Below are 144,179 nucleotides of genomic sequence, written 5' to 3' on the forward strand. Positions count from 1 at the left end.
TACTCATCCTGCAGGACCAGGTGTAGGGATTTCCTTTTCCAGAAGCCCCTCTTAATGACAACTCTGGGAGTACCTGCAGTCTGGACTGCCCTTATGGCACGTGGTCATTGTGAAAGTTATGGGGACCAAACAGCTTTGGGGGGATCTCTTGAAGAGGCACCACTGAGTGGGCAGAAACATCTTCATTGAGGCAGACCTGCATTTTTTAGTTCAGGCTCACCAATTTACTAATTCTCTAGGCCTTCAGCAAGTTATTTAAATGTAAGCCCCTATTTCCTCATCTGTCATATGAGGTAGCAATTAACCATGGCTTCTGAGGTTGCTGGAAGGGAGGTGGGAGATAATCTATATAAAGTTCTTCTTAATATGATTGGCAGATTTGGAAATTTTTCTTGGAAAACTCCTAACTGCAAGTGTTGGATATCATTGTGAATAGCTTTTAAAGATCACTTTTAAAAGTAAGTACAGGTGTCCCTTGGTTTCCATGGGGGACTGGTTCCAGGACACCCCACGGATATAAAATCTGAGCATGCAAGTGCTATGTAAATAGCTGCTGGCGTGTGGCAAATGCAGGTTTTGCTCTTTGGAACTTTCCAGAATTTTTTTCTCGAATATTTTTGATCCGAGGTTGGGTGAATCTGTGGATGCACAACTTGTGGATAAAGAGGGCTGACTATATATACAGTGGGTTGTGGAGATTTTTAAAAAAATATGCCCATATTAGGGACAATGGAAAATTCGGTCCTGTGAATTAGTACTGGGAATTGGTATTTGTTGCTTAGAATAAAATTTCCAGTGGACACATCAAACATGATTCAAGAAATGCTGTATATTAAACAACTTAGGTAGAAGTGTAGAAAACCATTAAATGACTAAAAAATGGATATAGTGGAGATGAAGATATTAAAGATACATGTAAAGTCTGAATAAACTGTTTTATGAAAAGGCAGTATTCCTAAATTAACACTTTAAATATGTATGTAACCTATTTAATAAAATATAACTAGGATAAAATTGTTTTCCTAGTAGGAAAAATTGACACTTAGCTACCCTTTGCAGAGTGCTAACTCTTGTCACATCTTATCTGCTCAACCTACTTGTAAGGCTTTAGGAAAGCCTTTAAATCTTTTCAGAGCCCAGAATGGTGTTCTACATGGTAGGTACATCTACATACTGAATGGAAAAAAATTACAGGAAGTGAGAGGAAAACAAGGTTTACCTAGTGACCTGTAAATACTGACAAAAACAGTACATTGTACAGAGAAAAAGTAAAGATAAACAGATCACAGAGTAATAGGCAAACTTTCTAAAATATTTTCCCATGAAAAATGTAATTTATTCATACTTTCCCCTAATATATTGGGGAATTAAGTAATCTGTAAAACATACTTAATTTTCCTAGTTACTGCCTAAGTCAGCTGACCTATGTGCAGAACTTAACTGCTTAAGTTACTACTGATTTTTTCTATCTTCTGTGAAGTAAAAAAGCTAGCTGTGATTCCAGTGGTAATATGAATAATAATAATAATGATATGAAGTGGGGTGAAAATATGTGCTATGGTAGGTTTTCATAAAACACAGCCTAATTGTTTAGTGGAGAGGTTAGCACTGGGGATTCAATGAATTCTGATGAGTTTAGATTCAGAGGGACAGACAGTTAAGTTTGGAGCCTTGTCTGTCTTTTTGTAACAATAATGAGCCCATAAATAGGTTAAAATAATAACTGGCCAGCCCCTGAGATTTATTTCTTCCTCCTTCTTTCCCCTGTACTGGCCTGTGGAGGCCTCCAGCCAAGGGACAGTATAGCAATTAAGTCCCAGAGTGCCATTGTGCCTGCCTTGTAAGGTTTATAAGGGCCCTTTGGAAAATCTTGCCTAATTCCTTTTCTCCCCTTTCCACAAGTGTTCAACCTCACAGGCCTACGACAAATCCAAACACTTCTAAATTTGCTCAGAAATACGGAGGTGCTGAGAAGTGTTCCAGATGTGGGGATTCTGTGTACGCTGCCGAGAAGATCATTGGAGCTGGAAAGGTAAAGTGCCGTCTTGAGCTAAGAGCCGCGGATGACTACTCTCCACTACCTTTCTCCCACAGGCCCCGCTGCAGCCCACTCAGGTGCTCTGCCTTATAAATAAATGCCTGAATTAAACTTTTTCTTAATCGAATTTCCATCTGAATCATTAATTTTTTGAAGTGATGCCGTTATTTGACAAATCACATCTGTGTTTAAAAGAACCTTGTTTTCATAGGGGGCGCTCCTGAAGGTGTTAACTGACAAGGGCAGACTTAACAAACCTGGACTCTGCAGGTTCTTCAGTGTAGTGAAAGGGAAAAAAACCCCAAAAAAGCAGTGACTTAGGGCACCTGATGCTAATTTGGTTTGAAGAAGTTGCTTAACCACTTCACCTCTTTGAGCTGCAGTGTTCTCAACCGTAAAGGAGGCGGTCGTCAAAGGAGCACACAGGGCTTGCGGCGAGGTTTCAGACAGCTCTTAGGGAAACGGCCCTTCCGTGGCACAGCTCCCGGTCTGGTCCGTGTCTTCTGTGGATGAAGTCTGAACTCAGCCCTTTTGCAAGCAACCAAGAATGTAGAGGGTGCAGTTTCAGCCTTCTGGTTGGGGCTGACCCACAGTAGTCAGGACCCTGTTTTGGGTTGATCTTCCTTAGCCACTGTGCCACAGCATCTAAACTTACTCATTCCTCTCTTCCAGCCCTGGCACAAAAACTGCTTCCGATGTGCCAAGTGTGGGAAGAGTCTTGAGTCAACGACTCTGACTGAGAAAGAAGGTGAAATCTATTGTAAAGGTAAAATTAACTTCAGTTATTGATGTCCATATGGGTATCTCACACTGGCTGTTAGTGAAGGAAATGTCACTAGCAGGGGGAAAAAAAAAAGGACGAAAAGCACTCTGAAAATGGGGAAAAGCTGGGTATCTGAAAATAAAAGATCTAGAGATGCTTACAGATGACAGAAAAACCACAGAACATTTTTGATGATACAGTAAGTTAAGTTCCTGGTCATTTAAAACTCCCCTGCAAATAAAAACAAACAATAGTCTTCTTTCAGCTTAATGTTTTAAGCAAAGCATATGAATATATGAAGGTCACAGACAAATATATAACTTGTCTGGCCCGATTTGCATACTTGTAACTCAGCTGGGACCACGAGCTGAACACTAGGGAACCAGAAGACTCGGACTCACCTTCGCAGCTTTAACGTAGTTACTACATGGAACACTTTACACCTTAAATAAGTTGAACTCTTCTTGGCATAGCCAACAGCTTTTTCAATTTACGGATGTCTGTTGATACATCAGTCTTAAGCAATGCTAGCAAAGCTTAATGGACTTGCACTAACTCTTCCCTTTTCTTTTGTAGGATGCTATGCGAAAAACTTTGGGCCCAAGGGATTTGGCTATGGCCAAGGGGCAGGAGCCCTTGTTCATGCTCAGTAGAGGCGCAAACCCAGAACCCAGATCACACACTGAGAAACTCCACATAATCTAGGCACAGATAATCTAACACTAAACTGCTGTGAAATTCTACCAGTACTTAAGTACTGTATGTTGCCCTGTACTTGGCTAGGCCAGCTGACTAGTAGGAAGAGAGCACTATATCTTTTCGCTTTATTCATCAGCATTTCAAGAACCATTTCTTTTACGTTTTAAATAAAACTTCAGCTTAATTTAGTGTTCAGTGTCTTTCAATTAACCTTTTGGAGGAGTGCTGTGATGTCGGTTAGTGGTAAATCATCTGGGTCCCCACCTTCATTTTTATTGGTTAAAGAGAGTCCACCCCATTAAGCGGTTGACTCACCAGGTTTATGTTTGCATTACAGCTGTTGCAAAAGGTGGCTCTCTCTAAGCTGGCAAGTGTGCCTCCAGAGTGAGGGTTGCTAGGCAACAGGCCCCGCCATTCCGGCTCTTCAGAGCTGGCAATTAATTCAGCAGTGCAGAACTCCTGCCTGCCTGCCCCACTCTAGCTCAGTAGTTGCTCTTCTCTTGCTGGGAGCAGTTTCCTAAAGCATGGCTCCTGGACAACCTGCACTAGTCACCTGGGAGTATTACAAAGCAGATTCCTAGGCCCCAAAGAAGCAGAATCTCTAGGGGTGGAGCCATCGAAGCCTTCCTAACAAGCTTCTCAGAAAGGTACGCTAACCCAGGGTAGGCATACTGTTAAAACACTTAAAAATTCTTTTGATTTATCTCGATCTAAAGATCATTATAAACAGCTACCTACAGACAACTACAGAATCTGAGGCTCAGTGTGACTTTTTAAAGACTCCCCACTCTCATCTGATAGTGAATTACTAATCCTAGAAACTGGGTTGAGGATTTGTGTTTTTCTCACAAATCTCAATTCTGCAAAATTAGCAAATGCTGCATTGTCCTGGCATATTCAGCTGGCTCAGGGAGAAAAGGAATATCAGACTATATAAGGTATATTTTCATTATTTCTCCAGAAACTTTTAGTTCATTACCAGACTCAATCCAACCCTTTATTTTTCAGCGGCAGGGTGTGATATCAGTCTGTAATGTGTATTTGTAAAGTTGAACCAGCCTAATCTGTGAATACATCTTAATCTTATATGACCTCAAAAGAAAAAAAAAAAGCAGAAACGTGGTAGGAAAAGGTCAGTTGAGGGTGTACCAGGTGAAAGAATTCATGGTTATTTATATCATAGCCTTGAATACTTCACATGTTCCATAAGGCAAGTTTCACCGTGGGAGAGGGGAGGGTCTTTTTGGTAAGCAGGCTGGGGAAGTTAACAATAAAGGGACTGGGCTGAACTGAAGAAGATTTACGGAGTAACTTCTGATTTTTTTCTGTGGTTGTTTTAAACACATGCACAAATTATTTGACATTCCAACAAAAGATGGAGTCTAATTCCCCTTTCTCTGAATAAGGGTCAACCTTAGTGACTCATTTTTAACTAACAGAGTATAATGGACCAGGCTAGGTTAGAAAAGACAACACAGCTCTTGCCTGCCTCTTTCTCTTGAGATGCTTACTCTTGGAACTCAGCCACCATGTTTTGAGGAAGCCCAGACTACATGGGGAGGCCACATGTAAGTATTAGAGCCATAACCTCAGCTAAGATCTTCCCCATCAGCCAGTATCAACTAACAGACATGTGAGTGAGTAAGCTTTCAGGCTATTCCAGTCCCCAGTTTTTGAACCATCCCAGCTGACACCCAGTGGAGTAAAGTGAGTTATGTTGAGTCCTAAATTGCAAATCTGTGAACAAAAATGCCTTTTTAACCACTAAATTTTTCAGTGCTGTAGATAAGCAGAATGTTGTAACTGTTCCCACACAGAGCCAACATTTCCCATCCAACTATGTTTCCCAAATTGTACTGGAGATGCTAATAGATATCTGATAGGAAAATATTCTACATGAAGTTGCCAGGTACCTGGTAATTTGAAATTTCTGCCTGATAAAGTTTAGACCCCCCTTTCAGAATTAAATTTATTCTTAAATTGGGAGCCATGGCAAAACAGCTACTCCAAAACTATAAAATTAGCTTCCAGTGGTTCTAGGAGTGGAAAAGGGAATTTGGCTTTGGGCAGGCTCTGTTCTCGGAGGAATCACTTTCATCATTTGGAGGTAAGTCAACAGAGTAGCCCCAAAGTAATCCAAATGTGATATTAAAGTGCCGCATGCTGCATTTGTTTTAAAAATGACCCACTTGGGATATTTTCAGCCCCTTGTGGTGGTTTGGTATATTTAGGGAGGACTGCTGGCAACTCTAGTTCTAAAAAGTCTTCACAATCAATTAAGTTCAGGGAGCATTACAGCCATCTATCTATGTTCCTGTAGATTCACACTGCATGCTAGCAGATTGAAGGCCTTGAGATCTTGTAGTTGAGGAGTCTGTTTTAACTTGAAGAAAGCCTTGCACTGAATTAGTTGTCCATGGAACCACTAACATCTCAAGGAGCACTGGGAAATGATGGCCTGGACCACTGGTTCTCAAACTTTTTGATCTCAGGAACTCTTTACATTCTTCAAGTTACTGAGGACCCCCAAAGAGCTTTTGTTTATGACAGTTACATCTATCATTACTTTCCATATTAGAAATTAAACAAAATTTTAAAAAAATGTATTAACTCAGACTTCCACTTATAGTCAAGTTGAAATAACAGGAACCCGATTTACCCTCTCACTTGAAACAATCAAAAACACAGACTAATTACATGAAAAAATATGGTTTTGAGAACGAATGACAATAGGCAACAAGGAAAGTTATGGAGAAAATGAGGTCAGTCTTGGGATTTTCAGAGTTTCCAGGCTATAGTCTAAGGAGAGAGAATACAGAGGGAGCTGTAAGGCACCCCAAGTTGAGGACACAGAGCTGAGGGTCCAGAGAAACCAGAGCAGCTAGCTTTGGAGGGACTGGAGAGAGCTGCACAGAGAAAGAATCCCAGGAATTTGTAGAGCGCCATCCAACACCCCCACCCCCACCCCCCGGCCGCAAGTCTTCAGCTGTGTTCTGATTGCACATGCATGCGGGGTAACTACCCAAGATCCAAGATTACGGAAAAAAACACCTGAAAGATTTAGAGAGAATGGTGTCTGGTGCTCATATGGAGCTGGGGATAGTGCCTATTCTCACCAGTGAGATTGAGAAGTGTGACTCTTGGAGCTCTGGATGGAGACCTCAGTACATTACTGAGGTCTTGCCTTAGTAATGGGGAATAATTAACCCTGAACTGAAGACTGCTCTGGTCCTGCCTAACAAATCTTGCTTAACAGCAAAACCTGAAAGGATCAAAGTTTCCGAATAATTGCATCCCAGCACAAAGCTCTGGAATTTTTATAAGAATAACAAAATACCCAGCACTCAATTCATAGTGTCTGGCATCTAATCAAAAATTACCAGGCATGCAAAGAAGTAGGAAAATACAGTCCATTATGATGAATAAAAATCTATCAAAACCAACGCAGACCTGACATACATATGAAAATTAACAGGTAAGAATATTAAAACAGTCAATTATAACTGTACTCTCTATTTTCAGAGTTAAGTAGCGATACAGAAGATGTAAAAATGGTTCAAATAAAACATTGTAGGTGAAAACTATAATGTGGCAGATAAAAAATACTGAATAGTACTGATGACAGACAGCCTAGACAGTGCAGAAAAAAAATGTAAGTGAACTTAAAGACATTAAAAACTATCCAAGATAAACACTGGGGAAAAAAAGGGAATTTTAAAAAATGAATTATCACTGAGCTATAGGACAATCTCAAGTGGCCTAATATACGTATAACTGGAGTTTGCTGAAAGGGGGGGAAGAAAAATATTTGAAGAAACAATGACTGAAAAATTTCCAAATTTGATGACAACTGTAAACCTACAGATCCAAGAAACAGCAGCAGCAGCAATGAGGCTTTCTAATGCTTTGGATGGAAATAATCCCTCTTTCTTACTTAGTACTAGAAACACTGCTGTCTATTAAAAAGTATTTTCCAATCCCAGTAAATATCTGATGACAGAGATATTCTGGTAAAATTTATCTGAGCAGAACATTCATACTCCAATTCAAAGGCAAAAAGAGTTTTCTAAGAGGCACATTTGGTTTCCTTGAGTTTATGACTTAGCTGACCTAGATCAAGGGACATTCTGAAGTTTCCACTTGGAATTACAGATTTTTCTATTTTAATAGTCACATAAAGATATTTAATAGAAAACTCTAATACCAAGAACTTTATGAAATTGAAGGTTTACTTTCTGACCTGAAGCTAATATTTCTTGTCCTGGTATGTACCACTTGTTTCCAATTATCTCTGTAAACTCTTAGAACCAGAAATCTACATCATAGGTACAATCTACGAATCTGGGAAGGACTGGGGAATCCAGACAAGAAGACAAAGAGGAGAAAAGTACCTAACTGGAATGAAAAGGGAGGGCTTACAGTAGAATTTCCTTTATTATTTATATTTGTTCCAAATATTGTTACTTGAGTTCTACACAGCTCTGGAGGCATTACTTTCAATACCGTAAAATAATTATGAAATGAAAATTAGTCCAATCTGAAAATATTTGTTTAATACCACTGCGTTCTCAATTAAACCATAAACAATCATGTGAACAACAGGAAAGGGTTCCTCCATAATTTTTGCTTTTTGAAATCCCAAATAAAGCTTTCTTAGTCATGCAGGGTTTCTCAAGTAACTGAGATCAATGCTTGGTAGGTTTCCTTTTCCACTATTTTACTACAGAGTCTTTAGACATACTTACATTTAAATCTTACAGATTCATACAGTCCTTGAGGATCCTAAGTAACTCCATGGAATACAAAATTCTTAAAGAAAAACATATTCTCTTATTTTAAAAAAATTCATTACAAACACAAACATACACACACAGAATTAGAGGTTGCTGGTTTTTGTTTTTTTTTAAAGAATACTACCACTACCTCCTATTTTTGCCAATTTCTAGTCTTGCCACCTGATTCCTAGTTGACCCAGATATAAACATATAGAATAATCTTTTCATATCACAGGTACCACTACCCGTGTTTCATCAATTTCTTGAAGAGAACTGAGCAAAAAACCAAACACACATTTAAGAGTCAATATTTATTCTGATTAATATTTTACAAAATTTTGACAGATTTAATTTATGTAAGGAGAGCTAATTTATTAAACACTTTACAGGTTTTTCTTTCCACAGAGTAACACGTTAAGTAGCAAAATAATACTTGGCACAGTTATAAATAAAGAAAATATAAAATAAAAATATCCATAGCTTAAGTATAATAATGATGCTGTTTTATGCCTACTAATATTTCAAATAAATTCCTGGGAACAACAAAATAAGGAAAAAATTCCAAAGAAGTAATTCATGTTTAGAGCTGAGAAATAAGTTCCTATTTGCTAAAAGTATGCAATGAAGCTGATACGAACTATTCCCCAAAGGGTCACCTTCATACACAACTTTAGAACGGGGTTAAACTGGTTCCACACACAGACCTACAAAATAATTAGACGGTACACAGAGGCATGGTTGGCTCCTGACCATCAGACCATTTCTGAGTTATAAATTTCACTGGTACTACGAGATGGCTAGTACTAAAGCATTAACATTGCTAATATTTTCCATGTATACATCTAGAGTTTTGTTTTTTTCTGTCTAACTGAAAGACATCTCCTTTGCACTGGAAAGAATATTGTACCATAAAGAAAGTACATGGTAACAACACTCTCATCCAAACTCTGAGAAAACCACCATTGTATTTGACTGTTAATAAAAATGTATTCGATAAAAACTGCAACTGAGTCTTCACGTGAAGTGCCTCAAAATACAAAAAATTAAAATGAATTCTAGCCTTTTATAAATAACTTTGAATTTAAAAATTATCTAAAATTTCCCCCAATTAGTAGTCAAAACTAGCAGAGACATTTGTAAAGTTAACCAATTTTGTACATTCTATGACAAAATGGCACAATGCTATTGCCACCCCACACCCATCTCTTCCCTTTTCAAAAATAAAGTACGTATGCCAATTTTCTAATATTAAAACACTCAAGTACACTAAGAGTAATTTTTTTGATGTATGACTTATGCTCAAAGAAACTACTATATAAAAATGGTACTTGGAAATACTGAACATCAACTATATACATTTTCACTGCTCCTCTTACTAAGGCAAGGGGCGGGTATACCACTAGACTGCTTTAATACCTGTAATCTGCATTTTACAGAGAATACTAATTTTACCAAGCATCAGACATGCAGTGAACTTGCAGGGTATAATGCTTATTAACAGCGATATTGAACATCACTAGAAGCTCATTAATTATCTCCCTTTTCTTTTTGGTTGGATAAAATGAAATGAGCAGCTTTAAATACACTAACACATAGAGACACAAAGAGAAAACTATTTGATAAATTATTTATATGCAGATACGCAATCTTTACACTGGTCTAGGATCTGTCATTGGTCGGACCACCATTTTCCCACCCTCCCCCAGCCCATTCCCTCTCACAGGTTTCCCACAGGTTGCTCGAACCACAGTTTGCTACAGCGCTTAAGAGGACTAAACCTGTAAACAATAGTTATGGAAGCAGTGACCAACAGTTCACCATGAGAGTATGGAAATGCTGCAACAAAAATTGATCAGTGCATCATGTTTGACAATTCGAAAATCTGAAATTGTTTCAGACAGCATTAACAAATTTCAAAACATTCAATATTGGGAAAATTGAAACAATCTTAGGGATAAAACTCTTTCTGATAGGTCATTCTTTAAAAACCAGAATATACCATTAGCTTTTCTTTTATTCACATGTGCTATATGTACAGAGATCATGCTCCATCTTTAGCTAGACTCCATTATTTTGTCTACACTTTATTTTGCAGTATAGCCATTTATTTCTATTATTGAGAATTTTGCATTAACTTATTTGTTCTGCCTTTTCTTGAAAATAGCTCAACCCTTAAAAAACTGGACTATGTGCACATCAAATTAAATTCTAATTTATGCTTTACTGGATAGTGTGTGCCAGTATACATACTATGAGGTGTATCATGCACTTAGTAGGGCTTTTAAGTTGAACAAAATAACATGACTTACTATACTCATGCAAGTGCTTTATTATCAGACCATAAAACCTTAGAGCAAGGTTACTAAAAATTATTTCACTGAACTAGAAATATATCAGCATTGCCAACAGCTGATAGCAATAAAATATTGTTAGCACATGTTTTGGTGAACATTATTTTCTTGTGTCTTTGAAGACACATTACAGTAGATCCCTAATAAAACAACATGATTTTCATCACAGTATTTACATGTACATTCTAACACGTACATAATACTAGTCTGAAGCAATTTAAGACAACTTTCTTGGAATTAAATGCAATACTAGATTGCATCATAAAATTTAGCTGTATACCATAAATTTAGTTTTAGCTAGAATCAAGCATTTCTGATCAGTATACCATGTCTGTCAACAGAATAAGTTCACTCTTTTTTCATGAAAAATGTTATGAGAACAAAACCAAAAAGTTGAGTATTTTGTGAATTCCCATATTAAGAACCATTAACATTCTTTTTAAGACCTTTATTCTTCCTAGAAGTGGCAGTGTGTTCTGTCCATGTTTACTTTTGTTAATAAAAGTGTTGAAAAAAAAGACTAAAATTCACAGTTAGCCCTACATATAGCATGCTGTTTGTTCAAAGGATGTGGATTCGAGTGTGAGAGAGACACGGACAGACACAATTTTCAGGCACCACTCAGCAATATGCTTCATAGGATAAAGATGCTGCTACACGAGCTGGTACCCAGATCCTGATATTTGGTCATATTCTATGGTATACTGCCTGGTCCAGTCCACAATAACAGGACGAAAGAGGCCACAGCATCGAAATTCAAAGAAGTCTATAATATTCCTTACACATCCATGGCTAAACACCACCCCCACCAAAAAAGAAAAAGAAAAAGAAAAAAAAGTCTATTAGTACAATAATTTAATAGGAGTTTAATATCATTTTAATGTTAAATATATTTTTTTCGAAACTTAAGAACTCAGGTTTCCTGCCAGAAAGAACCTGCTTATAACTCTACAAAATATGTACGCATTCATATTTCTTCACGGCTCTGATTTTTCTCTTTTGCTAATACAATGGGTTATACAATTATATATTAAAGTTATTCAAATTTGCATTTCTTTCATTCCTGTGTAATACGCAATTTTTGATAAAACCTTTCCTTGACTGGTGGCTCTTTGGCAAGGAGACAAACTATATCCAAAATTGAGAGAGTAAAAGACAAAATAATATCAATAGCATAAACTTGACAGTGTACCTAAGAATAGCAATTTAAAAAAAGAAATATTAAGGCAAGTTCCCAAAATTTTAGAACTTCAAGAATACCTTTGGAAAAGCAGTCAGTTTTACACCTTATACAATTATTGTGCCTATGGGAGAATTCTCAAAACTACTCAACCGACTCTATTATTTTTGCTTTTATTTAAAGGTTTACATGCTTTCCACAAACATGCAACAATTAATAGCACCACAAAAGCTTGATGGCAGTAGACAAGCAGCTTGAGTAAAACTCAAAGTTTTAAATATTTCTATTATTAGGAAACTACTGTTTCTTAACTTTGAAGTGAATGCAAATTAAAATATATATATATATAAATAAAAGAATAGAACAGTCTCTTCAATAAATGGTGTTGGGAAAACTCGACAGCCGCATGCGAAAGAATTAAACTGGACCACTATCTTACACCATACACAAAAATTAACTCAAAATGGATTAGACTTGAATGTAAGAACTGAAACCAGAAAACACAAGTGGTAAGCTCCTTGACCTCAGTCTTGGTGATGAATTTGTGAATCTGACACCAAAAGCAAAGGCAACAAAAGCAAAAATAAATAAATGAGACTACGTTAGACTAAAAAGGTTCTGAATAGCAAAGGAAACCCATCAACAAAATGAAAAGGCAACCTACTGAATGGGAGAAAATATTTGCAAATCATACATCTGATAAGGGGTTAATATCCAAAATCTATAAAGAACTCACACAACTCAATAGCAAAAAAGCAAACAATCCAACTAAAAAATAGGCAGATGATCTGAATAGACATTTTTCTAAGGAAGCCATACAGATGGCCAACAGACACGAGAAGATGCTCAACGTCACTAATTTTTAGGGAAATGCAAATCAAAACCACAATGAGATATCACCTCATACCTGTTTGAATGGCTATTATCAAAAAGACAAGAAAAGCAAGTGTTGGTGAGGATGTGCAGAAAAGGGAATTCTTGTGCACTGTTGGTGGGAATGTAAATTGGTGCAGCCGCTGTGGAAAACAGTATGGAGGTTCCTCAAAACATTAAAAATAGAACTACCATATGATCCAGCAATTCCACTTCTGGGTATTTATCCAAAGAAAATGAAAACGCTAACTTGAAAAGATATCTGCACCCCATGTTCATTACCGCATTATTTACAACAGGCAAGATATGGAAACAACCTAAGTGTCCATCGACAGATGAATAGATTGAAATAATGCGACACACACACACACAATGAAATAAAATTCAGCCGTTGTAAAGAAGAAGGAAATATAGCCACTTGTGATAACATGGATGGACCGTGAGGGCATTATAAGTGAAATAAGTCAGACAAAGAAAGACAAATACCACATAATCTCACTTACATGGAATCTGAACAAACAAACTCAAGCTCACAGATACAGAGAACAGACTGGTAGAGGGCAGAGGCTGGGGGTGGGGCTGGGCGAAATAGGCGAGGGGGGTTCAAAATGTACAAACTTCTGGTTCTAAAATAAGTAAGCCCTGGGGATGCAGTGTACAGCATGGTGACTATAGTTAATATTGTACTTCATATTTGAAAATGGCTAAGAGAATAGATCTTAAAAGTTCTCATGACAAGAAAAAAAAAAATTTGCAATTATGTATGGTGACAGACATTAACTAGATTTTAGCGGTGATCATTTTGCAGTGTATACAAGTATCAAACCATTATGTTGTATACCTGAAACTAATATAATGTCATATGTCAGTCATACTTCAATTAAAGAAAAGAAAACTAGGTGTGTGGAAATTTTTGTGTCATTCAGAGGGCAAATAAAGTAAGTAATTTGCACCAAAAAGTAGTTGCCCTAGAGTCTGGGAAATTTCCCTAAATAATGAATTTTAATCAACTGTATTTTTTAAAATCTTATTTCAATTTTCTGGATACATTCATTTTTGAATGAAAATTTATAAATTGATGGAAAGGTTAAAGAACAAATACTAAACGTTAGTAGGTCAATAAAGTTTGAATTGTATAATTAAGGAAAAAATGAATATCACAAATTTATATACAGTTAATGTGATAAATACTAAAGTTATGGTGAACTAACCAATGTTTCACCTGGCAGAAATCTTGGTATTTGGTATGTTTTATAAGCTATTTTACACATTGTTAAGTAAAATAAATATTCCCTGTTTCATATATTATTGCCATTCTTAAAGAAAATACTTCTCTTTGATGTACTCACTAGATATTTGCTGAGTTTAGTTAGTAAGGAACTTTATATGTCAAGAGAAAATATTAAATTCATAGATATGTACGTACTTGAATGGGCTTTCAATAGATGTTGTTGTGACTTTAAAGTGCTTGTATCTTCTGGCATTCATTCTTTCATTTGTAGTAATACCTAAACATGATATCTAAGAGGCAAGAGAAAGCAAACCATTAACTCTCTGAATATTTAATATAAAACAAGTTAATTCTCAAGAGGATCAGGATGGAGTCTGTTTCTGACTTTCCATCAGGAGATCATCAAGCGGGTTTACACAGTACCATCTGACTCTGTGGGAAGTAGCTGGTTAAACAGGGAAAATATTTAAAAACAGGTCACCTGGCACTGTGTATGTGTAGGCATGGACATTATGTACATACTACCTCTCCATCAGCCCCTTTAAGAAGGAGCTTTTTTAAAAATCCTAATTAAAAAAACTCTTGAGTAAATACTGATATTTGTAGGTAATAAAATATTAAAACACACACAAAATTAATGGAACCATCAGTCTAAGCTCACACTTATATCCAACTGGATGTATGTAAACCAGGAAAGAGAAATAAAAAGTTTTGATGACAGTAGTAGTGAAAGTTAAAAGTTCATAATATAAGAAGAGGGAGGAGAGGTGGAGAGAAAGAGTGAAGAAGAAAGGAACAGCAAACTGAAAATTTTAACTCTTGAAAAAATTTTAATTACTGAAAAGTAGGAATGGTTATAAAGAGAATACATTGTTATCTTTTAAGCTAGGAGTGAATTTTTAAGAGTTCTCTGCACACTAAAGAACAAATAATGCACTTGCACATACCTGATACATCTGACACATGAGTAATACAGCCACCCACATGAAATGAAAAACACTGTTCAGAAACATCCAAAACATCCAGGGTGAACATGTGGCAATTTGAGTAATATATGTCCAAAATCCATCCTTGGTATAACTGGTCTCACAGTGGAGTCCCCAGTCTAAAATCAGAGCAGAAGAACGCAAATTTACTCATAACCATCCAAGCACCTCGTGTGGACATTTGTGGTAGGCACCACTTAGAAAACACGATCCAAGAATTTAACTGATGACTTTCAATGCAAGTATTTTCATACTCTTAAATAATCCCCTTGTACATTAGTGAAAAAACATATCAAAAGCAGAAATAGAAAAAGCAGCAGGCAATCCTAAAAACAAACAAACCTGTACTGTAACGATAATACAGTTTTTATTTGATTGGTATTGCATACATACAATATGTAAAAAAACAATTCCTTTATACAAAGATAAGATGATACAGATATGTGAGACTTCTTTGGAGGGGAGGAACATAACACAAGATCACCTTGGTGAGGGGGACTTTTTCCAAAACAAAATCTACTCTTTGAGAGCTGCTGCCATAAAGAACTGATGTTATTAGTAGGACTATGCTCTCTCTCTCAGGTGTGTTGGGCTGCCAGAAATTAGGTAAAGATCTCTGACAAAATCGTTCTCTCTGTTAATCCCTATTTGAGGAAGTAACCTCCTTTTTCATTAAGGCAATAACAGAGATTATTCTTAATATCTGTGGGAGTAGGAGGACTAGGAAATCATCCAAGACTTATTTTTAAGTCAGTATCTAATACATCTTTGTGCTAAATACCACCAAGCCCTGAAGGACAGTAACTAATATTTTCATTTAAATTCTTTCCAAATTATGTTCTCAGTGCAATAAAACCCCATCATTTCTTCTAAGATACTATACCCATATGATCACTGAATGACAACTTATTCTTAACCTTTTAAATATTCTCTAATAGGCAATAATTATACCTTACTCTTCAAAACATTTCAAGTTCTGTGCAAACTTAACTATATTTTCCCAGCTGTTTGGTAAGAAAGAGCAACTAGCACAATCACAAAATCTATAAACTACTAGAGTAAAGCAAGCATGTGATGTGAAAAATGTTGGTGTTTTTTACCCAGAAGCTTTTCAAAGCCTATTAAAAGATAATTAACTGATAATTCTGTTTCTTATACTCTATGTTGAACATGTTTGACAGTTCTATATCTATTTTTTCTCTATGCTTCATTGTAGTGAGGTGCCCCAAACCATAATTTTTAGTTAAAACACATTTGTCATTATATTTTTTGTTAATATGGTAAAGCATGAGTATGCAAACACGTGTTTTAAGAAGATAAAAAACTAATTGTACTCACAAGAAATACAACCATAAATCATCCAGCAGATCATAAAAAGCAAGAAGAATAGGTAGCCCATAAAGTATCTATGGTTGCCTGCACCTAAAGAACAAAACAGAAGCAATTTTTTTTAGCTAAGAAAAAACAACTGGAAATACACCTAGGGGTGAGGTAGGGGTGGCGAAATTCCATGAAAAGTGAGATACACCTTGGACAATAATCACATACATTATTTATTTTACAAAATGTTCTTCAAGAAAATAAATGTTTTAATAAAATTGTTAAAATAAAAGAATGCTTATAATGACACACAAAGATGTAGTGACTGCAATGATATTCATTCAAAAGAGTCTTAATGAACCAAATAAATCACAAGTTTGAGCTTTAATTCTACTATTTGCCTTGAGGTTTAAATAATCCTATTTTATCTTTAGTTTTATAAACTTTAAAATCCTACTTTTTAAAGGCTTCTCCCCAACATAGTCATACAATCTTTGTAATGTTTCCCTGCTGTCCTCTCATAAAATCTCCAGGGCCACGTCTCAGACCACTTAGTTCATTTCCTCAGACTATGCCATTCTTGAACACTGAGATATGTAGAGTTCTTATCTGTCATTCTTCTCTGCCTCTGTACATAACAACCTTTAAATATTTTTTATTGCCTTACTTTCTTTAGTTTAACTAAAAAACAACACAATCTGCCCCCTTATTGATTTCACTGTTATCCAATGGAGAAAATAGGAAAGAGTAGGCACCAGAGAGAATTGATAGAGAAATTATATCAATCTTTTCTAGACACTGATTTTATGATGTCTTTTCCCCTCTCTCTTACAACTGAGTTGATGTTTTGGCACTCAGAAAATAATTGGGGGAACGAGGGGTATTGTAGGGTGCTAGAATGAACCTTCTACACCTACTTTAATATTGTACTTCATTAGTTGCCTAGAGTAATTTAAATGAACAATATATTTAGAAATTACTCATAAAACTTACCTACACAATTGCCCACCCATGGGCAATGATGGTCGAATTTTGCAATACAGCGGTTGCACACACCACAATGTTTGGACCTCACTGGTTTCCGTATCTGTTAACAGGCATGTTAAAAGATTATGAAAGGCACTATACCTAAGAGAGGAAAGCCGAACATTTTATTTTCTCAAAATACAATATGAAAAAAACCCGGTATTTTTTGAAAAGGATTATACCAAGGTTTCCAAAGGAATAGAACCAAACAAAAATCACTTTTGTTTAATAAAATTTCAACTGCAACAACAAAGATGAAGAGGATAAGTCTACTCTAAAATATAAATTCCTAAGACAGGGCAGAACCATCAATTCACAAAAATAATTAAGAATCAAAGATCAATCTGCTGTTGCAATGAATGGTACTATATTTAATTCAGAGCCCTCAAATTCCTCAAATATCACTCTTCAGGCTTCTTAATGAAAATGTATTGCAATTAATGGTCATAATACTGGTTGTTGCTTAATAAAATAAAATTGGTTCCTTAGTAAAAGGAAGGTCAATTTAGAAGTGAATAAAAGAGAGCTTTTAAAATTCGCATCATTAATAAAATGTTTCCCAAAGTTTACAAATCCAGCAAAAAATCCCAGTAAGTGTACACGTCTTTCTTTTAGTGAAAGAAATCTGAGATCTCAGATTAAGGTACAGCACTTCCTCTGCTGAACTGCACAACCTTATCTAAGAAAGTACAACATGCTTAAGAAGTTTAGGCAGTCCCTGTTTGTTTTAAAAAACATAAAATACATTCTTCAGGTCTTCACAGGCAATAAAAAACTCATGTTTATGATGTTTTAAGTGTTATGAAATGTTTTTCTCTACATTACTCTAAAGCAACCAAGTGAATACAAGAACTCATTGGCGATCTTCAAAGAGCTGCTAGTCCCAATGCTGGATACATGACAAGAGCTACAGTTATTAACCCTTGCTAGAAACAAATTTTGTAATATCCTTTATTGGTGTTTCAATAAAAGCACTAACATTTCCCCAACAGTTTGCATAAATTACACACTATTCTGAGGTACTAAGAAAAAGGCATAGGTGCACTATGCGGTTCTTACATGTATTAAAAAATCTGTGGACCCAAGAAAAGGCTAAGTCATTCTTCACCACAGATATGAGACTAAACCTATTAGCAGAAAGAAGTAGGATATATCAAACAAATTTTATCCTTACTTCCAACTCTCAGCTAAGTCTCCCCTCTGGGCAACAGCTGTCAATGAATTCTGCACAAAAACTGACACAAGCCTCCTAAACACAACAGTTGCCGTAGTTCACTTACAGAGCAATTCATTTTTAGAAAATTCTTATCTACATGTGTCTGTGTATTTTTCAAAGTAAAGATACCCATATAATGACAAATACCTCTGTCAATTTGAATCATTTTATAATAGAACAAGCTCTTTATTTTACAATAACAAATTATCTATCCAGAATTATGCAGCTTATGATAACATAATATATAATAAAATGTTTATGCTATGATGAGAGAAAGTCTTGTTCTTACCATCAGATATTTACTTAATAATGAAACTGTATTGAGCAACTCTATATAAAGAACCTGTTTGCTGACTGCAAGACTGATGCCCTCACAATGAAAAAAGAAATGGTTAGAAAATGTGTTTTCCACTTGGGATATTCTTTCTACAATCATAATTTGGCTATATCTGATAAAAATGGGGGTACTTTTAGACAGAAAAGATTATGTTTCAATAGATGTTAAATTCTAGTTTTGTTAATTGAGGTCAGTATTTACTGTCTAAAACTCTCTTCCCAAATGGCTCTTTGTTACTATGTTATGTTATTGTAAAGCTTAACTGAGTTATTAAGAAGATATCCTAAGCTTGTTTCTGAAGCTGATCACTGTAATCTATCTTTGGATGAAGATCAGGTGCCCCATGATCTATAACCAAGGGGTTATGCATACTGGAATAAGTACCATTTAAAGGACTGTCTCCAACCTAGATGAAAGGCTTCTTATCAGGTATTCTCAAGTACCTCATGCACAAGGAAACTGAAGAAAATCAACTCTTAAATTCATATTTCCCAATTAAGAAGGGCCTCTGCATTGAACTGTCTATAGAAAAGACTGCTGACCCCAAATGACAACCACACCAGGATAAGAAAACAACAGCAGTGGTAGGCAGCTGACCCAAGAATCTGTATCAGTCCTGAAGAACCATCCAACTAATTTAATTGAACTGTTTACCAAATGTTTGTCTTCCTGTCAAAATGGAAAGTTATTGTTTTACTTCTGACCATACCTTTAACCCCAATGTTCAGGATGGAAAGAAAATTCTCTAGCGAAGTTGTCTAACTATTCATGACATGTACCACTGCTTGCTTTGAGTGTACTGCTAAAAGCACATATACAATGTTTGAAAGACAATTTGGTATAATTGATTAAATGCGAAGCCTATAAAGTGTTAAAAAACAACAACCTGTTTGCTATATGGCAAGGATATCAGCAATGTATACCTGACTTTGTGGAACAGAATTATATTTTCACAGAATAGTAGAGTATAAAAATGTCCTAAATGTTAAGAATACAATTCTGTAAATTACCTATTGTAAAGCACAGAAACAAAAGCCTTTTTAAAGCATGCTTGAAAATACAAAAGAATCAGTCAGTACCCTAAAGTTGTTACCAAGAGTAAAGCAGTATATATTTTGAACATCCAAAATCATAACTGTTAGGTCAAAGAAACAAACAACCAAACAACTGTTTGGTTAAGTGAAACAACTTAAAAGAATCTGTAGAAGTAGAGCTTAGTTTCAAAAACTCATTCCAGAATCCTAAACTAAGTTAATTATTTTATTATTATTCAACTGTTAAGATATTAGTTCAGTTGTAGTGTATAACTTAAAAGTATAAAAGGGCATTTAGTTTCAAGCATGATTTGGGGATATTTCCATTTCCATGTAGAGAAATATGGTTTAACCACTGCGGCAGTCTGTATATTTTCCACAAGAACTAATTATAAAAATTAAGCAGAAAATCATTAAAACACAAAACAGTATTATTCTATAGAAATTAGATGTCTATAGTAATAAAACAATGTCAGTATCACTATATCTGATTCCATAAGTAAATGCCATTTAATTTCATATATAGCTTTATCTATGACCTGGTTGAATATGACAATGTTTAATATCAATGATAAAATAGTGCTCTAAGTTGAATAAACACTCTAATACAGACGGATAACTGCTCTAATTGAACCAGTTTAGAGGCCATGTTGTCTTAAAAGTTATCTAATAATTTCCCACTGTGACCTTTAAATATAAGAATAAATTTTCTTAAAATGTAATTAGGATAACAGTATATTAGGGAATCACAGTAAACTTTTGATTTTAAATACTTTTATTACTTAGTTTTTTATTTGTTGAATTACATTTTAAGAGAGAAAAAGAGAATAAGAATGAATACAAATGAATGGCACCACTGAATCAGAAGTGTAGTTAAGGTCTACCATCGGGGGAATAAGGACATTGGAAAGGAGACATCTTTTCACCATCTTTCTTCCTGTACCATGATCTAAAAGGCATTTTGCAGGGGTGGGTCAAGAAATGTGCTCAGTGAAAGAAACTGTCCTGGTTTCCCAAACTCTCTATGCTATGCCACTGGTAGGGGAAGAGGAGAGAGGGAAGAATAAAGAAAAAAATATTACCAAACATGTACTGCAGAATATACTGAGGTCCAGACTTCCTGTCTCTGCAAGTTCAACTATTGTCTGTGAATTAAAAAAAAAAAATTATTCAAAACAGAACAATACCAACTATTGTGCCATCAATATGAGTATCAATACACACTACTAAATATAAAATAGATAACCAACAAGGACCAGCTGCATAGCACAGGGAACTATACTCAATATTTTGTAATAACCTATAAGGGAAAAGAATATGAAACAGAAAAAATATATATATGTATAACTGAATCACTGTGCTGTACACCTGAAAATAACACGACACTGAAAATCAACTATACTTCAATAAAAATAAATATATGAGTAGCAGCAAACACAATGCTCATTTTTAATTAACCAATGTTTTCAGCTAAAGATAATAAAATCTCTTCGCTTACTTCTGCTATTTCATTATAATATGAATACAGGAATTTTATTTCTTGGATATATGAAAAAGCAACCCTAAATTTAGTTATGGGAATATTTCTCTGAGAATAAAACTAAATGACCTATCCTAAGAACTAGTCTCTATAAGGTTTTGATGATTAAGGGATGAATGTAAACCTAAGTCCAATAAAGAACTGAATCTTCAGAACTGGATTATGACTAAGAAAACCTGGCAAATCAATAACCAGTAATGTCTAAAGAATACTGGAACATAAGGGTAGCACTCTTTATGCAGCCTAGAAAGGGGAAAATAAGACCGTAAGAACCTACTAGTGTTTTAATCCATGTGGATAGGAAATAATTCATCAGGATTTGTTCTGTTTTCAGAAACTGGATTAAACAGCTCTTAAAATGATCTAATTGCTTCTAATCCAATTCTCTACTTACCGCGACATCTTTGGATTATAAATTCAGTTTCCTACGTACCTCAGCTATAGATGAGGGGTGCCCTGGATCATATATACAAACATTTCAGTTATTAGAACAATATATCTACACTATCAACCAGTTTAGTGGCCTTCTAATTTACAGTCATTTAACAAACATTTACTGAATGCATATTTATTTGCTGAAGGTTTACAGAGATGTGTAAACTACTGTTATTTGTCCCTCAAAACAATCATAATCCTTATAAAGGAGAGAAAGATGAAATTTTAAAATGTCATGGAACTGTAAGGACTGGCATCACAAGAACACCAAAGGTGAGCACCAACTACACATAATCTCAGTTTGGTTTGAAATTTCTAGTTTCCTTTTTTGTACTCTATTATCTGCTAAAAATACTGATAATCTGGCAATAAAACACAAGTGACTAGTTAGATTGTATCTTGCTACCTTTTTCTTTTGTTCCTCTGTAGCTTTAATAATCCCTGGATCTGATTTCCAAGATTTTCCAAAATTGTAGAAAAGTGCAATACTATTGACAAGGAATGGAAGATGGATAAATAAAAAGTTGAGATGTACCTAAAGTTAAGGAATCTAAAGAAGCAATGAAAACTAGTTATTATTATAGGTAAACTTATAATCTGTAAAATTGTATCACACATACACACAAAAATCTCCAAAAAAATACAAGATGGTTTATTTATTACATCAAAATAGATTACATCTATACATGTTAGTCTACCTATTACATCAAAATAAATACATTTCCCATTCTGCTCATAAATAAGTATAAAAAATAAAAATGTGAATTTTTTATAAACTTTAAATCATGTAGGGTTATCTGACACTTTTGAAAAGTCAGTGAATACATTATTTTTAAATGATCATTATTTCTTTTGACAAAAATGAAGGGACTTCTCATGTTGAAAGTAATTAGCATATTATTAATATTTTATCTATATGCATTAAAATCTACCAAACACTTAGATATCATACCCATATATTTAAAAGATTGTTTTTACATTCTCTCCGTTGCCATTTTTGCCCACATTCAAGGTGGCCTTAATTTTAGAAAAGGTACTTATAAACCTGCTTAAAACAGAAACAGTTTCTATGTTTACATTTTTCTACCTAATGAAAATATAAGAAATGTACTAGGCACTTATAAGTGAAGAATCAAAGACTATTTTCAATAACACTGGGAGAAATAAAGCAATGTTGCTAGAGCAACACATTTTTGGGACACAAAACATACCATTTTCAAGATTTTACGTAGGTACAAAAGCTATTCACAAAATTTCCCACGAGAATGGTGCCTTCCCTGTACCAGAGAAGGAAGGAAAGGCCTCATCACCAAAGCCTGGGAAGGACACTGACAGACAGGGACCTGTGTTCACATACTGACTGCACTAACCCTTCTCTTCCACTAGTCTCCCCACACAGCTCCTAGTCACATCCCCATAACTGACTGCCCCTAGCTCAAACCCTCTGGCTTGTCATTTCTTCACAAATGTATCATTTCTTTGCTAAAAGGCATAAAGATTCCTACTCTGGTCACTTCTTCATTATTTATGAAGGCCCCCATGTACATGTAAAAAAAAAAAAAAAAACCAAAAGATTTAATAAAATGTTAGGCTGGGAATTCCCTGGCGGTCCAGCGGTTAGGACTCCTCACTCTCACTGCCGAGGGCCTGGGTTCGATCCGTGGTCAGGAAACTAAGATCCCACAAGCCACAGGGTGCGGCCAAAAAAAAAAAAAAAAAGATTTTATGTAGTACAAGTATCATACAAACATTCTGTTAAGACATTTGGACATTATCATATATACACACTCTACATTTCTTATGAAGCACAGGTAAGAAAGCACAGCTTCAGGCTTCCCTGATGGCGCTGTGGTTGAGAGTCTGCCTGCCGATGCAGGGGACACGGGTTCGTGCCCCGGTCCAGGAAGATCCCACATGCCGCGGAGCGGCTAGGCCCGTGAGCCATGGCCGCTGGGCCTGCGCGTCCCGAGCCTGTGCTCCACAACGGGAGAGGCCACAACAGTGAAAGGCCCACGTACCAAAAAAAAAAAAAAAAAAAAAAGAAAGAAAGAAAGAACAGCTTCATGAATGAAACAATCCTATATTTGTGTGGTAAATATGAAAACACTAAACAACTACTTAAAATACAAGAGGAAAGAAAGGAAGAAGAAAGAGTAGTTAATATCACCTGCCATATATAAAAGTGATTTCTCTTTCTCCAGTCCCCTATTTATTCCCAACTTTCACCAACCTTATTCCCCAAAATCCATGGGTACAGCCAGAAGAGAATAAACAGAAAGTCAAATTTTCAGCTCTTCCAACAGCAAAATTCGCTTAAGAATAAAGCTGGATAAATATATGTGCAACGAATGCTGAACTGTGGCATTTTTCAGGGCAGTATCTTATTATAACAGTTTCAAAAAGTGCTAACATATAAGTATATACAGGTCAGGTTCTTACAGCCTGGATTAAATTTGCAGGGAGCTAACTAGCAGCTCAGTAAATGACTACAGGTTTGAAAGGGGTATTCAGGAATTAAATATCAGATGAACTTAAAGAATTTCTTTGCTTTTTTAAAGGGAAAGAGATTAGATATCTTCAAATGGTAGTTTAAACTTAGCTTTAGCAATAGATCAGTGCAGTTAATTTAAAACATTTAACAGAAATAATTTTTTGGTATGGCTGTTTTTTGTAAACCTTTTTTCCTAATGAAAGTTAGAAAACACTAAAAAGCATAAAGACAAAAACAATAACTCCACAACCCAGAGATAACTCCTTTTATTTTTGGTATTCTGCACTTTTAATCATAATTGAGATCATTGTGTATTTATTAACATTAATAAAATTTATCACTGACTACAAGCCATTTATTTAGGCTGCACAAAAACCCTATGATAAAGCCTGCTGCTATCCCCATGATAAAACTGAGGCAGAGGTTAATTAAGCAGTCTAAGATTAAAGAATGGATTAGAGGTGGAGCTGGTATTACGAGCTAGGCTCTTACTACCTATGCTATTCTGCCTCTCCAAAGTGCTCTGCAGTATACCCTGGGTCATTAAATATTATGGGAACAATATCTTTGGGTATGAACATTTTTATTGCTTGATATATATTTTTATACCATCAGATTATTTACAGAAAGATACACCAATTTACAACCCCACTAGCAATACATATTTGTTGATCACTATGTTTGCACTAGCATTGAGTAAAGGAAAAGAGCTGCGAATTTAGAAGCAAGAGAAGCACTATTTTATTCTTAATTTGTATTTGTTTTTATGCTTAAACATTCCTCCAATTAGAAATAAAACAAATACTTGTCATCAACGTTTTCATTTAAATGTTTATGGAATCTTCTTTTTCCATTTAACTCTTTAATCTACTTGGATGTTATTTTGATGCCTGCTGTGAACTACAGCTCTAACTTACCATAATACCCCCAAAATGAACCAAAAACAGTCAATCAAACCAACCAAGTGATCCACAAAATGCAAGCAACAACTTTGGAAAGAGGACAAGCCACACTATACCATAAAGTTCAAACTGGAGGTCAAGGAAAGAAGATGATTCTGGTGAGACAGGCCGCCTGGGGTAGTTCTTAATCCCACCTCCATCTGTATTAGTAGTATGGGAAATGTGGATGAAAAGACAAAGTCAGAATTCTTATCAATCCCACCCTGGACTTCTGCTATGGACTGAATCGTGTCTCCCCTCTTCCAAATTCATATGTTGAAGCCCTGACTTATAATGTGACTGTACCTGGAGATAGGCTCTTTAGGAGATAATTAGGTTAAATGAGGTCATAAGGGTGGGGCCCTAACCCAACAGGACTGTGGCTGTATAAGAAGAGGAAATAAGAGATCTCTCTCACTCTCTTCCTGCCATGTGAGGACACAGGGAGAAGGTGACTGTCTGTAAGTCGGGAAGAGAGCCCTCACCTGAACACAACCGTGCAGGCATCCTGATCCAGAACTGTGAGAAAATTAATTTTTGTTGTTTAAGCCACCCACTCTAGGATATTCTGAAATAGCAAAGATCTAAATATCAGAAAGAAGTCATTTTTCTCTAAATTATTCTATAGCTTAAATAGAATTTCAATCAAAATTGCATTAGGCTTCCCATGGAACTTAAGGAGCTGATTTTTAAAAATTTAAGTAGAAGTGCGAAGGGCTAAAAAGAGGTAAGATATTCCTGAGAAACAAAAAAGTTGGGAAACTTGGCCTACCAGATATCATGAGTTAAGAATAAAGCTACAGTAATATGATAATACAGTACTGGTAAGGCACACAGATCAATAAACCAAATAGAGTACAGGAAACTTGATAAATATCGAGGTTGATACTGCAACTGAGTGAGGAAAGAGTGTGTTGGAGCAATGAGTTCTCTAATGAGCAAAAAGGAAGACACTGACCTCTCCCGTCACATCATTCGTTACACACAGTAGTCAAACACATGTGAACTAAGAACTTTTGTAAGAGTATCTTTAATGACTTCACAGAAACCTGCACATGTGCACAAAAAAAAGATATACAAGAATACTTATAGCAGTATTGTTGGAATTCACAGGTGATGACTGGATACCTAAAGATAGGGATTAAAAAGCTTAGAAAATATGAGAAGGAAACTAGCAGAGATACATGTAAAACTGAAGAAGTCCTAAGAGTAAACTACAGGAAAAAATGCTCGAGGAAAATGCATAGGAAAGAATGGTGAAAATGATAATTCTGCACTGTTTTCATTTTTACATATGTAATGATCCAGGTTCCATAAGTTTCTCACATCCACCTTTGGTTTAAGAAGCTTAAGACCTGATTGAAAAATAATTATTTTTAGATATAAAATTCCTAATAAGTTATTTCAAAAGTGTTGCCAACACAATAAACAGTAGACTCTACTGTTTACCACAGTGAATTTTAGAGTTGTTTGATTATTATAAATGAAGTATGGTCAATGAACAAAATTTTCAAATAAATAAAAGCACAAGAAAATCACTCACAAATCTCACACCCAGAAATAACCACAGCTAAAATTACATGTACTCACTTCCGGCTCTTATCTTTTGCACGTTTTAAAATTAGAATCTCTCTGTAAATACAATTTAGTATTTTTTCATTTGTTATATTCTAAGTATGAGCCCATATCACTAAGTCTTAGAAAAGCATTTTAATGGCTATTTTATGCTGTACCATATGTCACATAACTGAAAAATCTTTCCTCCTATTCAGGTTGGACATTTAGGTTATTTCCATTTTTTCCCTATTATATTGTAAATGGTACTATGATAAATATCCTTGTAAATAAATCTTTGATCTTATCTCTTATTATTTACTTATAAATAAGTAACAGATCAAAGGCCCTTTCTACAGGTTGCTAAATTGCTTTCTAAGAAGGTTTAGGAACTTAAAAATTATGTTCAGAGTAGAAAATAGGGCATTTGAAGACATACTGTATCAGGTCAAAGAGCTGGGTTCTATATCAGACTCTCGATAATTACCTAGCTATGTAACTCTGAGCAAGACATACAACTTCTCTGAACCTCAATTTTTCCATCAGTTAGAAAATAGCATTACGATTTGTGTGATTTATTTTTTTAATCTCAAAGGATTGTTCTGAGAACCAAGTAAAACAACATATCTGAAAGAACTATAAACCAGAAAGTCACTAAACAAATATAACATGTATATGGGGTAATACTTATCTAATGAATAGTAAAAAAGAAAAATAATTTATTATAACAAATGGTTTACATCAATATAATACTCATTACCACCACAAAAGCACTTAAGTTGGGTAACATATTATGAGAACTAAAATAACTTTTATACAGTTGATCCTCATGCCTACGAGCTAGAATTTATTTGTAACTCCAAAATCAATATTGACAGTGCTTTTGCAGTCATTTGTATGTGCAAAGCAGCAAGAAATATGAGTTGCCCTATGCACACATTCCCCGCTGAGTTACATGAGGCAATACTCTGCCTTCTTGTTTAGCATTTGTGTGCTTCTTTTGGTGATTTTGCTGTTTAAAATGGTCTCCAAGCGCTTAAGTGCCATCTGATGTTCCTAGGCACAAGTCTTTATACACAGACTATATAAAACTCTCTGGCATAAAGTTTTCATTATTTGGTACTTTACTAATTATCCTGTTTTTCTCTACTTACATCCAAACAGATTAATAAGAGTACAGCAACAGTCTAAAATTATTTTGAGATGTGAATCTGACTTTTTTTCTTGAACATAAAATTTACTGTCCAATTTAGGAAGCAAAGTTAGAAAATATGTCTGGAATACTGAAGTCATTTCAGAGGTCAGTGCTTTTTTATAAATTTAAAATAATGAGGTACTGAAAATGAGCAGATATGTTTTACACATTAAATGTTCCAATAAGATAGTTCTAATGCTTAATAAATCCCTGAAGAACAATTTTTATATCAAAGTATAATACAAGCCTAGAATGAGCTAGTGAAAACTGCCACATGGAAAATTTTCAGTAGACACTATGCTAAGAAAGTATTTAAAAGTACTATACTTTCTAAAGGTAATCCTACAATGCTGTGAAAATATAAGAATTAGAAGTGTAGTTACAATTCTGAGGCTCCATTTCACAAAGAAAATTAGCATATTTTGCTTTTGTCTAATACACAAGACAACTTAAAAAGAGTGCAATATTAAAACATGTAACACTGTGAAGTGAAACCAGCTATTAATTAATATTGTTCAGAACAGTTAAAAGTCACTGAATAATTCATACCATTTAAAATCTTATATACTTTTTATAGCAATGTCTTGAAAAATGATTAAGACATTTATGAAACATGTACCTTTATTATAATAAAACAGACTGTCTTACTGGTTGATTTTTTTCTATTAAAAATATCAAAAATTGACATTGTCCTTATTTCTTGAGATGTGAATCTGACTTCTTGAGATGTGAGATCTGAATCTCACACATACACACACATTTACAATTTCAAATTATATTACTTTTTAAAAGTATAGTACATTGAAATAATATGCTGAAGTTAGCAACATTTGAAGATACAGCATTACATGTTTTTCATGAAGCAAAAGAGAAAACTGTTACCTATCACAGCAAAATAGTAAGTTGTGATAATAATAAAATATTTAGAGAAAATAATTTGACACTAAAACATGGAAATCACAGTTCAGTAGAAAGGTTCAGAGTAAGTGTTATAGAATAAGACAAATATGTGTTTCTACCCTGCTTTATTAGAGACTAGCTGTGTGACCTTGGGCAAGAATAACTGCTTACCCTATTTAAGCCTAAATTGTCTCATCTATAAAATGGAGACAACAGTACTAACGTATAGGATGTATACTAAATGGAGCACAAAGTATTTAAGAAAATGCCCTTTAAAAAATCAATAAATGGTCACTATTATTATTATTACTGATATTATTAAAAGCAGCTTTGAAAAGCAATTTATTAAATATGAAACATTTAAAAACAATACATTAGTTCATACTTATTTTTCTAGGAATACTGTTTTACTGTAGCACGTCGTGAGTAGTTCAGCTCTTATGTTAAATTATTATTAAACTAAGACCTTTATAACCAAAGGATATCATTCCAAAACCAGAAGAACCACGTCACATACATCCAGAATTTGGTTGCCAAATATATTCCAAGGGGCAATGCACTATGCATCGAATGATCAAAAAAGGATCTGTAAAACACAAGAAGTTTTATCGAATTTGAACTCCATATTTCATTGTAAAAAAGAATATTTATTTATTTAAATGAAAATCACATATATTCTGTATAGTATACTCTTAACAAAACCCAGAAATCCAGGATGCTTAAGTATCCATACTGTTTTCATAATATTCAATAAGAAATGAGTGCACAGCTGAATGACTCAGCAAGAGTCTTAAGCTACTTTTAATTCATCAGAATTAAAATTATATTCTATGTACTTTTCAACTTTAGAATTTCACTGTATTCCTATTCTCTTAAATCAATAACTCACTTTAGTATATATAGTAACTCTATCACCCAGCATATTACCCACCAAAGACATAATTTGAACAAATGAGCGCAAAGCAATCCCCAAGTTTTTCTCTATGTTTCATCATTACTTCTCCTTACCTACACATTCCCACTAAGCTTTCAGCACATCTTCTCAAAGAGAATGAACTGGCTAACTTGGAGGAATTAAAGGTCATTGTTTACAGAATTCAGGAAAAATAAATACTGATAAATTTTATTAAACATAAGCAGGATCAACCATCCATGTACACTAAGTAGGGAGTATTGGTGAATTCCTACCTACACTACCCCTTGGAGTGCCTAGAAACACTAAAATGAGATTAATTACCTAGAATTAAGCCTCTTCCTGAGAGTTACCACATTAGTGCATTACCAGCCATTCTCATCTCTCTCTGAATTATTTTCAGAACTCTCTTTTGAAATTCTGGTGAAAACAAGGTACTAAAGGAATAGAAATTAGGTGGGAAGTTCTGGATCATAAATGCCTGCCTAGTTTGCTGGATGGGCCACTTTAGGGGAATAGGATCTAGGGATAAGAAGAAAAGGGCATGATCACAATGTTTAAATAAAAAAGGAGAAAGAGAAAATTTTAAAACAAAACAAAACTGAGCGTTACTTCATATGCTTAGACTCTACCTTGTGCTAAAATCAAATCTTTCTTGCACACTGCCTATGATCAAAGAAAATATAATTCCTATGGAAAGGTAAGCTCAAGCATTATAGTTACCCAGAAATAAGCAATGTATATTACATTTAGAGTTCAACAAACTTGAGTCTACTTCTACTGAAATGTCTTAAAGCTGCATTTTAGCCTTAAAAATTATATGTTAGACCTTGTCACTGGAAGTACCTTTAGAGTCATTTTTAACAACAATGTTAAAAATGTTAAAGATTTCAGATATAAATCTGCCAAAAATTCTTTAACATTAAATTAAGATCAAACAAGTTATATAAAGGCAGTGTTCTAAATATACAAAACATTAATTTTATATAGCTAGGTCCAAACTATATTCTTACATGTCCAGTTAAAAATATAGCTAAAAACAACACACTTACTTTGAAAGAAACTGTACTGTAGCCCAAACGCCACCATACATTAGCCCTTTAATGAGCCAAGAATCAATATTTAGGTCTGCTATAAACCCAACCAGCCAAATAACTAGGAAAGGAGTTCCCAGCATTACTTTCTGCCGAAATTCCTGTACAGAAAAAAAAAGAGAGAAACTTTTGCATGTTTCAAGTAACCTCAATGTGAATCACTGTTACCTGTGTGAAAACATAGAACAGGGGTGAAATTATTCATTCAAATATATCTACTATGTACAGATACTATTTAAGGTGCTAGTCTCTGTTTTCTAGAAAGAGGTATTAAATAAACAATTTAAAAGTTCTTGGTTAAAACTGTAGAAAATGAGAATAGAAGTTATAGGACTGGGTCTAGATAGTCAGATATAGAAGACAGCAGTACCACCTGCCAACACGTGGACAGGCTAGAAAACAGTTCATGAAAATACCACCCCATTTTAACAAAAGCATTGATAACTAAGGAGACAAGGGCAACCAGAATGACTGAAGGTCCAACAGCTATATCAGATAAGGAAACCTGAGTATGCTTAGCCTGGAGAAGATATTAATAATACATATAAACAGTATATTAAAACCTTAAAGTAAGATAAAGAATAAAATCAATCTACAGGGTCCCAGAGACCACAGAATGGAAACGATGTGCCTCTGAACACATATCAAAGCAGAGTGCTTAATATTTCAGACATAGTACCATTTCACTTTTGTACTGGTCTGTTAGAAATACTCATAAGTATAAAACCTGCCTGCTTCCCTGGTATCTTCACAACAACACAAAGTCTACTGCCACTCCTACATAACAGTCCTTCACAAACTTACAAGCAGCTGTTAAGTCTCTCGAGTTACCTTAAGTGACAAAACTATATAAGATATTCCAGCTGTGATCCAACAAAGTTCAGAGTGTAAATATTACTCTCATCATTGAATATTTACCTTTCTGAAGGCCAAGAATATATTATATTATGCCTCTTTTATTTTTAGCACACCTTTCATGCCATTGGCTTCTACTGAAATAAATACTTTTTCATATAAATGACCATGTCTTCCCCAATTCAGCCACTGTAATTCATTTTCTGAACTAATTGTGTAATTTTAACTTAGACTTATAATTAAACATATTGACTTCAGAGTTTAATTTTATGCTGTAGTGAAATAACACCCTTCCAGTTTGTTTCTTCATCTCTATTATGTGTGAATTCCATATCAAGACATTAGAGAACGTTTACAACTGGGAGGAGAGAGTGTATGACTAAGGGTGGGTATTGGTGGGAGAGAAGGTGGACATGTGTCATTTGAAAAAGTATTTTCTAAAATTATCTTTAACTTGGTTTGTTTTTAGTCAAGACACTTGTTCTCCCTTAGCGATGGCCATATTTTTCATTATTAATGGCCACACTTTTTCATTATTAAAAATTAAGACAATTTACATACAGTGAAATTCACCCTTTTTTGTGTACAGTTCTCTGAGTTTTGATGAATATACACAGTTGTGTAACAAGCATGAATATCAAGACACAGAACAGTCCCATCCAGCCCTGAAATACCTTCTGCCACCAGGCCCAAGCCCTGGCAACCACTAGTCTGATATCTGTCTTTTTACTTTTTCCTTTGCAGGAATGTCACATAAAAGGAGTCATACTGAATGCAGTCTTTTAAATCTGGCTTCTTTCACTTAGCAAATGCATTTGACATTCATCCATATTGTTACGTGTATTAGTAGTAAGTTCCTTTTTAATGCTGAGTATATTCCATTACAGGATGTGTCACAGTCTGGTTATCCATTCCCCAGCTGAGGCATTAAGCTTGTTTCCAGTTTCTGACTGTAAATAAAGACATCATAAGCTCTCACATATAATTTTTTGTGTGAATATAGGCTCATTTCACCTGGTTAAATACTGATGTGTGTGATTTCTGGATTTATTTCAAGCTGTCATTTAATATACGCATTATAATACTGTAAAGATGTAATGGTGATGCGCTGCATTTGTAGACATGAAAAATCTATTTTCTTGTATATTTCATTACAGAACGTTTCTAATATATAGTAAATTTGAAAGCATTTTATAGTGAATATCTGTATATCCACCACCCAGATTCTACAATTCAGTAATCTATTTTTTAATTAAACTTTTTATTTTGAAATAATTGTAGATTCACATGCAGGTTTTTTTTTGTTGGTTTTTTTTTTTGCGGTACGTGGGCCTCTCACTGTTGTGGCCTCTCCCGTTGTGGAGCACAGGCTCCGGACACGCAGGCTCAGCGGCCATGGCTCACAGGCCTAGCCCCTCCACGGCATGTGGGATCTTCCCAGGCCGGGGCACGAACCCGTGTCCCCTGCATTGGCAGGCGGACTCTCAACCACTGCGCCACCAGGGAGGCCCCACGTGCAGTTTTTTAAATCCATTTTTTAAACTGATGTACAGTTAATTTACAATGTTGTGTTAGCTTCAGGTGTACAGCAAAGTGACTCAGTCATACATATAAAAGAATATATATACATATTCTTTTACAGATTCTTTTCAATTATAGGCTATTACAAGACATTGAATACAGTTCCCTGTGCTATATAGTAGGTCCTTGCTGTTTATCTGTTTTATACTTAGTAGTGTGTATATGTTAATCCCAAACTCCTAATTTATCTCCCCCTACCCCCTGTTATCCCTTCTGGTAACAATAAGTTTGTTTTCTATGTCTGTGAGTCTATTTCTGTTTTGCAAATAAGTTCATTTATATCATTTTTTAAGATTCCACATATAAGTGATATCATATGATATTTGTCTCTGACTTACTTCACTTAATATGATTTCCTAGGTCCATCCATGTTGCAGCAAATGGCATTATTTCATTCTTGTTTATGGCTGAGTAATATTCCATTGTGTATATATACCACATCTTCTTTAGGTTGCTTCCATGTCTTGGCTATTGTAAACAGTGCTGCTATGAAAATTGGGGTGCACGTATCTTTTCAGATTAGAGTTTTATCCCGATATATGTCCAGGAGTGGGACTCTTGGATCACATGGTAATTCTATTTTCAGTTTTGTAAGGAACCTCCATACTGTTCTCCACAGTAGCTGCACCAATTTACATTCTCACCAACAGTGTAGGAGGGTTCCTTTTTCTCCATACCCTCTCCAGCATTTATTGTTTGTAGACTTTTTATTGATGGCCATTCTGGTGTGAGGTGATACCGCATTGTAATTTTGATTTGCATTTCTCTAATAATTAGCTATGTTGAGCATCTTTTCACGTGCCTGATGGCCATGTGTATGTCTTATTTGGAGAAATGTCTATTTAGGTCTTCTGCCCATATTTTCATTGGGTTGTTTGTTTTTTTGATATTAAGCTGTGTGAGTTGTTTGTATATTTTGGAAATTAATCGCTTGTCGGTAGCATCACTTGCAAATATTTTCTCCAATTCTGCAGGTTGTCTTTTTTTGTTTATGGTTTCCTTTGCAAAAGCTTTTAAGCTTAATTAGGTCTCAATTGTTTATTTTTGTATTGCCACTACTCTAGGAGACAGAGCCAAAAAAATATTGCTATGATTTATGTCAAAGAGTGTTCGGCTTATGTTCTCCTCTAGGAGTACTATAGTATCCAGTTTTACATTTAGGTCTTTAATCCATTTTGAGTTTATTTTTTGATATGGTGTTACAGAATGTTTGTTCTTTTTACCTGTAGGTATCCAGTTTTCCCAGCACCACTTACTGAAGAGACTGTCCTTTCTCCATTGTATATTCTTGCCTCCTTTGTCATAGATTAATTGACCATAAGTGCATGGGTTTATTTCTGAGCTTTCTATCTTGTTCCATTGATCTATACAATCTGCTTTTGTGCCAGTAACATACTGTTTTGATTACTGTAGCTGTTTTTCTTTTTTATACAGCAGGTTCTTATTAGTTATCCATATTTACATATTAGTGTATATATGTCAATCCCAATCTCCCAATTCATCACAGCACCAGCACCACCCGCCTCTGCCACTTTCCCCCTTGGTGTCCATACGTTTGTTCCCTACATGTGTGTCTCAATTTCTACCCTGCAAACCAGTTCATCCGTACCATTTCTCTAGGTTCCACATATATGTGTTAATATACAATATCTGTTTTTCTCTTTCTGACTTACTTCACTCTGTATGACAGTCCCTAGATTCATCCATGTCTCTACAAATGACCCAATTCGTTCTTTTTTATGGCTGAGTAATATTCAATTGTATATATTTACCACATCTTCTTTATCCATTCGTCTCTTGTTGGGCATTTAGGTTGCTTCCACGAACTGGCTGCTGTAAATACTGCTGCAATGAACAATGGGGTGCACGTGTCTTTTTGAATTATGGTTTTCTCTGGGTATACACTCAGTAGTGGGATTGCTGGGTCATATGGTAATTCTATTTTTAGTTTTTGAAGGAACCTCCATACTGTTCTCTATAGTGGTTTATCAATTTACATTCCCAAGAGGGTTCCCTTTTCTCCACACCCTCTCTAGCATTTGTTGTTTGTAGATTTTCTGATGATGGCCATTCTAACTGGGGTGAGGTGATACCTCATTGTAGTTTTGATTTGCATTTCTCTAATAATTAGTGATGTTGAGCAGCTATTCATGTGCTTCTTGGCCATCTGTATGTCTTCTTTGGAGAAATGTCTATTTAGGTCTTCTGCCCTTTTCTGATTGGGTTGTTTTTTTAATATTGAGCTGCATGAGCTGTTTATATATTTTGGAGATTAATGCTTTGTCCGTTTGCAAATATTTTCTCCCATTCTGAGGGATGTCTTTTCGTCTTGCTTGTAGTCTCCGTTGCTTTGCCAAAGCTTTTAAGTTTCATTAGGGCCCATTTGTTTATTTTTCTTTTTATTTCCATTACTCTAAGAGGTGGATCAACAAAGATCTTGCTGTGATTTATGTCAAAGAGTGTCCTTCCTATGTTTTCCTCTAAGAGTTTTATAGTGTCCAGTCTTACATTTAGGTCTCTAATACATTTTGAGTTTATTTTTGTGTATGGTGTTAGAGAGTGTTCTAATTTCTTTCTTTTACATGTAGCTGTCCAGTTTTCCAAGTACCACTTCTTGAAGAGACTGTCTTTTCTCCACTGTATATCCTTGCCTCCTTTGTCATAGATTAGTTGACCATAGTTGCATGGGTTTATCTCTGGGCTTTCTAACCTATTCCATTGATCTATATCTCTGTTTTTGTGCCAGTACCATATTGTCTTGATTACTGCAGCTTTGTAGTATAGTCTGAAGTCAGGGAGTCTAATTCCTCCAGCTCCGTTTTTTCCCCTCACGACTGCTTTGGTTATTCGGGGCCTTTTGTGTCTCCATACAAATTTTAAGATTTTTTCTTCTAGTTCTGTAAAAGTGCCATTGGTAATCTGATAGGGATTGCATTGAATCTGTAGATTGCTTTGGGTAGTAGAGTCATTTTCACAATGTTGATTCTTCCAATCCAAGAACACGGTATATCTCTCCATCTGTTTGTATCATCTTTAATTTCTTTCATAAGTGTCTTATAGTTTTCTGCATACAGGTCTTCTGTCTGCCTAGGTAGATTTATTCCTAGGTATTTTATTCTTTTTGTTGCAGTGGTAAATGGGAGCGTTTCCTTAATTTCTCAACATTAGTGTATAGGAATGCAAGAGATTTCTGTGCATTAATTTTGTATCCTGCAACTTTACCTGATTCATTAATTAGCTCTAGTAGTTTTCTGGTGGCATCTTTAGGATTCTCTATGTATAGTATCATGTCATCTGCAAACAGTGACAGTTTTACTTCTTTTCCAATTTGGATTCCTTTTATTTCTTTTTCTTCTCTGATTGCCGTGGCTAGGACTTCCAAAACTATGTTGAATAATAGCCGTGAGAGCGGACATCCTTGTCTTGTTCCTGATCTCAAAGGAAATGCTTACAGTTTTTCACCATTGAGACAGGTATTTGATGTGGGTTTGTTGTATATGGCCTTTATTATGTTGAGGTTGGCTCCCTGTATGCCCACTTTCTGGAGAGTTTTTATCATAAATCGGTGTTGAATTTTGTCAAAAGCTTTTTCTGCATCTAGTGAGATAATCATATGGTTTTTATTCTTCAGTTTGTTAATATGGTGTGTCACATTGATTGATTTGCATATACTGAAGATTCCTTGCAATCCTGGGATAAACCCCACTTGATCATGGTGTATGATCCTTTTAATGTGTTGCTGGATTCTGTTTGCTAGTATTTTGTTGAGGATTTTTGCATCTATATTCATCAGTGATATTGGTCTGTAATTTTCTTTTTTTGTAGTATCTTTGTCTGGTCTTGGTATCAGGGTGATGATGGCCTCACAGAATGAGTTTGGGAGTGTTTCTTACTCTGCAAATTTTTGGAAGAGTTTGGGAAGGATGGATGTTAGCTCTTCTCTAAATGTTTCACAGAAATCACCTGTGAAGCCATCTGGTCCGGGCTTTTGTTTGTTGGAAGATTTTTAATCACAGTTTCAATTTCATTACTTGTGTTTGGTCTGTTCATATTTGCTTTTTCTTCCTGGTTCAGTCTTGGAAGGTTATACCTTTCTAAGAATTTGTCCATTTCTTCCAAGCTGTCCATTTTGTTGGCATAGAGCTGCTTGTAGTAGTCTCTTAGGATGCTTTGTATTTCTGTGGTGTCTGTTGTAAGTTCTCCTTTTTCCTTTCTAATTTTATTGATTTGAGTCCTCTCCCTCTTTTTCTTGATGAGTGTGGCTAATGGTTTATCAATTTTGCTTAACTTCTCAAAGAACCAGCTTTTAGTTTTATGGATCTTTGCTATTGTTTTGTTTCTATTCCATTTATTTCTGCTCTGATCTTTATGAATTCTTTCCCTCTACTAACTTTGGGTTTTGTTTGTTCTTCTTTCTCTAGTTCCTTTAGGTGTAACGTTAGATTGTTTATTTGAGATGTTTCTTGTTTCTTGAGCTAGGCTTGTATTGCTATAAACTTCCCTCTTAGAACTGCTTTTGCTGCATCCCAAGGGCTTTGGATCATTGTGTTTTCATTGTCATTTGTCTCTAGGTATTTTTTGATTTCCTCTTTGATTTCTTCAGCGATCTCTTGGTTATTTAGTAATGTATTGTTTAGCCTCCATGTGTTTGTGTTTTTTACGTTTTTTTCCCCTCTAATTGACTTCTAATCTCATAGTGTTGTGGTCAGAAAAAGATGCTTGATATGATTTCAATTTTCTTAAATTTACTGAGGCTTGATTTGTGACCCAAGATGTGATCTATTCTGGAGAATGTTCCGTGTGCACTTGAGAAGAAAGTGTAATCTGCTGTTTTGGGATGGAATGTCCTATAAATATCAATTAAATCTATCTGGTCTATTGTGTCATTTAAAGCTTCTATTTCCTTATTAATTTTCTGTTTGGATGATATGTCCATTGGTGTGAGGTGTTAAAGTCCCCCACTAGTGTTGTGTTACTGTTGATTCCCTCTTTTAGAGCTGTTAGCAGTTACCTTATGTATTGAGGTGCTCCTATGTTGGGTGCATATAATTGTTATATCTTCTTCTTGGATTGATCCCTTGATCATTATGTAGTGTCCTTCTTTCCCTCTTGTAACATTCTTTATTTTAAAGTTTATTTTACCTGATATGAGTACTGGTACTCCAGCTTTCTTTTGATTTCCATTTGCATGGAGTAGCTTTTTCCATCCCTTCACTTTCAGTCTGTATGTGTCCCTAGGTCTGAAGTGGGTCTCTTGTAGACAGCGTATATATGCGTCTTGTTTTTATATCCATTCAGTGACCCTGTGTCTTTTGGTTGGAGCATTTAATCCATTCACGTTTAAGGTAATTATCGATATTTATGTTCCTATGACCATTTTCTTAATTGTTTTGTGTTTGTTTTTGTAGGTCCTTTTCTTCTCTTGTGTTTCCCACTTAGAGAAGTTCCTTTAACATTTGTTGTAGAGTTGGTTTGGTGGTGCTGAATTCTCTTAGCTTTTGCTTGTCTGTAAAGCTTTTGATTTCTCCATCGAATCTGAATGAGATCCTTGCCGGGTAGAGTAATCTTGCTTGTAGGTTCTTCCCTTTCATCACTTTAAATATGTCATGCCACTGCCTTCTGGCTTGGAGAGTTTCTGCTGAGAAATCAGCTGTTAATCTTATGGGCGTTCCCTTGTATGTTATTTGCCATTTTTCCCTTGCTGCTTTCAATAATTTTTCTTTGTCTTTAATTTTTGCAAATTTGGTTACTATGTGTCTCAGCGTGTTTCTCCTTGGGTTTATCCTGTATGGGACTCTCTGTGCCTCCTGGACTTGGGTGGCTATTTCCTTTCTTATGTTAGGAAAGTTTTTGACTATAATCTTTTCAAATATTTTCTCCGGTCCTTTCTCTCTCTTCTCCTTCTGGGACCCCCCCATAATGCGAATTTGTTATGTTTAATGTTGTCCCAGAGGTCTCTTAGGCTGTCTTCATTTCTTTTCATTCTTTGTTCTTTATTCTCTTCTGCAGCAGTGAATTCCACCATTCTGTCTTCCAGTTCACTTATCCGTTCTTCTGCCTCAGTTATTCTGCTATTGATTCCTTCTAGTGTAGTTTTCATTTCAGTTATTGTATTGTTCATCTCTGTTTGTTTGTTCTTTAATTCTTCTAGATCTTTGTTAAACATTTCTTGCATCTTCTCAATCTTTGCCTCCATTCTTTTTCCGAGGTCCTGGATCATCTTCATCTTGTCTCTCTTTCTGTGAATGTGGTTTTTGTTCCACAGGCTGCAGGATTGTAGTTCTTCTTGCTTCTGCTGTCTGCCCTCTAAGGCTTCTTGACTGGAATTTTCTTCTTTCGATTGTAATGGTGTAGTCATCGGAGAAAGGCAGAAGGCAGACTGGAACATCTAAGGCAGCAACACTAACATTTTTCTGGCCTTTTAAAAGTATTTACAAAGAGGCTTTCAGAAGATGCTTAGAACACATAACTGCAGTGCTGAAAAGATGAAGAAATCACAAAATTTTCTCTGCTTTTGCATCTGTTTTCTTAACTCCTGGGAATCACCAACGTTTGTCCAGTGTATTTCAGCTGTGATTTACTGAAGCCTCTCACCACAGCAATGGGTTAACCCCGAACTTTGTCTCAGAAGCTCTCTCTTTTCCCTTGTTGACGTTCCCGGCTTGGTTGGAATCTCCGATTACTGTAGCTTTGCAGTATAGTCTGAAGTCAGGGAGCATGATTCCTCCAGCTCCGTTTTTCTTTCTGAAGATTGTTTTGGCTATTCTGGGTCTTTTGTGGCTCCATACAAATTTAAAAATCTTTTGTTCTAGTTCTGTGAAAAATGCCATTGGTAATTTGATAGAGATTGTGTTGAAACTGTAGACTGCCTTGGATAGTATGGTCATTTTAACAATATTGATTCTTCCAATCCAAGAACATGGTATACCTTTCCATCTGTTTGTGACGTCTTCAATTTCTTTCATTAGCATCTTATAGTTTTTAGAGTACAGGTGTTTTGCCTCCTTAGGTAGGTTTACTCCTAGGTATTTTATTCTTTTTTGATGTGATGGTAAATGCGATTGTTCCTTTAATTTCTCTTTTTGATATTTCGTTGATAGTGCATAGAAATGAAATAGATTTCTGTATATTAATTTTGTATCCAGTAATCTTATTGAATTCACTGATGAGTGCTAGTAGTTCTCTGGTAACGTCTTTAGGGTTTTCTATGTATAGCATAATGTCATCTGAAAACAGTGACAATTTTACTTCTTCTTTTCCAATTTGGGTTCATTTTATTTCTTCTTCTTCTCTGATTGCTGTGGCTAGGAATTCCAAAACCATGTTGAATTAAAGTGGCAAGAGTGGGCATCCTTGTCTTGTTCCCAACCTTAGAAGGTATGCTTTCAGCTTTTCACCATTGAGTATGATGTTAGCTGTGGGTCACGCAGTTTTAATAAAAAATGTGGACAGATCCCAAGTACTTATTACCCAAAGTTCCCAAAAGGCTAATATCTTGCAAAAGCGTAGTATAATATCACAACCAGGATATTGACACTGACACAATTAAGATACAGAATATTTCCATCACTACAAGGAATATTTCCATCCTTTTATAGCAATTTCCCTCATACCCTACTCCTCACTGCCATATTAACCTCTGCCAACTACTAATGTGTTCTACATTTCCATAATTTTGTCATTTCAAGAATTTTATATAAATGGAATTATATAGTATGTAACCTAATAGGATTGGCTTTTCACTCATAATAGAATTCTCCAAATATTCATTGGGTTATTGTACGTACCATTAGTTCATTCCTTTTTATTGCTGAGGAATATTCCACGGCATGAATGTGTCAGTTTGTTTAATCATTCACCCACTGAAGGACGTTGGGGTTGTTTCTATTTTGGGTTATTATGAACAAAGCTGCTATAAACATTCACATACAAATTTTTGTGTGAATATAAGGTTCCATTTCTCTGGGATAAATGCTTAAGAGTACAGTTTCTGGGTTGTATGGTATTGCATGTTAAGATTTTTAAAAGAAAATTCCAAACTGTTCTCCAGGTTGCTGTACTTTTTTACATATTCTTCAGCAACAGATGAGTTTCTCGGCATCCTCATCAGCATTTGGTGTTGTTGCAACTTTTTACTTAGTTATTCTGACAGGTATAAAATAGTAAGTCACTGTGGTTTCAATTTGCATTTCCCTAATGACTAAAATGATGTTGAAGATCTTTTCACCTGCTTATCTGCCATTTTTATATATTTTTTGGTGAAAATATCTCTTGTTTAGCCTATTTACTAATTGTATTGATTTTGCACTGCTGAGTTTTGAAAGTTCTTAATACATTTTGGAAACTAGTCCTTTGTTGGAAATGTGGCTTGTAAATACTTTCTCCCAGTCTGTAGTATGCCTTTTCATTCTAATCACAGGGTCATTCATAGAATGTAAGTTTAAAATTTTGATCCAAATCCAAATGATCAATTTTTACCTTTATGGATCATACTTTTTTGTGTCAAATCTCTTTGCCTAGCCCTAGATTTTTACAGTTTTACATTTTACATTTAAGTCTTGAACAGTTTTGAGTTAATTTTTTAATACAGTGTGAGGTTTGAGCAGAGGTTTATTTTTTTGCCTTTGCATGTCCAAATGCTCCAATATCAATTGGTGAAATGGCTGTCTTTCCTCCATTGAATTGCTTTTACACATCTGTCAAATGTCAGTGGGCATACCTCTGTGGTTCTACTTCTGGGCTCTCTATTTTGTTCCACTGATCACTTTATTCCTCCAGCAATACTACACAGTCTTGATTACTGAAGCTATATAGTAGGTCTTAAAACTGCAAAGAGTGATTCCTCTTTTTCAAAATAGTTTTAGCTATTCTAAGTCTACTGTCTTTCCATATAAATTTTGGAATAATCTTGTATATACTAATAAAAAATTTTGCTGGAATTATTTAATTACATTAAACCTGTATATTAATTTGGGGACAACTGACATATTTACTAAGTTGTCTTCCAGTTCATGAACACAGTATGTCTCTCCACTTATTTAGGTCATCCTTGATTTCCTTCATTGGCATTTAAAATGTTTCAGCATACAAGTACTTTACAACTATTTACAGAGCAACTCTCTAGGAAAATGACCTTTAGACTAGCAGAAAGGATTTTCCATAACTAAAGAAATAAAGACGGAACCACAATGAGATGGGTAGGAGGGGTGGAGACATGGTATAATCAGGGCTCACACCCCCAGGATCAGTGACCCACAAATGGAAGGAATATCACAATTGTGGAGGCCTTTCCTCTATGAGGGAGAAGGGGTCTGAGCCCCGTGTGGGACTCCTCAGTCAATGGGTCCTGCACCAGGAAGTAAAGCTCCCAGAATTCCTGGCTTTGGAAACCAGCAGCACCCATGTTCAGGAGAGCTGGAGGGCTACAGGAAACAGAGACTCTGCTCTTAAAGGACCCTGGAAAAATCTGAGATGCTCCAAGTCTCAGCACAAAGAGGCAGCAGTTAGAAGCCTGGAACAGATCCACTTGCTGATCTTGGAGAGTCCTCTGGAGAGGCAGGAGGCAAATGAGAGACCCCTGCTGATACAAAAGCTGGTAGCAGCCATTCTGGGAAACTTCTTCTACCCTAATAACACTAGGGTGGGCAAGCACCCTTTTAGAATCCTCCCTCTAGCCTATTAGTACCCAGAAACTGGCCCACCCTCCAGCTGGGTGGCACCATCTCTGAGCACTGCCCCCCCCACCATCTGGGGCCACCCAAACAGCCAATCAATCAGCATGCTATACTACATTAACAAACTGAAGAATAAAAACCATATGATTATCTCAGTAGATACATAAAAAGCTTTTGACAAAATTCAACATCCATTTATGATAAAAACTCTCAACAAAGTGGGTAAAAGGAAACATACCTCAACATAAAAAAGGCCATATATGACAAACCCACAGCTAACATCATACTCAGTGGTGAAAAGCTGAAAGCATTTCCTTTAAGATCAGGAACAACACAAGGATGCACACTCTTCTACTTTTATTCAACACAGTATTAGAAGTCCTAGCCACAGCAATGAGATAAGAAAAAGAAATAAAGGGAATCCAAATTGGAAAGGAAGAAGTAAAACTGTCACTGTTTGCAGATGACATGACACTAGATACAGAAAACCCAGAAGACACCACCAAAAAACTACTAGAACTAGTAAGTGAATTCAGTAAAGTTGCAGAATACAAAATTAATAAACTAAACTCTGTTGTAATAACAAACCATTAAAAAGAGAAATTAAGTAAACAATCCCATTTACAAGTGCATCAAAAAAAATACAATACCTAGGAATAAATCTAACCGAAGAGGTAAAAGATTTGTACTCTGAAAACTATAAGACGTTGATGAAAGAAACTGAAGACGACACAACAAATGGTAAAACATACCATTCTCAAAGACTGGAAGAATTAATATTGTTAAAATGACCACACTACCCAAGGCAATCTACAGATTCAGTGTGGTCCCTATCAAAATACCAATGACATTTTTCACAGAACTAAAACAAGTAATTCTACAATTTGTATGGAAACACGAAAGACCCTGAATAGCCAAAGCAATCTTGAGAAAGAACAAACTGAAGTATCACAATCTGTGATTTCAAACTATACTGCAAAGTTAACAGTAATCAAAACAGTATGACACTGGCACAAAAACAGACACACAGATCAATGGAACAGAATGGAGAGCCCAAAAATAAACCCATGCTTATATGATCAATTAATCTACAACAAAGGAAGCAAGAATATAAAATGAGGGGGAAAAACCCTTTTCATTAAATAGTGTTGGGAAAACTGGACAGCTACATGTAAAAGAATCACACTGGACTAGTTTCTCACATCACACACAAAAATAAACTCAAAATGGATTAAAGACTTAAATGTAAAACCTGAAACATAAAACTCCTAGAAGAAAACAGGCAGCATGCTCTTTGACATCAGTCTCAGCAATATTTTTTTGGCTCTGTCTCCTCAATCAAGGGAAACAAAACCAAAAGTAAACAAATGGGATTGCATGAAACTAAAAAGTTTTTCCACAGTAAAGGAAACTAACAACAACAACAAACCAAAAGGGCAGCTCACTGAATGGGAGAAGATATCTGCATATGATGCACCTGATAAGGGGTTAATATCCAAAATATACAAAGAACTCATATAACTCAACATCAAAAAAACAAGCAACTCAATTATAAAGTGGGCAGAGGACCCGGAATAGACATTTTTTCAAAGAAGATATACAAATAGCCAACAGACACATGAAAAAAAGATGCTCAACATCACTAATCAGGGAAATGCAAATCAAAACCAAAACAGGATACCACCTCAGACCTGTGAGAATGGCTATCATCAAAAAAGACAAGAAATAACAAATGTTGGCAAGGATGTGAAGAAAAGGGAGTCCTTGTGCACTATTGGTAGAACTGTAAATTGGTACAGGCACTCTGGAAAACAGTATGGAGGGTCTTCAAAAAATTAAAAATAGAACTGACACATGACCCGGCAATTTCACTTCTGGGTATTTACCCAAAGAAACAAAAAGACTAATTAGAAAATATATATACACCTCAATGTTCACTGCAGTATCATTTACAATAACCATGATATGGTAGCAACTTAAATGCCCATTGATAGAGATGAATAGATACAGAAAATGTGATCTATATACACAACAGAATATTACTCAGCCATAAAAAAGAATGAAATCTTGCCATTTGTGACAACATGAATGGATTGAGAGGTATTATGCTAGATGAAATAAGTCAGAGAAAGACAAATACCATATGGTCTCACTTATATGGGGAATAAACAAACAAACAAACAAACCAAAAACAGACTCAGAGATACAAAGAACAGGTGGTTGCCAGAGGGGAGGGGGTTGGGGGTGAAAGAGATGAAGGGGATTAAGAGGTACAAACCTCCAGTTATAAAATAAATAAGCCATGGGATGTAATATATAGCATAAGGAATATGGTCAATAATATTGTAATAAATTTGTATAGGGACAAACGGTTACTAGACTCAATGTGGATCATTTCATAACGTATACAAATGTGAAATCACTGTGTAGTACATCTGAAACTGACATAATATTGAACATCAACTACATTTCAATTTTAAAAAGTTATGTTTACACTATACTGTAGTCTATTAAGCATGCAATAGCATTATGTCTAAAAAATCACTGTACACACTTTAAGTAAAAAATACTTTATTGCTAAAAAATGCTAACCATCATCTGAGCCTTCATCAAGTCATAATCTTTTTGCTGGTGGAGGGTTTGAAATATTGGGAGAATTACCAAAATGTGACATGGAGATACGAAGTAAGCAAATGCTGTTGGAAAGATGGCACCAACAAGAGTTACTAGATGCAGATTGCCACAAACCTTCACTTTGCAAAAACAAACAAACAAACAAAAACAAAATATCTGTGAAATGCAATAAAATGAGGTATGCCTATAGTTTTCCTTTTTGTACTGTCTTCGCCTGCTTTTGGTATATGTCATTTCCATTCTGCTACTTGCCCATATAAGTAACTTGCCAATATTCCTGTATGTGAAGTGAGTTTCTTACAGACAGCATATAGTTGAGTCACACTTTGTAATCCACACTGCCAATATCTGTCTTTTAATTGGTATATTTAGACCATTTACAGTTACTTTAATTATTGATACGTTAGGGTTGAAATCTATAATTTTATTTTTTGTTTTTTTGTTTGTTCTGTGTCTTTGTTTCTGGTTTATTTTTCCTGACTTCTTGTGGGTTACTGAAAAGCTTTTTAGAATTTTATTTTATCTATGGTGTTTTTGAGTATATCTCTCTGAATAGCTTTTTTAGTGGGTGCTCTAAGTATTATATAAATATAACTTATCACAGTATACTGGTGTCATCATTTTACCAATTCAAGTGAGATGTGGAAACCTTACCTCCATTAATGTCCCTCTACCCTCCCCTGTTTACATTATAAATTGTCTCAAATATGTTTTCTACATACATTTAGATCCACATCAAACAGTATTATAATTTTGCTTCAACTGTCAAACATAATTTGGAAGACGTAGGATAAGAAGGAAAGTCTACTGTATTTACCCATAATTTTGCTTACCATGATCTTATGTTCCAAGGTTCTTTCTTTTATCATTTTCCTTCTGTCTAAAGAACTTCTCTTAGCCATTTTTTTAGGGCAGGTCTGCTGGCCACAAATTCTCTTACTTTTCCTTTATCTGAAAATGTGTCGACTTCTCCTTCATTGCTGAAAGATATTTTCACTGGATAAAGGATTCTGGATTGAAAGTTCTTTCCATCCAGCACGTGAAAAATGTGGCAGCTCCTTCTGCCTCTACGGTTTCTGATGAGAAATCCAGTGTTCTTGAATAGTTTTACCCCTACTGGTAAGGGGACTTCAAGATTTTTATTTTGTAGTCTTTAGTTTCCAGAAGTTTGACTATGAGTGTTTGGTTTGGATTTGAGTTTATTCTGTTTAGGGTTTGCTCCACTTTTAATCTGCAGGTCTGTCTTTTGCCAAATTTGGGGGGTTTTGGGCCATCATATGTTTGAGTACTTTTTCAGCTCCACCCACTTTTCTGCTTCTGGTACTCCAATCATATCAGTGTTAGATATTCTGTTATAACCACAGGTCCCTAAAGTTCTGTTCTGTTTTGCTTGTTTTTCTCAGTTTATTTCCTTTTGTTGTTGAAAACAGGTAATTTTTATCGTCTATCTTCAAGGTCATTGATTCTTTCCTCTGTCTCCTCTCTTCTGCTGTTGAGCTCATCCACTGACTCTTTTTTATTTTGGCTATTATAATTTTCCGTTTTAAAATTTCCATTTGGTTCTTCTTTATTCTATTTCTATAGTTCTATTTCTTCGCTGAGACTCTATTTTTCAGTTGTTTCAAGCATGTTCGTAAGTATTCACTAAAGGCTTTTTATGATGATTGTTAAATTCTTTTGTCAGATAATTCCAACATCTCTGTCATCACACTGGCATTTACTGATCCTCTTTTCATTCAGTTAGATCTTCTCGATTCTTGGTTTGATATGTGATTTTTGTTTGAAACCTAGACATTTTGGGTATTATGAGACACTGGATCTTATTTAAACCTTTTCTTTTATGTGGATTCCTCTTATGTAGGCAGGGGGAGGGAAGTGAGACACCTTCTCATTACTGGCAGGAGAGGTGAAAGTCCAGGATTCCAAGGGGGCCTTCACTGACACCTGAGGAGGGGTTTCCTCATTATGGACAGGCAAAGGTGGGACTTTCAGCTCTCCACTATACCTCTACTGGTATCTCCTTGACTGGGAGGGTTACAAGTGCCTCATTACTGTTTCCTATGTGGTCTCCACTGATAACAGCAGGGGATGGGACCTCATTAACAGCCAGTGGGGATGAAAGTCCCAAGTCTCCACTCCACCTTCCCTGATACCACCCCAGGAGAGAAGTTGGGGCACATCATTATAGCCTGGTAAGGGCGAAGTCTAGGCCTTTGCTGTTGTGAGTCAGGGTGGAGCCATGTTTTTTCTGTTGTGTTTGGCTGTAGTAGAAAGTTATTTTCTAAAAGTTTCTATCGTGCTAAATAAGCTGCCTCTCTTGTGGTCCTGTGGCTAAAAAGCAGGTTTTTGGGGAGCATTTTTTTGTCTGTCCCATTCATGATTCTGGGTTGTTGGCTTTGTCAGTTCCTCTTCTGGGAAATATGAGGCAAAAAAAGAAAATGCAGGGAACTCACCACCATGTCATTCTTTGGATCCTTAGCTCCCTACCTGCTCTGCCACCTTGTCTCCATCTTCAGTCTTCCTATATTTGTTTTGTACATAATGTCCAGGTTTTTTAGTTGCACTTGGCAGGAAGGAAGAGGGAAAAAAATATATCTACTCCATCTTCCCAGATTTATTCTCACATAATCAATAAACAACATTAAAAAGTAATACATGTGAGATTTCCACTGTTAACAAAAGGGATCGTGGGTTTCTAAATTCTGAGAAACACTGATTTAGAGATTTCCTTCTAACTCATTAATAAGCAAGTAACACTTATTTAACCATAAATCTGCCTAAAATCTTCTAATCTTAAAAATCAAACAGCTTTTAAAATAGTTTTCTAAAATCAAGACTCCTTTCATATCTGTCTACTATCACTGTCCAAAAATATCTTTTTTTTCCTTTTGGGATTACTTATTTTTAGTAAAAAGCTATTGAGTCCTGGGTGTTTTCTTGTTTAGTTTTAAATACAGAACATACTTCACACACTAGCAAACCAAGTCATGTTCATAATTTAAATTTTTCTAATGTGAGATGGAAAGAGAACAGTCTACACAAATACTTAATTACACAAAGCCCCAATCCATCATATATTTTTATCTAGTGACCTTTTTAGAATGCATAATATATTTAAAGCTACTAATGCAAAAAAACAAAACCCAAAAAACCAGGAATACGCAATTTCTGATCACAATAATATACACAAATGTTAATAAAATTGTGCTAAACTTTTAATGAGGCAATCTTTTTAAAAGAAACCATATCCAAACACATAAGCCTGATATATAGTTCATTATTGCTATAATAAATAACTTTATATATTAATAAACATCTTGAATTTACAAAGTCATTTTCATCTGACAATACATTAAAAAAATACCCTTTAGCATATTTACACTAAGCAAAATGAACATATAAAGACAATGGGATTTTCCAGAGTAATAAAAGACATTTTTACTAGTAGCCTAGTTATTATGAGAAATTAGCCACTTTTTACTCTGTTGAGCAAAACTGCTCTAAATTCTAGAGGACAGAGCAACATCAAAGTAAATAAATAACTATTTTTAATATATCTAATAGTGAAATGAAAAGTTGACATGACATGCAAAAACTGCTCCTTAGTCTCAAATATGGGACTGAAAATAGACATGTTTATAAACTATAAATTCTTCTGAAGTCTAAGTAATGGACCAGTGAACTTTTCAGCTCATTAAGGAAGTCTGAACTCCTACAAATAAATGAGACATGTTTTCAATTCTATTTCCCTTTACCCAAAACTTATTTTGTTCCAGTAACAGATATATCAACGTTAACTTTATACAAACAGTATTACCACTAGAGCAGCCTAAATAGGACATATATGATATCTAAGGGTTAATGCCATTCAAGTTGTGATTACTGACAAGTTAGCAAATACCCTGTCAATTATTTTGGTATACAAAAAAACTGTCAGCTAATTTTTCCTTTTAAGGAAATAAATTTTTAAGAAATACAGACCCGCCTTTCAGGAAAATGTTCTTAGTTTTGAAATCATACAATTAGGCAACTGAGCCAATAGTCATACAGTTAAAAACTGAAGGTTTTATGGAAGATCTAAAATGAACTTTCTAAAAAGAAGTGAATAATATGTTTCTCCCTCTCTAATAAAAGTTATGACATATTATAAAAGAATGAAAAGCTTAAATTAACTATAGCTAGAGTTGTGAGTAGTTTTTAAAAAGATATATATATATATTAGGACTAAGATTTTTCACAATTTATTACTACACTAAAAAATACACTTAAACAGGAAAAACTTTTATTATCTCTCCATTACTTAACAAAGGCCAGCTGAATTAATGCATTAAAGCTTATGTTAGTAGCCTATGGAAATCTAAACAATTTCACATATACCATCTTTCTTAAACTTTGGTATCTACATTTATTTACTTGGGTGAAATAATGTTTTAAAAATTACACTGGCCAATGCTAAGATTAAAGGCTGTAAATGTAAATACTCATGCTAAGAAAATATGCTTATGAATCTTACTATATATTGAAAATCTGCAGTCATGAATTTACCTTATCAGCTTTCAACTTTCTAAGGAAAGATGGATTGTCATATCCCTTTGCTTGCCTTGCCTCTTGCAAATGGTTGATCATCCACACATTTTTTCTCTGCTTTGCCAAATCAAGTGCTGATTCACCCTGATAATATAAGCAGAAGAAATTCACGTTAAAAAAAATGAAAGGAAAAGCAGAATATTTTTGTTACGAACTTTTAAAGCACTTCCACAAAAATAAATTGACTGCAGTATTAGTTCATTAACATTGTTTTTACATTTGGCAAAGTCAATTACTAAAAGACTCTAAATCATATATTACTTATACCTTCCCATTCAAGGTACAATCAGAAAATGTATCTATACCTCTTATTCTAGATTCTATATTTGCTTGCATTTTAACTTAGAGAGTAATCAAAAAGTAGGTATTTTAGCACCTGCTGGATCAGAGGCTACCATTAAGTTTATCCAGTTATTTCATATTCTTTAAGGGTTTCATTAGTAATAGTTACTGCTACAAACCATCCTGCTGTAATACCAAACTGCCAGAAATCTCTCAGTTTAATTTCAGTGATGAACGAAGTCTGAAGAAAAGAACAGGGAAGAAAAAGAAAAGTCAACTTCCACTTCTACTGTTATATTGGTATTCTTGATCATGTTAAATTCATTCACCCATCCAGAAATTTCCAAAGAGAACACGGGTAGTAACAAAAAATGGTTAATCTTACATTATAGACTTGTAGCTCCCTTTAACTGCAAGAAAAAGAATTCCAAAGAGTATAACAGAACTAAAATGTTTTAAAGGCAGTAAGAAACAAGAAATGAGTGTCCCCAATTCTAGATCTATGCTTCTTTTTGCCTTTATTAATTTAAAATCTTATTTCTCCTTTTGCAAGTTAGATACCTACATTTTTATTCTATTTAATATTCTCCACTCTTTATATCCTTCCTTAAACAGAAAAGTAAAATTAATAATTTTGTTTACCAAAATTTCAAGAATTATGGATGAATATTCAAAATTACTTTAAAAAAAGAAAAAAAATGTTAAAATTTTATTTTAAAAAACTGGATGAAAATAAAGAAATAAGGAGCCTTGGGTTCCTTACTTATGAGGGATAATTATTAATCAAGTATGGAGTACAATTTAATTTTAAAAAAAAACACTGAAAAATAAAAAGAACCAAACAACAAAATAAACACACCACTACCACCAAGAGCAACAACAATAACAACACAACAATAAAAACAAAAAGCCTAACCAATCCTTTAATAAAAAGATCAATAGTATTTAATAAGAAATGGGCTAATCTAGGTGGGTCTTCCACAAATAGGGATATTTGTTTTAAGATATCTCCTTACCTATTCCAAAATTCTATGTCACCTAGGTTGTCAGAACCAGCTAATTAATCCAAACTAAAAGATTACCTGAATAAAAGCAATCCCTTGGGTAACAACTCCCAGAGAATATCCTGCAGTTGCCTCGGTCCAGCTGAGCATCCCTTCCACTAGAGGGCCATGTGACACCTAAGGATTGCCTAGATAAAAAGATGGAGGGAGCTTTAAGCAATCTTTCAACTACTCCTCTAGTCATCTGACTACTTTTATACAGTTCTTTTATTCAGCTGGTAAAATAAACAAGCAATTAATTTAAAGAATTATACTAAAACCAGGGTTCCAAGTCAAGTCTATATTTAAACACTCCATGTGTCAGCCAAAATAGTAAATTATAATAACAACAGCAGTAATAACAAGAATCATGGAGTATTTATAGACTATGTAACTAACTGGTAATAAAAGAAATTCTTCAGGGGTTTGGTGTGATGAACATTACGGAACGTGGCAGGTGGAAGATCACTTTTTGCCTAAGTGAGGTGGAAATTCATTATTAAAACTAAGGAAAATTATTCCTTGGAGACCATCTAGGTGGGGTACTTAAGAGATATTTTCTGAAAATAGTTTCTTACCTCTTTTCAAGAAACCATATAAGCGTTTTTCAATATATTAATTAACAAAGCTCAGTAATTTTATATTTTGCACAAGCTAAAAGTTACGTCCTTTGATAACTTTAGAAAGAAGAATCATAAATGCGTAGGCAGCACTCGGATTAACTGCCCTCCCCAAACTCAGTTCATCTAAACTTATCAACCAAAAGCATGTGCAAGGGGGTGAAATATTCTTTAAATTCACAAATGAGATGCTACCATGAAAAGGGATTACTGCATAGGTCATTTTTCTTAAAGTCTTAGTATCCCAAATCACTCCCCCTCCTCACTGTTATTACTTCAGAAGATATGAATTTATTCTATGTAACCAGTATCTGGGGCCATGGTTTTTGAACTAATTTAAGTCATGTCTGATGAAAAGCCATTGACTCTCTCCCCAGAAAAGTGCTGATACTTTATTTATAACAATTTCAGAAGTCCATGGACCCACCCCCTAACCAAAATCCACTGCTGGGTCCCAGATTAAGAACCTCTAATCAAGGGTTTATGGCCATTCCTAATCCTTCTAAGGATCAAAGTAGTCATTTTAAAGTCACCTATCATTTAATATTTATTGTCTGTAAGATAAGTGCTTATTTTGATAAAATAATCATTTGTTTATATATTAAAAGAATTGAATCCCTTACTCAAATAACTAATTTACAAGGATATCAAGACAGATTTCTAAGAAACTTAAGCTTAATTTTATTTAGGAAATAGCTATTTTAGAAGAAATAGGGCCAATTAATAAATATTATAACTAAATATAATTTTTCATATTCTTTAAAGAATGTAACTTTTACTAGCTATTAAAGCCATATCCAGATTTACAGGCTCCATCTTGGTACAATTTATGGTTATCAACCAGATTTTCTTCCTCAAGACTTAAAATGAAAAATGGAAAAATACACAGCTATGAATCGACTTTATCAAATTCTAGGACAAAAAATCTAGGTTGGTTGTTTTTTATTTATTTATGAATTTTTCACTTTCAAAATTAAGTTTACTTAATTAGCTTGACATTCCACATAGCTAAAACGCACCACCTCAAATTATATATGACTAAAACAGAACCAATTTCTATTGCCTTCACTCCCAAAAAAGTCTGTTTCCTTCCATCTTCACTACTTCAATACATATCACAAGACACTCAGTTATTCAAACCAAAACCTAAGTCATCGATGTTTTTTTCTTTCACCTTCATTTCTAATCTACCTTTTCTTTTCTACTCTAAACTATCATTTCCAAATCCATTCATTTCACTCCATCACTACTTCTACAATCATAGGCTAAACTAACATCATCACTTGCCTGATTTATTATGAGAGCCTAACTGATCTTCATCTATCCCTTCCATTTTCTTTTCTTTTTTTTTTTTTTTTTGCGGTACACGGGCCTCTCACTGTTGTGGCCTCTCCCGTTGTGGAGCACAGGCTCCGGACGCGCAGGCTCTGCGGCCACGGCTCACGGCCCCAGCCGATCTGCGGCATGTGGGATCTTCCCGGACTGGGGCACAAACCCGTGTCCCCTGCATCGGCAGGCAGACTCTCAACCACTGCGCCACCAGGGAAGCCCCTTTCCATTTTCTTAATTCTTCAATACATTCTTCAAATACCAAAGTAATTTTTAAAAAAATATTAAAAACACAAAGATTATATAACCATTCTACATAAATCCTTCCAACTATTTCTCATGACTGAGAATACAATTAAAGTTCCTTATCATGGCCTTGTACCTGTCTCTCTCTCTCAGTGTCTCACTGCTTGGTCAAAGCTGTCATTTCTACACCTCTAACATGGTAAGCTTATTCCTGGCCTTGGGCTTTGCATGTGTAGGTTCCTCTACATCAGGGGTCCCCAACCCCCGGACCAGTACTGGTCTGTGGCCTGTTAGGAACCGGGCCGCACAGCAGGTAGTGAGCGGCAGGCAAGCGAGTCAAGTTTCATCTGTATTTACAGCCGCTCTCCATCGCTTGCATTACCGCCTGAGCTCCGCCTCCTCTCAGCATTATGGTGAGCTGTAGAATTATTTCATTATATATTACAATGTAATAATAATAAAAATAAAGTGCACAATAAACATAATGCGCTTGAATTACATTTATTGCCCCCCACCCCAGTCCGTGGAAAAATTGTCTTCCACAAAACTGTTCGCTGGTGCCAAAAAGGTTGGGGACCACTGTTCTATGTGGAAAGGTTTTTCCCATGTATCTTTGCATAACTGATCCCTTATCAGACAAGTCTGAAAGCAAATGTCATCTCAGAGGTATTCACAAATCACTCTCACCTGATGTGGCCCCCTTACCCCTCGTCATGACCACTTTTGCCTATGTGCATGTGTTTTTAATTTATTTATTGTCCATTTCCTCAATACAGTATAAGTTCTGAGAGAATAAGGACTTCATCTATCTTAAACACTGACTCCCCAGCATTAAACAAATATCTGTTGAATGAATGAATGGTTTCCACTAGAAGGTGATGACTAGACTTCAGTATATTAGGAATCAGCCAGATTCCAGTAGCAAAGGTATTTGATACTTATTTCGTCCTTTTAATTACATTAAAAGTACATTTTTAAACAAAAATCTACTTTTACACCAGTGTGGTTAAAAAAGATTATTTTTACTCTGAAAGTATAAATGTTCCCTGAGCAACTGAAGCAACTCCTTTAGACTTTATTTCCTTTAAAAACAATGTCACTCTAAATAAGTCAAACAGAGAAAAACAAATACCATATGATATCACTTATATGTGGGATCAAAAAAAAAATAAACAAACAACAACAACAACAAAACTCGAGCTCATAAATACAGAGAACAGATTGGTGATTGCCAGAGGTAGGCAGTGCACTGTGGGGAGTGAGGAAGATTAGTGAAGGGGGTCAAAGGTACAAACTTCCAGTTCTAAAAGAAATAAGTCACGAGGATGTAATGTACATAATGGCAACTATAGTTAATAGTTCTAAAAGAAATAAGTCACGAGGATGTAATGTACATAATGGCAACTATAGTTAATAATACTATAGTGCAGGTACTTCCCTGGTGGTCCAGTGGGTAAGACTCCATGCTCCCAATGCAGGGGGCCCTGGTTCAATCCCTGGTTGGGAAACTAAATGCCGCATGCATGCCGTAACTAGGAGTTCGCATGCCGCAATTAAGAGTCCGCATGCTGCAACTAAGAGTCCTCATGCCGCAACTAAGAAGCCTGCATGCTGCAACTAAGAGAGTCCGCATGCCGCAACTAAGAGGGTCTGTATGCCGCAATAAAGATCCTGCATGCCGTAACTAAGACCCGGTGCAGCCAAAATTTTTAAAAAATATTAAAAAAATAATACTATAGTGCATATTCAGAAGTTGCTAAGAGCAAAGCTTGAGGGTTTGCATCACAAGAAAAAAGAAAATTTTGTGACTGTGTATGATGATGGATGTTGACTAGACTTGTTGGTCATTTTGCAATGTGTACAGATGTCAAATCATTATGTTGTACACCTGAAAGTTGTATCATGTTATATACCAATTATACCTCATAAAAAGTTAAAAAAAAATGTTACTCCAGAGCTAGCAAGGAATTATATTTAAAATAACTCCTTTTTGTTAATGGCCAACCTTGATGATACAGTCAGATAAAATTAAAACATTAATAAAAAGAAAGTTAACAAAAAAAATAGATGTATTTCAGTAAAAGTTCTATAGGTACAATAATTAGCTCAATTATTTGACACGATAGACTCTGGAAGGTCGTCACATGAACTGTACTAGTTAAGGAAGCTGCATTCCAGTTTATCCCATCTTGGTACCAAATAATTCATGTGCTGAGCCTATAAAACATTAAAAATACAAGGTTTGAACCATTTAAATCAGTTCAACTATCTCCATTCTTACCATTACCTTTCTGTTGAAATTCATTATAGATTATTTCTTTTACTAAGACTAATCAAAAGTTTATATAATGGTTAATGTGGAGTACAAGTTGAAAAGACATTAAACTTACAAACCACACCTCAAATACTTAAAGTTCATGAATGAAGAGAAGTTATCTAAAATTTTATATGGTAAGAAAAGATATTTTTAAATGCTCTGAAAATATACACTACTAGTGTATATTTGAAACTACTACTAGTTTCAAATTCCAAAACTGTGCAGTCATCTTGTCATAATTCTTTGGTACAAATGTAATTTCAATATATTTATATGACTTTTGGCAAACTCTATGGAGACTCACTATTTGCTGTAGTGAAAATTGGTTCTATTTTTTCAAAAATATAACACTAAATACTAGAAATGTATTCCTGGGGCATGACTCACTTTAGGAATGGCTATCTAGTAGCTAAGAGATGAAAAAATAACACTCTAAAGCAATTCAGATAATAAAACATAAGGTCATCTCATTAATTTTTTTCTCATGGGGATATTGGTCAGGTTTAGTCAAACTCCTCCTTTCTTATACTTTAGGCCTTGGGGTCAGCCTAATTTACCAATCACAGTGTTATGAACTTTTCAGAACTTCCTATTTAAAAATGTTTGGAAAAGCAAAAATTTCTCTCTATGATTTCAGAAGCGGCAGAGAGTTATGCTAGCATAGTCATGAAAACTAGCTTAGAGTTAAAGCTCAAGACTACACAAATCTTCAGTCAGTCAACAAATACTTAGAGCGCCCATCACACGTCAGGCACTATGGTAAGTTGACTTTCCTCTTTCCATACATTTACTAGCAGATACTAGACCATTCTGATCACTTTGGGTAAAAACACGAAGACTTGAAATTTTAAAAAAAGAAAATACATGGTTTTCTCAATTTCTTACAGTTTCCAATAAGATATTTGATATTTACTTTTAACTAATTAGACTCATTTATAAAAATTGGTTATAATCGTAAATAAATTTAAACTATTTTATTTTAGTAATTTAACCTTCTCTTCTTAGAGTAATCAGATAGAGGAAGAACTATTCATTGCAACATAAAAAGATGCCCTGATCCAGCAGGAGATAACCTACTTTTTGATTGGCATTTTAGATTATTATATGACTCGAACTCCTTTCATATTTAATTAGCACATATTCCTTACAAATTTAAGAAGTATGACTCAGAAAATACTACGGTCTATAGTCAAAATGAAAGAAAATTTGTCAATGGGCACAAAGATATTTATGAATGCACATTATTAAAAGATGATGTTTAAAACTTTAAAGTCATTTCACAGAAAGAGTCTGTTGCTGAAGACATGGTGGATTCTGAAGCTTTAAAAATGAGAATGGTTAACCAAAATTTAAGACTACCAATAGCATTTTCTTGCAGGTATTCATAAAATATTTATAAATTCCTAAATGCTCAGAGTGTAAATGTTAATTGTGCTTTGCTCTTAGATAATTTTGTATAATTTTTTGGTATATTTTTCCTGGATAGTCCAGCATTTGGGGGAGAGGAGTTCTCCTATAAACATCATGAAGGTGATTATCAAATTTAAAGGTCTTGAACTTTAAAAAAATGAGACAATCAATGACCAAGTCAAAAAATTACTAAAAGTTATTATGCATACTTGTGATATAAACTTGTGCTTCTCTGAAATGATCTTCTTAAAGAAACCAGAAAACTATTCAGCTATAAAAACAGATTATGTAATTTAATTTCCAAAAGTCAATAAGAATTCACTAATGAAAGGGCCACCAAAATCTGAAAATTACTCCAATACTAAAAAGACGAAAGTAAATAAACCAGTCTTTCAAAACGAATTCTTGCATGGAAGGGTTGAGCTTAAATGAGAAGTTTCTTCCATCTCTGAAAGTCTCTTAAAAAACCTATATTTTATTAAGGCATTCGCATCTTGGTAACCACATTTCACAAAGCACAATCAATACAGGCTAGTTTTACCTTGATATTCTGGGCATCGACATTAGCTCCAGCTTCCAGAAGAAGACTAATGACTGTGGTATTCCCTGCTAGTACTGCCCAATGCAGAGCAGTGTTTTTGTGATACTTGTCACCAAGGTTAACTGAAACATTGAATGTTAAAAGCAATCTAGTTGGATCCACACTGAAAAGGAAAAAAAAACACAACAACAACAACAACCCTAATTTCAATTATAGAAATCATTACAGATACTAAACTGATTGTGGTTGCATTCCATCTTGGAACACTTCTATTCTAACCTATTTTCAACAATTTTATAATGAGTAATGAGACAACATTCTTAATATGAAGTGTTAAATACATGCAACACCATATAACCTAAACTACTTCGAAGAGAGAGCACACTTCGTCCTGACATTTATTATTTTTCACCTAGGGATTAATGTCATTAATATCTATATAATTAAACAATTAAAAATTTAAATCTAGATTGCTCCAAAAATGATTTAAGGCAACTTACTAATTAGTATGTTAAAGTTGCCAATATGCAAATCACATAAAAATGAGTCACTTTTTAAAAAGAAGGTAACGTCTTCCATTCTTGGAAATTGTTAAAAGAAGAATACCTTAAGGATACTACAATTACCAACATAAAGGTAAACACAGAAACTCAAAACATCCAAAAAGGTAATTTATGTTATATACTATGTACTCATTATAAGAATTTTAAATATTAGTGAGTATAACATTAATTGCTTTTTCTCATCACTTATTTTACATTTTATTATGCTGAAAGTTATCTGAATAAGTATTTTATAAATGGTTACATACCTATGTGTTCTATAAGCTGCCCACATTAAAGGCGTCATCCCATTCTGATCCATCATATCTACATCCTGATAGAGTAAAAAGAAAGTCAGACAGTAAAAACTTTTAAGTTCCTGCCAAATTTACTGAGAAAAATATAATTTACACATCACAGGAGAAGCCAGCGTAATAACAGTATTCAATCGAGGGTGATTTATGAAACTTTTTCTTTCTTAACTTTAAAATAAAACTATTATCACTGAATATTTTAATTAATGTGGATATAAGTATCTAATTGACATATATTAAGTATATATTCAATATTTAATTAACTTCTATTTCTCGTTTTCCCTTTTAAGAAGCTTCACTCAGCCTTTCAATGTTTTCATTTAAAGATCTTAACATACTCTTGATCTTTCACCCACAAAGGATCGATTAAATAAATGACTTATGTCTCTGAAAAACTTATTTATACTAATTCATGATAGGAGGGAATAATAAAACCCTGCTTATTCCTAGGCATTTTAAAACAAAGAATAAATTCAATAAACTTCAACAGATTCAAAAAAGTTTGTTTGCTTTTTATCACTATCACTACACATAAATATTTTTAGAATTAACTAATTCTACAAAGTTTGTGGTGAAAAAGCAAGGTAATAAAGCAATCCTGTCTTACTCCCCACGATTTTCACTTTTTTTAGCTCATTATTTTGGTCTTTACCTCCACATGTTTAAAATATGATACCTGAATTGCTACTTTTTGATTTTTCAGTTTTAGGCATTACCCTAAATATGCATATTTTCCATATCCTCAATATGTAAAATAGCAAATTCTCTCTTTCTTCTCACTGCCCCATCACAAATATGCACCTTTCCTATTCTTTCCTCTGAAAAGATCTACTGTAATTCTGGTTCTATAAATATTTGATATTTACATTACTATAAATATATATGAATACTATTCCCAACAAAGTATGTAGTAAACTATGATTACTTTCCTCTCCTACCCAACTTTTTTGCTTTCCTTGGTACTGCATTTTTTCTCCCTTTTGCTTAGTTTTCTTTTTCTTTCTTTTTAGCAAATTAGAATTAAAACTACTACCTGTTCAACCAAAACTCTTCTCAAGTTATCTAAATCTCCTTTCAAGACAGGCTGATGTATCAGGGATTCTATCAGTTTCACTTGCCTAAAATTCCTTCTCCTGATCCACTCCAATCTGCCTGAGGCACCTGTCTCATTAACTAGAAGAGGACTTCTTTGAAGACAGAAATTATTTTAAATTCATCTTTGTATTCTCAGTGCCCAGAAGAGTAGATAATCAAAAAACATTTGTTAAATGAAAAGACATGTTTATCTATCTACTCTTCCAGACTTCGGAAAGGCATGGGCTTTAGAATAAGACAGACATGATTTTGAATTCCTAGCTCTACCACTTAGTAACTATATACCTGGCAAAATTACATTAATTCTCTGAAACTCAGCTTTCCCACCTACAAATGTGAATACAAATAATGGCTTCATAAGACCCCTGTGAGGATTAAATGGAATAATGTGTGTAAAGCAAACTAATTCCATAGCCTGGAACACAACAGACATTCAATAAATATTAAGTTTCCTCTTCTTCCCTTCCCCATCTCCCATTCCTGGATTACATTAAACCAGCAGATCTTATCCAAGTTATGTTATCCAATTTACCAGTCAGTGGAGAGAGGACAGAGTTATAGTGAGTACACTATAAAACACTTCATAACTCTGTGTAGCAGTTCTCTGTAAGCTACTATTACTGATGGGAGTATGTCTCAAATATCCAAATGTACTGAGGCAGAAAAAATGCTGAGAACCACCACATTGACAAGTGACAACACATATCCTTGGACATCATCAGTTTTAGTCTCTTTCATGAAAACTGTAGTCAAATGTTATGCCTTATCACTACACATCTATTTCTAAATTTATTTTACGTGTTGTTGGGAACATCTCATGTAACCTCACTCAATAGTTACATTATACATGTTGATTTTTTTCCACTAAAAATCTTAAAAAAAAATCTTCTCTGAAGAAATGACATACTTCCTTGTTTCTTAGACGAGAGTTAAGTTCTGTCACTTATTTTACTTCCTTCACTGCCCTGGTTTGAAGAAAGCTCAACTAAATTTGATGTCCAATTAAAGCAAACATGTAAATTCTTATATTTAAGTTTCTTCTTCCTTTTTAGTTGTAAGTCTTTTCATATCCTTTTTAAAAAGTGACAGTATTTAAAATATTAATAAGTAAAATAAAAAATGTAAAATTATGCCACATCTGTAGAGTACTAAAAGAAAAATGAAATTCAACCTTTTCTTTCTTTGGGTCGGGATTTAAAACTTGGTACTTCTTTTCCAAGTTCAGCCTGGACGTATGAGTATTCTCTATTAGGAAGAATTAACAAGCCCAGATCAAAAGGTTATGGTAATTCCATGATCAACAGGGCTCCATTACTTAGCATTTTCCCCTTTTTTTCCCTGAAAATCATCCAAAAGAATTGGTAGTGAGCACTGAATATATTTAACAGTATAACTAACATGAAACAATTGTGAAGAATAGAATGACAAACTGAATGGAAATGTCACAAGCCCTAAGAATGTAAATTTGATAAAATTAACCAAAAATGGGGGGGAAATGGAAAAAGGCTGAAAAGAAAGTATAATGAGTACCTAATCTGTAATAGCTATGAGCCAAAGGATATTATTTAAAGCTGAAAAATCAAGTAATAGAAATTTATCAGAACAAGTTAACACTAAGAAAAACAGTATAATTGACTAATGTCAATGTAAGACAGGGAAGAGAACGAAGAAATTAGAAATATACTAATTTTATTACTGCTTATAATTGGGAACTAATCAGAACTAATAAAAATTGAGCAAACATCTGATTAAAGTGAGGGAGAAAAAGAGAACTGTGTGACTGAGGAAAGAATTACCAAGCAGAAGAAAAGAGCAAGCACAAAGGCCCTAAGACAGAAGCTTATCAGAGCTGTTCAACGAACAGCAAGAAGACGGGTGTGGTTAAAGCAGTAGTGAGGGGGAGATGACAGAAGATGAAATCAGAGGTATCCAGGGCTAGACCACACATGGTTCAATAGGCCAGAGAAGGACTTTGGTATCCATTTCAAGTATAATGTAATGCACATTAGAGCGGTTTTCTTTTACAATATTTTAGCATATAGATTGAAAAACAGTCTGGAAAAATATAAACTAAACTGTTAAAGGAAGTGATCTCAGTGGGGAGAGGAGGTAAAGGAAGAGGTGGGATTTCATTCTCTAAGTCATACTCTTCTATTATGTTTGAATATTTTACAGTAAGTATGTGTTACTTTTCTAAGCAGAAAAAAAAACTCTTACTCATGAAAAAGAAAACTACTTGTCAGACATTTATTAACATTATCATGCATTTACTGCACAAGCGGTACTGTGACAAAAATCTCTGCCCTTGAAGAATTTTATAGCCTACATACTATGTCAGAGTTAAAATGATTACTGAAACATCCAAACTCCAAAATCAATAAGCTAACAAAAATAGTGAAAACTTTACACCACTTTTCCTACCCAGTTAAAAACTGGAAGGAAAAAAGTGAACATGTATTGTAGACTTATATCTGTAATACAGAAGGCCACTGAAGACAATGCCACGTGCAACAGCGCCATCTACTGCTTCAACTGCCAGCCTAGAAGGAACCGTAGGAGAACAAAGATGATCCCTTGTGGTAGCTGGTCTCCAAAGATGGCCCCTAATAAACCTCCCTTCCCAGTATTCACGCCCTTGTGCTCCCTCAATGAACATGCGCTGGCACTGTTACTTGCTTTAACTGACAGAATGGAGCAGAAATGCTGTTATGCCAGTTCAAAACGTCAGACAGCTTCTGCTCTTGCTCTTTTGGGCACTCTGAGCCACCATGTAGGAAGTCTGGCTTCCCTGCTAGAGAGACCACATGGAGGGGTATCTTGGAGAAGAAATTCTAAGACTGCATGGGGAAAAAGAGAGAGGCCTAGCTGTCAACTGAGCCCAGCCTTTTAGCCATTCCTATCAAGATATAAGGTATGCAAGTGAGCCATCCTCCAGCCCAGTTGAGCCCCCAGACGACTGCAGCCCCCTGCCATTATCACAAGAGGAACCACCCAGCCAAGCCCAGTCAACCCACAGAATTGTGAAATACAATGGTTGGTTGTGTTCTAAAGCCATTATATTTAGGGGGTAGTCTGTTTACACAGTAATGGATAATAAACTCCCCCTTCCAGCAATTAATTTAACCAGTCTATGCCTCTTTTCCTTAGCAATAGTGTACAACACACAACTGTCACTGACTGTCACTGCCAACAGCAAATACCTTAAAGGATTCATAAAATAAATACTATTCAAATTCTAAATCTAATATTTTAAATTGAAATAACAAATATATGTTAATAGCACTGAATTAAAATCATTTGTCTTTCTCTTATGATAAGTTCCTTAGCTATAAAACTAATGTTTAAGTACAATGAGAGAAAACTCATGAAAGAAAAACTGAGTGACATTACTTTTAACAAAATACATGTTATTGAAACAAATGAAAATCATGGTACACAGAAACTGATAATATTTAATATGATTATAGTCACTACATATTCAGTAGAAATCAGGAAGAATCACTTAAATCATGAGAATTTTTCTGACATGTAAGAAGCAGTATCTTATATAGCAGAAACAGAGAAAATGACTTAAGGAATGTATCCCCCTTGAGAGGGACTTAATACAGAAAATAACCAGTAATATGTTCAAAAAAGTTTAAATGAATTCAGATGATATATTCAAAAGATGTAATTAAGGGAAAAAAATAGATACTTAAAATTTCTCCCTTACTTTCTGGAATTCATCTCTGTCACTACTGGAAATTAAAAAAACCCACCTTAATGGATCATTATCTAGATCATAACTGGTTTTCATATTTTTATGTTAACTACATTAAACAGCTCAATATCAAACTAACTATATATTTATTTATTCTCCTCATCCATCAGAAAGTACTATTTAAATATCACTAGACTGTTACACTTGTTAACACCAATAATATTAGGTATTTAAACCATGAAGAACGTTTGGTTAAAATCTACCCCATTGTGACTTTTTTTTACCTGTCCTTTTGCTATGAGATAAGCAACAATTGAGGTATGTCCAAACTGGGCAGCCAGATGAATACAGCTACATCCTTCTCCGTCAATTAATGAAGGATCTGCACCATATTTCATTAGTTGCACGACCATAGATAGATGGCCTTGTCTAAAACGTAAAAGAATAAACACTTAAATATATAAAGTTATTTCAAACAAGAAACTCTGGAAAGATCTTTTTTTAAAAAATAGGGTAATGGTGGAAAAGATTACACAAATCTTATTTTATGTTATTTTAAAATAGGTATATGTCAAGACACATTTAGGATTTTATGTTCTTAAGTCTTAACTGGTATAAACGGTTTTTGAAAATTTATAGACACTCATAACTTCTTTAAATATGTAATAAATAGTTACTATATTCTATTAATCCTATTCCAATATGACCTTAATTGTCCCATGAACTAGATACTTCTTTCACTGTAAACATATGTAGGCTGCAAAAGTATTCCAAAGTTTAACACCATCTTATAATTAACTGGATTAATATCAGCATGGTTAATTCCTTAAGGACACTTTGGACAATAAACTTTGCTTCCAATGCAGGTAACACTGGACAGCAATACATTAGCACATTATTGATATTAATTACTGGCATAACAAGTTCTCCCATTCACTTCCTCATATTCTTTTTAAAGCTACTTAGTTATAGATTGCTAAAGGAACCAAAGGGGAAAAAAAAATCCAGAATTAAATTTAAACCTTGTGGCCCAGTGCAATGGAGTTGAATTTAGGTCTCCTCCAAGTTGATCCACAATAGCACCTTTCGAAATATAGTATCTATAAGACAAAATTTTAAATAATTAAGACAACTTTCATTTTCAATTTTAAGAAACTGTATGAAAAATAAAGAAATGTTTTTCATTTTAGATCTCATGCTAGTTTATGCCTTGGACAATAAACAATCTTTTGTGAGTTTTTAAAATACATTAGCAGAATTTTACATCAAACATATCACTCTCTTTTGTTCCACAAGTAAAAGAAAAGTAATTTTTTAAATTACAATAAAGAATAGCAAAGCCAAATAACAATCATATAAAAAAGAAGGCAGTCAGAGAACCACAAAGATTTGGATCCTACAGCAGCATCAGGTAGAATTTTGGAATTACAACAGCTGTAGAGCAGGCCAGACACATAGCCTACCATGGGTAGAAGCTCAGCTTTTTAAGCTCAGCTTTACTTTCCTCACAAGATTACTATAGATTAAATCAAACAACATATGTGAAAGAGTTTTATACACTGTAAAGTATAACATAAACGTTCTTTATGATGCCTTATTTGTTATGCTTTTAAAGCTGAGTTGCTTTAAAAAGAAACAGCAACCTCATTTCTTACTATATTCATGTCATAACATCTTGATATTCTCTGAAATGAACAGAACCTAGCTGCTTATATAATGCTTGTTTTGGAACTGATCAATGCAATGAATCTTGAATACCAATGATTTCAAGGCATTTGATGGCAAATGTTTGACATATGTATATTACTGAGGTTCTTAAACTGTTCTAAGTGATTACTGCTTTAGATCACTAATGCATTCACTCTTAATGCTCATAGTTCCAAACATTTAATATATTCAGTACTTACAAGCTTGATTCAGATATTTTCTGCTTTATACATTTAAGTTGGTGCTTTTAAAGCATTATGCAATGAAGGGCCCAATTCCACTCTATCATACAGTTTGAAGTAACTTAAAATATTTCTAGACTAAAATATTTCCAGTCCAAAACATCAGACAGTCTGAACACAAACATTCAAATGCTCCTAAACTGTTTCTTAAGGTACCCAGTAGACATTAATGCAATAATTGAAAATGATTTTTTGAGCCCAAAGAGAAGTACAGCACAGCCAAAGAACAGCTTTGATAGGAAATATTTTCTTTAAAATTCCAACTAGAAAGTTTTCTTAAGCAATTTTATTACCTTCTCTATAGTTAATACATCTGTGTTCCTGAGACGTATTTTTACTCACATTTCAAATCCTTGCTAGGACTATGGCAATGAGTGATTTCCAAACTAGTTCTAAAGTACAACTTTTTTTTAACAAGGATAGGGGAAATTTTTTTTCTGCATGATAAAGAAGAGTAACTTCTATCACCTTTTCATTGTAAACCTCTGGAAGAAAAATACTATATTTTTATAACATGTTATTTTTTTGTAGCTTTAAGACCCTAGTTCAAACTATAAAATTCTGAGAAGATTGTATAATTCTTATTTTTAAACTCAAGCCTCCTTGCAATACTATAAGATGGTTATTATCAAGAAATGTACTTGCGGGTACTAATGATCCCTAGATTTTGAGAAGAGAATATCAATGAACAAGAGATAGCAACAAATACTTGAAAGATGAAAAGCAAAGCGCTAAAACCCAAATGTCTCCAGAGGAGAACACCAATGAGAAGCAAACCAGAATATGTTATAAAACCCTAGAAAGGCTAAGGGATTAAAGGCAATAGTCACCTCAAAAGAAAGTAATAAGAAGCTGGACTGTAAACAGAAACACTGGTTCAAAGTCAATATAAGCTGCTGAAAAATTGTTGTTTTCTAACTTATATTCTCACTGAAAGTGAGTGTGTATTTAGCATCACAATAGGCATTTTAGTGACATGGAAGCAATCAAGCAGCTGACAAAGCTAGACTAGTTTTCTTTGTGCACTGTCATCTTAAAATGTGACTACTTAAATTTTTAATATTATTATAGTGATAATTCAAACTCTTCTATTAAAGTTCAGATTCATTCTAATGTCTCTAAACTTCTCATGCTCCTGTTGATTTTAACATTCAGCCATTCAGTATTTGCCAAAAGGTGTATTCAGTGCATCTTTCCAGAGAAATTTAAGACTCAAGGAATTACATCACAGAAACACATGGGACACTGAAAACGTTGCAATGAAAGTTTACATGCTAAAGGGACATTTGGGAGGTTCCTAAGTCCCACAACTTCCAATCAGCTTTGTTATGTCTCTCCTAAATATGAATGGTCAAACATGACCAGATAGTTGAGGAAAGCTTCAAACATGGAAGGAGACCAAAGTAAACAGAAGAAGCCCAAAATAGACAATATATAGAGAAGAGCTTAAAAAACTAAAGTTATAATAAATAGTCTCCAAAAAATAAGAGAAGATAATATACTCATGACATAAGAACAAAACATTTTTTTTAAGTGGGGTGGGGGGTAGAGATCAAGAGAGAATGCTTCAAATTGAAAATGCCATAGATAAAATTAGAAATTCAAAAGAAGGATTAGAAGATAAATTAAGAACATCTCCCTAAAGCACAATAGCTATAAAAGGACCATATCAATGCACAATAATGTAAACTTTCACAAAGTGGGGAATAAAGAATAAGAGCTTATATGTCGCCAGGGAAGAAGAATAAGCCACACACACACTGTGCTCTTAGAAATTATAAGCTACATATTTTTTAACAAAGCCCCATATTCATTAACAACACCTTGACTTGAAATCAAACTAAAATCAGAGACTACAAGCATTATTAGCTGTTGTTAACAAAGAATCTTGAAGTAACAGGAGACTGCTGAAGACCAAAGCCTGCACTAATCCTTTTTATTTCATTATATCAGGGTAAAATCTAAGAAATAGTTAAAAGACTTCCACTTGAAAACACTAGGAATATAAGACATCCAGGCCAGGTGAAGGTCTCCTCCTTTCCAGATTATACTTACTTTAATATCTTACCAGCATGAAGTGACCCAACTAACTCTGCTTGAAGCAAGCTCCTACAGCACGTCCTGATGGAACATAACTGTTACAAGGGACACTTCTCCATGGGTCTCTGGTGGCTCCCATATGTCTTGCTGAGTATATGAGAAGACTGCAAGGTCCTGACCACTCTACACAGGCCATTTCTGAGTTCTGTTTGCATCAAGCAACCTTGAGAGATGAGGTAACGTCTCCCTCTGGGACAAAGAGCGACTTTGCTTCCCATGTACTATAAAAGCAATGAATATCCACTGTGTGTGCTGCATTGACCATATCAAGCCACTCCCATAGGACCTAGGGAGCTATGCAAATATGATGTTCATGCTATTTGCTGTGCTATGAATAATAAAGTCCTTGGTCTCTACCTGAGTCATGTATCTTCTGCCAGCATCCATGAAATAGTAATACGCTGTAGCTTCTAAGAAGGGTGTAATTCTAGACTGAAAAGTAAAAAATTAATCTTGAGGCTATAAATACCAGTTACTATAGAAAACTGCATTTACTCACCATTATGTTTGTTTTAGGAAAGTAACTTGCTAAACTACGAATTGTAAGAAATTAAGTTTACCCCCCTGATTGGGAGATTGTGACTGACATATCTACAGTACTACGTACAAAATAGATAACTAATGAGAACATGCTATATAGCACAGGGAACTCTACTCAGTGCTCTGTGGTGAACTAAATGGGAAGGAAATCCAAAAAAGAGGGGATATATGTATACATAAGGCTGATTCACTTCACTGTACAGCAGAAACTAACACAACGTTGTAAAGCAACTATGCCCCAATTAAAAAAAAGAAATTAAGTTTACCCTTCTGAAGACATAATATACACAGACACTGTAGTTACTAACCCATTCTATAGTTAGTGACTTTATTCTGTAACCTCACTTGCCCATAAGTGGTGGAACAATCCATAAGGCAGGCAACATCAAGACTTTTTGTCTGTATTTCTCATTTTAGAGTTTCTTATTTATTTTTAAACACAAGACAAATGTGAATTTTTTGATCAACAGAATGAGATCAAATATATCTTAACTATAACACTTGAAGCAAAAAAATAATAAAGTAATGCTTTAAAATTCCGAGAAAACTAAGCTTAATCTAGAAGTCTACACTCAGCCAAACAACCAATAAGGTTTGAGGGCAGAAGAGATAGTAACTTCAAAAGATTTACCTCCCAAGCACTCTCTCTCAGAAAGTTTCTGAAAAACGAGCTCTACTAAAACCAGAGAGTAAACCAACAGAGAGAAAAACCTGAGATCCAGGAAACTGAAACCAACACTGGAGCAAAGGGATTTCCCAGAATGATTGCAAAGGGATTTCCCAGAATGATTGCAAAGGTAAGTCTCAAGACAATTGTTGTGCGCAGCTCTCAAGAGCAAACAGTCTGGGCTGGAACAGAAAGATGGAGAAATTCAGGAATGATTTCATCCTACCTACTCCACCAAAAAAGGAACCAATAAATTATTTGATACTGTTTGCATACACAGATGGGTTTTACAGTTCTGTCTATGAGTATGGGAACAATTAGTTCCAATATACATAAAGTTAAACAAATGAAAAAAGAAAGCAACTATTACTTCTGACAAAAATAAAAATTCTACAGGAAAAAAACAGATATCATAGAACACTTCTGCGCTCATCAGTGATAATTTACATATGCACAACAATTTAAACTTTGCATAGTAATTTAACTAAAACTATAAAGAGGACAGAGGAAGAAGTATTAGTGGTGAGGTGTTCTAGGACATCTAGTTATCCCAAAAGAGAAAGTCAAAATATAATAACTGATAAATCAAGAAACAGCACAAAAACTGGCAATATTTATTAAAATTCAAAATTCATCCTCCTTACTTTCCTTCTCCTAAGAATTCTACAGATATATAAGAACATAAGCAAAATGGTATGTGAACAAGGTATTATTTACAACACTGTATAAAATAGTAAAAACACTAGAATCAATCTAAATGTTCACCAATAGGTAAACCATTAAATAAACTAAGTCAATACAATTAAACATTATACAGCTTTTTAAAAAGAATGATGTAGCTCTAGTTGCACTGATATGAAAAAATTTGAAGATACATAAATTAAATGAAAAGAGCAGAAAAGCATTTGCTATCATTTGTGTAAAGAAAATAACTTTCTAGATAAAAGTAACAACATAAAAATGTAATATACAAGAGTAAGTACTGAAGAAACAGCTAAAGTACTGAAGATAGTTACTTCTTAGGTACAGGACCCAGGGGGTCGGGGGCGGGGGACTGCTGTTTCCATTGTAAGTTTTTAAGTACTATTTGATTTTTTAAAATTGTTTATGCACTATTTTGATTAAAGTAACAGTAATTTAAAAAAATACAGATACTACAGAAGGCTAGATAATTTGAACCAACCCTCCAATTAAAGAAAACTAAAAACAAGCTCAACAAAATAAAGAAATATTTCCTAAAAGCAAATATTTCCTAAGAAGATTATGAGCATTTACCTGGCTAAGATTCAGGAGATTAAAACTGGGAGAAATTAGAAAACTGCTTGGGCACCATCTACCCTAGAGACAATTTGCTGATACAGAAGAGTTGGCCAAGAGGCAAGCTAAGCAGACAAAAGCAAAATAAGGGCTGGGACCCCAAAAAGCTGCACTGTAGGAGTAATTAAGAAACAGAAGTAAACCTGGCTCTAGCATGGTCTTCAGCCACCTGAGTGATCCAGAAAATCTAAAGGCTTAAATTAAAGTTGGGCTTAGCAGAAACAAATGGTATCTTCTCATCTTAGGCCTCAAATTATTCAACAAATAAGTTTTTAAGCATAATGTCTATTATACATTCGAAGATAGTCAGGCACACAAAGGAATAATATAACAGATACAGACCCACACAGACTCCCAATGCTATCTTCTCAGACACAGATTATATAATAACTATATTTTCAAGTATAAGACAAGATGGAAAAGTACAGCAACAAATGAATCAAATAACGCAAGTTTAAAAAAAAATTAAAATTCTAGAACTAAAAAATAAACAAAATTGGAACTCAATGAATAGATTTAACAGCAGATTACACATAGAGAATAAATGAACTGGAAGATAAGTCAGAAGTTTCCAGAATGAAGCAGAGAAGAAAAGGACAATACACACAGAAGAGAGGATAAGAGACACAGCATACAATGAAAAGGTCAAACATACATTTAACTGGTGTTCCAGGAGAGCAAAAAGAGAATGGGGCAGAAGCAATGTTTGAAGAAATAATGGCTGAGATTTTCCAGAACTGATGAAAACATTAATCCACGGAATCAAGAATTTCTTGCAATCTTATTCAGGGTAAATAAAAGAAATCCACACCTAGAAACATCATCATGAAACTGCAGAAAACTAGAAACAAAGAAAAAAAATCTTAAAAGCGGCCAGAAAAAGAGAAAGAAAGAAAAAAAAGCCTTTAAAAGTGTAATACTTAGACTGACTTCTCAATAGTAACAGAAGCCAGAAAACAGTGGGATGATATTCTCAATGGGTAAAAAACAAAAATAAAATTAAAAGAGCGGCCAACCTAGATTTCTATACCATGTGAAAATTTCCTTCACAAATGAAGATGAAATAAAAACATTTTCTGACAAACAAAAACAGAACTTAGACATCAAGAGACCTATACTGCAGGCAGAGGAAAGGTTAGAAATACAAGAAGGGAAAAAAGGAGCAAATAAAATGGAAGTACGCTCTCCGGAAGAAAGTGATTCATGGATTTCAATGTGTTAGTTATTACTTGTTTAATCTTTCTTTAGTACTCTAAGGGCAAATTCTTTTACCTGATATTAACATCCTATTTGTCTCTAGACTCTGTACGCTGTACTTAAAAGGCACACCTGCAAGCAGTTCATTTCAGATTCATGTCTCTATCTAAAAATCTTATATCCAAATTGCCAGAGACTATTTCAGCCAGATTTACTAACACCTCCTTATCATCCTGACTCCTGCTTATCTAACCACCTCTTATTATTACTGAACAAGCAGATGAACAGTAAGTAATAAAAATAATTTATACTGAGTATATAAAGTATTCTTCAGTTATGCTGGTGTGAAATTAGTTTATTATTACCTGCTATTATTAACTCCTCTCTTTCCTTTTGTAGCTTTTACCCGTAGAATTCATATTTAGAATGTAAGCTACAAGTTAGACTGCCTGAGTTAAAGTCCAGACTCCAATCTTTATCAGTTTTATGTCACTGGTAGCATATTTAACCTCTTTATGCTTCAGTTTCCACATCATTAGGACAGCAGTAAAAATTGTTATTTTTCACACAGGGTTACTTCAAGAATTAAGATTTAAGGAAATATACATGGAAAAGCACTCAGCATAGTATCTGTCACATAATAAGCATTCGATATATGTTAAAAACAATTTTTTTCAGGAAAAAAGGACACAGAATCTACATTTTAAAAGCTATGAATTTTAGAAATTATATATTTTATAATTATTTCTAATAATTTTATAGTAATAACTAATTACCTAAAATATAGAAATGCTTACTTGACTAAATCTATTCTGTTATTGATGGCAGCCCAATGGAGGAGTGTAACATTTTCTTTGTCTGGTTGCCGTACATCATAACCTGCTTCCACCAATTCTCGGCAGCGTTCATATATTCCATATCTTGAAAAGAAAGAAAACATGTGATTGTTACCACTATTTGACAAGAAATTTAAAGCTGAAAATAGCATTTCCAGAAGAAACTAATGCTCCATTTTGAAACCTGGAAATTAAAATGGCTTTCTCAATATAAAATGTTACTTTAAAGATATCAATATTCCAACAGTTTTTATTACTAACCCATTTTATAATTAAAAATTTTTCATCTATAAGAATGTAATAACTCATGAAGTGGAAGAGAAAAGGATAACGTAAATAAAATGTCTATCAGTTATTTATTTTTCTTAATATCACCACTTATTCTACAAAACACTTAAGGCAGCTTATAAAAATACATACAGCTATGTTAAAAAATATTAAATCATAAAGAAGCAGTAACAAAGAGTTTATCAATGATTTAGAACAGCATTGAGAAAAGGATGTCTTACAACCTCAGGATTCTTTATTTACAAATTTAGCCTCAAAATTCGTAAGGCAAATAAGAAAGGAAGTGTAGGGGTGGGAGCAGGGCAGGTGCAGGAGTCCTGTGCGTTCAAGCCAATGAGACAGAAGAGAAAGTCTACTGGGAGAATTCGAGGAAAGACGTTCACGCTTAATAAAGGAGAAAGGTGCACGCAAATAGCTTGACCTTTACCTCCCTTCCTGTTTTTGGTCATTCTGTGGCAGCATATATATTTTTGAAAACTTTGTATTATGGAAATTTTCAAGCATAAGCAAAAATAAAAAGAACAGTATGACAAACCACTGAGAATCCATCATGGAGCCTCAAAAACCATCAACTTCATCCTAAACAAAATACTGGATCCTTGGAAATACGAGACACAAAAACAAATTAAATGAGCTTTGACTATATCTGTAATTTCTTAAAGTGGTCTCCAAAATGGGGAGGTATACCACAGGGTGAGGTTGGGGGAAAGGTGGCCTAATAAAGGAACATTAGAAGCCAATATTAAAACTGTATTCGTGTCTTAGCTAATAGAGAAAGAAATTAAGCTGCACTAATATTTAATACAGCCTTCAATGCTGCCCTACAATGGCTCTGTACTACATGTGTACACGTACACACACACACACACACACACACACACACACACACACGCACAAGGTAAATCAACCTAAGGGAAGAACAAGAGTTCCACAATTCACAGGAGATGACAGAAGTTCCTTCAGCTCTTTGTTCTTTGTCAGAAAATTGTTTACATGTGCCCAGTTAAGTGAACTAGGCATATTACCTTAAAGAGCAGAATCTACCTCACACTTTGAATGAGACAAGTGATGATAAAAATCTTTTTAACTACACTGAGAATCACTGGTTACTTTCCTAACATTTAAAAGTGAGTATGCATTTTCCTTTTAACAAAAAAGACAAGTGTTTCAAATCTGCTGGCTTTTTTGGGGAGCGGGGCACAGGTAGCGATGGCAAAGAACTGTGACTGGTATGCTATCAACCATATGCAGTTGACCCTTGGACAACATGGGGGTTACGGGCGCCAACCCTCCCGCAGTCAAAAATCCACATATAACTTTATGGCTGGCCCTCCATATCTGCAGTTCCGCATCTGTGGATTAGACAACTGCAGACTGTTTAATACCGTAGTATGTATTTGTTGAAAAAATTCGCATTTAAGTGTATCCAAGCTGTTCAAACTTGTGCTGTTCAGTGGTCCACTGTATTCTTAAGAAAGGTTAAAGATAGTCAGTCTGTTCCCCTTCAAGGCAAGGAGGGTATTTCAGACACAGTGAGAAACTTAACTACTTTCATTTCAGAAAAACACCTACTATAAAGAGAATATTTTTTTAAAATTGTATGTTTGGGGCTTCCCTGGTGGCGTAGTGGTTGAGAGTCCGCCTGCCGATGCAGGGGACACGGGTTCGTGCCCTGGTCCGGGAAGATCCCACATGCCGCGGAGCAGCTGGGCCTGTGAGCCATGGCCGCTGAGCCTGCGCGTCCGGAGCCTGTGCTCCGCAACGGGAGAATGTTTCTATCATTATACAATATAGTTTCTGAAAGATCTTATACAACAACTGTAAAAACATTCTTATGTGGGCACACTAAAAAATTCTGAAACAATTTTCTAACATGTGTGAACCCATTTGCTGTAATTACAAAAATGTCAAAACCTGATTAGTTTGCAAGAACTATCATCAGAAAATGTACATTTACAAGGTAAAGTTTAGTAAAATCTTTACTTAGTGAATAGTACTGAAAAGTAATTACTGTAACTTAATAAATGCAGCATATGTTGTAATTCTTCCATTAGGGAATCATGTATCTTTGTGAGATTCATCTTTTTTCCAGCCAAATAATCATGAAAACAAAGTATCTAAATAAAATAAATTTAGGATCAGATTTCCATACCACTGTAACATAAAATATTAAACTATCTAAAATAATAATGAGGAAGCATATTTAATTATACTACTCTTACTGTAAATAAGGTTAATTAATGAAAGACGTTAAAGTAAGACCTAAAGAAATATATACCCTAATTTCCCCCAAAATTATCTGCAAATTTAATGAAATTCTAATTAAAACCCCAAATGAATATCTCATGAATGTCCCAAGTAGAACCCTAAAATTCATTTGTGAGAGTAAAAGACCAAGAATAGCTGAGACAATTTTGAAGACTAAGAAATAATTAAAACAATGTGGTACTATACAAGATTAAATGGAAGAAAAAAAGAGTATTTAGAAATGGACTGCAGAGTGACATCACCATCATGGTGGAAGAAGACATTCATCGTTTTGTGCCCCCTCCAACAATAATAATTCAGCCTCTACCCATGGACCTCTGTGGGCACTATGGGATCCAGCACCATCCGCCAAGAGAGCTGGGAGAGTCTCACCCACCCATGCATTGGGTACCAGGCATACAGACCTATTCCTAGCTGTGGACCCTGCAGCGGCCCACGAACTGGCTCCAGCCACCGTCTGGTAGCCCCAGTCACCACTGTCTTTCACAGTCACCACAGATGACAGAGCCTTTCTGGAAGTGCAGGTTTCCAGAGAAGGTCCAGCACATTGTTACAGGAAAAAAATATGAGTTTGGATACACTGAAGAGGAGTACTTAATCATGAGCTGCATGACTAGGGGCAGGAAGGGGCTGGGAGAGTGGCAGATGGGACTCTTGGAGGACATTAAAGGGACACAGGTCTCACTAACTTCTTTGCAGACTCCATCAAAATACGTAAAGAACTTTTACAAACTAATTATAGAAAGACAAAAGAACTCAAAATAGGTATATTTAAAATGGTTAATTCACACAGGAAGAAACCCAAATGGCCAATAAACATAGAAAATATATTCAATATCATTTGTAATCAGAGAAAGGCCTATCAAAAGAGAGAAAAACCATTTCACAGCTCTCAAACTGACAATGACTAGTAAGTGTGACAAAACTAGAACTGAGCAAAAATGCAGTGGAAAAAGAACTCATTTCCTGCAGATGGGGGTATAAATTGGCACAGCCATTTTGGAAAACCATTTGGCAAGAACTGGTAAAGCTGAAAAAGAACACACTGAACAAGCCAGAAGTTCCACTTGAGTTGTCTACCCTAGAAGAACTTTTGTTTATGTGCACAGGGGAACAGGTAGTGAGACATTCACTGATGCGATGCTTGAAATAATGAAACAGTAGAAACGATTTAAAGTATACCTCGATAAGGAATGATAGAATACTACAAAGCAGTTAAACAGGACAGATTAGGTCCTTATTTACCAACACTGATAAATCACAAAAGCTATATAGTTTTTTTGTTTGTTTTTAAAAAGCAAACTGCAAAACGATATGTAGTGTAGAATACAACTTATGTAAATTTTAAGCATACATTATAATAGCATATTTTGTTTACAGATGTTTGTAGACATGTACAAGAATGTTCATGAGAATGATTCACAGCAATTTCAAGAGAGGTTTCCTCGAGGAGATAAGGAAAAGAGCATGCTGAGCAACCTGCAGCAATTACAGCAAAATGTTAGCATCTGCTTAATCTGACAGTTATATTCTTCTCTATACTTATCTGTAGGATTGAAATGTTTTAAAATTTAAATAAATGTTTTAAAAGGTAGAAATTATAGAGAGCACACATAGATACTTTTCAAGAAAAAGCGTAATTAGAAGGGTATTTGAGGAATAAAGAAAAGTGGTTGTTTTTTTTCTTAACGTGAAAGATCCTGCAGTGTATTTGCTGATGGAAATCATGCATTAGGGTGAGACACATTAATGACAAAGGAGAGAAAGAATATATTAATAGGAGCAAAGTCTCAAAAGGAAAAACGAATGTAGAGCAGTATAATTTGTTTGCTAAATACAGTTGGGACAATGTGCTTTGATTTTTGACTACATACAACATTCAGGAAAGTAGGGTGACAGTGGACTAAGGACTTCCAAAAATTTGCCTCTCCACAAAAGTAATGAAAAAACTGGCAGTATCAACGTTTTCAGAACTCTGGAAAAGTTAACAAAAGGCTTTCAGCAATCCAAGGGATCTTTAGTCAAGAAAAACAGCTGAATTTCAGGAAGAACAGAGGACTGTGGTGTTTTAAAATACCACAGTCCCATCCTCTGCTCCCCAGCAGCCTTGAAAAATAAGTTGTATTCCTGGTACTGATAGCAGAGTGAGCAGAATAGGAATGGAGTTCCTTCAAAGCCTCATTCTCAAAGAGGAGTCATTATTTCACCTATATGGTGGTTCCCTGGAAGAGTCTACTTGAAAGGCTTATCTATTAGACCTCACCCAAACTCATTAAAACCTCCTTTCTGGGATGTTTGTCAAATGTTTTAACGTAACAGTTGTTTGAGAGGATGGAAAGCAGTTGGGACAAACAACAGACAAATCAAAAAGCTTAAGCAAAAGCTGAGGAATGAGATATCCACAGGGGCTTGAAAAGCTCAGACATATTCTTGGGAAGCTAGAAAGTCATGCACATGTTCAACAAAGACTGGAGAAGGCCCTAAGCTCTCACTTCTGATTGACCTTGAGGTTCTTTGCAAGCAGAAAGTGAAGGCTAAGGCAGAGCTGTAAGCTGCCTGGCTGAGTGCTGAGTGTCTCAACTTGCACTTGCATGAAGAGTTCCTCGACAAAGATCAAGACTTACTGGTTCTAGGGATTTAAGAAGTCTCTGACCACTAACTAACCAAGTAGAGACTTCACTGGGCACACATGACAAAGATACAGACTTTATAGAATTAGTTCAGAAATGTTACAAACAACAACAAACCCTGGAGAACCTGATACCCAGAACTGCCATGTTACATTATTTGAACAGTCCAGTTTTCAACAAAAAATTACAAGACATGCAGAAGAGCAAAAAAGTATAACCCATGGGGAGCAGGGGGGAGCAATTAATAGAAACTGTCCCTGAAGAATCCCAGACATTGGACTTACTAGACAAAGACTTTAAATCAGCTATTTTAAATCTGTACAAAGAACTAAAGGAAAGTATGAAAACAATGTCTCACCAAGTACAGAATTATCAAATAGAGAATATCAAAAAGAGAAAGAAATGTATATTTCCCTTAAAATACAGATGTCAAAAAGAAAACAACTGCAACAAAAAACTTACTGTGTAGCCTTAACTATGTCCCACGTGCTGTAATCATCAATATGAGTTTTCCGTCCAAGGGGTTCACCATATCCATGGCTATAATGGCTTTGAGGTTTGATTTCCTGTTGAAGAAAAAAAATTACATAGAGATAAGAATTGAGAAATGAAGTATGAAAATATTTCAGTATTTTACTATTGCTTTTGTGCTGTTTGAAGAATGTTTGTTATTTAAAAGATTAAGTTTAACCTTATGCTGAAGTCTGTACTCTTTGGAGAAAAAGCATGTTCAAACAGATCTACCCCTTACACACAGTCTCACAACAGAAAAGCTACAAAACTGTAAATCAGTGACAAATCAGTAACTGAAATTCATCTTTAGCTCCACAGAACTCTACTTCTTCATCAAATCAACTCTCATTCTCTCAGACCAATTTTTCTACTATTCCAGCATAACCCCCTAGCTCTAACACTCTACTTCAAAACTTTCATCACATGCCAAATAAAGACTAAGGTCCTAAAAAAGGAACCCAGGTATATTATTCTATTATTCTCAGATATCACCTTTTCTTATACTCCTTCATGCTGAGGGCTTGTTAAGGCATCTACTATTAGGTGAATAAAGAACAATAGGGCATTCTAATAAAATGTAAATCTGCTTGAGTAGTTCTAAAAATGTCAACACCTTAAAGAAACTAATGTTTATATAAAAATTTAATTAAACAGCTTTATAGAATATTACATCCATTTAAAACTTATATGCTATGTGCAATTTTCTATTTAAAATACAAAATTTGTTATGCATAGTCAGCTTCCTCAATATAGCACTAATATACAATTACTTCTTTTATATGAAAACAGAAAAATTGAGCATGTTTGGTTCTACTACCATCCGTTCAAATTTCTATGATTCTGATATTTTTCTCTTACAGGCACACACACATAAATGAAAGGATAAGGCATAACAAGATATTTGGAGAGAATTAAATCCTTACAACAATTCATTCTCTCTTGGCCACTGATATTTAATAATACAAATTTATGGTATTTCATTGGAGAAAAAAGTCTATTATCTTTAGCTCACTCTAGCCATTTAATCTATGTGGAAAATTCCAAAACTGATTGGTTTGAACCATACATTTAGAAGACTATCAACAATATTACTGAATATTTTCAACAATAGGGAATTTAAAAGTTTCACAAAAGCAAATTCAGCTTAGTATATAACCTTTCCTTATGAAAATGCCACCACCAATATTAAAATACCACCGTAATAATCATAAATCCACACTTGCAGAAGAAAGAAAATAGACATCAGTCTTAAGCCGAGATTCACAACATATTACACATACTGCATATAATCTACTAAGTGATTTTTTTGAGAGATTGTTCTTGGACTCCATTAAAATAGAACTGGTTGGGCTTCCCTGGTGGCGCAGTGGTTGAGAGTCCGCCTAACGATGTACGGGACACGGGTTCGTGCCCCGGTCCGGGAGGATCCCACATGCCGCGGGGCGGCTGGGCCCATGAGCCATGGCCGCTGAGCCTGTGCTCCGCAGCGGGAGAGGCCACAGCAGTGAGAGGCCCGCGTACCGCAAAAAATAAATAAATAAATAAATAGAACTGGTTAAATATGAACACAAGCAGGTATAGTATATTGGGTGTATACAACACTCTGAATAATTGATGAAGCTAACCAATACATAAGACTTACCCAATTTAATTTTTAAAACTGTTCTATTTAATTTCTCCACTGAACTCCAGTTCTCAACTTCTCTATGCTCTATATTCAGTGGAGCAAGTTAAAAGACATTTCTCAGATCAGTAGCACTTCCTTTTTTTCTAAATTTTTTCTGATATTATTCTCCCCTACCATAAGGAAAATAACCTTTTAAACTTGCAATTCTGACTTTTTCTATAGGTCCATAAGACATCTGAAGGAAAATAAAAACCCGGCCACAGTTTACAAGCAGAATGAAATAAAATGTCCAACAAAACATGTACTGAAAGTTTGCTATAAACAAAGTCCTCTACAATGTACTGGGACCCCAAGCCAGGACAGGATAAAGCTAGTGCAAAGTTTAAGAGAGTGCCAAAAAACTCAATAATCAAGATTTTTAAAATCTTTTAAAAATCAAAACAAAACAAATCCTAAACATAAAGATTTTAAATATAGACAGCACTAGTACTGCTCGTTTTCCTTTTGTGTCAGGCTCCACTGTGGCTTGAAGCAGTACTGCAAACCAATATGCAAATACCAAATATGGTTTCTTGCCCTCAAGGCCTTTACAGTCCAAAATGGAAGGACAAAGTAGATAAGAAACATAAGTCAAAGATTAGAAGCAAGAGCTAAGTTAAAACTTAAATAAAGATAACATGAGGGCCAAAAAGTAATAATATAACTTTAAAAACTATTTCAATATGAAAATCTGCTAGGGCAAACTGCTATTATTTTTTACTAAGGACAAATAGGTTGCTTTTAGAGACAAATAACAAATATTCATTAAATAAAAAAATAAATCTCTTTTTAAAGCTTACTACTGTAATGCTTTCATGTGAATTTAATTTTATTTTTATCCCCAGAGACCTGTTATTATATATAATGATTAAATTGTATTCTCAGTTTATCTACCGTCCATTTTGCCCCACTGACAGTGCCAAATGTGATCTTCCAATGTACTAGAAATCAGACTTTTTTTCCAATAACATTTAAAAATTAAATGCATTTGTTTTATCACAATTATATGGTTTTTATTTGTTTACTTCTACTTTTTAGTAAGGGAAATATGATTTTTTTTAAAGATGGCTTTACATATATCCTTAGAGTAATTTTCAAGAGGTACAGTTATTCCCACTAAAAAGGTAGAGGAAATGGTGTTTAAGCAAATCTCCAACCTGTTGTACTATTTTTTTTTTTAATTAATAACACGGGGCTTCCCTGGTAGCGCAGTGGTTGAGAGCCCGCCTGCCAATGCAGGGGACACGGGTTCGTGTCCCAGTCCGGGAAGATCCCACATGCCGTTGGAGCGGTTGGGCCCGTGAGCCATGGCTGCTGAGCCTACGCGTCTGGAGCCTGTGCTCCGCAACGGGAGAGGCCACAACAGTGAGAGGCCCGCGTACCGCAAAAAAAAAAAAAATTAATAACACGGGCTTAAATTCTTTTTCTCACTTTTAATCACATTGGAAACTGATTCACCTCTAGAACTAGTACCCTGCCAATCTGACAAATGACAACACTCTCTATCAAGATAACCACCATTATCACTAGGCCTAGGAATAACAGTTGTGATTTTTAAACTTTAAAAACATAAAAAATACCGTGTTAATGTAAATAAATATATCCTATAAATGTATAGATTATATTAATTTTTTAATTATAAATTTGCTATTATACATCAGATAAATTTTCAACATATAAATATTTAATGACACTAAAATCCTATAATTTTTCCTTGATTTTAATGGGAACCAAGATGCAATTTAATTGATATCTCTGCCAAGGAAAGTAATACTAATTAAAAAATACATATGTAGGTCATTGTAACTTTTAAGAATGCAGTAATTCCATTAGAAACAGCATGGTATAATAGAAAAAGTCCTTGACTGAGAGGCTAATGAATTGAAAGTCTGCCATTCTCTTACCTAGGCTACAACCCGGCAAGGCAATTAACTATGGTAGGATTCAGGTCCCTCATCTGTAAAAAGAGGGGGATGAATAAGATCAGCTTAGAGTTCTACCCAGCTGCCTCAAGGACCAACATCAGGGCATCAAAGAGCTTGATAGTTTTAGCTCCACTCAATTCACTTCCTTCTTAAACAAAGCACTTTGTTATTTAGCCTCTTTTTTAGATACTGGGGCTTTACATAATATTTCTTTAATAATAAAAAAAGATTTAGCTCCTTTTTAAAAGTTTAAAAACCACTAGATTAGAAGTCCTCCAAGATCCCTTCTAAGGCTAACATACAATGATTTTATATATTGGAATAAAGAAATTACAGCCACTGGAAGGATCCTTAAGGTACCTAAATTGACAGCCAAAGGTTTTTATAGCCCTAGGAGCTGCTGAACAGAACTAGGAGGAGAGAAAGCACCTCCAAAACCTGCTGCTCAAGTAGCAGACAGGAAGGAGAAGAGCTGGGACAAGCTCAGCTGCCATACACGGCTGCTAAGAGAAATCAATACGATAAAACTCAAACTTATACGGCAGATACAGGCAAACTCTGGATGGCATATCAAGATGATAGACTCCATAATACGTGTTTATTCACATGCCTGGATGGAATTATATAACCAATAAACTAGTGAGCAAGTGTCTGTGTGCAATCTAGTTAATACAATCTAGTTAACTTTTAAAAAATACTAGACCTATTAATCTTTAGTTTACATTCATTTAAAACAAAGAGGGGGCTTCCCTGGTGGCGCAGTGGTTGACAGTCCGCCTGCCGATGCAGGGTACATGGGTTCGTGTCCCGGTCCGGGAAGATCCCACATGCCGCGGAGCGGCTGGGCCCGTGAGCCATGGCCGCTGAGCCTGCGCATCCGGAGCCTGTGCTCCGCAACGGGAGAGGCCACAACAGTGAGAGGCCCGCGTACCGCAAAAAAAAAACAACAACAACAAAGAAGGAGGCAGCACTGATCAAAGAATCCTCTATGGCAAGGGTCTCCAAGCCCCGGGCTGCGGACTGCTACGGAACTGTGCCACACAGGAGGTGGAGAGCGGTGGGCGATGGAGCGAAGCTCCATCTGCCGCCCCCATCGCTGCATTACTGCCTGAACCATCCCCGCACCAGGCCATGGAAAAACTGTCTTCCACGAAACCGGTCCCCGGTGCCAAAAAGGTTGGGGACCCCTGCTCTATGGCACAGTACTTTATTACCAACCAAATATAGATGTTTAATAAGAGCTCTATAAGAAAAGGTGCTCCAAGAATCGGTTCTATGGTAGAGTATATCTGAAAGAACAAACATGCAAGAGTAAGTTCAGGAATATTCAGAAAGAAGGGTAAGGGCAGGGACTTGCCCTGCCATTAATTATAATACATCAGAAAGCAAACTAAAGAAAAAATAGGAGTACTGCAGTGATAAATAGGGCAGTGGAATAGAGCTTTAAGAATGAGAATTAGAATCAGGAGGGAAAGACATATTATTCAGTAAATGGTATAAATGGACAACTGGCTAGCCATCTGGGATAAAAAAAAAATTCAACAGGCTCCAACACAGAAGAGTGATGTGCTTGGTAGAAAGACGCTAACAAATACAGCCAAGGATATAGTTTCTTTAATGGCATATGATGCTGAAGCTTGTCTGGAAAAGCAGGGCCACACAAAGCAGAATTCAGAGCAGCATGCTCCCAGGTGGAAGCTTCCCAGGTCAGCAACACATCCCATGAGAACATACAGGTAGATGCCTCTACTATTCTCCTGGTGAGAGAACCATGCACCCCCCTGTTCTGGGGAGGCTTTGTGCCACTCTGGACTCTCCTGACTGTTCTGGAGACTCTGACCGTATGTCTGGTGCTCACCAGGTCTAAGTAACTTGTTCAAAACAGCTCTAGGACTTACCTGAATGTTTAATGAAAGACCAGTTAGAGTGAAGATCAATTTCCCAGGTTTCCTAGAGAAGTGACTACCCGGCAGGACCGGGCCTCAGTCAAGGACTCTTCCTATAAGATTCCCATCTCACTCCTTATATTAGATAACCTCCAGTCAGGTCAAAGATTTAAATATAAGAATATCAGTAATAACAGTCCTAATGTTTAAAAAAAAAAAAAGCTCTGAGAAAAGCATGAGTAACAACACATTGAAAAATGGGCAAAGAATATGAAGATAATTCAAAGAGGGCAAAACACAATGGCAAATATAGGTATGAAAAGATGCCGTAATTCTCAATATAAATGCATTTCCAAACAGAGAGAGAGCACAAAGTCAATTCAATAAAATCCTAGGGCACATACATGTTACCTACAAGACACATGTTATCTGCCTGCCTTTGGTGCATTAACCCATAAATATACACAGGTGAATTAACAAACCAGTAGGGCTTAACCATATGACTGTAACTTGCACTGTGCAAATGTCTGCTGTCAGGTATCATTCTAACAGGTTGGACTCTAAATCAAGAAGCTAATTGTATTTAATTATATAATTTTGAGCTTCTCAAATTTAATTCCATTAAATGTATATGATGAAACTAAAACAATATAAAGTGTTGTTGACAAAAAGAAAGAAAAAAAGTCTCTATACATAACTGACTCATTTTTAAGTCCTAGCCAAAACTGATGAGCCAAATGTGAGACCTTCTTAAAACCTAGGTAGTAATGAACTAAATTCTAGGAATACCATAAGGATTTTTAAAAAGGAATATATAATGAGAGGACAGCATAAGCATTAAGCATATAACGAAATGAACAAAGAAAGATAAGGAAAAGCAGTAGCCACTACAAAATTATAAAATAACTTTCTTTTAAAACGTATTTAATTAATAGTGTCAGCAAAGGGCACTACACTCAAGACAGAATTTCTTACTAATCTATTTGATGTACCCTCTTTAAGGGAAGATTGGACAAAAATGATCTGGTGATATAATGGAAAGATTTCAAATCAATTTTTTCAGTAAGTAAGAAGTCTCTGCTATATTATATGCTCTGCTGTGGTCCCCAATCCCTGGCTAACAGTATGTGATTTTTGCTTTTAAAAAAGAGAGGCCAACTTGAGGCATAGGTAGGTTCTCTTTATGCTGTAGGACCACCACTGTCTCAATCCAAACTATCAAATTCACTTTGCTTGCTTCCAACAAATTTTAGACTAGGAAAATGTTCATCACCTTCTAGCTTCACTAAAAACTGGTTTCACTTCATTTCCTTCTAGTATTAATCTATATGTATATACATACTTGTAACAATATACATAAATCTGGCACACTTTTTTTCCTTCCACAGACATTTGATGAACAAATGCCTATATGTATATTTTTCTCCCTCTCCTTAAAAAAAAGAAAAGAAAAGAAAAAAAAAACTTTATTTTTAGGATTATTTTTATTTAGGATAGTTTAAGATTTACAAAACCAGTACACAGTTCCCATATTCCACACACCCAATTTTCACTATTATTAACATCTAACATTAGTATGGTACATTTGTTGTTATTCAATCAATATTAATACATTATTAACTGAGATCTATACTTTATTCAGATTGCCTTAGTTTTTAGGTAATGTCCTTTTTCTGTTCCAGGATTCCATCCAGGGTATCGCATTACATTTAAGAGGTCACGGCTCCCCAGGCTCTTCTTCGCTATGACAATTCCTCAAACTTATTTTTGATGACTTTGACAGTTTTGAGAACTAGTCAGATATTTTGTAGAATGACCCTCAACTGGGATTTGTCAAGGGTTTTTTTCACTATTAGACTAGAGTATGTGTTTTTAGGAAGAAGTGTTATTTTTTAATTTAACCTAATTTTGCAAATTTCCTTCAATACTGCTATACAATCTTTATTTGCCCAAATATTTATATATCTTTAGTCTGTAATCACAGTATTCATATATTTTATATTCTTCCCTTTTACATTTCCTCTTAGAATGGCTATTATTAAAACGACAAGATATAACAGATGTTGGAGAGGATGTGAAAAAAAGGGAACCCTTGTACACTGTTGGTGGGACTGTAAATTGGAATAGTCACTATGGAAAATAGTATGGGGATTCCTCAAAACATTAAGAATAGAACTACCATATGACCTAGCTATTTCACTTCTGGGTATTTACCCAAAGAACACAAAAACACTAATTCAAAAAGACATCTGCACTCTTATGTTCACTGCAGCATTATTTACAATAGCTGAGACATGGAAACAACCTAGGTGTCCATCGATGGATAAAGGGATGAAGAAGATGTGGTATATTCGTACACAATGGAATACTACTCAGCCATAAAAAAGAATGAAATCCTGACATTTGCAACAACATGTATAGACCTTGAGGGTATTATGCCAAGTAAAATAAGTCAGAAGGAGAAAGACAAATACTGTATGATTTCACTCACGTGTGGAATCTAGAAAAATAAAACAAAATAAAACAAAAAAAACTCATAGATACAGAGAACAGATTAGTGTTTACCGAAGAGAAGGGGACTGGGGGGAGGTGAGCAGGGGGTGAAGGGGGTCAACTGTATGGTGATAGATTATAACTAGACGCCTGGTTTGTAGTGTATACAGATGTTGAATTACAATGCTGTACACCTTAAACTTATATAATAATTTTAAAAAACAAACCAAGAAAAAGGATAACTTTAAAAAAAAAAGAATAAATGGATGGATTTTTCCTCACTACAACAAAATACTTCCTTTAACTCATTTAACATTTCTTCTTTTTAACCCATTATTGACCAGGGGATTTTTGTAGAAACTAACGCCTGTGGCCTTAATACATTTCTGATCAAAAATGTGTTAACTGGAGTAAATTCCTAGAGAGAGATTCTTAAAGGGTATGAATATTCTTATGGTTCTTGATACAATATCTAAATTGTTTTTTGCAAAGGGACTATATTTATAATCCCACCACCAATATCTGATTAACCATTTCTCCATAAACTCACTGACTCTAGGTGTTGTTTTTAAATTATCCCTTAATTTAAATAGAGTAGATAATACTTGAACTCTCAACCTTAAATATATTTTCCTATTCTATTTCATCTTTTGAGAATTACCTGTTCCTATCCTTTGGTCATTTTATTCTATTTTGGTCCTGAAATTTGTTTGTTTAATGTATTTGAATCTGATTTTATGTTTAGAGAAGATTAGATACTAACCTTTTCATACTGATCTAAACACTTCTGTTCCATTGTTAGAGCTGTTATCTATGCTTTTGATATATTTCAAGGATTATACTTTTATAATCACGTACATTTTTTTCCTTGGTCCTGACTTTTATATTTAAATACTACCATAGCACTTGGACGAAGACAGGGTCGCCGCTGCAGCGGAGCCTCGGGCCACCCACTCCTGCTCCTACCTTACCGCTGTTCGCTCTCGCCAAGGAACAAGTCAGTCAGGAAGCTGTGCCACAGCCATCCATAGCTTTTAAAGATACCGGAAAGACTCCAGTGGAGCCCGAGGTGGCGATTCACCGCATTAGAATCACCCTCACTAGCCACAACGTGAAGTCTTTGGAGAAGGGATGTGCTGACCTGATCAGAGGTGCAAAGGAAAAGAATCTCAAAGCGAAAAGGACCAGTTCAGATGTCTACCAAGACTCTGAGAATAACTACAAGGAAAACTCCTTGTCGTGACGGTTCTAAGACTTGGGATTTTTTCCAGATGAGGATCCACAAGGGACTCATTGACCTGCACAGTCCTTCTGAGATTGTCAAGCAGATCACTTCCATCAGTATTGAGCCAGGAGTCGAGGCTGAAGTCACCAGTGCAGATGCTTAAATCAACATTTTTAATAAATTGATAATCAGTTGTTAAAAAAAAAATACTACCATAATCATTAGTGCTACCCATCAAATAGTTCCAGTTCTTTTCCCAAGCACATGGTAGTTTTGTACGTCCTTGGCCCCTGGAAAATTAAGTAAGTCCAAGTGATTGACTTTTTTCTTTTAACCAAGAGAATATGAATAAAAGAGACATGTTGCTGTCAGAGAATAGGTTTTAAGAGCCAGTATGCAATTCCTCACTCTCACTTCTCGTCGGCCATGGAAACTGGCAATGTTCCAGAGAGCAGATAGTCAATCAGTCTGGGTCCCAGAGCAGCCATAATGCATGTGTAGCAAACCACTGACACGTATGCCACTAAGAGGGTTGCTACTGCAGCAAGACCTAGCTTATCCTGACTACTATAACTCTGAGAGTTACTCTAGTAAGTAGTATGCAGACGGGGACCTATATAAATCATTTTCATTGCATTTTGGAGCTGGTTATAAGTAGTATATGGGAGTACTACTAATGTCCAGATTTACCTTGTATCTAGCCACATTGTTAAAATTATAATCTCTAATTTTTTATGATCTCTTTGAATAGTCTAAAAATACAATCAAATCTGAAAATAAGTGTTGTCTTTCCTTTCATGGCATTGGCAGAAACATCAAATGCAATTTTACAAAAAAATAATGACAGTACATCCTTATTTCCTTATTTTTTTTCCATTTTAAACAGGCAATGCCCTTACTGTTTCTCCATCATTTATAAAGTTAAGTCATCCTTATTCAAATCCATTCCAGAGAATGAATAACATTGCATTTAGATACAAATGTCCACTTGACCACCTTTTTCTGTCTTGCCTCTACAATATCCTCTTAAAAGGTCTGCCTACACTGCTGTTCCAATCACTCCCCTGCTTAAAATCCTTAAAATCATGCATATAGAGTAAATGAAGAACATTTCAGCAGTCATACAAAATCGCATGGTCTGGCCCCACCTTACTTTTTCCAGCTTTAATATTCATCATTTCCTTCCAAGCATCATACATGTTTATTTATACCAGCCATTCCAAGTACAGTCATGTACTTTAAAAACCTCAGTACCATGTTGCTCATGTTAGCTATTCTACTCAGAAGGCACACCCCATCTCAGGTTTGAAAGACTTTTACTAATCCTTTAATTCACACTTCAAAAGTCACCATAGTCTTCCTTGTTTCCTTCAGGTAGAGTCAACTGTCCTATTATCTGTATTCTCACTACTACGCAAACAAATTATTATAGTACTGTGTGATGGGATATGTGTTAGTTCCCTATTGATCCTGTAATAGATTTCTACAAGATTAGTGCCTTAAAAGGACACATATTTATTACATTATAGTTCTGGAGATCGGAAGATCAAAATCAAACATCAATATCACAAAGGGTCAGCAGAGCCATGCTCTCTAAAGAGGCTCTAGGGGAGAAGCCATTTCTTGCCTCTTCTAGCTCTGGTGGCTTCCGGCATACCTTGGCTTCTGGTGACATCAGTCCAATATTTGAGGCCAGCATCTTCAAATCTCCCTGGTCTGCTTCTTAAGGGCTATTCCTTCTGTATGTGTGTTCAAATCTCTGTCTGCCTCCCTCTTATAAGGATACGTGTAATTGCAATTAGGGTCCACCTGGATATCCAGAGTGACCTCCCCCATCACAAGACCCTTAATTTAATCATCCCTGTAAAGATTCTTTTTCCCTTATAAGGTAACACTTACAGGACAAGTTCCAGGGTTTAAGATTTGATATTTTTGGGAAGCCATTATTCTGCTTACCAGAAGATGGGAATAAAGGTGGAAAAGTGAGAAGTAAAGAGGCAAAGTTAATATTACATAGGCTAGGTGCTGTTTGTAGTTTTCTCTCAGCTATCAAACATCCTCAGTCATTGGCAGTATCTACTGTTGCCTCTCTCATGTGGGGCATTTTGAGAATTCTGCAATACTCTCTCCTTGACCAAACTGCAGTCAGACTCCTCTGATCATTCTTCTCAAATGGGCCTTGACCTTGCCTCCCATCCTTACTGGGACTGCATAGTCCAGCTTTAGCAAGAATCCTGCTAAGTCAGTTTACAGAATTTCCTGTCCTTGCTATCTGATCACCCTGGCTTGCCCTCAGCAAGAATCCTGTTAAGTTGGTTTAGCAAGAATCTCCCTATCCTTGATGTCTCCTCTTAGTATTTTCCCTCCACTGATCACCCCCACCTCATTCTGCCTGTTGGCTATAAATTTCCAATTGTCCTTGCTGTACTCAGAACTGAGCCCAGTTGTATACTGAGGGGCTCCTTTCCCCTATTGCAATGGTTCCTGGATGAAATCCATTTTTACCATTTTAACTACTGTCATCTCTGGTTTTCTTTGACAGAATCTGTCTCTGTAACATTCTCTGGCGCAGAAGAGACATTCTTCAGCTTACCTCTAAAAAGTCCTCAGCTCCTATGTCACTGGTATAACTTTGAGGTTGCTTCTGCCCAGCAGGCAATTCTCTTTGGTAAGTTTCTTTCAAGATGGCTGTAGCCTGTCTAGCCTCTAAAGTGTTTGGTTGGCCCAAAGGAAACACCTTTAATTCAACATCACTGGACACACAGAGGAAGTTGTGTGTCCTGGCTCTTCCACTGTACGGCTATTTTATATATCGCTTACCTTTACACCTCCCCAGTAAAGCAGCAGCTGCCCCCAGTCTCTGGGCCATCAGTAATTCCAGGGGACCCAAATCACACTTTTCCAAGAATTCTCTAACACTCCACTCAGACAGCATCCTAGGGAGGCCTAACTATTTTCCACAACCCAGCAGACATTCAGCCAGAGAAGTATTTTTCCTCCTGAAAAGTTCTCCAATCTTTCAGAGAAATTGTTTGCAACCCACATGGAAGACAATATAAACACTACAGCACTCCCTCTTGGGTTGATAACTCTTCCAAGAATCCTTTGCTCCCACTTAAGTCTCTCTTTATCTTGTACCGACTAGAGGTAATAGAGTTCCAGTACAAATCACAGCCACTTTCCAGCAGGTTCAGCACCTCTGCTTATACTGCAGGGCTCCTTTGTCAACTACTGTCCTCAATTTTGAGCTCCAAGAAAAATGCTTAGGTGACAAGAAAAAAATCCCACTTTACATCCTATTATACAAAATATAATCTGTATCTTAAATCTGTATCTTATATAATACTGTATCTTAAAATACTTAGTATTTTTCACTTAACATTATGTTTTTGGGGATTTACCTGTGCTGAAACATGTAGTTCTTGTTTATTTAATGAAATTATTAGACAGTATTCCATTACATGAATAAACCACATACATTCCCCTACTAAGACTTTTTTGCTACTATAAATCATACTGCAATGAACAATCTTATACAGGTCTCATCTGTAAAAGTTCCTCTAGGGTAAGCACCTAGTATTGGAACTTCTGGATTAAGAGATTTTGAGTATCTTCTACTTTACTGTCATTAAAATACTTTCCAAGGTGGCAGTACCAACTTATACTCTCACTAGCAATGTATGAGTTTTTCACTATACTTAGATTTACCAGACTTAATTTTGGAGGAATCTGGTGGGTACTAAATTATATCTTGTTTTGACCTGCATTTCCCAGAAGCAAATTGAAAAAAGTTAATTTAGGTAGATCAACTATATCAATGCTGCTGAAAAGTCAACAAGGATGAGGACCACAAGTTAACCACTGGATACAGCAATATAGATTTCGTGTTGCTTTGCCAAGGTAGAAGCACATGCCAGACTAGAACTGATTAAAGGAAAGATGGAAGGAAAGAAACTGGGAACAGCAAGTACAGGCAAATCTCTTGAGGAGTTTTGATACAAAGAGCAAAGAAATAGGGCAGTAGGCAGAAGAGAAGTGCAATCGAGGAAAACATGGTGTGGGTTTTGAGATTTTTTTTTCAGGATGGGAGAAATGACTGATAGTAGAAATGATCTGGTAGAGTCAAAAATTGATGAGGTAGAAGTGTGAGTAGAGAACTGCTGGAGAGATGCCTTCAGTGGGCATGAGAGGACAGAAATTAAGCATAATCAAACATAAACAGTATTTTTATGCTAAAAAACACAGAACACTGATGAAAGAAATCAAAGAAGATCTAAATAAATAGACAGACATACCATATTTATGGATTAGAAGAATAAAAATGGTTAAGATGTCAATTCTCCCCACATTGATAGATGAGTTTAATGCCATTCCTATCAAAATCCCAGCAAGACTTTTTCTGTATATAGACAAGGTTATTCTAAACTACATAATGATCAAGGGATCAATCCAAGAAGATATAAAAATTGTAAGTATTTATGCACCCAACACAGGAGCACCTCAATACATAAGGCAAATGCTAACAACCATAAAAGGGGAAATTGACATTAACACAATAATAGTGGGGGACTTTAACACCCCACTTACACCAATGGAAAGATCATCCAAACAGAAAATAAATGAAGAAACACAAGATTTAAATGACACAATGGACCAGATATATTTAATTGATATTTATAGGACATTCCATCTGAAAGTAGCAGAATACACTTCCTTCCCAAGTCCACACAGAACACTCTCCAGGATAGATCACATCTTGGGTCACAAATCAAGCCTCGGAAAATTCAAGAAGACTGAAATCATATCAAGCATCTTTTCTGAGATTATAATCGCTATGAGATTAGAAATCAATTACAGGGGGAAAAAACTGTAAGAAACACAAATACATGGAGGCTAAACAGGGTGCTACTAAATAATCAAGAGATCACTGAAGAAATCAAAAAACACACAGAAAAATGACAAAAATACAAAATGACCCATAACCTATGGGATGCAGCAGAAGCAGTTTTAAGAGGGAAGTTTATAGCAATTCGATCCCACCTCAAGAAACAAGAAAAATCTCAAATTAACAATCTAATCTTACACCTAAAGCAAACAGAGAAAGAAGAACAAAGAAAACCCAAAGTCAGTAGTAGGAAAGAAATCATAAAGATCAGAGCAGAAGTAAGTGAAATAGAAACGAAGAAAACAATAGCAAAGATCAATAAAAGTAAAAGTTAGTTCTTTGAGAAGATAAACAAAATCGATAAACCCTTAGCTAGAATTAACAAGAAAAAAAGGGAGAGGACGCAAATCAGTAAAATTAGAAATGAAAAAGGAGAGATCACAACTGACACCACAGAGATACAACGGATTATAAGAGACTACTACAAGCAACTATATGCCAATAAAATGGACAACCTCGAAGAAATGTGCAAATTCTTGGAAAGGTACAATTTTCCAAGAATTAGAATATATAAACAGACCTGTCACAAGGAATGAAATAGACACTGTAATTAAAAATCTTCCAACAAACAAAAGTCCAGAACCAGATGGCTTCACAGGCAAATTCTATCAAACATTTAGAGAAGAGCTAACACTATCCTCCTCAAACTCTTCCAAAAAATTACAGAGGGAGAAACACTCCCGAATTCGTTCTTCGAGGCCACCATCACCCTGATACCAAAACCAGACAAAGATATCACAAAAAAAGAAAATTACAGGGGACGGGTGGGGGCTGGGAGCTGAGGCTCGGGCTTTGGAGTTTAGATCCCAGGGAGAGGACTGGAGTTGGCCGCGTAAACACAGCCTTAAGGGATTAGTGTACCACTGCTGGCTAGCCGGGAGGGAGTCGGGAAACGTCTGGAGATGCCGAAGAGACAAGAGACTTTTTCTTGCCGCTTTGTTTCCTGGTGTGAGAGGAGAGGGGATTAAGAGCACTGCTTAAAGGAGCTCCAGAGACCGGCTCGAGCCGCGGCTATCAGTGCTGACCCTAGAGACGGGCATGAGACGCTAAGGCTGCTGCTGCCGCCACCAAGAAGCCTGTGTGCGAGCACAGGTCACTATCCCCACGTCCCCTCCCCGGAGCCTGTGCAGCCCGCCACTGCCAGGGTCCCGTGATCCAGGGAAAACTTCCCCGGGAGAATGCACGGCGCACCTCAGGCTGGTGCAATGTCACGCTGGCCTCTGCAGCCGCAGGCTCGCCCCGCACTCCGTGCCCCTCCCTCCCCCGGGCCTGAGTGAGCCAGAGCCCCCGAATCAGCGGCTCCTTTAACCCTGTCCTGTCTGAGTGAAGAACAGACACCCTCAGGCGACCTACACGCAGAGGCGGGGCCAAATCTAAAGCTGAGCCCCGGGAGCTGTGGGAACAAAGAAGAGAAAGGGAAATCTCTCCCAGCAGCCTCAGGACCAGCGGATTAAAGCTCCACAATCAACTTGAGGTACCCTGCATCTGTGGAATACCTGAATGGACAACAAATCATCCCAAGTTAAGGAGGTGGACTTTGGTAGCAAGATAGATTATTTTTTCCCCTTTTCCTCTTTTTGTGAGTGTGTATGTGTATGCTTCTGTGTGAGATCTTGTCTGTATAGCTTTGCTTTCACCATTTGTCCTAGGGTTCTGTTCGTCCGTTTTGTTTGTTTTTTAACTTTTTAAAATTTTTTTCTTAATAATTATTTTTTATTTTAATAACTTTATTTTATTTTTATCCTTTTTCTTTCTTTCCTTTTTTCCTTCTTCCTTCCTTCCTTCCTTTCCTTCCCTCCCTCCCTACCTGCCTCCCCCCACCCCTCTCTCTCTTTCTTTCTTTATATTTTTTCTCCCTTTTATTCTGAGCCATGTGGAGGACAGTCTCCTGGTCTTCCAGCCAGGAGTCAGGGCTGTGCAACTAAGGTGAGAGCCAACTTCAGGACACTGGTCCACAAGAGACGCCCCAGCTCCACGTAATATCAAACGGCAAAAATCTCCATCTCAACACCAAGACCCAGCTTCACTCAACAACCAGCAAGCTACAGTGCTAGATACCCTATACCAAACAACTAGCAAGAAAGGTACACAGCCCCATCCATTAGCAGAGAGGCTGCCTAAATGATAATAAGGCCACAGACACCCCAAAACACACCATCAGACGTACACCTGCCCACCAGAAAGACAAGATCCAGCCTCATTCACCAGAACACAGGCACTAGTCCCCACCAGGAAGCCTACACAACCCACTGAACCAACCTTAGCCACTGGGGACAGACACCAAAAACAACGGGAACTACGAACTGCAGCCTGCAAAAAGGAGACCCCAAACACAGTAAGATAAGCAAAATGAAAAGACAGAAAAACACACAGCAGATAAAGGAGCAAGTTAAAACCCACCAGACCTAACAAATGAAGAGGAAACAGACAGTCTACCTGAAAGAGAATTCAGAATAATGATAGTAAAGATGATCCAAAATCTTGGAAATAGAATAGAGAAAATGCAAGAAACATTTAACAAGGACCTAGAAGAACTAAAGAGGAAAGAAGCAATGATGAACAACACAATAAATGAAATTAAAAATACTCTAGAAGGGATCAATAGCAGAATAACTGAGGCAGAAGAACGGATAAGTGACCTGGAAGATAAAATAGTGGAAATAATTACTGAACAGCAGAATAAAGAAAAAAGAATGAAAAGAACTAAGGACAGTCTCAGAGACCTCTGGGACAACATTAAACGCACCAACATTCGAATTATAGGGGTCCCAGAAGAAGAAGAGAAAAAGAAAGGGACTGAGAAAATATTTGAAGAGATTATAGTTGAAAACTTCCCTAATATGAGAAAGGAAATAGTTAATAAAGTCCAGGAAGCATAAGAGTCCCATACAGGATAAATCCAAGGAGAAACATGCCAAGACACATATTAATCAAACTATCAAAAATTAAATACAAAGAAAACATATTAAAAGCAGCAAGGGAAAACAAACAAATAACACACAAGGGAATCCCCATAAGGTTAACAGCTGATCTTTCAGCAGAAACACTGCAAGCCAGAAGGCAGTGTCAGGACATATTTAAAGTGATGAAGGAGAAGAACCTACAACCAAGATTACTCTACCCAGCAGGGATCTCATTCAGATTTGATGGAGAAATTAAAACCTTTACAAACAAGGAAAAGCTGGGGAGTTCAGCACCACCAAACCAGCTTTACAATAAATGCTAAAGGAACTTCTCTAGGCAAGAAACACAAGAGAAGGAAAAGACCTACAATAACAAACCCCAAACAATTAAGAAAATGGGAATAGGAACATACATATCGATAATTACCTTAAATGTAAATGGATTAAATGCTCCCCCCAAAAGACACAGACTGGCTGAATGTATACAAAAACAAGATCCATATGCTGTCTACAAGAGACCCACTTCAGACCTAGGGACACATACAGACTGAAAGTGAGGGGATGGAAAAAGATATTCCATGCAAATGAAAATCAAAAGAAAGCTGGAGTAGCAATTCTCATATCAGACAAAACAGACTTTAAAATAGAGACGATTACAAGAGACAAAGAAGGACACTACGTAATGATCAAGAGATTGATCCAAGAAGAAGATATAACAACTGTAAATATTTATGCACCCAACATAAGAGCACCTCAATACATAAGGCAAATGCTAACAGCCATAAAAGGGGAACTCGACAGTAACACGATCATAGTACGGGACTTTAACACCTCACTTTCACCAATGGACAAATCATCCAAAATGAAAATAAATAAGGAAACACAAGCTTTAAATAATACATTAAACAAGATAAACTTAATTGATATTTATAGGATATTCCATCCAAAAACAACAGAATACACATTTTTCTCAAGTGCTCATGGAACATTCTCCAGGATAGATCATATCTTGGGTCACAAATCTTGCCTCGGTAAATTTAAGAAAATTGAAATTGTATCAAGTATCTTTTCCGACCACAACACTATGAGACTAGATATCAATTACAGGAAAAGATCTGTAAAAAATGCAAACACATGGAGGCTAAACAATACACTACTTAATAATGAAGTGATCACTGAAGAAATCAAAGAGGAAATCAAAGAATACCTAGAAACAAATAACAAATGAGACACGACGACCCAAAACCTATAGGATGCAGCAAAAGCAGTTCTAAGAGGGAAGTTTATAGGAATACAATCCTACCTTAAGAAACAAGAAACATCTCAAATAAACAACCTAACCTTGCACCGAAAGCAATTAGAGAAAGAAGAACAAAAAAACCCCAAAGTTAGCAGAAGGAAACATATCATACAGATCAGAATAGAAATAAGTGAAAAAGAAATGAAGGAAATGATAGCAAAGATCAATAAAACTAAAAGCTGGTTCTTTGAGAAGATAAACAAAATTGATAAACCATTAGCCAGACTCATCAAGAAAAAAAGGGAGAAGACTCAAATCAATAGAATTAGAAATGAAAAAGGAGAAGTAACAACTGACACTGCAGAAATACAAAGGATCATGAGAGATTACTACAAGCAACCCTATGCCAATAAAATGGACAACCTGGAAGAAATCAACAAATTCTTAGAAATGCACAACCTGCCAAGATTGAACCAGGAAGAAATAGAAAATATGAACAGACCAATCACAAGCACTGAAAATGAAACTGTGATTAAAAATCTTCCAACAAACAAAAACCCAGGACCACATGGCTTCACAGGCGAATTCTATCAAACACTTAGAGAAGAGCTAACACCTATCCTTCTCAAACTCTTCCAAAATATAGCAGAGGGAGGAACACTCCCAAACTCATTCTACGAGGCCACCATCACCCTAATACCAAAACCAGAAAAAGAAGTCACAAAGAAAGAAAACTACAGGCCAATATCACTGATGAATATAGATGCAAAAATCCTCAACCAAATACTAGCAAACAGAATCCAACAGCACACTAAAAGGCTCATACACCATGATCAAGTGGGGTTTATTCCAGGAATGCAAGGATTCTTCAATATACACAAATAAATCAAAGTGATACACTATGCTAACAAACTGAAGGAGAAAAACCATATGATCATCTCAATAGATGCAGAAAAAGCTTTCGACAAAATTCAACACCCATTATGATAAAAACCCTGCAGAAAGTAGGCATAGAGGGAACTTTCCGCAACATAATATAGGCCATATATGACAAACCCACAGCCAACATCGTCCTCAATGGTGAAAAACTGAAACCATTCCCACTAAGATCAGGAACAAGACAAGGTTCTCCACTCTCACCACTCTTATTCAACACAGTTTTGGAAGTTTTAGCCACAGCAATCAGAGAAGAAAAAGAAATAACAGGAATCCAAATCAGAAAAGAAGTAAAACTGTCACTGTGTGCAGATGACATGATACTATACATAGAGAATCCTAAAGATGCTACCAGAAAACTACTAGAGCTAATCCATGAATTTGGTAAAGTAGCAGGATACAAAATTAATGCACAGAAATCTCTGGCATTCTTACACACTAGTGATGAAAATTCTGAAAGACAAATTAAGAAAACACTCCCATTTACCATTGCAACAAGAAGAATAAAGTATCTAGGAATAAACCTACCTAAGGAGACAAGAGACCAGTATGCAGAAAATTATGACACTGATGAAAGAAATGAATGATGATACAAATAGATGGAGAGATATACCATGTTCTTGGATTGGAAGAATCAACATTGTGAAAATGACTCTACTACCCAAAGCAATCTACAGATTCAATGCAATCCCTATCAAACTACCACTGGCATTTTTCACAGAACAAGAACAAAAAATTTCACAATTTGTATGGAAACACAAAAGACCCCAAATAACCAAAGCAATTTTGAGAACGAAAAATGGAGCTGGAGGAATCAGGCTCCCTGACTTCAGACTCTACTACAAAGCTACAGTAATCAAGACAGTATGGTACTGGCACAAAAACAGATATATAGATCAATGGAACACGACAGAAAGCCCAGATATAAACCCATGCACGTATGGTCCCCTTATCTTTGATAAAGGAGGCAGGAATATACAGTGGAAAAAAGACAGCCTCTTCAATAAGTCGACAGGTACATGAACACTCCCTAACACCATACATAAAAATAAGCTCAAAATGGATTAAAGACCTAAATGTAAGGACAGACACTATCAAACTCTTAGAGGAAAACATAAGCAGAACACTCTATGACGTAAATCACAGCAAGATCCTTTTGGACCCACCTCCTAGAGAAATGGAAATAAAAACAAAAATAAACAAATGGGAACTAATGAAACTTCAAAGCTTTTTCACAGCAAAGAAACCATAAACAAGACCAAAAGACAACTGTCAGAATGGGAGAAAATATTTGCAAATGAAGCAACTGACAAAGGATTAATTTCCAAAATTTACAAGCAGCTCATGCAGCTCAGTAACAAAAAAACAAACAACTCAATCCAAAAATGGGCAGAAGACCTAAATAGACATTTCTCCAAAGAAGAGATACAGACTGCCAACAAACACATGAAAGAATGCTCAACATCATTAATTATTAGAGAAATGCAAATCAAAACTACAATGAGATATCATCTCACACCAGTCAGAATGGGCATCATCAAAAAATCTAGAAACAATAAACGCTGGAGAAGGTGTGGAGAAAAGGGAACACTCTTGCACTGTTGGTGGGAATGTGAATTGGTACAGCCACTATGGAGAACAGTATGGAGGTTCCTTAAAAAACTACAAATAGGACTACCATATGAACCAGCAATCCCAATACTGGGCATGCACCCTGAGAAAACCATAATTCAAAAAGAGTCATGTACCAAAATGTTCATTGCAGCTCTATTTACAATAGCCCGGAGATGGAAACAACCTAAGTGCCCATCATCAGATGAATGGATAAAGAAGATGTGGCACATATGTACAATGGAATATTACTCAGCCATAAAAAGAAACGAAATTGAGCTATTTGTAATGAGGTAGATAGACCTAGAGTCTGTCATACAGAGTAAAGTAAGTCAGAAAGAGAAAGAAAAATTCCATATGCTAACACATATATATGGAATTTAAGAAAAAAAAAATCTCATGAAGAACCTAGGGGTAAGACAGGAATAAAGACACAGACCTACTAGAGAACGGACTTGAGGATATAGGGAGGGGGAAGGGTGAGCTGTGACAAAGCGAGAAAGAGGCATGGACATATATACACTACCAAATGTAAGGTAGATAGCTAATGGGAAGCAGCCGCATAGCACAAGGAGATCGCTCTGTGCTTTGTGACCACCTGGAGGGGTGGGATAGGGAGGGTGGGAGGGAGGGAGACCCAAGAGGGAAGAGATATGGGAACATATGTATATGTATAACTGATTCACTTTGTTATAAAGCAGAAACTAACACACCATTGTGAAGCAATTATACCCCAATAAAGATGTTAAAAAAAAAAAAGACCACGAGACAACCCTCAGAATGGGAGAAAATATTTGCAAATGAAGCAACTGACAAAGGATTAATCTCCAAAATTTACAAGCAGCTCATGCAGCTCAATAACAAAAAAACAAACAACCCAATCCAAAAATGGGCTGAAGACCTAAATAGACATTTCTCCAAAGAAGATATACAGATTGCCAACAAACAAATGAAAGAATGCTCAACATCATTAATCATTAGAGAAATGCAAATCAAAACTACAATGAGATATCATCTCACACCAGTCAGAATGGCCATCATCAAAAAATCTAGAAACAATAAATGTTGGAGAGGGTGTGGAGAAAAGGGAACACTCTTGCACTGTTGGTGGGAATGTAAATTGATACAGCAACTATGAAGAACAGTATGGAGGTTCCTTAAAAAACTACAAATAGAACTACCATACAACCCAGCAATACCACTACTGGGCATATACCCTGAGAAAACCATAATTCAAAAAGAGTCATGTACCAAAATGTTCATTGCAGCTCTATTTACAATAGCCCGAAGATGGAAACAACCTAAGTGCCCATCATCGGATGAATGGATAAAGAAGATGTGGCACATATATACAATGGAATATTACTCAGCCAGAAAAAGAAAGGAAATTGAGTTATTTGTAGTGAGGTGGATGGACCTGGGGTCTGTCATACAGAGTGAAGTAAGTCAGAAAGAGAAAAACAAATACCGTATGCTAACACATACATATGGAATCTAAGAAAAAAAAAAAAAGGTCATGAAGAACCTAGGGTTAAGACAGAAATAAAGATACAGACCTAAAAAAAAAAAAAAAAAGATACAGACCTACTAGAGCATGGACTTGAGGATATGGGGAGGGGGAAGGGTAAGCTGTGACAAAGTGAAAGAGTGGCATGGACATATATACACTACCAAACATAAAATAGATAGCTAGTGGGAAGTAGCCACATAGCACAGGGAGATCAGCTAGGTGGTTTGTGACCACCTAGAGGGGTGGGATAGGGAGGGTGGGAGGGAGGGAGATGCAAGGGGGAAGAGATATGGGAACATATGTATAACTGATTCACTTTGTTATAAAGCAGAAACTAACACACCATTGTAAAGCAATTATACTCCAAAAAAGATTTAAAAAAAAAAGAAAATTACAGACTGATATCAATGATGAACATAGACCCAAAATTCCTCAACAAAATACAAGCAAACAGAATCCAGCAACACATTGAAAAGATTATACACCATGATCAAGTGGGATTTGTCCCAGGAATGGATGGATTCTTCAGTATACACAAATCAATTAATGTGATACACCACATTAACAAATTGAAGAATAAAAACCATATGATCATCTCAATAGATGCAGAAAAAGCTTCTGACAAATTCAACACCCATTTATGATAAAAACTCTCCAGAAAGTGGGCATAGAGGGAACCTACCTCAACATAATAAAGGCCATACATGACAAACCCACAGCAAACATCATTCTCAACGGTGAAAAAACTGAAAGCATTTCCTCTAAGATCAGGAACAAGACAAGGATGTCCACTCTCGTCACTCTTATTCAACATAGTTTGGAAGTCCTAGCCATGGCAATCAGAGAAGAAAAAAATAAAAGGAATACAAATTGGAAAAGAAGAAGTAAATCTGTCACTGTTTGCAGATGAAATGATACTATACACACAATATCCTAAAGATGCCACCAGAAAACTACTAGAGCTAATCAATGAATCTGGTAAAGTTACAGGATACAAAATTAATGCACAGAAATCTCTTACATTCCTATACGCTAACAACGAAAAATCAGAAAGAGAAATTAGGGAAACAATCCCCTTTACCACTGCAACAAAAGTAAAATACCTAGAATAAGCCTACGTAAGGAGGCAAAAGACCTGTACTCCGAAAACTATAAAACCCTGATGAAAGAAGTCAAAGATGACACAAAGAGATGGAAAGATATACCATGTTCTTGGAATGGAAGAATCAATACTGTGAAAATGACTATACTATCCTAAGCAATCTACAGAGTCAATGCAATCCCTATCAAATTGACAATTGCATTCTTCACAGAAGGAGAACAAAAAATTTTACAATTTGTATGGAAACACAAAGGACCCTGAATAGCCAAAGCAATCTTGAGAAAGAAAAATGGAGCTGGAGGAATCAGGCTCCCTGACTTCAAACTATACTACAAAGCTACAATAATCAAGACAGTATGGTACTGGCACAACAACAGCAATATAGATCAATGGTACAGGACAGAAAGCCCAGAGGTAAACCCATGTACATATGGTCACCTAATTTATGACAAAGGAGGCAAGAACATAAAATGGAGAAAAGACAGCCTCTTCAATAAGTGGTGCTGGGAACACTAGACAGCTACATGTAAAAGAATGAAATTAGAACACTCCCTAACACCATACACAAAAATAAACTCAAAATGGATTAAAGACCTAAATGTAAGAATGGATACTATAAAACTCTTAGAGGAAAACATAGGAAAAACACTCTTTGACATAGACCACAGCAAGATCTTTTTGACCCACCTCCTACAGTAATGAAAATAAAAACAAAAATAAACAAATGAAACCCAATGAAACTTAAAAGCTTTTGCACAGCAAAGGAAACCATAAACAAGATGAAAAGACAACCCTCAGAATGGGAGAAAATATTTGCAAACGAAGCAACAGACAAAGGATTAACCTCCAAAATATACAAACAGCTCATGGAGCTCAATGTCAGAAAAAACAACCCAATCAAAAAATGGGCAGGGCTTCCCTGGTGGCACAGTGGTTAAGAATCTGCCTGCCAATGCAGGGGACACAGGTTCAAGCTCTGGTCTGGGAAGATCCCACATGCTGCAGAGCAACTAAGCCCATGCACCACAACTACTGAGCCTGCACTGTAGAGCCTGCAAGCCACAACTACTGAGCCTGTGTGCCACAACTAGTGAAGCCTGTGCTCCTAGAGCCCGAGCTCCACAAGAGAAGCCACCGCAATGACAAGCCCGCACACTGCAACAAAGAGTAGCCCCCACTCACCATAACTAGAGAAAGCCCGTGCACAGCAACAAAGACGCAATGCAGCCAAAAATAAATTAATAAAATAAATAAATTTATTTTAAAACAAAATGGGTGGAAGACCTAAACAGACATCTCTCCAAGGAGGACAGACAAATGGCCAAGGGGCATATAAATGGATGCTCAACATCACTAATTATTAGAGAAATGGAAATGAAAACTACCATGAGGTATCACCTCACACCAGTCAGAAGGGCCATCATCAAAAGATCTACAAACAATAAATGCTGGTGAGGATGTGAAGAAAAGAGAACCCTCTTGTACTGTTGATGGGAATGTAAATTGATACAGCCACTATGGAGAACAGTATGGAGGTTCCTTAAAAAACTAAAAAGAGAACTACCATATGACCCAGCAATCCCACTACTGGGCATATACCCTGAGAAAACCATAACTCAAAAGGACATATGTACCCCAATGTTCATTGCAGCACTATTTACAATAGCCAGGACATGAAAACAACCTAAATATCCAATGACAGATGAATGGATAAAGAAGATGTGGTACATATATACAATGGAATATTACTCAGCCATAAAAAGAAATGAAATTGGGTCATTTGTAGAGATGTGGATGGACCTAGAGTTTATCATACAGAGTGAAGTAAGCCAGAAAGAGAAAAATAAGTATCATATATTAACACATATATGTGGAGTCTAGAAAAATGGTACAGATGAACCTATTTGCAGGGCAGGAATAGAGACACAGAGGTATAGAACGGACATGTGGACACGGGGAGGAAAGGGAGTGTGGGACGAATTGGGAGATTAGGACTGCATATATACACTACCATGTGTAAAATAGATAGCTAGTGGGAACATGCTATAAAGCACAGGAAGCTCACCTCGGTGCTCTCTGACGACCTAGATGGGTGGGGTGGGGGGTGGGAGGGAGGTCCAAGAGGGAGGGGATATAGGTATACATACAGCTGATTCACTTTATTGTACAGCAAAAACTAACACAACATTGTAAAGCAGTTATACTCCAATAAAAATATTATTTTAAATAAACACTAAAAATAAATAAAATTTATATGCAAAAGCAACTAAAACAGGCAAAATAATTAAAAAAAAAAAAGAATTGTAGGAAGGAGTCTACTCAATTTCAAGACCTATTATATAGCTCCAACAATCAAGATTGTGTCGTACTGGCTGAGAGATAGACACACAGATCAATGAAACAGAAGACAGAACCCAGAAATAAAAACATACAAATATGCTCACCTGATTTTGACAACATGTAAAAGCAATTCAATGGAGGAACGATAAGCTTTTCAACAAATAGTGCTGGAGTAGTTGGACATTTAAAGGGGGAGAAAAAATGAAGTTCAACCTAATTCTCACAATTTATACAAAAAGTAATTCAAAATTGATCCTGAACTTAAACTTAAATGTTACATGTAAAACCATAAACTGTTTAAAAAAGAAAAAGGCAAAAAAACTCTTGGATCTATAGCTAGGCAAAGAGATCTTAAACTTGACATAAAAAGCACAATCCATAAAAGAAAAAATTTATAAACTGAAATTCATCAAAATTTAAATTTATGCTCTGAGAAAGACCCTGTTATGAGGATGAACAGACAAGCTACAGACTGGGAGAAAATATTTGCAAACCACAACAAAAGACTAGTGTCTAGGGTATTAAAAACAAAAATGAAAACAGAAACTTCTCAAAACTCAACAGTAAAATTAACAATCCATTTTTTTAAAGTTGGCAAAAGATACTGTTATGGGCTGAATTGTGTCCCCCCAAATCCATCTGTTGAAGCCCTAACTTCTAGTACCTCAGAATGTGAACGTATTTGGAGCTAGGCCCTTTACAGAGGGAATCAAGTTAAAATGAAGTCATCCGGGTGGGCCCTAATCCAGTGTGACTGGTGTCCTTAGAGGAAGAGAAAATTTGGACACACAGACACTAGAGATGCATATACACAATGGAAAAACCATGTTGAGGACACAGCAAGAGGGCTGCCATCTGTTAAGCAGAGTAAGACCTCAGAAGAAACCAAACCTGCCATCACGTTGTTCTTGGATTCCTAGCCTCCAGAACTGTGAGAAAATAAATTTCCATTATTTAAGCCACTCCATATGTGGTCTTTTGTTATGGCAGCCCTGGCAAACTAATACAGACACAAAGAGACATTTAACCCAGGAGGATATATAGATGGCAAATAAACACATGAAAACAAAGTCAGCATCATTAGCCATTAGGGAAATGTAAATTAATAACACAATGACTTATCATCACATACCTATTAAAATGGGCTAAGGAGATGCAGAGAGATCAGATTACTCATATACAGCTGGTTGTAAAGTAAAATGTACAGCCACTCCAGAAAACAGCTTGATAGTTTCTTAAAAATATTAACACACAACTATCATATGACCCACTAACTGCACTCCTGGGCATTTATCCTACAGAAACGAAAACTTATGTTTACACAAAGACCTTTACACAAATATTTAAAGCAGCTTTATTTATAATAACCAAGAATCGGAAACAACACAGATGTCCATCAATGGGTAAATAGTTAAATAAACTGTGGTACATCCAACGTACTACCTAGTAATAATAAGGAATGAACTACTGATACATGCTAACACCTGGATGAATCTCCAAAGTATTATGCTGAATGAAAAAAAGCCAGTCCCACAGGGATACACTCAACATGATTCCAGTTAAATAACATTCTTAAAATTACAAAATTATAGAAATGGGAGAATAGATTGGTATGGGTATACAAAGGCAATATGAAAGATCTCTGTGGTGATAGAAATATTCTGTAACTTCACTGATTCAATATCAATCTCCTGGATGTGGTATTATAATTTTGCAAGGTGTTACCATTGGGAAAATATGGGTAAAGGGTACACAGGATCTCTCTGCATTTTTTCTTACAACTACATGAGAATCTACAATTATCTCCACATAAAAGATTTTAATTCAAAGAAAGTCATCAACTTAAACATTTAAAATATGTGCAACTTATAAACACAATATGTCTCAATAAAAATAGTTATGTAGTAAAAAATACTTTTAAAAGACATAAATTTTTTAAAAACTGTCCAGACCAGTGTTATCCCATAACTTTCTGCAATTACTGATATATTCTATATTTCTGTGCTGTCTAAAACAGTAGTCACTAGCCACACATGGCTAATAAACACTTAAAATGTGACTAATATGACTGAAAACTCAATTTTTTATTTTATTCATTTTAATCAATTTAAATTTAAATAGCCACATGTCATTGGTGGCTACCATATTGGACAAGGCAGGTCTAGACATTACAAAGAACGGGAAAGATCATCATACGCTAAGATGAAACTATGGCCAAAGTGTATTCAGAAAAAATGTAAATTGTATAACATTGTATGATACCATTTATGTGACAAAAACAAGGAAATAAATGTATATAAGCGTGTATATGAAATATACATTTATATATGCTTTTACCTTCTACTACATAGCCTTCTGTACTATTTAAATTTTTTTTGACAATAATTCCGTGCTGCTTTCTTTTAAAAGCCAAAAGCCCATGCTGGAATTTAAATTTCTGATACCTTGAAAATTCATATACTATCCAACAATACAAAATAAATCACATGTTAGGATATTTCAGAAAGTTTAAGTTTTTATTTGGTCTGCTAGATTCTAGTTTGTCAATTTTTTTCCCCAAGTGTGGCCTTTTTTTGGACTTAGTAACATACAATTACCCACAGGAAAAAGGAGACAAATAAGGAAAAAACAAGTATAAATAATGGGAACTTATGAAATCAAGTTAATTAACTTCTTACATAAACAGCTGTAAGATCTGGATATTTATATCAAGTGTTCTATCAGAAAGCAAAATTTCCTTAGAAAATAATGTCTACAATTTATTCATGATCATAGTTACAGAATTATGAATGAAGATTAATGAGTATTTATAATCACAGTGAAGGGAGATAAAATCTCCAAGGTAGAAACAGATTTAACAATCTGTTAAAATTCTCTCTCATAACCTTGAACAGCAGAAAGAAAGGAAAGATTATAAAACAGATGATGGCTAACTCTATGTGTCAAGTGCCGTTCTAAACTTTATGTAGAGGCAGGATTCCTCAGAATCAAAGATGCTGTTGATTGTAAGATGCACATAGTACTGTAGTATTTACTACTGAAAAAAATCCGTGCATAAGTGGATCCACACAGTTCAAACATGTGTTGTTCAAGGATCAACTGTACATGACATTATGGTAAAGGGAAAACTATGGAGACAGCAAAAAGATCAGTGGTTGCCAGAGTTAGCAGAGAGGGAGGGATGAGTAGGCGGAACACAAAGGATTTTTAGGGTAGTGAAACTATTCTGTATGATACTGTAATAGTGGATACATGTCATTATATCTTTGTCAAAACCCATATTAAAACCCAAAAGTGAACCCTAAGGTAAAGTACAGACTTTGGGTGATAATGATGTGTCAACACAGGTTCATCAACTGTAACAAATGTGCCACCTCCGGGGCAAGTTGTTGACACAGGGTATATGGGAATTCTCTGTACTTTCTGCTCAATGTTGCTGTGAACCTCAAACTACTCCAAAAAATAGTCTATTAAAAATATTTTTTCCAATAAATGAGGACTTTTGCCATCACAGCTAACTATTCAATCAACTCTGTATCATCACTATCACAATACAAAATGGGCAACTGGATTCAAGCAGTTTGAACCTGGATTCTAATTCAATTCTGCCACTTACCAAGCAAGTTACTTACCCTCTCTATGCCTCAATCCTCTCATTTGTAAAAAAGGTATTAAGAAAGGTGTGAGAATTAAATGAATGAATATATAAGCAAAACTGTTTAGGACAGTGGCTAGTTCAGTTATAATTCGGTAACTGTTAGCGATTACCATTGTGATTATCCATCAGATTGAGGAGATAACGTGAAAAGCACACAATACAATGCCTCATACCTTAAACGTAAAATTAGCTACTTTCCTCCTCCTTGTGTTAAAAAAAAAAAAGTAATAAAACTTTTCCCACACATCAAGTGCGTATCAGAGAGGGGAGGATGAAGTATGGTATTATCAGAATCACCTCTGAAAGTTTTTCAAAACATACATACCACAAACCCAAATACTAAATTAGAAACTGTGAGAGGTGTATATGGAAACACGTGTATTCTAACGAAGTTCTCCATAAGGTTCTAATACACACACACACACACACACACACACACACACACACATTCTTACTTTACCCAACCCATCTACCATGCAAATCTAGTTCTGATGAAGTTATTGCACACCAGTGGTTAATGGGATTTAATGCACTGAAATATCATATATTTTAAAATAAATTTCTTGGAGTTCCTATGTATTATCTAGATCAGGGCTGGCAAATAGAGTCCACAGTTCAAATCTGGCCCAGCACCTGACTTTACATATAAAGTTTTATTGAAACACAGCACACCCATTCATTTCCATATTGTCTACAGCTGCTTTCATACAACCACCACAGAGCTGAGTAGTTGCTACAGAGACTACATGGCCCACAAACTGGAACATTCTTACTATCTGGCCTTTACAGAGGAAGTTTCCCAATCTTGGTCTAGATTATTCATGCAGCATGCTATTCAGTAGCTCAACTAGAATATTTACTGTTAACAATGAGTGCAGTGTAATTACAGCATCTCAAAGTACGTAAAAAACTAGAAGACTGGAACAAAGCAAACAAACAGTTCTTCACACTAAGAGGACAGAGGACAGAAACAGTTTCCTTGCTAGCATTCCTGCTTTAAGGAAACTGTTCCTCCTCCAACTCCAAGCAAGATGGCTTGGCAAAGTTCAGACCCTCTCCTGTGGTCATAGGAGTGGACACACTGCCTCTTTCCAATGTGGAATAAGGAAAGACAAGCAGTCCCTCTCTAATGGTCAGCTGAGATTTGAGATATCAACGCTGGCATCCACGTCACCACTACACAGAGGAAAGAAGCTACTCTGCATTAGGAGAAAATGAAGCTGAAGGGCAGAGATGAGGAGAGAGAGAAGATTGTCTTGGTGACATTCTCAGCTCAGGTTCCAATTATCCTTGAGTCCAACTGCACTCCTGCCATCCTGAGTTTGGGTTATGTGGACCAGTAAATTCCCTTTTTTGCCCAAGTAGATTTTTAAAAGGTTGGTGTCATCTGCAATCCAAGGATTCTAACTAACACGACAAGCAACTTCCTCAGCTCACAAAAGGGTTTGTTCATTCATTCATTCGTTCATTTATTTTAATGATAATGGGAATAGTTTTGGTCACCAGTTTTGTTCATCCTTCATTAAATCCTTCATAAATTAACAGAAGTTCATAATACACATACACACACACACACACACATACATTTTAAAAAACTGAATGAGGGTACAGTAACATCTCAATCAGTAATTAACAGTATTTTTCACTTGATTTTTCCTAGTATAAAACAACTGATAAAAAACACAGGTTATCTGACATATATACAAAGAAACCCCTTCAGGTACATTTAGCCCTATCATTTCCATCTCCTCAACAATAATTATCAGTAATCAGAAAGATAAGCCTAGGACACTATAATATTCTGAGTTATCAAAGAAAGATTCTATCATATTTAGTATGTATTAACCCTAGAAAGTAGAGTAATTCATTTGGAAAATTTTCAACACCATTTGAGACAAAAATCAAAAATATTCTGTTAGCCGTCTATAATTCAGGAAATTAAGTTCTTCATAATATCTCATTTAAAGAAGGCTCAAGTTTCACTCTACTTTTAAATTAGCTGCCTGTAGCTCTATTTTAAGGAGAATTTAACAGAAGATATCATCCTACAAATGGATAATTATTGCACTGGGTGAGAATTTTACTTGCATATTTTATAAATATAATACTGCCTTGAATCAACTTTGTAAATTCCAAAGCTTAAACTATTTGATATTTTATTCTTGAATTACCTATCTGTAATAGAATCTAATCATAAAATAATATTAGAAATAGATGATGCTTTGAAAGAGAATTTCACATAACCCTGATATTGAAATAACATCTTTCTGGATTATGTGGCTGTTAGGAGTTCTGTTAAAATCACACTACATCAAGACACTTTAAATGACTAACCAACCCTAACTACCCTAACACACCCTTAGGATACTCTCTAGAGGAAAGGAGGTCCACAATGCATTTTAAATTTTTAACAAAATACACACACACGTTCATCTATCCTGAGGGATCTGAAGGCCTCCAATTCACCTTTTGTTATTTTACAATGCCTTATTCTGTATTCCTCATTACTCTATGGCCTATCAAAGCATCAAGGCCATACTGAGATGCTCAACAAACACTCCTCATATCAAAGCACACATCTTTAAGAACATTAAATAGTGCAAAAAAGGCTTATAATAAAGAGTACTCTGCCTGTCCTCTCCTCAAACCCCAATTTTCGTTATCTTAGCTACCTAGACAGTTGCCTCAATATCTAATATATGTATACTACTATTGCTTGAGGTATTAATAACTAATCATAACATAAATAGCTAACATGTATTGTGTTACTAAGTGCCAGACACAGAACTTTATATATATTCTCTCATTTCATCTTCACGACAGCTTCATGAGGTAGGAGCTATTATATTCCCGTTTTAGTCTGAAAAATTGGAACACAGCTCAATAACTTGCCCAGAGTCACAAAGCTAGTAAGTACAAAACTAGGATCTGAACTCAAGCAGCCAAACACCAGCATTCTCACTTTTAACCTGCATCCTCTTATATTTACCCACTCCACAGTCCCCTCTTAATAAATACTTTTGGGATAGGTCTCACAAATTAAATAAAAATAGGGATCGAAACAAAACAAAGATGTCAAAACAGTAAAGTGGCATTTCTCACAATCAAATATAATTTTTTGGTTCTACACATCAGTAATTTTCAACTTTGGCTTTGCCACAGTCCATGAGGTCACCGATTAGTTGCATTTTCATTTTTATATATTGACTCAGTAGTTACTATGCTTAGGGTATAGTATTTTTAAATCTAAATTACAAGTATATGGACTATAGCATTTTTGCTGAATAAAAAAGGCATCAGATCCTAAAGACTGACAGAAAGACATGTTTTGAAGGGAAAGAGTGTGCCAGCAATCTATCAGAAAAAGAAAAGTAATTTTCAAAGTAACTTTCCATCTGCTTTATGAAAACAAATGAGTTAATTTATATATCTGTACACATGTGTATCTCTATATAATCGGGCAAAAAAATTTAGTAATGGAAAAAGGCAAAATCACTTTCACTGAAGAAAAGTTTCAAAAAATAGATTCTGTAAAATCTGTAAAGACAGGAGATGTAGTAGTTCTTCAGTTTAATATTCTAAACAAAGAAAAAATGAGACATGAACATGGACAAATTTCATGTGAAGCAAAAAAGTTACCATTAAAAAAAAAATGAGACATTAGAGAAAAGGCAGTAGTTTGAAATTGAGAAAAAAGGAAGCAAGCAAGAGATGAAAGCCCCAGGTAATCTAGGCAATCCAGTTCAAAGCTCTGAGTCAGACCTTGCTGAGACAGAGAGCCCTTATAATAATACTCTGGCTGAAGGGAGTATTGTGGCCTCATTCTATGAAAGAGCAGAGAAGGCTTACTGAGGACATACTAGTGAGTGAAACGGAAGGCTGGTGACAGCAAGCCAGCTGGACCTGTAGACCAACATATGGTCTTTATCTCTGCTGAAGTTTTACTTCTAACCATTCTAGATAACAGAAATCCAAACCTACTTACAGGCTACACTTCTCATTTCAGCACTTATTTGTATTCTGATATCTTTCCAACTGGATCATTAACTTCTGGAGAGCAGAAGCTATTCTATTTATTCTATTTTCATCCATATAACCTAGTACAGTGCTATGCATCTAGCAGATAGATGCTCAAGCCTATCAATCTTGAAAAATCACAACATACAACAGAGCATTAGAGTTTAAAGAAATCTGAAGAGAGCGTCCAGTCTAGCCTCTTTATCTTAAAAGCAAAGAAACTAAGTGTAGTTTAAATGTCCGCTAGCCTAAAATGGAAGAGCTGGGATTAGCACCCTAATCCCCTGATAATCAGTTTATCTTTTTCCAAATAGCCTCTAGTTTCTTCCATTAAAATAAAACAATCTTATTTCATCAGAAAACGAAGTCAACAGCATCAGTACTCACTATATGTCAGAGCCCTTTACATTTGCTTGGCAGTCTACATGCCTAGGTCTGTGATGACTGCTTTACAAACATTATTCTAGTTAATACTCACAACGACTCTAAGAGGTAGGTACTATTATCCTAATTTCACAAAAGCGTAAAATGTAATTTGACCATGATGATAGTAAGTGGCAGAACCTAGATTCTCCATTTGTCACCAGAGTCTTGGCTCTTGACCAGTATCCTATACTGTTTCTCACTGTATTTACCACAAATATACTGAAGTCTCAAGATAAACAAATGTTTAAGTGACTGACTAAATGAATGGATTATTTAATTAATTGAAAAGTAAGGTTCTCTCATAGCAAATATCTCTAAAAAGAAGGGTTTGTTGTTAATCTAATTACATAATTCCCTAAGAAAGGTTTTAACAGTGAGCAGTCTGCATACTAACAGGAGATTTAAGGATAGCTAATTTCTTTATCCCACAAATAATTCATCTATTCAACAAATAGTGAGAAACTATTTTTGTGACACAATGTTAAATTTGAACATAAAAAGTAAAATAAACTTGTTCCTACAAGATCCTATTCCACTAAATTAAAACCCACACAAGTTTCTACACCAGTCATCAAAATCAAAATAAATATATAACACCGCCCTCCTTTTGGTGGAGAAAGGAGTAACATTAACTGAGCACCTACAATGTGCCAGTTCTTAAACCTCAACAAAGAGTCTCACCTAATCCCTTAAAGCCAAGTGAACTAGGCAGCATCTCCATTTTCTGATGAACAAATTGAGGCTTTAAGAGATTAAGAACCTGTCTCAGGTTACTTGGCTAATTACTACAAACCCAGAATTGGAACCCAAGTTTGACCAAAAGTCTATGTTCTCTCCAAAAACGAGTAAAAGGTACTATTATTTGCTCACCAACGCAAAAAAGGTTTGCTAGGTTTCTTTCCAAGGGAGTAGGAAGACACCACTTACTTGAACAACAAAAATGAATATATTACCTCACTTAATCCTTAGCTTATTAGTTATTATTATTTCATCCCATTATTATAAATCATGAAGCCAAAACTCAGGGAAGTAGCTTGCCCAAGAATGCACAGCAAGAAAGCAGCAGAACTATACCAGGTCTGTACCACGTGTGAATGCAAAACTAACCACAGCAAAAATTCAGAAAGACCTTAGGCCTGGTAGTTATGAGCTTAAGACTCAAAACACCTAAACTAAGTGGACCTTGTGTTTGTCAAGCAAAAAGGAATGGTAGATATCATCTACTTCAACTTCCACTTTCAATGATGAGGAAGTTGATTTTCTAGTAATAGTCTATGAAATGGCAACCTGAAGACTGGTCTCTAAATTCCAAGCCTACAGGCCATTACATTATACCAAGCAATTTCTGGATTTGTTGCCTGTTGAAATTATTCCTAAAGTACCAAACAATGAACTATTTCACAAAGCAAAGGTTTACGAAGAGAGAAGATTTATGTTATAGAATCAATATTTAAGTATTTAAAATACTTTCACAGGAGTAGATGAATAGAAATATTCCTTAGCAACATTTTCAATGCCTCATCTGAAAACTTTGTCTATTTCTTGATATATTTTTAGGGCCTAAAGTGTGAACTAAAAGAGAGATGTCTCCGATGCCAATTCTGAGAATTTTTTTTTACCACTTTGGTCAAAAAAAAAAAAGTTTAGTTTTACTGTAGAACTCTGTTTGTCAGAAATCCAAAGTAGCCTTTTCATTGAGAGTGGCCCAGGTATATTCCTAAGGAACTGTGCCACTGTTTTTGATAAGTCAAAGTGATGAATGAGAAGGTGATGAGTATTAACATATAACATGGGTAAGTGCTTGTATTTATATTATACTAAGTAATATAAGCATGCTATAATCCCAACTCCAGAAATAAACAGAATCATTCTAATGCAAGATAACCAGGTAGAGACTTCCATGTTTGTTCACCCTACAACACAAAGATTGTCTTCAACCCTTAAGCTCATAAAAACTACAGGAGTTCTTCAGCAAGCTTTGCTGCTGCCCTCCGCACATCACTGTGGATCATTAAAAACCGGAATGCATCAAGAATTGCTTCCAGGCCTGAACTAACACTAGCTCAGCTATAAACTAACAGAATGCTACTGATCTTGGAGAGGGGCACTGTTTACTTACAGGTGAAGATACTCATGTGATGGGAAACGTGTTGCACTGTCCTCCTCTGGCTCCCGCCCCCCCCCCCCGAAAAAACACGGTACTTTGACAAGCTAATGTGAGCGTGGGTCTATTCCCAAAAGTTTTGACCTCTCTTTTTAATCGCTTAAGGACAAACGCTCAAAGAAGGACATCCGACACAAGGGGCCCCGAGGTGCTGCCTACTGCATCACGGGAAGGACATCACTTTGGCCAAAAAACTGTGTTCGTCCCCTACACTCCCCCACAGTGAGCCAAATGGGAGAAATAGATAACCGTCATTCACTCTGGCGAAGGAAATGAGAAGAAATCAAAACCAGACGCGCTTCCTTCTCGCCCCGAGAGGCTTGGAGCAGGACTAGAGCTTATCATGCGGTTCCAAACAAGCACCAGGCCCCCGCCGCCACTGCACCCGCGAGTAGCGCGGCGACAGAGTAGAACCGTCAACATCTCCACCTCTGTCCTCCAGGCACAGCCAGGGACGGCGTCCCAGAGCCCGCCCCGGCCGGGCCCGCCCCGCTATCTCCTCCCCCGTTATCCGCTCACAGCCGCGCTCGGGCCTGGATTTGCCTCCCCGCCCTCCCCAACTTCCGCGCGTTCCACTACCCCGAACACGCAGGCCACCGCCCCCTGCGAGTCCGGGGGAGAAAGGTTGGAGGATCGAAGGGCTAGGAATGGGCTCGGCGCCGTTTCTCACCTCTGGATGGAGAAGGGGCACGCAGCCCGCTTCGGTCTCGTACTCATCCGGGCCGTCCGCCATCTTGGTGTTAAATCCCTCCTCCCGCTGCATGCCGGGAGAAAGCGTTTCACCCTCGCAGGGTTCGGGCAAGGCGGAGGGCGAGCGCGAGGGCGAGCTCGAGCCCCGCCGGAGGCAACGCGGCCGCCTCCTCCTCCTCCTTCCCTTCCCCCCGCGACGCCCCCTCTGCCCCCTCCCCCCTCGGGGAGCACGGGTCCCTGCGCGCGTGCGCGCGTGCCGGCCCGGCCCGAGCGGGAGCGCGCTCTGCTGCACTGCGCCGGGGCAGGCGGGCGGAAGGCTCTGGGCGTGGGCGCTGCCACTCGCAAAGCGGGCCCGCGCCCCAGGCAGCTGTGCGCCTCTGGCTACCCCGGGGAGGCGGCTGCTGGGCAACCGGGTAGTTAACGTGAGAAACCAAGCGGCGGCACGGGAACGAAAGCAGGGCTCCGGAGAGGCGCAGCCGAGATTCGGGATCCCCGGCAGTCGGGGCGGCCAAGCCCGCAAACCCCACTGTCCCGATACGAGACCCCCGGGACCGCTTCTCAGAGACCCGGAGTGGAACCATCACTTCGCTCCAGGTACTAGGTTTTGGGCTCTCAGGCTTGAATCCAGATGTGCATCGCTCCAGAAGACGAAACACGCACCCCTTTCTCCGCATTCAAAAAGGTCATCCCGCAATTTATGCCTCCGGGGGGCGCCCGGGAAAACACGGATAAAGCTTGGGATTTCCTCCTGGAGAAGCCTGTTAAAAATGATCGCAACCTGCCCTCATTGGTCTTGAATTAAGAGTAACCACGTTAAGAATGTACGCCCTCAAAGCCCGCACGCCCCCATCTGCTACATTTTAATGTAATCCAGGAATTCAGAACTGAAATCATTTCAGCTGAATTCGCTGAAATGAGAACCAGATAAAATGACTAAAGCCATTATTAAACGGATATTAGGGCTGCATGGGGGGTGGAGGGGATTGCTTTCTAGAAATGTGCTGATGGGACTGTTATAGAAAGCATTTATCTTTGTTTTTAGCTATTAAAAATCGAAAATCCAAACTGCTCAGAGGACGATGTAGCAAAAATCGTGGAACATCTAGTAGAGATCCTGATACTAACCTGTCTCGTGTTAAAGCCAAACTGGAAGAAGCCTGCAATCCGATAACATCAGATTTATTTGTAAATCAAGAGGAAGGGCACTCCAGAGGAAGCTTGGATACCACTGGAAAAGGGAGGAGAAAGAGTCTTTTGTAAAGTTTAGGTTCCCGCCAAAGGACTCTGTAGGTCTAGGGAGAGCGGGGATCAGTTCTGGATTGGATGCTGTTTCTGAGGCGGGATTAGGAAAAGAGGATTAACCAGGGATTGGATGCTGTCGTGAGGAGAGGGCCCGTTCAGTAATTGGGTAGTCTAGTAATAAACGAAAATAGTAAAGTGGGTCTGGGCATCACTGGCAAGAGAACAGTATCACTCAAAGAGGGGTGGGTATGGCATTTGACAGATGCTGCATCGCAGGGGGGGAAAAAATAGCTTCCCTGTTAACTTTGTGGCTGGCTATATCTGTGTTCCAGCACTTTTGCTTTTTCTCAGACTGAAATGAGAAAAAGCATTTTTCTCAGACTAAAATGAGAAAAAGCAACATTTTCATTCTTTTGGTCCTGGCCCAAACCAAGAATTTTGGTTTTAACTCTTCCACCCAGTATGCAGAACTAGTCAGAATTAGGGTTCTGCCTTTGGAGCTCCAAAGTGCTTTCAGACACCTTTTGACATGGACAGAAATAATTTTCACTTCAACAATTCAGTCTTCATCTTGCCCCTCCTTACCCTATGTCACTGGTGTAGATAAAATCAAATTAGAGAATTAAGGGGAATATGTGGAATTTGACATGTGTTTAATTTAGGGATGTGGTGCTGTTACCGACCCGTGTCCTTGGACCCTTTAATCAATAGAAATTGATAAGAGGCCAGATGAGAAATTCAGGTAAGGCTTTACTGGGACTTGTGCTGCATGCAGCACGAGGGAATGAAACCAAGTAACAGGCGCCCTTGCTTGCTCCAAGGAGGGCAGGCTGGTTCCTTCAATGGGATGACTGGTAGGGACCTATTGGTGGGTTGGGCTGGAGGTGGGGTGCTTAGGTGGTCTGGCCAGCCCCTTGGTGCTACTGTGTGCAGGGATTTGGGGAAATACCATGCCTTTGCTCCCCATACCTCCAAAACGGCAGCTAGTTTAGGACCTTTTTGAATCTTATTGTTGATAATTGCCCTAACTGTGCATGCGTGTAGTTATTTTTAGTCCCTTATAGTTTCTTTGTCATCTGCCTTCTTTTAACCAGCTGTTGATTTGTGTGTGTGTGTGTGTGTGTGTGTGTGTGTGTGGTTGTACATATAGATCAAGTAACACCCTAGTGGATGCTCATTTAACTTGCCCTGAGACACACCATTGTCTATTAGTCATTATAACAGAGCCCTGCGGGTGAAGATATTCTGGTTGCCATTCTGGCCTTGCATTATCACAATTATGTACACTTCCTTCTGTTGGTCAAGTACTACCATCTGGCCTCTGCTATTTTGTGTTCTTATCAATCGAATTAATATTAAGGAGCCCAGTCCCATAGCATCATCTCTTACTGTCACCTACAGTGGATAAATACCACTGAGCTTCTCAAAGATGCCAGTGGTACCCTCACCACTGTATTTCTTACTGCCTTGGAGATAGGTGTGTCCACTGGGCTCTTACAAGAGACATAGTCAGATGGTGGGTTCTCAGGTATAATATTATACATTTGTTCTTACATTCTAACCTCCCAGAGCCTTCTGACACCTTCCTCAAGGAAGTCAAGGCACTTCTAGAATCTCTCCTTCATTTGCTATAGGACTTCATCCTATCTAAGCTTTAAGGAGCCATCCCAGCAATATATTAGAACTAGCTCCATGTGTCCTTGCTATGTCATGAAACTCCAGGTGTTTTTCAATGTTAGTTAATTCTCTCCTGTCCACATTTGCCTTCACTGGTCCAACACTTTCAGGATTCACTCCTCAGTTCCTTCAGGTAAATAAATATTAACCAGGTCTTACAGACCTTTGTTTATGTGTCTATTGCTTCATACAGGTTTTTGCAGGGGCTCCAGAAAAGGTAGGCTATTCTTAAGCAGAGCAGAGGAAGCTACTTGTACCAACACAGATTTCAGAAGACATTTTGACATTTCTCAGGCTTGTTCATCTAAATGCTACTGTTGCAAGTCTCAGGTTTCCATTTATTCCCTTTTAGGTCCCTGCCTTTGGCATAGAAGACTTCTCAAGACAGTATTTCAGTCTCCTTTGTAGCTATGCTACCTTACAACTCAATCCTGGGTCTGATTATGAGCACAGTTTGCTCTGTGGATACAAAAGATAAACACCTCTTTAAATACTGCCTTGGATGCTTTCTGATTTTCACAGCCTGCCGAGACTTGAAAGTTGGTAACTTGAGCCTGTCCCTTCTTTTTTTTTCTTTCTTTCTTTTTTCTTTTTCTTTTTTTTTAAGTTTTCATGAGCCCTTAACAAAAATAAGCCAATCCACAGGTCTTATAATTACCATTGCCTTCCAACTGTTCAAGGGCTATCCTTAGTTCATAAGCAAATGCTTGACCTTCTACCTATAATTCATCCCAGTCATCTACCAGTAAAAGTCTTAGTGACGCTGATTTAGGCCAGGGGTTATCACCACCCACACTTCCACCAAAAGTGCAAGTGTCTGACTGGCGAGGGATTCAGTTCCAGAATTCTTTTCTGGGTGTCTGCTTTCTAGGTCTACTCCTGAGATCAAATGTCTTATCTTGGGTTCCCTCGAAAGGTAGAGTCTGAGACAAGGGTTTAGATGCAGTTGGTTTGCTTTGGAAGTAATTCCAAGAGACAGGAGTGTGAGTATGGAGAAGAATCGTAAATAGAAGGAAAGAAAGCCAATCCAAGCATGCATTTTTGAGCTGGTCACCACTGTGGGTACCAGGAGCTTTGTCCTGATGAGAGCCTTTGAAGAGCTGTGTAATTGTGCCTCAAAATTGTCAGAACTGACTGACACAGAATCAGTTGATGATTGATTCACTGGCTCTACCCCTCAGTGGTTTCTCCAGTGAGTGTCAGCTCCTTCCACTTCCCAGTCTGTGCCTGTGCCAGAATAGCTGGATGGGCTTCTGCAGGCATCCCAGGTGGTGGTGGCAGAGAATTCCTACTGCAAAGTAGGAGATGCTCCATGCAATTGAGGCAAGGCTGTGGCAGAGCATAGTTGGCTGCAACAGCAATGGTTGGAGCAAAAAGGTAAGCCAAGAAAATATGAAGAATGAATAAAAGATGTCTACGCACATGTACATCTGACTTGTGATAATCAGACTACGTCAAAGTTATTTCTCTGCGTGCCTGTCACCACTCCTAGATGCTAAGTACTTTAAAAATAGGGACATGGAATAAATTGGCATTATGTGTCTCCTGAAATGATGCATTGAGAAGAAGACAATGTCGCTTCTGTGGTATTCTTACCAAAAGTCATATCCTGAATCTAATTGTGAATAAACGTCTGACAAACCCAAACTGAGGGACATTCTACAAAATTTATGGCCTGTACTCCTAAAAAAATGTCAATGTCATGAAAGACAAAAGAAGAGTGAGGAATTATTCCAAATTAAATAAAAATTGAATGCAACATATGATCCAGAATTTTGTTTTCCTATAGCAGACACTTATTAGAACAATTGCCAAAATTTGAATACAATCCATATAGTAGACAGTCCTTTTGCATCAATGCTAATTTCCTTATTTTAATCATTGTTCTATGGTTATATAAAAGAATGTTCTTGTTTTTAGGAAATATATGCTGAAGTATCATTCTCCAAGAGAAATGATAATAAAATGTAAATATTTGAGGAAACTGAGTGAAGGATTTGTAGAAATTCTTTATTGACTTATTGCAACAAAGGTCTGAAATTATGTCAAAATAAAAAAATTTAATTTTAAACAAAATAAATGGATATATATTTATTCACATATATGTATATATGTGTATATATGTGCATGTGTAATTAATGAATTAATTATCAAGCACCTGGCACAATGCCTGCTGTCATATAGTAGGTTTTCAGTAAATGTTGTAGAAATCAGGAGAGGAGTGCTCTGAAACAAACCAAGGACAGGTTTCTAGGTGATCTAGCATTTCCTTTTCCCATGATGATAATTCAGGGCACTGTGCTTAGGATTTGAGCTCTTTCACCCTAAGCTATCATATAATTTCCAAATACAAACTGTACTTTAAAAGTGTACCTTGATTTAACATTTAAGGAGGAAGTTATACTGATTCTCTACAATCTTTTTTAGAGGACAGAATCAGAAAGAATACTTCCTAACTCAACCAAGTGGGATTTATCCCAGCCACACAGGCTGATTCAATGGAAATCAATTAACATAATCCATCACATCAATAGGCTAAAAAAGAAAAATAAAATGATCATATCAATAGATGCGGAAGAAGCATTTGACAAAATCTAATACCCATTCATCATAAAAACTCTCAGTAAATTAGGAATAAATGGGAACATTCTCAACTTGATTTTAAAAATGAAAAATATCTACAGCTAACGTCACACTTAGTGGTGAGAAACTAGAAGCTTTCCCACTAAAATCAGGAATAAGGCAAGGATATTCCCTCTCATTGCTCCTTTTCAGCACCATACTGGAAGTACTAGTTAATGCCATAAGAGAAGAAAATTTAATAAAAGGTATACAGATTGAGAAGGAAGAAATTAAACTGTCTTTGTTCGCAGATGGCATGATCATCTATGTAGAAAATCTAAGAGATGTGACAAAAAAAATCCTGGAGCTAATAATTGATTATAGCAAGTTTGCAGGATACAAGATTAATACACATATGTCAATTGCTTTCCTGTATACTAGCAGTGAACAAGTGGAATTTGAAATTAAGAACACAATGCAATTTACAAAAATGAAATAACTGGTACAAATCTAACAAAATATGTACAGGATCTGTATGAGGAAAACTGCAAAACTCTTAAGAACCAAATTAAAGAACTAAATAAATGGAGAGGTATTCCATGTTCATAGATAGGAAGAGTCAATATTGTTCTTCCCAGCTTGATATATAAATCCAATGCAATCCCAATCAAAATCCCAGAAAGTTATTTTGTGGATATTGACAAAATGATTCTAAAGTATATATGGAGAGGCAAAAAATAGAATAGTCAACACAATATTGAAAGAAAATAACAAAGGTCAAGGATGACACTACCCAATTTAAGACTAACTATACAGCTATAGTAATCAGGACAGTGTGTTATTGGTGAAAGACTAGACAAATAGATCAATGGAACAAAATAGAAAGCCCAGAAATAGACCCTGGTATAGATAGTGAACTTATCTGACAAATGAGATAAGGCATTACAATAGAGCAAAGATAGTGTTTTCAACAAATGGTGCTGGAACAACTGGACATCCACATGCACACAAAAAAAGTGACTCTAGACATAGACCTTAAACCCTTCACAAAGATTAACTCAAAATGGATGACAGATCTAAATGCAAACTATAAAAACTTCTAGAAGATACTATAGGAAAAAACCTAGATGACCTTGCTTATGGTGATGACTTTCTAGATACAACACCAAAGGGATGATCCATGAAAGAAATAATGGATAAGCTAGCCTTATTAAAACTTAAAAACTTCTGCTCTGCAAAAAACAATGTCACAAGCATGAGAGTACAATCCACAGACTGGGAGAAAATATTTGCAAAAGACACATCTGTTAAAGGACTGTTATCCAAATAATACAAAGAACGCTTAAAATTCAACAATAAGAAAACAAACAACCTGATTAAAAATAGGCCACAGTCTGAACAGACACATTACCAGAGAAGATATACAGATGACAAATGAGCTTATGAAAAGCTGCTCCACAACACATGTCATCAGGGAAATGCAAATTAAAACAACGAGACTCCACTATGTACCTATTAGAAAGGTCAAAATCTGGAACACTGACAACAATGCTGGCCATGATGTGGAGGAGCAGCAGGAACTCTCATGCATTGCTGGTGGGAATGCAAAATGGGACAGCCACTTTGGAAGGCAGTTTGGCAGCTTCATCTGAAATGAACTATACTCATACCATAAGATCCAGCAATCATGCTTGTTGGTAGTTACCCAAAGGAGTTGAAAATTTATGTCCACACATAAAAACCTGCACATGGATGTTTATAGAAGCTTTATTCTTTACTGCCCAAACTTGGAAGGAACCAAGGTGTCCTTCAGTAGGTGAATGGACAAATTGTGGTACATACAGACAATGGAGTATTATTCAGGGTTAAAAAAAAATAAGCCAACAAGCCATTAAACAACATGGAGGAAACTTAAATGCATATTACTCAGTGAAAGAAGCCTTTTTTTTTTTTTTTTTTTTTTTTTTTTGCGGTACGCGGGCCTCTCAACTGTTGTGGCCTCTCCCGTTGCGGAGCACAGGCTCGCGACGTGCAGGCTCAGCGGCCATGGCTCACGGGCCCAGCCGCTCCGTGGCATGTGGGATCTTCCCAGACCGGGGCACGAACCCGTGTCCCCCGCATCGGCAGGCGGACTCCCAACCACCACGCCACCAGGGAAGCCCAAAGAAGCCAATTTTAAAAGGCTACTTATTGGCAACTATACTGCAATAAAAATTAATTTTAAAATAATAAAATAAAAAATAAAGGCTACATATTGTATGATTCTAAATATATGACATTCTGGAAAAGGCAAAACTACGGAGACAATAAAAAGATCGGTGGTTGTCCAGAGTTGGGGGGTGGGTACAGGTGAGGAAAGAGTAGGCAAAGCCCAGGGAATGTTTAGGGCATTGAAAATTCTCTATGATACTATAATGGAGGATACATGTCATTAACATTTGTCCAAACCCATAGAATGTACAACGCCAACAATGAACTGTACTGTAAACTATGGACTTTGGCTGATAATGATGTGTCAATGTAGGTTCATTAATTGTAACAAATGTACCACTCTAATGGAGAATGTTGGTAATGGGGGAAGGCTACGCATGTGTGAAGGCAGGGGGTACATGAGAAATCTGTGTACCTTTCCCTCAATTTTGCTGTGAACCTAAAATTGCTCTTTAAATATGAAAAAAAATGTGCATTGAGTCAATGAACAATTAGGATTAGGTAGCCATTAATAAAAATATAAAGATTACATTCTTGGGCAAGTACAAATGAAATAAATGAAATATGAAATGTGACTTTGTGAAAAGGTAAAAAATTACATATATTCCGGAATTTACTATAGTGGTTATATGTAGAAAGAGAACAAAAATAGTCCAAGAAAAGAAGGAATTAGTTTAAGTAAAGGGGATAAAGATGAATTCTCTGGAAATGACCTTAATAATAAATTTTTATAAAATGAAAAGAAGGGCTTCCCTGGCGGCGCAGTGGTTGAGAGTCCGCCTGCCGATGCAGGGGACATGGGTTTGTGCCCCGGTTTGGGAAGATCCCACATGCCGCGGAGAAGCTGGGCCCGTGAGCCATGGCCGCTGAGCCTGTGCATCCGGAGCCTGGGCTCCGCAATGGGAGAGGCCACAACAGTGAGAGGCCCGCGTACCGCAAAAAAAAAAAAAAAAAAAAAAAGAAAAGAAAAAAATAGGGATGATGTCTTATCCATCTTTATATTCTCAGCCATCTCTTCTACCTTGTAGAGAGAGCCCGCCTGAGAAGGAGCCCAAGCAGAGAAAAGCAGGCAGGAGCTGGAGGATAAGGCACAGCCCTTTAGAATCAGCCGTGAACTCACTGACACTAGAACATTGTTAATCTCTCAACTTTCTTTTACATAAACCGGTGAATTCTCCTTTAGCCTGAACTAGTTTGAGTCAGGCTCCTGCACTTGCAACCAAAAACAACCACCACCAAACAAACTAAAACTAAAGCAGTTGGTTTGTCCTACTCAGGGGCTTCCCTATGTTGGAGATCTACTTACCTTGAATTGAAACAAAGATAAATAGGTCCTTTGCTTAATCTTTGTGTGGCAAACAGTATTCGAATTCACACCAGTGCTGGTGACTTTCTCCTTTGCATTTGACTACTGCTCCTGTTTCTTTCCCAGCTGCACTTGAGATCTGGGCCAACCCCAGCTTTTTAATTTCACACATGGCATAATCATGTAGTTTCTTACCTCCTTCTTACATAACCTTGGAAAGCTGTTTTCTGTGCTGTTGGCACTGAGCCAGCCCATCCTCTATGACTTTTATATTTTTGAGCCTCATGGTTACAATAAAACATGTCATTGTGCAGCTCTTTAAAAAGTATGTGAATGTCTGAGACTATTATTCCCGGGTATGGCGAATGCAAGTAGACACAGATGGACTGGAGAGCTTTTCCCCAAAGTAAAAACCATTATTTCATTATACATGACCCTGGTACCAACATAATTCTAATTTTAATTATAAGCTTTAAAATTTTCAGAGTTTCTTAATATGAAATGCAAAAACATGTACTCTTTCTTAGAAATTATCTGCAATATAAAAATCCAGTCACAAAAAGAATATAACTCAGAGAAGAAGAAATATGAATGGTTAATAAATGTATGAGAAGTGCTAGATCTCATCCATGATTAAAGAAATGCATATCAAAATAACAATGCTATACCATGTTTCACTAACAGAATGGCAAAGATTTAAAACAGATGCTCTCAGACACATGCTGTTGGTAAGAACACAGGCTGGCATAACCTTTTTGGATGGCATTTTTGTGGTATCTATGTAAATATCAAGTACATCTAATCTTTGGCCCAGCAATTCCATTTCTAGAAAGTTGCCTTCCAGATACATCACATAAGCATGCAAAAATATACATTACAAAGTCACTTATTGTAACAATGTTTGTAATAGTGAAAATCTAAAATCATTTAAATTGTATTTCAATAGATAAACAGTTAAATGCATTACAGTACATCTGTACTGTGAAATATCTGGATGACATGGACAGATTGTTACATGGAAAAAGCTAAATATAAGAGTGTGTGTGCATGTGTGTGTGTGTGTGTGCGTGTGTGTGTGTGTGTATACACAGTCATAAGCTCATTTGTGGGGAACAACTGTACATGGTTAAATCTGGAATGACACATATCAAACGGTGTGACTTCTGGGAAGTGGAATTTGAGAGCAAAAAATAGGATAATTTCTTTTTATTTCTTAACTCTATTTGCACAACAAGCATACACTACTTTTTATACTAAAATATATTTTTAAATCCAGTCACAATTTTGCATTACTACACAATCCAAAAAACAACAAAAAATACAGTTAAACTCTGTTATAAAATTAAACAGTAATTAAACCATGCCTCTGTGCCAGTCATAGTAGGTGGTATTTTAGGATGATAAGCAATTGAAGTATGAGAGGAAAGTAAATAAAAGTGTGTAAAACTGAAATTTAAAGGTTAGTCACTTTTTAATCTACACAGATAATATAAGTACTAATACAAATGAACTACTGAATTCAATTTTATGAGAGCAAGTTTATTGCATGGAATTATATTTTCAGTAGCCAACAGTGAAGTTACTGCTATCGCTTGTCCTCAAGTTCATGTGTCCTCCTACTGCCCTGCCATTGCCATGTCCGGTAGGGCAGTAGGAATTATTTTGCAGGATCAGGGTTGTGGAATTTTCCCTACTTCCTATCCCTGCCCTAGAGAAAGCCAAGTGTTTTGGAATTATGGCCAGGGGCTCTGATATTTTGGTATGCCTATAGAGGAAGGCACCAAGCGTTATAGTTGGGGGGCAGTTGTTCTTCCCCTGCTTTGTAAGCAGAGATATGAGAAGTTTAGGAGTTGCTAGAATTTGCCTATGAATAGAAGATTGAACTAAGTGTCCCCAGCTACACCCCTGGGAGGAAACTGGGTAGATAACACAGGAAAGAAAAGGAAGGAAACACTGAGATACTGAGACAAGGTTGCTAGACCAACCATATCATGGCCTTGCTAAATGGGGCTGGATTTAACAATTTTGTATTAAAGTGTTTCCGTATCTGTTTTCCTATCATGCTAAAAGCACCTGGGTACAACTGGAACAATGATTGGCACATAGTAGGTACTTACTAAATATAGATTTGAATAAATAAATGAATCAATGAATAAACATCCAAGACAGAAGAAAGACTCATTAGAGAGTGGCTTCATTAGAGAGCTCCCTAAAGGTAAGGGAGGAAAAAACAGGTGACGAATGAGAGGGAATGGCAGAAAAGCATGCCGGGAAGAATTAGAAAGGGAATCTTGAGCTCTCTCAATAGTGCGGTATACTTGGGAGGCCTTATTATCCTTGCATAACATAGGATAACCCAGAGAAATACACAAGCCAACTTAATAGCTTAAAGCTAAGATAGAATGCCCAGATTTTCGCCAAATAAGAAGGTTGCCAGTGTTTGCAGTAAAGGAGAAATTTGGAGAGTTCCACCCTTGGTAAAACTCCCTTAGAGTTTGTGTAAAATAACTCATGTGATTTGTCTGCTCAGATTCTATTATTCCATACCAATTATGGATTCTATATCATCTACTATCGCAAACCACTGAGCCCCACCTCAACTCCAGAGGCAAATCATATCTAGGAAACTTCAGGACATCCAGGCACTTTCTGGCACACCCAGGAGCAGTATTACTGCTGTGCTACTACTAAAAATATTAATACTCTTATTACCACCATACCATCCCCACCATGATCACCATCATTATCTGAGTGAAATCATACAATAATAAATCATAACCCTAAAACATGTCTGGGATCCTAACCAATCAGAATGGCATCTCTTCCTTTCCTCCTCTGGGTGGGGTAACCAGGAGAGAGGTGGGCAGAGAAAGGGGAAATATTCCCTATAGTTATATCTCTATCTCTGTAGCTATGTCTGTATGATAAGAAATATACTAGGAAAACTTTGAGATTTGAGAGGAGACCTTCAGGAACCAGATAGGTTCTGGAGCTTCAGAAATTCAAACTGGGACTCAGTACCTTCAGGATTTTTTTTCTTGTTCACTCCATCTCTCATGTTTACTTACTTCTGCTTGGATTCGTTCTCTCATTTAACAGATGGGCTATTTCCACTGGCAGAAAAACATATCTGTCAGCAGTCTTGGGCTAATATCATCCCAGTTATCTTTCCCAGAAGAGGATATCTCTTTTCAGCTTCATTTTGAATATTTCCAGGGAAAACTCTGAGTGACTTGAGCCATTTACGTATCCCTGGACCAATCATTTTGGTCAAGAGGATAGTTTACTCTGATTGGTCCTGCCTGTGTTGCATGTCCACCTTTAGGCCAGGGAACAGGATCCTGTGATTGGCAGCTTCCCAAAACCATATGGGATACATAGTTGGGGGGTGATGCCTTGGACCTGAAGAAGGGGAAGACATTATTGAAAGAAGGGAAAAGAGATGCTTCAGAGGTCCACAAAAGATAGATAAAAAATAACTAGTTAGCTAGATGGGAAACTAGCTAGTTAGATGACTATATAGATGACAGTTACATGTATTAGTGATCATTATAGGATCTAATATGTGTTCTCACTTTTTTCCAAAAGATGTATTTCTTTACTATTTTCTCCTGTTCAATTATTCAAATGTATTATAAAATCGTTGTCATATAACAAAAAAAGAAAAGAAAAACCTGCTGATATCTTAATTAGAACTGATGACACCTAGACATTTTTCCATTAGACTTGCCATCCAAGTGTATAGCATAGTTTTCCACTTATTCAATCTTCTAAAAAAAATTTGTAGATCATTTATATAATGTAGGTGGGAGATTATTAGCATAATAGCGGACATCAGAACAGTCTTTGATTAGGAAAATACCTTAATAAAGTGAAGGTAGTGCCGCCACGCTCTGTCCCTGAATGGCACATCTCCAGGGAACCCCATTTACACGAACTACAATGTAAGCAACCCTGGAGTTATGCAATGAAGCAGATCTGGGATGAATGTGAGAGTGGACAGGAGCCAAAGCGATGAGAAGAGTGTTTAAACTTCTCTGCATGAGAACATTTTGATTTAGCTCAAATTTTGATTGAGAGAGAGAACAGAAAAGAAGAGAAAAAAGGATGAGAAAGGTGGCAGGACAAAGAGAGAAGCTTATGTGATGGTGGAAGGATGAGTGGTACATGAGTGAGGAAGCCAGTGAGAAAACCTTGACAGCAGTATAAAGAAGGGCCATTTCAGAACAGGAATGGTCTACAAACAATTTTCAGTTGTTTGAAGTGGGATATGCAGGCTGCTGTCTTCAGTAAAATTTCTGCTACTTGATACAATCTTTTTCTACAAGATAATTTTGGAATGGGTAAGCATATGTATGGGTCTTGCTTTTGTATCCATTCAGCCAGTCTATGTCTTTTGCTTGGAGCATTTAATCCATTTTCATTTAAGGTAATTATCGATATGTATCTTCCTATTACCATTTTCTTAATTGTTTTGGGTTTGTTTTTGTAGGCGTTTTCCTTCTCTTGTGTTCCCTACCTATAGAAGTTCCTTTAGTATTTGTCGTAAAGCTGGTTTTGTGGTGCTGAATTCTCTTAACTTTTGCTTGTCTGTAAAGATTTTAATTTCTCCATCAAATCTGAATGAGATCCTTGCTGGGTTGTATAATCTTGGTTGTACGTTTTTCCTTTTATCACTTTAAATATGTCCTGCCACTCCCTTCTGGCTTGCAGAGTTTCTGCTGAAAAATCAGCTGTTAACCTTATGGGGATTCCTTTGTATGTTATTTGTTGCGTTTCCCTTGCTGCTTTTCATAATTTTTCTTTGTCCTTAATTTTTGATAGTTTGATTAATATGTGTCTCTGTGTGTTTCTCTTTGGGTTTATCCTGTATGGTACTCTCTGTGCTTCCTGGACTTGATTGAGGAAGTTTCCCTGTTAGGGAAGTTTTCGACTATAATCTCTTCAAATATTTTCTCAGACCTTTCTTTTTCTCTTCTTCTTCTGGGACCCCTATAATTCGAATGTTGGTGCATTTAATGTTGTCCCAGTGGTCTCTGAAACTGTCCTCAATTATTTTCATTCTTTTATCTTTATTCTGCTCCCTGGCAGTTATTTCCACCATTTTATGTTGCAGCTCACTTATCTGTTGTTCTGCCTCAGTTAATCTGCTTTTGATTCCTTCTAGAGTATTTTTAATTTCAGTACTTGTGTTGTTCATCACTCTTTGTTTGCTCTTTAGTTCTGCTAGATCCTTGTTAAATGTTTCTTGTATTTTCTCCATTCTGTTTCTGAGATTTTGGATATCTTTACTATCATTACTCTGAATTCTTTTTCAGGTAGGTTGCCTATTTCATCTTCATTTATTTGGTCTTGTTGGTTTTTACCTTGCTCCTTTGTCTGTAACATATTTGTTTGTTGTTTTCACCTCTTTGCTGAAATTCTCCTTTCGTTCACACATGCTGTTGACTTTTTCCATTATATATATAATTATGCACACACACTATATGTGTGTGTATAATCTTGTATGTATGTATCTAATCTGTGTACCAGAGGCCTCTCTGGTTGGCTTATTTTAAGATGACAACCCACTTGCTATCAGTGAGAAAGAATAGCACTTAAGCCTAAAGACATCCAATTGGGTCACCACATGTCTAGAAAAAGTGCTTTGACTCAAATATGAGGGAAATATCTTATTTTCAAATAAGAAAAAAACAAAGTCTGTTTTCTTTTATTGGTAGATATCATCATGAGATTATAGAGAGGCATTCTGAAATCATGTTTAAGTGGAAGAGTTTGAATTCAGGCAAACTGGGGTTAAATTCCTAGCTCTGTTGTTTATAAGCTCTTCAGTCTTATGCAGGTTAGGAACTCCTCTAAGTCCCAGTTCCTTATCTGTAAAACGTGCATAATTTTAAAAATACCTTCTGCATAGAGTTTCTGTGAGGTTTAAATGTGATCAAACATGGACAGTAATCAGTACAGGAGCTAGCACGTAGAGGCCCTCAGTTAACACAAGCCATTTGCTTTCCCTTACACATTGCCTCACCCCCACCTCCTCCCCTCCAGGCTGAAATGCAGAAGAACAGAGAACCAGTTTTGTCCTGGTCATTGATATATCTCTAGCATCCATCCTATCTCAGGCACTCAATAAATATTTGTTGAAAGAACAAATTAATAAAGCTCTTCTCTGAGTTAGGTAATCCAAAACATGGGGCTCACCAGGGATCAGACTTGCCTTAACCAATATTTTCATAAGCCATCCAGAAAAGGGAGTGTTTTGTCAAATCTATTAGGCTTCAGTAGACTCTAAAAATGGTAGTGAAATTCCTGGCTCATACATACGTGCTTCAGAGAAAATTTTCAAGGCTATCATGGGGGCAAAGGAGTGGCAAAGTAACATTATTGACCCATAGAAGTGGTAGTTTTTGAACATTTTCTTCATTCCATGAATGAGGACTGAGAATCACTAAGTTCTTGCCTAAAGATATGAGATCAATGTACTGCTTTAGCCAAAAATGGAAATGAAAATGTCATCAGGAAAATCAACAAAGTGTACATTAGTTTATCTCTGTGCGTAGCAAGGTTCATCCTTGTCTGAAAAGCAAGTCTAATTCTGCGATAACAAACGCTAAAGAATCAGGGAGACACTATTTCTTGAAACTAACCCACCAACGTAGAATAATTAGAAGTATGTCTCTGTTTCATAAGGGTTTCTAGGAAGCATTTGAAGGAATGTAGAGCATATGCTCACTGGTAAAGGAGTTAGTCATTTTATAAAATGCTTAAAAATCACTTTATTTTTAGAATGTTCCCTTTTGTCATTGACATGTTAATGTACTGTAATTTGAAATGTTTGCATGTCGAGTGAGCAGAGCACAAGCACTTCACAGCAGTGAGAATAATTGCTACTTAAATGTGTTATAAATCAATATATAATGCAAGGATGCACAATAATGGCTCACACCATTTACTGTACTTTAATGGTAATAAAACACAGTTTAAAAAACACTAGAGGTGCTGAGTGGAATACTCATTTTAAGTATATTCTCTAGTTCTTGTATTCATTAACTATTTGCTAATGAATTAACTAATTTTTTAACTCACACCAGTGAAATTCATGATTTTAAAGATGTGTATGTATAAACTTCACACTTTTTAGAGAATTTCAGGGAGAATATAATTTGCTCTGTAGAAATATGAATCAAAATTTGTGATCAAAAAGGAATCAAAAGAAAGACTGAACCATATTGTTTCTAAATGTAAACATCTCTGTATATTTTAAAAGCAACAATTTTACACACAGTTGAAATCTTTCTAATACAATGATCAAGTACAAAAATTCTATAAGTAAAAGAGTTTCTTTAATATCTGAGACCTGATCAGAACAAGAAAGTTCCGAAATTAGAGGAGAAAAGAAGACAGAATGTTAGGTGAAGTGATTTTTCTTGATTTCTAAGTCCAAAGTTTACTAGTTTATAGAAAAGATTTAGAAAATGTTTGAAATAGGGACTTCTATGGTAGCGCAATGGTTAAGACTCCATGCTCCCAATGCAGGGGGCCTGGGTTCCATCCCTGCCCAAGGAACTATATCCCCCATGCATTCTGCAACTAAGGAGCCCACCTGCCACAACTAAGATCCAGCGCAACCAAATAAATACATAAATATTAAAAAAAGAAAGAAAGAAAATGTTTGAAATAAATAAACCTTTTCTCAGGATGGACTTTTCTTTCTTTTCCCTGTCTCCTCCTGGAGTCTGGCACATTAGACTGTGAAAAGCTAAAAAGACAAATACCCTTTTATAAATAACGTGGAAGGTGTTAATCTAGATAATGCAGTTTGATTATTCTGCAGATAACCTCTAAAGGCACCCAGCATGCAGTGTTCTCTGGCCTCCATCCAGCACCTTTGGTCCAACTGCTCAATGATGTCACTAAGGAAGGCTCCAGCTCTTTTCACCTTTTTGCTCTCATGTTTGATATGTCATAATGTCTTCCTCATGGTAACAAAATAGCTGCCTCAGTTCCAAACATCCCAGTCTCAAACAACAAAGTAAAAAAGCAAGCAAGAAAGAAGAGCTGAGCACTTCTCCAATGTATCTCTCTTTTTATGAAGAAGGAAAATCTTTTCTAGAAGCACCCTAACTAACTTTTCTTCTTTTTTCTCAATGACCACAACTGTGTCACATGCCTCCCTTAAACCAATCAGAACAAAAAGGAATGGATATTCCCACTGAGTTAGAACACTCACAAGTTGTCCCCTGGGACTAAGGAGGGACCCACTTTCCCTGAGTATACTGCTACCAAATCTCTGAACAAAACTGGATTTCTGTTAGGAAGGAATAAAGGCAAGATGGTTGTTTAGTCAGTAACCAATAGTGCCCATTACAACACAAAGACAGGTATTCACAACTGAATGCTGATTTATCCATTTACACTTATAAGTATTATTGTCAGGAGAACTGAGCCCTTGAGTTCTCTGGCCAACGTATTCTTTCCTTACAGAAAACAAAAATTTCAAGTGAAGTTAAGTTATCATGAGACAGCTACTAGGTGAGTACAGAATCAGAGGAATAGTTATTTCTCTATGCTCAGGTTAACTCCTCTGCCTGCAGTGTCTTTTCCCTTTTTTAACTCCCACGTACTTTTAAAAGTTCAACTTAAGCATCATCCCCTTTAGAAAGATTTCTTTGTTACCCCCACTTTCTCCACCTGCACTTCCCACCCCCAAGCTGAAATGCATGCCTCTCTTCTGTATCACCATGGCATACTGTGCATAGCTGTATCATTACTCCTACTCTATTGTATTATACTTACCAATTTATGTGTCCTCTTCTCTAAATGTGAGTTTAGAGAAGCAGAAACTGGGCTGGCTTGTTTTTAGAGATGTAGTGGTTAGCACAGAGCTTAGAATGTGGATATCGAGAGATTTGTGGTAGGCAGAATAATCGCCACCCCACAAAGATGTCCAAATCCTAATCCCTGAAACTTGTTGTGATGGTTAATTTTATGTGTCAAATTCAAGAGTATTTTTGAATGATTTTAACATTTACATGCATGAATACAGATTGCCTTCCATAATGTGGGTGCATCTCATCCAATCAGCTGAAGGTTTGAATAGAGCAAAAAGACTAGCCTTTCCGAGCAAGAGAAAATTCTTCAACAGACTGCCTTCAGACTTTATCTGCACCATCCACTCTCCTGGGTCTTGAGCCTGTTGGCCCATACTGCAGATTTTGGACATGCCAGCCTCCAAAATCACATGAGCCAACTCCTTATCATAAGGTATATATCCCTATCTATCTATCTATCATCTATCTATCTCTATAGATAGATATATAGGTATATATCTCCTATTGGTCTGTTTCTCTGGAGAACCCTGACTAATACACCTGTGAATATATTATCTTACATGGCAAAAGGGAGTTTGCATATGTGATTAAATGAAGGATCTTGAGATGGGAATATTATAAGATTATCTGGGATTATCCAGTAGGCCCAATGTAATCACAGGGTCTTTATAAGAAAGAGGCAGAAGTGTTACAGTCAGAGAAGAAGATATACTGACAGAAGCAGAGGTCCAACTGATGTAATTGCTAGCTGGAGGCCACAAACCAAGGACAGTTTCTAGAAGCTGGGAAAAAAACAATCTTCCCCTAGAGCTTCAGAAGGAATTCAGCTCTGTCTACACCTTGATTTTAGCCCAGTGAGCTCCATTTTGGACCTCTGACCTTCATAACTATAAGATAATAAATTTATATTGTTTTAAGTCAGTGAGTCTGTGGTAATTTGTTAACAGCAGCATAGGAAACTAATACAGTGATAAAGAAATTGGGGGGGGTGTTGAAAAAAATGACCTAAGTATTTAATGCATTAAGCTATTATAATAATAACTAGCATTTAATAATTGCTTGCTATAGCCTAGGCATTTTTACACATTCAATCTTGATCCAAATAATCAAACCAAGATCAAGATACTATTATACTTATTTACAGATAAGAAAACCAAAGTTCAGAAAGATTGAATAATTTTACGAAAGTACCATGCCGATAACTGATATAAATGTATTGGAAATCAAGGCACATTCCTCTAAATCCCAGGGCTCCCAAGGTATCCTGAGACATGCAACTGTACAATAGACTAAGAGAGCACCAAAGATGGCTTCAGAGCCTTTTAGCCTCCCCCAATCTGCTTCAGAACCCCTAAAGCAACTTAAATAACAGTAAAATTGAAGTGAAAACAGTGTGCTTCTTTGCAAATGGAGTTTCAAGACAGGTGTCTGCCTTCTTACAGTGGAGGGAGTACTCTCTTTAAGTCTCTCCCACAGGGAACGTTGGAGCCGCTTGCAGTCAGTCCACAGTTGAGTCCTGTATGTAGGCTCCCACTCTCCACGGACTGAGACAGACAAAGTACTGGGGACCTGGCTTGCTTTATCATCATATTTTTGTCTGCTTATTAATTCCTCTCTTTTGAAAATATTGATGCAATCAGTTAGACCCTAAACAGGGTTCCCTAGGCAATAAATCTGTCTTTTATGATTTTGCACATCTGTAAGAGCATTCATTTCTTATAGATTTTATGTTTATGATTAACTGAAACTCTATTTCCAAGTTTATGAGTTTCACCTCACCATTGCCCCAATGTGTTGCTAATAATAGTGCTAATAATAGTGAACATTTATGTCAGTGCACACTTATTTAGAAAATCTTTTTAATGAGCAAACACTTATAAAGTCCTTGCATTGTAAAATACCAATTGAAATAATTCATAAACTTTAGAAAATGTTCTAAAAATGTAAATAGATTCATCCCCAGGTTTATTCTGAGTTGTGTCTTAATATAGAAAAGCCACTGGGAAATATTTAACACAATAATAATGATTACTTTTCTATACTTATGGATAAAATTGAAGACTCTGTTTCCTTCCTTTGCTTTTGTTTTTTAAAGAAAAGTCAAACTCTCATTATTTTTTTAATTTTGGAGAATATTAAAAATTTTTATAGCTGACATTTAAAAGAATTGACTGAATGTAATTATTTGTATAATTGATAGGTACTCTTTTGGAACATGTTAATTAGAAAAGATTTCTAATATGGAGAGAACATTTCTAATACGGATAATTTGGAGTTTGTATAAACCAGTGTTCATGGTCTCATTGCTACTACCTATGACTTCACGTTCAGAGCATTTTTTTTAAATTTGAGAATTAAATATAAAACCACACAAAGAGTTTACTTAGTGTACATGCATAAAATATAGGTATCTTTGCCAGTCTTTTTGTAAGTATGTTAATTAATTTACTCCAAAATCTCAAGTAGAATCATAAGGAAGACTGTAATTAAGAAAAGTTCCCAGGGCTTCCCTGGTGGTGCAGTGGTTGAGAGTCCGCTTGCCGATGCAGGGGACACGGGTTCGTGCCCCGGTCCGGGAGGATCCCACATGCCGTGGAGCGGCTGGGCCCGTGAGCCATGGCCGCTGAGCCTGCGCGTCCGGAGCCTGTGCTCCGCAACGGGAGAGGCCACAACAGTGAGAGGCCCGCGTACCGCAAAAAAAAAAAAAAAAAAAAAAAGAAAGAAAAGTTCCCTTCTTACTATTTGCTGACTTCTAATCACAAATACAATTTACAGTAATAAATTTTTTGGAAGAAATTAATACAGTCGAGATTTCTTTAAAATGCCCGTTTGGAATAAATGTCACATCAAAAACCTACCGTGTGTAAAACTTCAAAAAAAACAAATAAAAGCTGAAATCCTTTTGATGAGCTTTTCATTTTCTCTCTGCCAAGCCTGTCTTCAACCCTGACTCCTCCCTTTCCTTAATTTTGCACTTCCTTTTTTTTTCATAAATTTATTTATTTTTGGCTGCGTTGGGTCTTCGTTGCTGCGCGGGCTTTCTCTAGTTGCGGCGAGTGGGGGCTACTCTTCGTTGTGGTGCACGGGCTTCTCATTTTGGTGGCTTCTCATTGTGGTGGCTTCCCTTTGTTGTGGAGCACGGGCTCTGGGCGCACGGGCTTCAGTAGTTGTGGCACATGGGCTCAGTAGTTGTGGCGCACGGGCTTAGGTGCTCCACGGCATGTGGGAATCTTCCCAGACCTGGGCTCGAACCCGTGTCCCCTACATTGGCAGGCGGATTCTTAACCACTCTGCCACCAGGGAAGCCCTGCACTTCCTTTTATGAAACCAATCACTGGGTCATTTTGTCACCCATCCCAGCCCCTGAGAGCTAAAGGATCCTTGCCTTGATTTATCTCCGTGTCTGTTTCAAAAGCACATGGTATCTGACAGAGATGTTCCACAGCTGTGCTTTAAGACATAAGCAGTGTTCAACCACCCTGAAGTGGCTCTGACTTGACCACAGGAACACATGCAAGGATGAGACCTGGAGGTGTTGAAAGTCACCTTTGCTTCATCACCATGCTAAGATCTCTGCCAAAGGCAAAGATCTGTGTACTCTGGTAGGTGCAGTTCCTGCCGTGTGCAGAGATGCATGGAAGACTGAATACACCCCAGCTGCCCTCAGCTGCCCCTGGAAATCTCTGCCCCTTTCCTAGAACCCTGATAACTTGTCAGCCTCCTACCTCTTAAAATTCCCTTACTCCACTCCCCTCGGGGAAAAAGTGTTTTTATAGCATGAGCTCTCTCTTCTTCATTCCTTGATGAATGAATAAAGTTTCTGCTCTGATATACTGAAACAGTTTCCTTCGATTGGCATTTTCGACTCCAATCAAAGGACCCACTGAGGGGTCACCGACCCGTTGGTGATCGGTAACGCTGTTAATTCCATATCCTTAGTACTGAATGTTTCTACCTATAGGTCTCCATCTCTAGTGCAGCTCTCTTAGTTTTGGCCACCTTCATCTCTTTGCTTGGCTTACTGCTGCAGCCTCCTAACCACAGTCATCCTCTACGATTTCGACAGACCAATTATTCTTCGTAAAATGAAAAGCTAGCTGTGCCACTCTGCTGTATAATCCTTCAACAGCTTTTCGTTGTTCTCAGAATAGAGTTCAAACCTCAAAGGTTGGGACATGAGGCCTTAGGTGACTTGGACCCTGCTTAGGTCTTCATCTCTATAGTCACTTAACAATAAGAACTTGAAGAGCAAAGAATGCAGCTTTTTTTTTTTTCCTTAATCTTTATGTTCTCATTGCCAGCTCAGTGCCTGGTAGAGAGTAGATGCTCAATTAATATTTGTTAAGGAGTTTCTGGCCTGGTTCTGTAGTTTGAAACATATGTTCTCAATCTATTGACGCTTATACGAAGTGGACAAGTTTCCTGAATTCTCCATCAGCTCTTTCAGACCCATCTTTATTCTTGTTTCCCAAACTTTCACTAGCATTTGCTTTCTCACACTATGTCACGATGCTTTCTTGACTTTTGTACTTAATAATATTAGACCATAATCAAGGGTTACTTCCCAGAGTACTGCCTAAGGAAACCCCTCCCCATCATCAAGTGAAAAACCAACTTTCCTCATGTTGCATGAGCAGAGTGTATATAAAAATTAGTATATTTTTCTAATAATTAGTGATGTTGAACATTTTTTCATGTGCCTCTTGGCCATCTGTATGTTTTCTTTGGAGAAATGTCTATTTAGGTTTTCTGCTCATTTTTTGATTGGGTTGCTTGTTTTGATGATATTAAGCCACACGAGCTGTTTGTAAATTTTGGAGACTAATCCGTTGTCGGTCAAATCATTTGCAAATATTTTATTCCATTCTGTGAGTTGTCTTTCATTTTGTTTATGGTTTCCTTTGCTGTGCAAAAGCTTTTGAGTTTAATTAGGTCCCATTTATTTTTGTTTTTATTTCCATTACTCTGGGAGATGGATCACTAATTATTAGAGAAATGCCAATCAAAACTACCATGAGATATCACCTCACACCGGTAAGAATGGCTACCATCAAAAAATCCACAAACAATAAAGTGTGGGGGGAGGGATAGTTAGGGAGTTTGGGATTGACATGTACACACTGCTATATTTCAAATGGACAACCAACAAGGACCTACTGTATAGCACAGGGAACTCTGCTCAGTATTCTGTAATGACTTAGTTGGGAAAAGAATCTGAAAAGGGATAGATAAATGTATATGTATAACTGAATCACTTCTTTGTACACCTGAAACTAACACAGCATTGTTAATCAACTATACTCCAATATACAATAAAAAGTTTTAAAAAATTAGTATATTTTATTTTCAATCAACTTTGCTATTTAATTCAATTTTGCTATCCTGATATAAAGAAATAGGATTTTAAGTATATTTGCAAACCCCCAAAAAGTTATTTTAACATTTAGCTTCTGCATAAATAAGCTCATAAATACTATTAAATCAGGGAGCATTTTTAGTTTTAAGTCAAGCTTTCCTAGTCATTTTGGTTTTAGCTCTGAGCTACTTAGTTAACCATTCAGCTGTTCCCTAAACCTCTCATCACTAACCATTCTCCTTTTCCTACTTCTATAAGTAGTCCAAGAAATATACCAATTATGAATCTGATAGTACTCAATATTATCATGCAACAAATTTCATTACTTAACATTGGGATTCACTGGATGAAAGGTGGAGATTAACATAATTTAAGTGATGAGATAAACATGTTAAGCCATTAATGTAGAGAAATTATATAATTAGTATCTTTGACTATATTATCATTAAATGATTATTACATTTTAAATAATTAATACATTAATACATACTTCTATCCATCTACTCATCTGTTTTTTGCTGAAAATTTCTTCTTGAATCATTTCAAATTATTTCTTGAGAATCTACTATGTGCCAGGTTCTGTTCAAGGCAGTGGAGATACAGGGCCTGGTTCCTAGTAGGCAGGATCTCTACCCTGATGGAGTTTATATTCAATGGGTAGAGACAGACAGGGAACAAGGAAACAAAGTGTACAAAAATATAGTTTCAGAAGTTGCTAGCTACTATAAAATAAATATATTGGTATGATAATGTGATAGAAAGGTAGAGGGGGAGAGGCCAACTTTAGCTAGGGTGATTCAGGAAATAAAGGCTGTCAATGTTGAGATCTCAAAAATGAGAAAGAGCTATAGAAAGATCTGGAGGAACAGTGGTCTGCACAGGAGAGACAAGTACAAGGGCCCTGACATGGGAATAAACATGCATATTTCAGAAAAAGAAAAGACCAGTATGACATTTTATTTATTGAATCTGCGCCTGGGCAAGGGATAATGATGGCTTGAACTAGAGTTTTCACATTGAAGGTATTAAGTGGTTGAATTTGGTATGTATTCTGGAGTTCCAACCAATAAGACTTATGTGGTGGTATGAGGACAGGAGAGGTGCTTAGGTTTTCGACTTAAATAACTGAGTAAATGGTAATGCCATTTCCTGAAATGGAGAATATGAAAGGGAGTTCTCTTCGGAATTTATTTGTTCTATTTGGAATTCAAGAACTATATAATACATTCAAGAAGAATTCTCAAGTAGGAAGTTGAATATATGAATATGGAACTCAGGAGAGGCCAGGGGTAGAGTTTACACCAAACATTTCTCTGCTGCCAGCTATTTTGTTCTGTACCAACTTAAAGTTCATGAGAGCTGTGGCCAACTGCATCAATATGATATAGCTGGAAGGCCTAAGAACTGAGACCACCTGTGTCAACATGACTTAGTTATTTGTTCCAGGAAACTTTGCCCAGAGAAGATAAAACCACAAGTCAATCAACAACTTCACTGTTCGCTTCAGGAAATCACTGCAAATCAGTTTATCTGAGACAACAGTCTCCCTTATCAAACCATGGTTTGTTTATCAAGACTCACTTCAAGACTCTCACCTCACTATGTCCACCAACCCTTAAGTGTTATTTCACAAACTTGCCCAATCTCAATCTCTCCCCACTTTGAAATACCTGCCATAATACCCTTGAGCCCAGACCTCCCAAATTCTACATAATTTTTCTCTGATTCCTCCCTCTTGATTCTGCTAAGACACTGTTCTCCCTGACTGCAGTGACTTCAAATGAACTGAGTTTTGTTTTGTTAACAGTTTGATTGTATTTTGGAGTTCAAGATTCTTTACTGTTTTTGCTCTCCTGCCTTTAGAGTAAGTGTTAGTCCTATAAATAACGGTTTACCCACCTACTCTGAGACTCACAATTAGTAAAATGAGATTTTTGAAGTTAGGAGGACCTTAGACATTTATTCTAATCAATTTATTTTACAAATAGGAAAGCTGAAGCCCGAGCAATTGGGACTTACCTAGTGACACAAAATGTAGCTAATAGATCTAAGACTTATAACTCCCAGCCTGGCAGTCTTCATGGAAGAACACACAAGCTCATGTTGAGCAAGATGAAATACACTTTTTATTTTTTAAATTTTATTATGTACAAACTTCCTATCAGGGGAGAGAGCAATTTGGCTGCTTTGTTTTCTTTTTTTATTATTAATTTTTATTGGAGTATGGTTGCTTTACAATGTTGTGTTAGCCTCCACTGCACACCAAAATGAATCAGCCATACACAATGCTTTTGTACCACTTGCCTAGCTGGCTTAGACACCAAGTGCACGCACTCATAAAGATATTAGTAAATCTTAATTTACATTTACCAAAAATTCAGATTTTGAAAGTTTATTAATTAGCAAAAAGATATGGAAACATCAGCTTCCAAATCATACAATTACGGATGTAGCTGCAGTTTTCTTCTAATCTAAATATAGAAGAAAAGAACAAAGACAAAAACAAACATACACACACACACACACACACACACACACACAAAAACCCAACTCACCTAGTCAACTATATATCCTTCTCAAAGGGCAGGATTTGACAGGTAAAACATTCAAGAAATTAGTGTCTTTGAAGAAGCTGAAATATACAAATTTGTTATGGGTACACTTTCCCAATTTTGACTGAAATCTGGTAAACACTGTGGAAACTCTCAAACATTTTCCATCATAATATTGTATCAATGCAATGGATACTGACGGCATTCTCTTCTCCTTATCCCTTTATTTCAGAAATTGTCTCTGCCCACTTCATCCATGTTATGTCAGTAGGAGCTGCCCCATAATGACTCCATGCCTCTATGGCTTCATGACTCCATGCCTTTGCCATAATTGATTGGACACCTGGACTGTGTAGGGCCAATGGACCAGTGGACTGGAGACTAAGAGAGTTAAGTTCACCTCTTAGTGCCTGGATTGTAAACTTATAAAACTCAGGAGTTGCTGTTAGCTGTGTTCTGCATTTGCCCCAAAGAGCAAAGGAGGCCACATTTCTGCTTGGGTGTTCTGTAGTGTCTCTGAGCCCAAGTATTAAGTGTGGGTAAAGATATTCAAGCTAATATTCACTTATCCACCCTAATTACAAAATTAATACCAGACACTTAAAAAGAATTAAAAAAAAGAAGGAAATGAGACAGAAACACTGCCAAATACCTGCTCCATCCTTCATTCCCTGGAACCAAGGCAGTAAATGATCATTTGTACATTTTCCATGTGCCAGGCACGATTCTAAGCACTTTATATGCATTGTCCTATTTAGTCCTTACTACAAAGCTGTGAGAAAAGTACTTTTACTATCCTCATTTTATAGGTAAGAAAAGGGAGGTATAGAATGTTGAGTGATAGAACCAGTGCTCAAACCTAAGCAGTCTGACTCTAGAACCTGGAATCATAAACATGAGGTTATGCTGCCCTTTCATAAGAAAAACATGGTCAACTTTGTATTGTAAATAGCTTTCCCTGGGGAGATAGACAATAAATAAATAAAGTAAAATGTATGGAATGTCAGGTGATGTTGACAAGTACTATGGAGAAATGAAAAGCAAAGGATAGGACAGGGAGGGCCAGAGAGTAGAGCTTGGGGGCAGTTATAATTTACATAAGGGGGTCAGGGAAGGCTTCAGTGAGAAATGATGTTTGAACAAAGGCCTGAAAGAAGGCAGAGAGCAAGCCCTGCAGATGTGTGAGCACAGAGCCTCCAGACAGAGAGATCAGGAGTGCAAAGATCTCTAAGTGAGAGTGTGCCTAGCATATTCAAAGGCGAGCAAGGAGGTAGGAGTGGTCAGGAAGTGGAAGTGGGCCAAGAGGTCCAGATTCTGCTGGGTGGTCAGGGGAAGATTACATATGGCCTGAGAGCCCCTCTAAAGGCTCTGACTTTAACTCTGAAAGAGATGGACAGTCATTGCAGGGTTTTGAGCAAAGGAGTCACATGATCTGACTTGTGTTTTATAAAGATTGTCCTTTGTTGAGAATAGACTGTAGGGGCTAAGTGCAATAGTAAAGAGCTTAGTTGGGAAGACATAATCCAGGCAAGAGACAATGGCAGCTTGAAACAGGGTGGTGGCAGTGGTAGTGTTGAGACGGGTTGGGAGTCTTGACACACTTTGAAATTAGAGCCAATAAGATTTGCTGATGGACTGAATGTAAGAGAAAGGGGTGAGGGTGAGGATGAAGGATGACTCTAGATTTGACCTGAGCAATGTGAAAGATGAAGTTTCTGAAATGGAGCAGGACCCTGTGGGGCTCCTGGGCACAGAAGACTTTCTGTGTCCCCTGTTTCTTGTTTTTAGGGAATAGGCTTCAGCCTCCATGACCTTCCCTGAGTTCCAAAGGGCAGGTTCAAACAGCTGCTAATCAGGGAAGGGAGGGGATGCAGAGACAAGGGAGGAGGAGCCAGGAAACAATCGTGCAGCCTGATCCTAACCAGCAACCCAGCCCTTGAACCGTTGCTGTAAAACCCCTCACCAAATCCCCTGGGGTGGGGACACACAGTTTTGAGGACATGAACTCTCTGTGTCCCTCTTTGCCTGGCAAAGCAATAAAGCTATTCTTTTCTACTTCACCCAAAACTCTGTCTCTGAGATCTGATTCAGCACCGGTGCAGAGAGTTTTTGGCATCGTATCCTTCTGCCAAGATTGGTAAATCTGTGGGAGGAATAGGTTTAGAAGGTGGTAGGATAAGATCAGAATCTCAGTTTTGGACATTTAGATTTCCAAGGCGAGATATGGAGGAGGCAGTTAGATATGCAAATCTGGAGTTCAAGGGAGTAGCCTAGGTTGGAGAAATAAGTTTAGGAGTCTTCAGTGAAGGGACTCTACATAAAGCCTTGAGACTAGGTGAAATCACCCAATGTTACCCGAAAACTGGGTTTGCCTCTTGGTGGGTGTTGAGCCAAAAGACACAACCAAGCCAAAGATTGGTAGAAGGAAGGATTTATTACTTGCAGCAAGTAAGGAGAAGGATCCTTCCCAAAGTGTCTCCCTAAACAGTAAAATTTGGGAAGTTTTAAGCCAACGTTACATGCATATTCATGAAAGTGCTTGAGCAGAGGAGAATGCAGCATAGAATTGGGGCAAAGGTCAACAGTTTTAGTTGATTGATGCCAGGAGAGTCAGAAAAGTTCAACATCATAATCCCTTGGGTTCCAGCTGACCTGGTGGTTGAGTCCCTGCGGGGTTTTAAAGTCTGCAAAACAGCTTAAAAAAGTTCTTAAGGCTAATCTTTACCATTGAAACAGAACTGGGAGTTTACAACTGATTTTTCATTTTTGCTATTGTTATTTCTCTTGCCTGATAACAGTCATTTTTTTGTTCATTCCCTTAAAATGATTATTATTGAGACCTGTTTAAGGGCAAGCACTGTAGCCAGGCTTAGATCACAAAATGGTTTAGGCCAAAAGTGGCTTCACTTATGTCAAGAAATACATGCTAGGTTCTCTTTCTTCAGGGACCCCCTACCGTATCTGCTTACACTAAGAGTGAGTATAGATAGAGAAGAAATCTGAGAACTGATGGAATCTGGGATATTCCATCTGAAAGAGGGCATTAAGACTAAGAAAGTTAAAAAAAATTGCAAGAGATTATAGGGAGAGACCACATTATTTTTCAAAGGTATAGAGCTTCAAGGTTGACACCTGCATAGCTGGGGCGGTTCTCCCTACCAGGATGAGGCACTTTTATAAACACAGAAACAGGGACTGTTGTGGTTGTACAGACATCTGCACTGTTTCATTCCAACTTCCTCCTCCAGGATTTAAAAAAAAAAAGAAGAAAGAAAGAATTCAATAAAATGCTGAAACCACTGACAGGAACATCTGTGGCTGGAACAGTTTTGGTTGCATAAATAAGGCCATGAGATAGAGTCTTTGTCTTTCCCATAAGTAAATATCACTTGGACTTAACACTATCAATTAAGCAAATTACAGCAAGAAGGGACTGGAAAGCGTTCACTCTCTATGATCTTCTTCAGAATGGTTTCAGTATAGGACTGACGTATGCAAGATACATATATATTGATGTGGGGTGCAGAAGATGGATTTAAATGGGTAATTAGAAAGTGAGAAAGTGGAACTAGAAAATATAGACTTCATCTTTGCAGCATAGCACAGGGACATCGGCTCGGTGCTTTGTGATGACCTAGAGGGGTGGTATAGGGAGGGTGGGAGGGAGGCTCAAGAGGGAGGGGATATGGGGACATGTGTATGCATATGGCTGATTTGCTTTGCTGTGCAACAGAAACT

General features: G+C 36.4%; 2 protein-coding genes and 1 pseudogene across 4 annotated transcripts in view; 2 read left to right on the forward strand and 1 right to left on the reverse strand.

Moving 5' to 3' along the window:
* Positions 1 to 3,684, forward strand: part of CSRP2 (cysteine and glycine rich protein 2) — an 18,390-nt gene extending 14,706 nt beyond the window's left edge. For all 3 annotated transcript variants that reach the window (XM_060306442.2, XM_030866225.2, XM_060306441.2), the window contains 3 exons: positions 1,903 to 2,032; positions 2,711 to 2,804; positions 3,378 to 3,684. In XM_060306442.2, coding sequence (XP_060162425.1) covers positions 1,903 to 2,032; positions 2,711 to 2,804; positions 3,378 to 3,454 — 301 coding nt within the window. In that variant the 3' untranslated portion in view covers positions 3,455 to 3,684. The remainder of the gene's footprint in view (positions 1 to 1,902; positions 2,033 to 2,710; positions 2,805 to 3,377) is intronic.
* A 4,883-nt stretch (positions 3,685 to 8,567) lies between these two features.
* Positions 8,568 to 114,897, reverse strand: ZDHHC17 (zinc finger DHHC-type palmitoyltransferase 17). Its single transcript, XM_060305745.1, has 17 exons — positions 114,685 to 114,897; positions 77,917 to 78,020; positions 72,230 to 72,352; positions 64,685 to 64,762; positions 63,947 to 64,091; positions 58,823 to 58,887; positions 58,012 to 58,174; positions 50,182 to 50,307; positions 30,851 to 30,993; positions 29,369 to 29,471; positions 22,211 to 22,333; positions 20,912 to 20,974; positions 17,210 to 17,303; positions 16,235 to 16,318; positions 14,858 to 15,015; positions 14,106 to 14,200; positions 8,568 to 11,418 (listed from the first exon to the last, which is right to left on the reverse strand). Exons 1-17 carry the CDS (start codon positions 114,775 to 114,777, stop codon positions 11,280 to 11,282), a joined length of 1,899 nt encoding a protein of 632 aa, XP_060161728.1. The 5' UTR covers positions 114,778 to 114,897; the 3' UTR covers positions 8,568 to 11,279.
* LOC115858431 (small ribosomal subunit protein uS10-like) lies at positions 82,547 to 87,325 on the forward strand (annotated as a pseudogene).
* Positions 114,898 to 144,179: the final 29,282 nt, after the last annotated feature.

Source organism: Globicephala melas, chromosome 10 (assembly GCF_963455315.2).
Source record: "Globicephala melas chromosome 10, mGloMel1.2, whole genome shotgun sequence".
Taxonomy (NCBI): Eukaryota; Metazoa; Chordata; class Mammalia; order Artiodactyla; family Delphinidae; genus Globicephala; species Globicephala melas.

Excerpts from the sequence above, each read along its gene's own strand:
- ZDHHC17 (XM_060305745.1), bottom strand. The coding sequence starts at position 114,777 with ATGCAGCGGGAGGAGGGATTTAACACCAAGATGGCGGACGGCCCGGAT. Across the intron at positions 72,353-77,916 it reads GACATAGTTAAGGCTACACA|ATATGGAATATATGAACGCT; the intron begins GTAAGTTTTTTG and ends TTTCTTTTCAAG. Across the intron at positions 20,975-22,210 it reads CAGAGGAACAAAAGAAAAAG|ACAATAGTTGAACTTGCAGA; the intron begins GTAGCAAGATAC and ends TTTAATTCACAG.